We start from the raw sequence: 140,906 nt of genomic DNA, 5'->3' as shown, positions 1-140,906 counted from the left end.
GTTGGTTATATATGTGCCTTTATTAGGCTCACAAGAACCTTTCTAAACAAATGTTCAGCCACTACAACACTATGGGTAGGGAAAGGCAGTGGTTAAATGTAACTGAGTACATGTACTCAAGTACTGACAGGACCCATGATGACAAACACATACTTTTACTTTTGATATGTTTTGTATATGTTGCTGATAACTGTACTTTTATTTAAGTGAATGCAATACTTTTATTTTTAATTGAGTGTTTCTTTTGCTTGGTAGCCTATACTTAAATGATTGGAATACATCTTCTACCACTGGGTGAAGACTACAAAACACTTAACATGTATTTTTATTGTGAGCTAAGTGTATGGGATCGGCAGGGATCTTCCTTACAGTATAAGATGGTATCAGCAAACGCTCACGTTTTCAATTGATTATGTATGTTTATAACGGTTTGTAAAAATACCCTCCCATCTCTTCTGTTACTATCAACAGACGTCTTCAATTATTAAAGTGTATATGAATGTATGTATATATATATATATATACATATATATGTATATATATATATACACACAACACATGTATGTATATATATATATATATAGTATACCGTTTTTAATGTGGTGACTGATGATGCAATTGCAAATTTGATTCAAAAACATTTATTCTGAAAGAATTAACCGGAAATACACGAATAAACACCAACGAAGAAGAACGCGTTTGACGTAGGAAGCTAACCGGTTCAAGAAAAATAAATGGATAGAAAACGAAACATTCAAGTGCAAGCCTTTAACACACTAAATCCGCTTTTCGTCTCTCGACACTGAATCTGAGTGATATCATAAAGGTGAGGACACTATCAGATCATATCAACTCAGGCTTGTGGGGAGACGAGCCTGATGTAGAGCCTGATGTAGAGTTGGCTAGCTATTAAACATGTGTCATTATCAGTGAAGGAATATAACGTTAAGCACACGTACTGTATTTAAGTACGAAATTGAGGTACCTGTATTTCTTGAATGGTTCTTCTTCCAGTCTGCTACCATTCAGGGGAAACTTTGAGCTCCACTACATGAGTCAAAGTTATCGTTAGTAGTTTCTATACTTCAGACTATGATTTTCTGTAGATCAATTCGATGAAAATATGATGAACAATGCGTGTTTTATAAATTCACCATATATTTTGTGCGTTAAATATATAAAAATTATAGTTATAATCCAATAATAATAAAACACTCGCTGGGCTCAGTATTATGAGTACTACATTTTAATGATAATATTTACGCACTTGTACTTAAGTATGAATCCATTGCTTGTAATTGAGTAAAGGAGCAAAATAATTATTCCACTCCTGGTCAGTGTGAAGGTGATCAGTTTGGTGGGCGGGAGTAATTGATTAGTAAATGATTCCAGCTGTAGAATACTGTCTGTACTTTACAGCTGGAATGAATTACTAATCAATTACTGGGGAAATGAACTGGCAACTATTTAGATGGTTGTGCATCTTCTCAAATGGGAATGTTTTCTTCACCTTTATGATGGTAATCAACACTAAACTGTCGTCAATTTAGTTGACTATAAAATGTATGACTCTATCAAAAGAATCATGGGCAGGTGATCTGTATTGGCGGCCATGTCCACAGGCCACATGTGACCTGGCTCCCCTGATGATTCAGCAGAATGACACCGTGGTGAACCAAACCCCACGCCTCTCTGACTCTCTGCCTCACTGTTCACCAGCAGATCCAACCATGTCGCTCCAGTTTGTGTATAGCAACCAGGACTTTGTCGCAGATGTGCATCGGTGCAATGGCAACAGACTTGGATCACCGGCGACAGAGTTTGACGCGACCGTCCAAGCCGGCTGGACAGACAGGATGACCAGGGGGCTCTTCCGCTACCATCTCGGGGATCTACAAACACGCATCCTGTCATGAATGTAATGTTACATTAATTATTAATAGTCAATAGACTTCTTAAAATATGCTTAAAATAAATATTATATATAAATTATATATATAAATAATGATTAAGATTAAGATTCAGTCAAGAATTACAGATCAATTCAGTTTACAATCATATATCATTTACAGAAGATCAATATAAAAGTTGTCTTCAAATGAAGTCTATTGAGAGTGCCAATGCGTGACTGGTAGCGAGTAGGTTACGAAGTAAGTGCATGAATGGATAAGCAGGTAAAGGCATGTATCAAGTGAAATGATGGCATGGTCTCAGAGGGGGAAGCTGGCTGGCTAGAGCGGATGTGCGCGAGAGCGCTGGGAAGCCAGCAGCTGACGCTGAGAGGCTGACTCTGAGCAGCGCTGAACGTGCCACGACAGCCTACCCATCGCACACTGAGCATAAGCTAATCTATTCACTGTCCCACTCTCTCATGCTACAGCATCACTGTAGCTTTGTCTTTGCACTGCAATGAATCGGCATCTGCATCTGAGCTGCAGAACGTGTCCGTGGACGAGCACGTGAGCATGCTGAGCTTGGAGACTCTGGCTGGCTGGAGAGTGACGGAGGATCAGACCGATGACTGCTGGATCGCGTAATAGCAATCATGCATGCAGTAGAGAACAGTTAGGACATGAGACTGAGGCAGAAGTGAAGCTTAAATGCACTGTAAATGTGAAGATGGTATGATGTAGTGAAAGTCTGGATGGTAACACTTCTGGAATGTCTGAATCCAGTTGTTAGGAAACAATGAAAAGCATGCGTAGATATCTACATGAAAGTCTTTCACAGAACATTACATCAAGAGAAAGCTACAAGAGTTTGCTGAGTATATTTATACTCTTATTTAGCAATATTTGTGATTGAATTATTATCAATTTCCATATTAAAGAAATTTCGACTATTTACGGAAAGCCGATAATTTGCATTTAAAACATCTAGTTTAATAACAGTATTAGATGAAGATTACATTAATAATAGTCTGAGAATATATGACTATATCACTTCTTTAATTACATCTAATTCAATTGCAGTTATATTTCAATTTTCCTACTTCGCATGAACTTTACAGTTTACTACATGTTACACTCGATTGACACTAAGTGCTAGATTAGTTACAAACATGGTGTTGGTTAGTTTAATCAATCATCACGGCACGTTGCGTTGACGCTTCAGTGAATGAGTTCTTGACTTAAGAACTTCGACTTCTCAGGGTACTGACAGAGTCATATCGATGATCGAAACCCGGATGCGTACTTATCGTTACCGGACTGCGAGCAGGTATGCTCAAGGCTGACGAGCGCTATAGCTTTGTCGGTCTTTACGATGCACTACAAGTCACGTGGGAGTGCGTTCATTAGCTCTGACGATAGAGGCTCCCTGAGCATAGACTTCAACCAGCTCATGAAGTGCTCAGTCATTGCGTGGAATAGGGGTTTATGCAGGCTAACGTTGACGAGTAGCGTTCGGCCGGGGTCTCGCTTGTGCCTGGAGCGGGGCTCTCGCCTGGGGCATCGGTAGCTCAGCAGCCGTGGCTCAGCTTGAGTCAGGAGCTACGACGCTCTCAGCTGTGGAGCTGTGTCAGGAGAGGTGGCAACTTGCTCATAAGCTGATCTGAGTGGGGGAGCATCTTGTCAGTCTAGACAAGAGGGTGTTCGTATGGGACTGTCCTGATTGGCAGTTGATGGTCAGAGCATCATGGCCTGGTCTTGGAACCCCAGGTTACAGCTGCACGTCGAGGAGGCTGAGTAGTGTGGCATGGATGTCTAGTTGCAGAGTGTTACACGATGCTGAACCAAACTTATCGGATGCAAGGTACCAAGATGCTATGTGTTAACAGAAATAGCTAGTGCGTGTCTTGAGATTTAGCTCATATTGTAAATGTATTGAGAGATCGTCAATAATGTACTCATCGGGCCATCGTGGCTAGATGCACAGAGGTCTTTACATTGTCAGCTCAGTGCACCCAGATGCATGGTCTGATCTATCACTCATGAGATTGCAATCCAGTGCTGAATGTAAAGCACAATGCATACATCGATCGATGTTGCATCAACAATGCAAGTGCACTGAATTCCTATCGATAGCTTAAATGCACAACATAATATCAATCATTGTCATGCAGTAAGTATGTATAATTTTGTAGACATTCTCATCTGAGATGACGTAGCTTGATCATGATTCACTATCTAGCAGGATGTCTAAGGTCAATCACTGCTGTCATTAGATGAATTATCACTTATCTGCGTCAATTAGATGACAAAAGCCAAAGTATCTTATCTTATGTATCATCATGATTGGCCATGCGATTAAGATCAATGGCAAGCTGGGGTCAGACTCATGTACGAATGAAAGTCAGATGCAATCTTGATCTGTCATTAAAATCTAAATTTCTTTAATAGATACAGCACTTCAGAAGTCTGTATCAAATAGATCATTGACTTTAACAGTTAGAATTACAGTAACTTAAGATCATTAAGCATCGTGAATTTGTATTGAAGTCACATCTTTAAGTCGAATGATGTTTCTAAAATGCACTTAGAGCAACTATACAACTCTAAAGATGATTAAAAAGCCAGTACATCTCATATAAGACATGGATGGACATCAATGTATATGCACTAAGACGTAACTAAGATCATGTCTGAATATAGCTTAAGTTCAAACTAGCCACAATATTCAGTATTAAATCGTCATCATGACAATTCATTACAAGTATTAAGTTCACAACAACATCATGAATGTAATCAATAGTACATAGAAGAAGATGACGTGCTCAGTAAATTGATCCGTCAAGTCGAGTTGTAGTTGAAGTCACAATAGTCATTAATACATTCAAGCAATCTTGAAGACTAAAGTACCATAGTGACAGTCGATGTAATTTCAGTAGTCTTTATCAGTAGAAACGCAATCATAAATGCACTTATTGAATCTTGCAGTCAAATTTATCTATTTACTCATTTCAGCATCAAATCCTTAACTGATGGTCCTTAAAAGTTAACATGATGCAAATAGAACAGACTCTAGTCAATTTATAAAAGTAGATGCATTTCAATGACACAAGTTTAGAATGCTCAATCACTACCTTGAATTAAGTATTGCATTCTTGATCGATTGAATTCAGCTGACCATTAGTAAAAGTGTAACTGTCGACACAATTAAGAGTTATAGTAGCTTCAGATCCGAATCATTCGGCCTAAGCAAATATCAAGGAGTAGCATCACAGATTTACCTAGCTGCGATCGAGAAGTCCTATGTACGATAGTATTGAACATCAACACTAGTATATTCGACTTGCATGTACTATCATTCATGATTACAGTCACTCATAAATACCGGACAAGTTCATCTTGAGGTCCTTCTGTACGGACAAACGTACGATACTCTAGTCATTCAGAATAAGTTGTAGTTTCATGCAGACTTCCAGTATGCACTTCACATTCTTACAGTCTCGTTGAACATAACTGGAGATCTGTTATAATACATGGATCTCGACATTGTATAAAGCTATAATAATCTCATTAAAATTCAATGTTTAAGAATTACTTACAAGTTAGATGGATTTCATAAACGTTAGTAAATTTAATCAATGATAGAACAGATTCTATTTACTTCTTACATCACTGTATGCAGAAATACGTAAATTGTTTAAATTCAGTTAACATCAAAGACACTTAGAATGACTCATAGAATCGACGGTTTGCTGTTATTACATGATTTACGCTCTAAAATAACATCTTCAGAAAGTCATTGATTCTCACTACTAGCATTACCATACTTTTGCATTCAGTCTGCAATTTAAACTGTTATAAGAAACACTATATTAGACTCTTTGTCTTAAGCTACTTGTATTCTATCTGCAGTCACTAGCATCTGAAGTACAAGATCTAAGTTAGTTCAAAATCAAAGTGTATTCTGTTCATATCAAGATTCCTAACATTATCCCAAGCATCTAATGATTTTATCATAAATCACGACTTAGAAATATGACTTTACATGCAGCAATGCGTGAATGTAAAATCTAATTAGGATATAGATCCAGACTAAATCTACTTATAGATGTCAAATAACTTAGTTTCTATGAATTAACAGGTTAACTACTGTCCAATCAGATCAGTTACGTTCATGTAACATTCTTATACTCTGAAATAGTACATCAGTACTTGACAGGTCTCGCATACATATGAGAGGTGACTTAATTACTGTAGTTCAATGGGTCTCAATGAGATTCTTTGAGATGGATTCATGACTAAGTATATCTGAGGTAAATACTTACTCATTCATCAGTTCATGTAAATTTTTGATACTGCTATTTATTGATCAGTTTAATGTCTCATTCGCTTTATGAGACCAATACAATTCCTTTATACTTAATCTCTATAAATGTACACGAATCAGTGTATACTTGATGAGTCATTACTATGTAATTTTAAGTTATTTAATCTGACAGCTATTAAGATTCTAATCAATTTTGAGGACAACTAGTAGGATTCTATCATTACGCACACCGACGTTACTGAACTCTAGACATTAGGCTACTCAAACTCGATGTTCCATGTTGACTCGATTAGTCGTCCATCTGTGTTGAACATCGTATATCTCTGATGTATGACAACGATTGCTGTCAAGCCCTTCATGAGCTATACAGTCTTACGCTTTAATCCTATGGTCTCCGTTTCAAGTCCGTCCTTGTATTCAACTCAACCGCTACGTGTAGTCTTATTACCTGAGCTTACCTAGTACATTGAGTCCAGCCTGCATCAGTGTCTCGACGCCTTGTCCTCCTGATGCGTATATCAAGTATCTTCAAGTGTCTATGAAGTTCCACTTCTGAATCATGAAGTAGTCATCCTGATTCTAAGAATTCAGTTCCATCCCTGCATTCCAAAGAAGCAGCGACTAGTCTATATTTTCCTATGGCTACTGTATCATTGCTGCTTGTATCTATCAATCGAGCTAATATAGACTACTTATGATGGTTTCGATTATGATGCCATTCTACATGTCTTGCATTGATCTAATTCACCATAGTCATAGTCCACACTTAGTGATCTATACGCTATGTGAGTCCTCACTTCGACTCGCTTAGTCTTGTGATCCGTACCAGTAGTCTGTTTCAGGAATGGCATACTATGTGTGGCATGTACTTCTGTGTCAATTCTCAGTCTTTCTAGATTACCCCTTTAATTATAAAAAGAACTTGGTCATTAAACTTAATTTGCAAATTAAGTTTGAAGACGTTTGCAAGTATGAATATTCTGATTAGGCACTATCAAATGCAATTGCTGACCGTTTCCAGAATCTATTCAATCATTCCTGTCAGGTTTACGACTTGAACTTTTAAAGTTTTAAACCCCTCCGTTCCTCCGTTTAAAACCTGTCGCTACCCATGACTTCTCCGGATACATTTGTTCTCTTGCTAAACAAAAATGTTTAAATCCAGGCTTAAGGGCTCACTTTCAAATCTCTGCCCAATTTGCCTTCCTCTAATGTATTTATTTCTGACTGTTATTTGCAGATTGCCACCCTTTTCAAAGGCTGTTTGACCTTTAAATAAGAATCGGATTCCATCTTGACTCAAAAAGTGGGGATGTCGTAAAGTGCAAAGCAAATCCAACTTATAGCCCCAGCGGTTTTCAACTATTGGTTTTGATTAAAACAAATCTCTTTATAAGTATACTGTCCCCTTTCCGAACCCCGAGTGAGCTAAATGCATGCTCGATTCCCTTTCCCATGAATATTTATCAACCACCTTTGGCTATGCAAATTAATTAGTTTTAGAAATTTTTTCACAATTGTAATTTGCAGTTTGTCTTAAACAGATCTTCCCTGTTTTTTACTAAATTTTAGAAAAGCACTCTTCAGTTCTGCAAAAAAGTATCTCTGAAGTCCTTCCAGGTCAGCAGTGTGTTCGATTCTTACTTATTTCACTTTACTCACGAACGTCAATACTCCAGTCAACCTTCTTTGAACCGGGGAATACTTAGAAGGAACAAAGCTTAAAAAAAACGTTAAACGGTTTATTTCAAATGAGTTTAACAATGTTCACACCTCTTATGAAAATAAAAACATACATTGATTTGTAGACATACTTTTAGTTTGTTTTGCTATTCTTGATCGGAAGAATTATATGTTGTGTGTTCCTTCCCCTGTTTGCTGTTAGGAAGGGACTTCCGTCACTCTGCACCTCTATTTACAAAGAAACAGTTCATCATCTTCCCTTTCATGACACTAACAAGGGCGCATAGCATCATACGTTTAATTGCGGTTGTCATCCTAGCCCTGAACCATGATGTTAAAACTGTAATTGTTCACAGCTCCCTGATGAAGAAGAGGCCATCCCACCAATCCTTCAGTACAACAACCACATGCACAACACAGATATGTAAGTGTCCTTTTAGTTTGTCTGACAACAGTGTTCACGTGACTTCTGCTATTCTCAAATCACACACGCCATGCAGGTCGTGCCTTTGTTGTGGAAGGTGTTGCATTCAGTGTCCTCTCGGTGGCAGCAGATCCACATTTTGCGGAGGCCCCATGTGACTCGTTGCAGTTCCTGCCCTTTGTTGGGAATTTCTATTGACTGTTGGATGCTACCACAGAGGCCCGCAGTGTCCCGTCACTCAGTGTGGACTCCATTGTGAATGCTGTCGTGCATCCTGTGCTGTGTTCTCGAGGGATGCTCACCTGTGCCGTTTGTTGAGAGGGGGGATTTCACACAACAGCTCCTCAAAGTGACCTTGAAGTCACGTTTACTGTGGAAATAAATATGATACAATTAGAAAAAGGTAATCCGTCAGTGTAATCGAGCCAGTAGAGTTATATAGAGGATGCAGGAACAACGAGAGGCCAAATCTCAGGCCAAAGGAAACAATACTGCTATCAAAACCATGACAACACACACTGTGAGCCACAACTTGTTTTTCACTAATTATGTGATGTTCTTTTTTCAGAGTGGAGTCGAATTTCTCTGTGGAGCAGACCTGACGCTAGATCTGTCTTCATCACACATCACCCATTTGTTCCTTTTAATGTTCCTACTAGACATAAATATACATTTTATATGATTAATTCTCTCCAATCAAAACCTTTTTTCATATAGTGTGTCTTTTTGAAAAAAGATTTGAATTGAAACAAATCTGCAAATGAAATAAGGTCTTTTCTGTCTTCTCAATATATCTATTCCAGTTTAAATCAATTGACATTCAATTAAACATTGGTATTAAGTGTGATTGGCATTACTGGAGATTTCAAAATGTAGGGTCAATTTAATTAAAACTGCTGGATTTGTCTCTAGTTCAATACAAGAAGGAGAGCAGGGATGCACCTAATTTAAACATGACCATGAACATATAATGGTTCCTTTAAGTCGGTTTGAGAGAAATATTTAAAATCATGTTTTGTATTATGTTTACTTCAACACCACTTTGCAGTGGATTTTCCGCAGTAGGAGCTTTCATAACTTTGTTTTCACTTTTTCTGCCCGTGTGACATCACAGACTGCAGGTCACATTCAAAGACAGTACACAGACCTTGTTGGGCAACTTTTAGCTGTCAGCTTAAATTGTTATAAGTTTAGATGCATAATTGCTTTTCCTTTCATTTCAATTAGATACATAAAAAAATTGGATGGATAATTATATGTGTCTTCCTGGAGAGGTTTTGAAATGAGAGTTATGCATCATTAAGTATATATTTATACCTGCCTCCACCTATGGGTGCTCACAGGAGGAGTTGCTGAAAAATATATTAATAAATACCACATTATGGTGCACTATGAACCATTTATTACATGTTTATGTACTGCTTATGAATGTTAAATAGAAGAGTTACGGTAATGTGTCATAGAATTTTTTCATCCACGTTATTGTTCTTATTCCTGTGAAAAGCTGTTTGTACATTAATATTTATGTCATGCTGTTTTGAAAAGTTTGTTGATGGTATTGTTCTTTTGAGAATCAGTAAATAATTATTATTATCTAATTTATAATATATCATGTATAATTTATTTATTATTATAATAATGACTTTGTAGTAATTGAGTACCGTTAACCACTTTAATAAATACATTTTGCAGAACATAATGGATTAAAAAAATCCCAATTTACCAATTAACCCTTGGTGCCTTCTTTTTATTTGATTCAATTTGACCAACTCATTCCCTTCCCTCCCCTTTGGGTCATTTTTGACCTGATTCAATGTTTCACCTCCTGTTACCTTTTTATTTACTAACATATTTTACCTTTTTGGGCAAATTTGGATAATAATTAAAACTCTCCAGAAATTATTAGAATTAATATTGTTTTCCAAGTTTAGTGTGAGGCACTTTATTTTGTTTGTTTGACTACGAAAGAACACCGACATTAATCAAATTAATCCTAGTATTTAATTCGGGTCAAAATGACCCTAAGGCAACACAAGGGTTAAAAGAGGAGGTATTAAGTAGTGTCCTTCATTTAGAAGCCCTTCAGTGTCCCCTCTCTCGTGGAGTCAGGTGGAGGTTAAAGGTCACACCCTTATTGCTCTCTCGGGACGCAGTGTGACCAAAAACAAACCAGCGTCATCATCGGGACCTCTGGTCAAAGAGTAGCAAAGGTCAAGGTCACCAACAGGGCTGCACACATATGCTGGAGTCTATCAATGTAAACTGATTGAAAGAGATCATTCCTGTGGATGCATGCACTGGATATTGGTGCTGTTCTTTGCACCTGGCTGGGTAGAAATCTGGAGGAGTAGTTTCATCCCATGAGAAATAGTCTTTCAATAAATGGACCATGATGTCTTTAAATAAATGTTGTTTCACAATGCAGTTCATTTCTGTCCTTCTGTTCATTTTCTGATCATGGCAGTGTAATCCCCACGTGCTCAGTCTTCTGTCCACCTGTCTGGAGTTTTTCATTGATCGAAGGCCGGCAGCAGTTCATGGTGGGAGTGCAGACGATTCCCACACATGAGTAGCAGCGAGGAATCGCCTCGTCCAGTCTCCTCGCTAACAAAGGCAGGCTTAGTGCTGTTTTCTTTTGTCATCAGTAACGTGTTTGAGTAAAGGAGGTAATGGTGCCACAAGTGCTCCAATTAAACAAGATGCAGCCCTGCTGGGTAGAAAGGCTCCCTCATTGCCCCCAATATCCCCCAAAATACATACACACACACAAACCGGGCCTCTTCTCATCCTACCCCCATGCAGTTCCCGTCCCAACTCCGCTCATGTTTATTCATCAGCCACTTACAGGGCAAACCGGAGGCCTATTAAAACTAAATCTCTCTTATTTATAAATGATACAGGGCTGTCTTCTGTGAGTTCGAGGGAACGGAGCCGTATGGCCTCATAACAGCCATGTTTGAAGACGTTTCCCCCCCTTTGGATCGACAGTGACCAACGATTTGACACAAAACACAAAACTGTACCAATAGCGGGGGAGCAGAGAGGCCACAGAGAAGGTGGGATGGAAAAACTTGAGGAGGCAAGGGGGCATGAAAAGAGGGAGGGACAGACAGAGAATGAGGCCTCACTTTCATTGCTGATGACTGACTGCCTGCCAGCCGGGCTCAATCATGATCTTTGATTGGCAGGTCGGGGGGAAAGAGAGGGTGGGAAAGAGGGTCTGGGACGAGAGCGTATGGGAGCTGCACAAAACATACTCCCATACAGGGGGCCGCGCAGACGCTCATTAATGATAAAGAACATACCAGGGAAAGCGTGTTTTCTCTGCATGTTGTTTGTAGGTTGAGATTAGTTTGTAATCGAGTGTTGTAAGATGCACAGAGCATCGCAGGGCTAAGTCCAACGTGGGAGGTCACGTCAGAGCACCTGCCAGTGGCTATTCGGCTTTTCGTTTTTTTAATTTTTCTCCATTATTTGAAGAAAACAATGTAATATGTCTAAGAGTGATTAGGTTGCCAGCGTATTCATTTGATTGTTTTACCGTTTACACATTGGTGTCAGTCACTCTGCAGTAAAACTCCCCTTTACAGTTACGAGGCTCTGCAGCGGTTAGAGGAGTATTCAGGGGTTCGTGTTCACTCCCATATAAAGAAAGCAGTAAAAGCCCCTATTGAAAGAAACCACAAGTCAATAAACCCTTCAAACCCCCACTCTTTTCTCTCTAGACTTAATCTGTTCACGTTTTGTGCAGTGTCAGTGTCCCCTAAAGGTCACTTCTCAGCAGGTGCATTTGATTTCCAAAATTCTCTGACCATTTAGATCTGGACTGTCTTTTTGATGCCCAATACTGCCACGAATGAAGTGCCATAAAGTCCCAACATCAGTCCTGTCCGCATTTACAGCGGTGGACCCAACTGTGCTTTCAATATCCATGTTCAGAACAATACCAGGAAATACTGGCACTATGCTGTATGCAAGCCAGCATGCTTTTTTGGCTATTCTGACCCGCAAAATATAAACAGGGTCAAAGTTCGAGGGGAATTGTACTGATGAAGTAGTCATTTCCTAATCGAATGCATACTGCATGCAACTGTAGCACCGTTCAAGGGAAGAATGTATCAAAAGTAAGCAATTTGGATTCCAGTGCAAGTTAATTTATTCAGTTTTTAAGTATATTAATTGCAGAGGGGATTTTATCTGACAGATATATCTAAAGCTTTACGTAAAACAAATGTAAAATAAGCTTATAAGACATAATGTATTAGCTTCTGACCTCTGTGGCTTGTGGCCTGGTTTTTGAGCGAAATACTTTTACTTGTAGGCGAGTATATTTTTATTGTTTTACTGGTACATTCAGAGTAAATGATCCGAGGCTACCTCTTTCACAACTGCCCATCACTTGCTGCCCTTCTGTTTGCAACTTGCTGATGAACTTCCTCGCTCCGGCTTTCCCAGGTATCCACAGGCCTCCCCACGCCACTAACTCTCCACAGAGGCTGCTTAAGTGTCCCTATCGGACCACAGTGGAGAGGAACAGCAGATTAACCATGATCCTATCCGCTCACCGCTAGCCCCTTCATACGCTCCGTTACACCAGCATTTAAAAGGAGGAGGGGACGCCATTCAGGACCCTGATATGAATCCCAGACGAAGGGGACAAGAACAGAGCTTTCACCCCCGTTTCACAGAAAATACCCCTTTCTGGCACCCTCTAATTCTGGTTGCTACGGGCTCCTGGGTTCAATGGTGGACTCCCGTTGTGAGGGGACAAAGCCTCTCAGTCATCCGGCGATGGTTGCTAGGGGAGGCAGAATGTGTGGGGAGGGACGGGCTGCCGTTGTCCCAGACGAAATGTCTCTCTTAAGGCGGCCGAGATCTGGTGATTGACAGGTGGCTACACGCTCCACTGCGGATCACCCGGGAGGTCTGGGGGGGCCTTATATCTGTGACCGTGTGAGTGTGTGACCGTGTGCGTGTGTGTGTGTGTGTGTGTGTGTGTGTGTGTGTGTGTGTCCATGGCAGGTTATGGTAGTTGGCAAATAATACATGTGGGTTATTACCTGTAGAGGGAGCTGCCTCTGCTTCAAACAGCTGTTCAATCACCCTAATAACTAAAACTCTACCGTGTTGGGCTAAATGCACCAAATCAATAAGGACGTAAATAATTTACATGCATTCAAAAGGCTGTTTAAAATGTGAAATCCCTTAAAAACTCCCCTCCAGGTCAAAATATATGTTCCTATTGTTGCTTCATTTTAAAGTTTGAACTTCACACACGTAGTTTGGGTGTTCATGCTCCATTGTGCAGGTGCTTGAACTGTATTCTGAGTGGATGAAACATATCAGACACAAATTATAATTCAAGCAGAATACTGTTATGTCTTCCAACATGTCTGGAGTTTATCGTTTAGTGGAGATCAGCAGCGTTTTCTCGAAGTATCACAAATAAAAATGTACTTATGGCAGAAAAATTTTCAAGTGACTGATGTTATCCATGACATTATTAGATTATTAATTTAATTAATGAATTATATTTCAACAATTCATTGATATAGATTATAGACTGTGCTGAAGATTTTGGCATTTTAATTAGTATCTGTGAATAAATTGATAAAAAATGAAATTCAAATAAATACGAATCAAAGTATTAGGACCATAGTCCAACTGTAAAGGTAATCAATTACAGAGTAGCATGCTGTTCATGGTTGGTGTAATATATGCTGCATGTTGTCTTATATTGTAATTATATATATATATATATATATATATATATATATATATATATATATATATATATACATATCATGAATGTAAGATATTGGATCTAAAGAATAAAATGTACAGTTGTGTTTAGAAAGTGGACAAAAAGCATCATTGAGTTAACAGAGAATCACAGTTGTCCTAGTTTAAGTGAACAAGAAGGCCTTCTCTGCAGAGACAAATATACAAGCTTAGTATAAGTGAGACAGAGAGAACACATTGTAAATCAAAAAAGGGTAAATTAAGTCTGTCGGTGTGTGTTTATCTGCATCAAAAGGATTAGTGATATTCAGATTTGTGTCTCTCCCCAGCCTGGGAACTATTACCCCGCCACTCTCTAGACACCAGCAGTCCCTGGTTCCCCCTCCAGGGCCACGGAGGTGAGTGGGAACAGACAGCGTAGGACGTGGGGATCTAAAGGGGTTCACACAGGACACCGTCTCCCCTCAGATCGACGGCTGGGACAGTCTGGGTTCTGCTCTCCCAGACAGGGAGCCCTTCAATCCATCAGATGCTGCTCACGCCCATCCCCATCCCCCTTCCCCTTGACCTTGACTCTCTGTCACTGTGGCCCTCCAGACAGTCTGGGGTCAAAGGGTAACACAGCAGCCACACATCAGACACGGTTCAGGTCCCCTGTGTCCATATGAATGCTGAATGGTAAATCACCCTAAAATCAGCCTGTTGGAATGTGGCTTTGAATTCCTGCAGCGATGGACCCAAAGACCTCAGGGAGACCGTCAGACATTATTGTGACAGTATGAAGACCGTGAAATCAAACGGTTTGATCGCCTTGCATTTATACGCTCATGTCTCATCCGGCAGGAATATGGATTTAAACAAAACTCAATTGTATGTGTTATCCACGTGGATCTCTTGTTACCTATGCAGTGGGTTATCTATATCATTTGTGTTTATTCATGAAGAGAATCCGCTTTCAGTCGCATTGAGCACCATTTCCAAGCAGCCATGCTCCATTTTACCTTTCACCTTTGACTGCTGATTCACATCGCCTTCAGCCAATCACGGCCCAGCTAACCAGCATGTCATGACAGATTTGTGAGAGAAAGAAACGGCTGCATCCTCATGAGGCTTTTTGAAAAATGCCAACTGGCACAGTGTGAAGCTCTGATGAGCGCCGTGTGAGCATGCGCACGGGGCTGATGTGTCTCGATGGGCTCACCTCTCCCTCTCACACACTGTCACTCTCTTTTTTCCCTCCTGTCTCCACTCTTCGAGACGTGCATCACTGTTTTTCTGTTATCAAAACAAATGTCCTCATTGTCTAATTGTGGTCCTCCGTCATTCTCCCTCTAATGTATACTTGTAAAAGAGCTCATTTCTTCGGGAGACATTTTACATTCAAAGCCAATTTAAAGTCTGGATGTAAAGCACAAGGATCGGTGGGCACGACAGCCACAGGACAGGACAAAGCAGCAGTCACAACAGAGTATGTCCCACTTGAGTGTTGTCCTCACATTGTCGACATGGACATGCACAGTGACAAAATAAAAAAGACACACATACACACACACACACACTGCTTCCTCTCCTCCCTCACATCAGGTTAGATGTGTTCTGTACAAACACATAAATGCCTTTTGTGGTGCTGGATGCCAGTTGCTTTGCCTGCTGCTCCAAACCCTCATCAGTTTTTCCATAAAATCTCAGCCTGCATCCACTGATTTCATTATCACTGATTTCATTGTTTTTTTTAACCGCCCATCTTATTAGTAAGGAAGCTTCTTAAAAAGCTGGATTTGGTTGTGGGGATGATGACATTTAAAATGTAATTAATTTTGCGCTTTAAATTTGCATTAGGTTTAATAGAAATAAAAAAGTATGTATTAATTTAGTTAATTAAAAGAATAAATAAGGAATTTATTATTTGAATTGTTAATTGGGCGTCAAGTTGTTTTCTTTTCATTTGCGTGTTTTAAAGTGAATTCAGTTCGTCCTTTATGTCAAATGGACATTGTCATTGTTCTGACAGCGTGTTGCACTTTACAAGACTCTCACGAAAATCAATTCAGAAAAGATCGTGAATAAAAATAGATTTTGTTTGTGCGGTTATGACTACAATCAAAAGGCTGTAAACTGCACGCGGCACACTGCTGCTTGATTATTTGTGGAGAGAACTAATATCACCTCGCATAGGCCTCTCCTACGTGTAAAAGGTTCCTGTGCATTCTGCAACCTCGAACGTCTCGTTATATAAATATCGCACGTGTTTGCACCATTAGTAATTAAACAACCCAGAAATGTCAACTTTAAAAATAAAAAATAAATCCTATCATGTTTTTATTTTTTAATGAATGTCCTCGTCCACCATTCAAAGCCCAGCAGACAGTCGTTAATGTGCCGGCCGAACGGGACCGCAGCCTGCACGGCGCTCGGCCGCGGACTCTCCGGAGCAACGTGCCTGACGCCGGCTGACCATCACCGTTACCGGCTCCGACGAGCTGCGGCGCGAGGCGCTGCACGCGGCACTGATGCTGCTACGCACCAATCAAGGGAGGCACTGTGGCTGTAAACGCTGATGTAAACTCGTAATAAAAAGGTGCAAATTAATACCCAGGGAACTAAAACAACCACTTACAAGAAAGACATAATACATGTGTTTATTAAGTATTAGACTCTGTCAAAGTGACTCTTTTAAATAAACATAAATATAGGCTATATTTGATAATTGACATATACTTTAAAAATACATATAGGAACCATTAATTAGCGAATTAAGAAGCTGGCTGTATTCAAACTTTTTGTAGGAATATCAAAGAGATATTATTATAAAGTAAATGTTATCAATCTTAACATGATATAGGCTAAACCCCAGATCAGAGGATAACTAAAACGTTGCTAACTAAATTGATCTATTCATATTAATGTGTGTGTGTGTATATATATATACAAAAACTGTTCCAGGATTAGTTTCTCCTTGGCACTGTGAATTCAGCACTAAATACAATTGTTTTTCTCCAGATCCTTTCTTATTGGTCTCTATACCCTTGACAACGATATACTGTATATATGCTCTAAAATTACCTTCTGCATTGACAACAAATGTAATCAATTAGCTAAATGTATAACTTTCTTTGTCTTCATATTCCTTCATGTAATGCATGTTTGATTTATTTTCAGTCATTTTCAGCTGACAGCAGAAAGAAGCCGACATTGCACTGGATCCTTTTCAAAAATGTGTTATCCTTTCATATTTCCCTTCTTAAACTATTTAAGAAATCCAACATAGTTTGGAATAAGCATCAGCTCCTTAGGGGAGGAACCAATTGATTATAAAGAGACCCAGACTCTTTGGGAGGAGAAAGGGCCCCCTGTGGTTTTAAACCAGCTCCTCTAACTTTCCAAAATGCAGGGGCCCAGAGGCCGGGCTGTGAGGAGTGAGTGTGCCTCCACAAAATGACGCAGAGCGACTCCTCTGAAGCGGCAGTGAGCTGGGTGGTGAGGAAGGACTTGTAGGATGCATTAAATCAGCCTGATTAGGAGTTTTAGGCGAGGGCAAGGCGCAGGTCTGACTGAAAGGCTGCCGGCAGCTCTTGAGTGATACTATTCACATCTTGGGAGAAAGGTCAGAGTCAGAGGAGTTCACAGGCCCTATCCCCATTCTTATGCTAACGGTTCATATACACATCGGCTCATTCAGTGGCTGGAAAGGCATAAACAGCTTCTTCTGACTTTCCCTCCAAAAGGTTTGGGTTCTTTAACTCTCTGTTTCTCTCTCTTGTTGCCTCTGAAGTGGAAATTAGTTTCAATTTGAGAGTATTGAACTTTGCATACTCTTGTAAGAAAGTCTAAATCATGTTAAAAAAATTAAAGTCAGATGAGAAGAGATATGGCTCTATTTGCTCTATATTTTCAAAAGTTTTCTCTCTAAATCAAAGCTAAACGCTATTTTAAAAGTGTTACTTCGTTCCTTCAGTAACAAATCCTCAGTGGGGAAGTCCTTATATTATCTGTTTGACCAGTAACACATTTGTTTGACCAGGTTTTATTAACTTCCTGTAAATAGACTTCTTCTGGCATGTGCCTGTCTCTCTGAGTGCAGTGGTCAATGGGGAATAGCAGGAAATAGCCACTTAATTAGCGGCCCTTGACCTTTGGCTGTGGCTCAGACGACTCCTGACCTCCACGTCTCTCCAGCCTGTTTAATGTCCTCTGGGGGACTGTCCAGATCATGACCCCTGACCCCCAGCTGACTTACAGGGACTTCACCAACAGGTCACTGACCAGCCTCTCAAGACACTTGTCAAGAAGCAATATTCAACCCAAGTAGCAGATTCAAGCGATTACTTCTGCAGAGAGACGATAGGACACTGAAGCTGACATGGTTATGGGGGAGCTCTCCAACATGTGTTTGCAAAAAGAAACAGAACAAAAACACACTTGCAGAGTATATAGGGCAAATAAAAATAAGTTTATTGATAGAAATCACCAGTGTAACAGTTTTTACAAAATCAATTGAAAACATTAGGCGTTCGTTCAAACCACACGTCACAGAGGATGATTTCACTAATTAGTTTCCAGCCATCCAGAGTGTGTGTGCGTGGGGGGAGGGGGGGGGGGCAGTCACCAAAACCTGTGCAATGATGGATTGAAAACATGCTGACTCCTGCATGGATCTCTGATACATGAGTGCGACTTTAGATTCAGGTGTAAAAAATGAAAAACTAAAACCCTTCAGTTCTTTATTACAACTCCTGTCCTCCCCTTGTTTGTGAATATGTTTGTCTGTTTTCCGTTTGGTGTTTATTGTGTTCAATAGCTTACCTATATTTTGGTTTATAGATCCTCTATTTATTCGATTGTAGAACATATAATATATACACTACCGTTCAAAAGTTTGGGGTCACCCAGACAATTTCGTGTCTTTCATGAAAACTCACACTTTTATTTATCAAATGAATTGAACATTTCATGGAACATATAGTCAAGACATTGACAAGGTTAGAAATAATGATTAATATTTGAAGTATTAATTTTGTTCTACAAACTTCAAGCTCAAAGGAAGGCCAGTTGTATAGCTTATATCACCAGCATAACTGTTTTCAGCTGTGCTAACATAATTGCACAAGGGTTTTCTAATCAGATATTAGTCTTCTAAGGCGATTAGCAAACACAATGTACCATCAGAACACTGGAGTGATAGTTGCTGTAAAAGGGCCTCTATACACCTATGGAGATATTTCATTAGAAACCAGACGTTTCCACCTAGAATAGTCATTTACCACATTAACAATGTATAGTGTGTATTTTTGATTAATTTAATGTTATCTTTATTGAAAAAACAGTGCTTTTCTTTGAAAAATAAAGACATTTCTAAGTGACCCCAAACTTGTGAACGGTAGTGTATAGTATTCTAGTTTTTTAAGTTGCTTATCGTTATGCAATAGCTCTCGTACTTCCATTGCTCTGAGTAGTGATCAGTGAAGTTTTGATGTTTTATCTTAATTTATGTCATGACGAGACAGTGACGCTTATACACTATATTCATTTTAAATAAAAAAGTGAAAAAAAGATTGTTGTACATTTTAAGAAAATATTTTAAATTGTATTGGAGAGGAACTTTCTAAATTTGGGACATATCCTAAAGAGACAGCGATAATCTCTTGTTGACCCTGCACTTGTCCATCTGTTGTTTGACTCCGGACCCGGATCAGCCGGACCCTGATTGTGGTGCAGCTGACACCAGATAGGCCTGTAATCCCAAAACCGGATTAATCATCCAAACTGGGCCGAGGGCAGTACAATACATGTGGGATTGAAAGTAAACATTTCCAAAATAAAACACTTCTTTTAGATTAGTATTTACATTTTTCACAGCATAGAATGAATATAATTGATATAGTGTGGAGTTTTGTGGGCAATTAACTTTTCTTTTCCCACACGATTCAACACACGTCGCTGTGTCTGCTCCTCCTAATTACAATTTAATGTGGGGTCACTCAAACATTTTCTCACACACATTACCATTTGAATCTAAAAACAGAACAGAGAGAGAGAGAGAAAGGGGCCTGCAGACTTGACTCTTAATATATTGTCTATTTTAAATTTGTGTTTTTTCATTTATTTTGAAGATTAAAGATGTATTTTAAGAAAATATAAAAACATAACCTTTAGCATACCCGCAGTATAATGATCTATTGTTTCCCTGCCTAATCTAATTGCTCAAAAACACGACTGTAACACAGAGATAATATTTCCATTATTTTTATTTCATTGTCATCAGTCACCTTAAAACAAATCAACTTGTTTAGTAATGCACTTCAATTTTATGAATGACTATTTCATATGAGCACAAAGATTTAATAAATGATGAATTGAAACATGCATTATGAAAATGCACTTAATGTATTAAGAGAGAAATAAGTAGAAACATAAACATGCCAAATTGCACATACTTCATAAATAATACAGTATCTTGGAATAAACTTTCATGAATAACAGACTTGAGTTAAACATTTCAGGCTTAGAGAATGGCTCTTTTGTTTCTACAGTCCTTTAAAACGCAGCGCGACTCTTCTCGGGAGGGAGACTGGTAATCTCTTGAATTCATGTCGTGGGGAGAGTTTCTGATGACAACATATCGTTGAGTTTGGTCCCTGATCTCCTCCAGAGAGCAGAAAGGCGTGCAGGTCCTGTCCCATCCTGGGAATAAATAATGGAGGGAATCATAATTAGCATGAGAATCAAACTTGGTTTCGTAAACTCTTACCCATGTAATAATATTTCACAAGAAAGAAAAAAAGAAAGAAAAAAAGAATGTAGTTTTTCACTACAATACATACTTTCTCTAGAATTAGACAGTATTGAAAGAAAATATGTTTAGTAAAGAACTAGAAGATAAAACATTCATAATAATTAAAAGCTGGATTTATAAATATTTTTTCTTGCAACATTTGTTCTAAAAGAGATTAAAACGACAACAAAAACCAAAAGGCAACAGGGTAAAACAACACATGAAAGGACTGCCTTATGAATGCGAGTCTATGGAGATGTGTTTTAAGAAGCAATATGTAGACACGCTAATGATTCTGCAAACCTAACCCTCTGCAAACAAACAGCGGAATTTGTTGTTGGGCATGATATTTAGTTTTGCAGAAATTGTAGGCAGTGTTTCAGAAAAACAAACTTTCCTTTCATGCCCTGTCAAAATAGGCCCCTGTGCTCTGCATGTTATTCTTCTCTCCCATTTCCAGGCTGTATGCATGGAGGGATCTTAAGGCTTTTATCCCCACAGGGAACCAGCCCAAACTCTTTCTCTGTCAATTTTCACCCACTCCCCAATTCAGACAAGCCTTTTCTCTCACCATCCCCACAATGAAGGATTTGTCCTCGCTCTCTTTGTCCACCTCTGATATCTTTTTTTGACTGCTCCCTCTCTGCAGACAGCATGCAGCGTATGCAAATACGCGCTCTTTTATTCCTGAGTGAATGCGACCTTAAATGAGGACACACTTGCACACGTTTACAGAGGGGGCATGGAAACATGCACATATTACAATCAGTGGATTTGCATGCCCTCTCTGACACGCAGCCACTTACACGTCGAATACTGGCCTTTTTGAAATGAGCAGACAGAAATATATGCCTAACTGGTGCCACAGATTATTTTATCTATATGCATATACATGCAGTTTATTCAGACAAATGGAGAGCAGAATAACACAAGAATGGAGGCGTGAGCCACAGAGAATGGATTCTGGTTGAAAAGACTTGAGCTATGTTTTAGTTGGGAAGCCTTTTTTTGTGGTTGAATTTATTTCTAGATCTTGTGGAAGGAGACAAAGCTCTTTCTTTGCAATGTAAGAAGTTCCTTTATTTTCTGACAAGTGTTGTTTCACCACAGCAATGGTATATTTGCTGTTTTATAAGCCCATAAGTCCACAGCACACACACAATGGGTGTTCAGATGTGTAGGATGAGGTTGAAAAATGAGACACAAGTGGTCAAACACAATAGCGATCTGCACTGAAGAAGAGGTGTAGACTGGTAATGTGTAACTATAAAGGCCGGATGAATTATAATGGTGTCTGATGAACATAAAGCGTTTCTCTCGCAGCTTACATTCCCAAGCTGGCCCATGCCATCTGTGAGTATGTGTGAATGGGTTGGAGTTAGTGTGTGTTTTTCTGTGCGTGCGTGTGTGTGTGTGTGTGTGTGTGGTGGGGGGTTGACGTCTGCTGGACAGCTCTGACAGTTCGGCCTTTTCAGTCGTACATTACTGAGTCGGCCGGCCTCTTTCCCATAGCAACCCGAACAGAGGTCAAAGGCCATGTACCCCCCATCTACCCAACCAACCACCACCTCCTCCTCCGGTACTGCAGGGTGGCCACAGACTCTCTAAACACTCCTCGACTGGCCACAGACAGAGCGGCTGCACCCATGAACTTGAACTTGTGTGATGGAGTCGTATATCTGGCGACATGAGGATGATCACTTTCTTGACTTTTTCCTTTTTTTAACCCTTTCGCCTGGTGTCAAATTCACACATTGTACCAGGAGAGTAAAACTAAATAAAAAAATTAGGTCACACCAAGGATTCTCCTCACCCTAGAACCTCATCTCCTCCTGATATGATTACAAAGGGCCGCTGTATTAAAGGCTCAATCACCTAATTCTCCTCTACTTTCATTGGAGCATACAGGACCCCTACTCAGGGACACCACAGCCAACAGACGTAATCTGAAAAGCCTGGGATGGAGAAACTTCTCTCCATCTTCCTCTAAGATACTTAATGTCAGGCTTTGTGCTAGATTAGTCTCGGCCAAAGTTGCATTAAAAACCCCAGATGAGCCCCGCTTGACCCACATTGGACCTCATCCAAGACTATGGGCGGCCCCTGAGCCATCCTTTATAAATCACAGTCGAGCCGTTAAAACATTAATAGTGTCCACACATAGTGAGGAGAATCCGAAGAGTAACCCAGGAGCTATATGGTATTAACATTTTATCGCTACTATGGCTACGCTGCTTCACCCACACAGAATTGGAAGTGGGCGCCGGCTACTGTCACTTCATCATGTCACACATTATAATTTCCTTGCACTGAAAATCCCACATAGCAAAATCAAGACAGTTCTAAATGAATAACAGAGGAAAGAGAGACAAAAGAAAAGAAAGTGATCATCTATATTCAGTCATTTTCTAAAGGGGAGATTTATTATTTCTCTCCATTTTTAGGTAATGTACAAGGAGGTATTGAAGAATTTATATCAAAGTAACTGTGTCTAAAGTGTGCAGAGGAATAGTCCAGGACGATCACATCCTAAATTCTCCTGAAGTGAGTAGCTGACCTCACAGTTCAGCCGCTCTGGATTCTGACCATCTTGATTGAAACCTCCGTTTGTTTCAGAGCAGATTAAAACCAACGGCATCACATGCTATCACAATCCAGACATGCTCACCTTGATGGCTCATTTTAATTCTGTGCCCTCACGCTCATTTTATGTCAAGCTGCATATTGCAATTAGATAGAATTACAGGCCGTAATCATGAGAGGAATAAATATTCTCCGTGCAGGTGTGCGTGTGTGTTTTCACATCCTAGAAATAATGACTGCTCTTCTCGCAGGCGGAGTGAGGACGAAGACATTCTCCTGACAAATTTGCTTTTGTCGCCGCCTCTCTTCGACCACGCCGTCTCTGTCGACTGCCGCAGCTCTCCAATACAGTTGCAGACCGACCTCCCCCCTTACTCTTTACACACACACACACACCAGTCCTCCATGCCCAGATTGTGGCAGGTTGCAAATTGCTTTAGCATGGCACTGCACAAGCTAACACACGCTCAGCAGATGCAGAGGGAACGCTGCCGGCTCAAACATGGCTGCTCCACCTGCCTCGGGCGCCTCCTTTACATACGCCGATGCATTTGTCTCCACTGTCTTTAACCTTTTCCCGATGAGCCAATGTTTAGTTTGACTTTACGAAAGCCACAATTTCATCATTCGCCCCCCTCTGCTCCTGTTTTCGCTCACGTACCGTGGAGACCTGCAAGAGAGACGTAGCGTGGAGCGAGCTACTGTATCTCCAAGATTAATTTCTCGCCTTCGCCTTGCTTTCTTTCTTTCTTGCTTCTGTCAAACCTGCCTGAAGCGATGCGCTGTATATCACAGATGAGCAGCGCGAATGCAATTATAACGACAGCGTTGAGTCTTTTATATGAAGAGAGGGAATAATCTTTCGACATGTGGGAAGCACATGCCTTACATATTTTGTGGAGGCACATGTACAGTATGAGGCTCATTAATAACCATTATCCACAGGTTACATCATTCAGTTTGTTAGGCACACCCATCGGCTGAATCATTCTCTGTGAAACATCGCTACTGGCTGTCTTGTGATGCCTGTCTGTTTCCCCACCTGAGAGCGATACAGATATGTGGAAATCATATCCAGCTGGTAAACTGGGCAAAGATAAATGTGTGCAAGTCGGATTCACCGATGTGAAGAAATATGAAAATGCATCTTTGTAGTGCAGTGAAACCTCATTGCGTTACACCTTCTCTCGACTCTAATGATGGACTGTGTGACAGGGTGCAGGCCTGAGCGTCTCTATGCATATTGTGTCTGAATGCTGTGAGATCCTTCTGAAAACAGCATCTACATGCCTTTCAGACATGCAGAGGAGGCTGAATAGACTAATGAACAGTCAGGTGGCACTCCAGGGCCTGCCCCTCCCCCCCCCCCCACTCCCCCCACCCACCCCCATTACACACATATCAAACACACATACACTTGCTCACACATTAAAACTCAGCGGCTCGCCCGACCCCGGTGATCCGCACGACAGTCTAATGTCTCAGGCATCTGCTCATGTCTAGTCTGGAGGGTCTTTCCCACCCTGCCCCCCAGCCCAGGCCTGCTGCAGCACCAGCTCCCACAATGGTGGGAAAGCAGGCCTTTGCGGAGGGCGGAGGCGGGGGTGGGGGACTAAACAGCTATTGAGAGGGGAGAGAGCGAGAGAGCGCGCCTGAATGATAATGTGAAAATGCACGGCGCTGTTCATTAACACACAGGCAGCACTGCAGCTGCACATGTTGGCCCTGGACACACATGCTCACGTGTCACTCTCTGTTCTGCCTCAGGTTGCTGCCAGAACCGCCAGGGTTACAGAGCAGCTCTACGCCATGACAAGGAGCGTGTGTGTGTGTGTGTGTGTGTGTGTGTGTGTGTGTGTGTGTTTGAGAGAGGTTACAGGGATGGAAGTGGTAAAGATTTGGAGCTTTGGTATTTGGGCGTCACTGTTGGTTTTGTCTGTTTGTTTTCTCCGATTTTATAAAGATGTGACATTTTTACATCAGTGATGTTTGACATTTTCAGTCTGTGCGTGTGTGTGTCAAATAAACCATCTGTGCAGCGCTGTCGTCGCGTTATACTGCATATATGCTGAGAGTTGTAATCATGGAATGTTTAGGACTTAATGTTGAAGACGTTATGAGATATAACATATACGTTTTAAGCCCATAAAAAAGGCCATGAAGAACTTTAAATGTTCTGAATACCACTATATGAATAGTATACACTGCTAATAATCAGAGATAATTTCATAACAGATAAATAACTGATTTGTGAGCCAAATACATTTGTTCATGAAGTAAACTAAATTTAAACTGTATGGGTTCTGCTGATAAAAACAAGAATGCAATTCCACAAATAGTAATTATCTGAGTATCGCCTCCTCGGCAGAATTCACCTGAGGGCTTTAGCGCATTAAGAAAGCAAAGATACTGTACGAAACATCATAATGTGAATCTCATAATAAAAGCAGTTTTGCATTAATTAATCCACGAGGTTTGTCGGGTGGAAACACGACGTACCCCTTTGCCTGGTTTGCTTCAGGGAGTACAGAGGCACCCTGACAAGAGAGGATGGCAGGTTTCCTTCAACCAGTGCCAGCTCATTAATTTTGTTTGCTATCCAGCCCCCCCCCCCCGCCCCCACACCACCACCAACCACCACCACCCTTCCTCACCCACCGCCCCCCTCCCCTCCCTAGAATCACCCCTTAACTGCTAATTAGCAGAAGCAGAAGATAGAAGAGAAAAGGGGGAGGCCATGTGTGACTGGGGAGGAAATGGGAAACTCGTCTTCTTTCCCTCGTCCTTCCTCCTGCCCCCATCCCCCATCAAACAACCACACACACTCCCCCACCTCCTGCCCACCACCATCACCACCGGTACCCAACGGAAAACCGTGATGCTGCTCACCTCGTGTGCCAGCCCAGCCATTTTAGGTGTCGCGGCAACATCTCCCCAAGATGGCTCCTGTGAGCGCGCCCATACTCCAGGGATCCGGAAGGGTCTTTGTCCGCCTCCTGGCACGGGCACAGTGTCCCCCCGTTGGCAGCACAGATGGCATTAGAGGCTCTTGGGCAAAGAGGGGGCAGGGGAGAGGAGGAGGAGGAGGAGGAGGTGGCAATTCCGGACCAACTCATTTTCTTTAATGATGGTTCTGTTCAGCGATCCCGGTCATTTAATGTCGTTAGTCGGAAGCCTGTAACAAGAAAAGATGGAAAAGAGAAAACAGAGGGATAAAACATGAAAAACACACTTCAGTTAGCAGTTTAGCTAAACACAGACTATTAACTAAACAATAATTCACCATTTTCTTTGAACGAGAAACACTTTACATGTGCACTGAGTTGTGGTTATAAAGTTATTAAAACATCTAAATCTCCTGCCAGCTTTGCTCAACCACGTCCAGCCCCCTTGTCGAAGTGTTTGTGTGTGTGTGAGTGTGTGTATTTGTGTGACAATAAAAGCACAAAAAGAATAATTTGAATGATACACATAAGCAGGTTGAAACAAGAACGCCTTTGACAATCCTATAAATAAAGCCTCAAGTGTTTTTTCCCCTTCTTTAAGGGGACACGCCCCAACAGGGGAAGCTATGGAGGAAAAGACTTGGACAACGGCTTTTTCACATATCCAATATCTCGCTGTGAAGTGAAGCAATTAGCCCGATTTGACAGCGAGCTCTACCGCAGTAGGTAGTTAAGAGAGTGAATGAAAACTCATCTCACTTTGGTGCTCTTTCGGCTTTAGTGGCATTCTCCGGGCTGAGCGTATGCACTGCACAGCGCTGAAGTACCAAGTTCAAAAACTCAGATCCTGCCTCCAGGATGGCCTTGGCCTTCTCATTGAGGCACGACACAATGTGTCCCAAAGGCCTCGAGATTAGCTACAGCTTTAAACACAGACGCCAAGTGTCTTTTTTAACTGAGTGTGTGTCGGGCGCTCCGCCACTCAACTACATTATTAGCAGTCGGAGACATTAGTGCCCGGACAAAGCAGCAGTATCCCTTTTCTTTCTTCGACAAACAACGTCTCACCGCTGAAATCTAAATATATAATAAATTAATGACTGTCTTCCAAAAGATTAAAGTAAATAAATCAAACAGTAAATGCAAAAGATAGATCAAGAGGGTATGCTACGGTAAAATACGAGCATCGACGATGGGGATAACAGGGCAACCCACCAGTGCGCCCCGAAGCAGGAGCCTCCGGGGATCCCAGAGAGAAATGCTGGAGGACTCCAGCTTCCCTGGGTGTTTCACTTCCATGAGGGATCATATTAAACACTCTGAGGTGCGATGGGCCTTTTTTCACAGAAGATACGTGTCACATGTCACGGTGGGGAAAACGCAGGCGAATATAACACAATTGAAGATGGCTGAATTCCATTTAGCTGCCTCACTTTCAGGGTCATGGTCTTGTGCATGACGGCTCGCTGTCACACTGTCATGACTTAGGTAGAAGAAGAACAGAGCCATTGTTCGTGTTGTTGGTAACACCTGTGCCTTTCCTGTCAAAATGTCTGCTGTGAAGAAAAAACCTATTGTGACATAATATTACCTCCCTGCATGTATTATTAGATTATTTTCATTTCTTCTCACAGAATGAAATATAATTCTTGAAATGGAGAAAGTTGGGAGTTCTTGTTTCAGTCGGTGCTGTCCTCCTCCACCGGAGCGACCTGCTTAACATGCAGCACCATGTAGCAGTGGACCTGAATGGACAGCACCCGAACCGCCCTACAGGACTGAGGCCCCTTTGTACGAGGAGCCCACATTCTGAATCCTAGAAATAAAGTCAAGTGAGATGGAAGAAAAAAACTACAACACGATATTAAACTCAACATCAATTGTCTCAAAGACATTCCTTAGACAAAGACCACGTCATAGTACTGATATAGCTAAAGCAATGAATACATTCACATTTCATTTTGTTCTGCAAAGAAAAGGCGCCGCAAACTCAAAGGTCTATAAATCTGCCATATGCTAAAAGCATGTATAAAAAAACTCACTTATAAAGCTTTATATTAAAACTCACACATTATTTGTACAGGCCATTGGGGATCGTTTTATACTAATTTCTTGTTTAACATTTTTTTTACCAAACTAAAAAAAACACAAACCAACACACTTCTCTTACCTTTTTGGGGTAAAAGCTTGAGGATCCTCCATCGTGGAAGGAACACAACGTTACGGAAGTCATTTCTACTTTCGGTTATCTAGCTTTAGGTAATTAAAACTCATACAGCTAGATAACCAAAGACAGAAACAGACCCCCTCTCACACTCTCGTGCTGAAGCCCGACGTGATGCTGACGTGATCTAGAAGGAAGATGAAGAAGTATTGGCCCATAATATGTTTAAAAAACAACAACAACACATTTACAGTATTTTTTTAAATTACGGACCACTGAGCATAACAGCATCCTGACAGATATGATCACAAGGGTTGAACTAAAACATCGAAGCTAACGCACATCAAGCTGGTTATTGAAGAAGCTTCAGCATCAACACGTTCAATATGCATGTCGTGATGTATAAAGTGGTTGAAGGCCCCATAATTTTACTTTACATTTTAACTTTAGATATATTTTAAAAGCCTCCTTCAAAAATATGAAATAATAACGTTCAGCTGAGGTAATACAATATAATCATTATATTTGCATTTCTGGGATATAAATATGTGTGGGAGGCCTATGCATCAGCATGTTTTGCAATTAACACTCGACTATATATTTATATCACGAACCGGATATAATATTCCGTCATTGACAGCGTGTAAAATGTTTATTCTAATAAACTCCGGAGATTGTTTTTTAATAATATATCGTATAAACTGGCAAAGGACCCATTTTAAATACAAGCAAATCACATTTCACCTGTTAAGTTGCATTGAAAAAATATATATTTTTAAAACTCATAATTTGTATAACAGGCCTGTATTCTACAAAACTATTCGGAAACACTGCACGACGATCTCCTTGTGCACGAGCTGTTTCTCGTTGAAGGGAACGTTGAGACTCACCGCTGGCCTGCCATGCGATTCAAATGACATCGCTACACACACAATGAATGGCTGCTGGACGGCTATGTTACAACCTGACTTATCGTGTTGTAAAATCAGATGCATGCTCTAGAACTTTCTACAGGTTGATATGATATAAACTATATGTTCGGCCTTTTTTATGTCAGTGGACGATCATGCAAAGTCAGTGTGAGCGATGGGTGAGATACAACATGTGCAATAACCATGAACCTGAGACATGTGAGGTACAGAAACAGCCCTTTGATGCTGCAGATATGATGCCCCGAGATCAACAGCTGACCCCTTTTTAATAAATGTGCTAAATGTGAACTGAGCAGGGCGTTAAGATGCTTTAATTTGCTCTGGGCTCTGACAGTGCTCCAAAAGGGACAACGGATCCCTACTTTTAATGAGAGTTGCGATTGGCCTACTTCTGCTAGAAGTAGGCTATATTTCACATCTCAAGGATAATCCGCATACGGTATTACATAAACCAATAAAGCAATGTATTCCAGGTCATAATAATAAACCAAGGAGTGTGGTGTATTATTCTGTCACTTTAAAGAGCAAGGGGGTTTGTTTGTCTGTTACGGACCAAAGACGTATGCCCTCATTTTAAATGAAACGCAAGGGCGTTTGTGGTGGTTACAAAATATGTTACCTTGCATTAAAAAAAGAAAACTTAAACATGCATCGTATGAGCAGGTATATATGTATGTATCCTATGGACATGAGAAGATTCAAAGCAGGTGAAGTCGTATACGTACAAATACTGTGCATGTCCATCCGGCGTCTCTTACCTGTTCCAGAAGCGAAGTTGACTCTGGAGAGAAATGTCCTCAACTTAACGCCGTAACACATTTTCCAGATTCATTTGTCTTTACATCGGGCCCTTGGAGAGAGTCGCGCTGCGGCTCTCAGGTGAGTCCGGTTGCATCCTCGGTCCTCCAGCTTCTGCCTCTCCTCGGGTCTGCGCGCGTCCTCTACTCGCTCCCTCACTGACGTCATTCCAGAACGGGGACCAATCACAGAGCCAAAGAAGTTCGCGTTCAAAGCGACGTCTCACTCATGAAGTTTTTCACTTGCTTTTTGGGGATTTCTTCCACTAGAAAGTTACGACTTTACTACCAATGATAATAATAATAATGTACAAGACATACTCGAGAAACGGGTCATATGCCCAGTTTGTTTAGATATTATAGGAGCACTCTGATAAAAATGTATAATTCATTATTGAATCTCTTGTGACAAACCAGCATCCCATCGAGGTCCATAGGCTATCTATTTTCGTGGCTTTTGATAATTTCACATTATTTTAGGCTAAGTAACATATATCTGAACATAATAGGTTTCAAATCGGGCCAGATTGTCAATTACTATTTTAAAAAAATCTAACAAACAAATGGTTTCAACAGAATTTCAAAGGTATAGGCTATATTTTTAGTATTACAGACTAAGTGAGAAGCCAGCTCTATGCCTGTGCAGTTCTGATATATTTGTTATAAATCGCACTCTCTTTCTCAGAAAAAAATCGTTCGCAATCTCCTGATTTACACGAGCAAGTGAATGGTCCTAACGTCCCTCTGATGCCTTGTTATATATACACGCAGCTGAAATAAGATCCGCAACACCTTGGGCCTACACAATGTTTGGGGGCAGGCAAATTAATCAACCTCCTGGTTAATATGTGTGTTTTATCACTGGAAGTTGCTCTAGCCTTGGTATAGCAGTAAGCGTATCTAGAGTGGGAACAATACATTGATTCTCGGCTCTACTGTGTGCGCGCTGACAGGGTTTCCCAGGCTGGAAGCAGGAGTGACCATTCCTCATCAATAGAAGATCTTTGAGGTCAGAGCCGTTTGCATGTGAAGCTCAGGGGCCACGGTCAAGAGGACCGGTATGAACAGTTCCCTCCAAATCTGTTTTCTGAGAGATTTTACTTTGTGCAAACGACACTCGGACTAGATGAAAATATATCAAAGTAATTCCCATTAAGTCGTTCAGCCATTTGTTTACAGTAAATATTGGCAGATATACAATACTGTGTTGGCCACTCGGAGTCCCTGACTATTTAATCTAAATTGAATGAACAGAGCTGATTTGATCTTTTACTAATGATAAGTAATCTGAAAGCTTTGTGAAGCTCCCACTGTCTTCCAGTTTAGGGAGAGACACTAGTATATATTCTTAAAATTAATCGGCAGAAACATGTTGTGGAGATATTAGAATGGTATTGCTCTTCATGGTCAGTGTAAAAAAACAATTTCCCCAAATTATATTTGGAATCACAGAGAAATGACAAATAACTTTGAATTAGATTGTAATCTGCAGTATGTCCTGCACGCAAATCAATCAATGTTCTCATTGATGAAAACAAATCCTACAATACAAAAATGTTTAAACTGACTAATTGCCATAAGATGTTACGTTATGTTTAATATCAATATGAGTAACATCATTTTTTTATGTATGCTTCTTATTCTTTTCCTCACTTACTCATCATGTGGTGCATTCAATCACAGATTACGACACATAGACGTACTACAGGTCATTACAACATTTTCCATCCATTCTCATCCGCTTATTCCGGGGTCGGGTCGCGGGGGCAGCAGACCCAGCAGGTGGACCCAGACTTCCCTCTCGCCCTCAACACTTTCCAGCTCATTTTGGGGGATCCCGAGGCGTTCCCAGGCCAGCCGGGAGATGTAATCTCTCCAGCGTGTCCTGGGTCTTCCCTGGGGTCTCCTCCCAATAGGACGTGCCTGGAAAACCTCTAACGGGAGGCGTCCAGGAGGCGTCCGAATCAGATGCCCGAACCACCTCAGCTGACTCCTTTCCTTACAACATTTTCATCAAACTATAATGGGCATTTATTTTGTTCTCGTAGTCCTATAATTAATTATGACGTTAAAGTGCCATAAGCATTTCCTGTTGAAACTTTTGTAAGTGTAACAATTTCAATCAAACACTGGAGGAGGGACAGTTAACCATTTCCTTAAAGCCACATTGTGTTTAACAGGTAATGCACATCTCAGTCTAGAAACACGTTGTGAATATGAGCTGCTTGAAAACAGTTTGCTTTTTTATTAATTAATGACAAATGTATTTGCAGATAAGTGGTGTTCAACCAATGACAGTAGGAACAAATTAAAATGCACTCATCTTTTATTGACACAATAGCCAGACTGATATATGGGCAACATGAGGAGAGAACAGTCAGCAGCACAATACATCCATTCAAGTAGATGTAGTTTGTGGGAATTTTGGAGATGAGGCATCTCTCTCTCTCCCTCTCCCCCCTTTCTCTTTCTCGCCCTCTTTCTCTCTCTCACACAAAAAACAAACACAGGAGAGCGTCTGTAAAGGAGGAGGCAATCTTCATAGTATTCCAAAGATGATGTCTGGCTGGAAGAGGACACATTGTCAGTGAGTTTATGTTCCACTGATGTGTTAACAGGACAACGCTAAATGCTGCAGTCAGTCACTCACGCGCTGTAGGAGGTGCTGCCCCGAGAAAGAGCGGATGTCTGCAGACTGGCCGTCCTCTCCCACCGCCTTGCAGCGTAGGTAACCATAGAGATTAGCCACTTGGAGGGAAATACTAGCAACCACAAGAGACTGGGGGAAGACACACACATGATGCATTTAACAGGGATGTAGACATGCATAATGTTCCTCGACAGAGCGTGCACACAGGCAACATGTGTCTCACCAGCCACTTAATCTTCAGGGAGAAGAGGGAGGTGAAGAAGAAGAATGTCCATATGAGTGGACAGATGATTAGACCCAGCCAGAATATCCTAGCCTCTGCCTCTGTGCCAATGTTATTACCCAGGGAGGCCTGCATACACACATAGCAAGGCCCACATGTTTAATACCCCCCCAAAATGCTCCCCCACACACAGAATAACACACAATCTCTTACTTTTTTGGCCTCAAACACCCAGAGGCTCTTTCCATCATCGTCGATCTGATTCCACCAACGCAGACCGACCAGCAGCCGGCCGGTCACATTCTGAAACACGGGGCGAATGTGAGTAATCAAAAATACAGTGAGGTGAAAGAAACTGTGCTGAAGTTCAGAAGAGGGCGAGAAAGGGGTGAGGCATGGGGAGGTGAGGGGAATTAGCAGCTGACCCAGTTGACCTCTCACCTTGACAGACCAGAAGTCAAAAGAGAGCAGAGTGATGATCAGGACAAAACATGATGCAAAGTTCTCGCTGATCCAGTCACACAGCAAATAGGCGACAATTGCAACCACCCGGAAGAACAGGTGGAAAAAAGAGGCGAGGGGGTGTCTGCAATCAAAACACAGAATTATAAATGATGAAGAGCCTCGAAACGCCAATGAAGCACGCACAAATAAATATAAACACTTCTTTGCACATTGAGAGGCGAGGAGACTCCCCCTGAATCATAGACTAACAGAAATATAACAAAAATAGTCTCGTATGAAGGCCTATATGAGAGAGCATAATTCGTCAAATTAAAGCTTTTTAGATTTGTTGGAGACATTTCATGTAATTTAAATGAAACGTATTTTAACAAGGTGGGAAATAATGCAGTCAAACGACATCCCTGTGGATATTATAATATTTGTATTAAGCAAAATCTCCTGTGCACGACAGATTTGAGTATACAATAACAATCTCCTGCAGTGCACCTTATGACTGCGCTTCTCCGCGCCCTCTCCTGCTCGTCAGCAGCAAAGTCCAGTTCAACATCCTCCGTGTCATCCGCCATCGTCTAAGAAGCAACGACAACACACAACAGGATGAAATCATCCGACCTGATACTAAACAGACAAACACAATACATTTGGAGGCAGACCCATTGGTACCGTGGTGATGCCCATTGGTGTCATCGTCGTAGATGAGTAAAGCAAAGCGAAGTATCATTTGGGGGGGGGGGGAGCGTAGCTGTATTACACGGATGGAATAAACCAGGTGTTGCAGTGAAATAAGACCGACGCCAACGTTGCCTCCTCAGTGACGAGGTAAAATGCACCTTGACATCCGGAAGCTGGGTGTGAAATAATGTAACGGTTAAGAGGACTCACCTTAATGTATGGAAAAGAAAATATCCCGTGCAGCTAAGGCAGCAATCGTTTTGAAAACATATCGATATGTTTCATTACCGGAAATCAGAATCAACAACATAAGGCTAAAAAGAGCGACCGCGGCAGGACTCGAACCTGCAATCTTCTGATCCGAAGTCAGACGCCTTGTCCATTAGGCCACGCGGCCACGAGCTATCCGTACCCCAACGGGATAGTTAGTTATAGTCAAAGTACAACTACAGATACGTACTATTGCTCATTTGAGAAAAAACTGCAAGGTTTTATCCGGTCATGTGTTTGTATTCCTCAAAAAAAAATTGGTCATCCCGACCGCTAGGGGTCGCTCACGCTTCGTCCTGCTTAGTTTTCACATCCTCGTGGATTGACCTAACTGAATGCACACGCTAGTTTGTTGTGGAGCGATTTTACACAAATTGTGGTTGTTAATTTTGACGTTATATCTCAAGACACAGATTCAGGTGAGGTGTCTTTTTTGCTTTTAGTGACAGTTCAGCGAACCAATGTAGCAAGTGCGTTAGAGTGCAGGAATAAATGGCTTTGGTTTTGTTTACAAAAAAACCTCTTGGTAAACATGCGTTCGCCGATTGGTGATAACGTTTGCTTATTCTGAAAGAAGCAAACCAAAAGGTGTGTGTGCAACGCTACCTAACTGTACTTCTTTTGGACGTTAAGTCCAGCACCTGTTTACAGTCAACTAATTTCTATTGTCAATGTTAAAGGTGGCTGATAACTTTTTGAGTAAGTTAAAATGATCTGATTGAAATAGCTGAAACTGTGTTCTTTGACTAAGAACATGTCCGCCTTTAAACAATATTGCACTTGCAAAATTACACTTAAGATCAAATCAAGTATTTCAATATCTGCATCTATAATGCAGGTACAGTAGCTCGATATCTCTCTCTATCTCGTGAGAGGCACACTGGGGCTAAGCTGTATCATGTCCGAGCATGATGTTGTTGTCTCTATGTCTTCCAGCTCGAGAGTGAAGTCCTCATGAGGTGATGCTGCGAGCGTCGTCCTGTCCTCTGCGGAAGACTCTCATCTCTCTAAAATGGAGGTGTCTGCGGTTGCTCTACTCCACCAAGCCGGACTCTGTTCAGGGCGAGGACTCCACAGAGACCCGCCTGAACCCCCTTAACATTCAGATGCTGTCAAGGAACCTCCACGACCAGATTTTTCGAGGGCTGCAATCAGAGTACAGAGACGAGGACGTGGAGCGTAGCATTAGGCACCTGCAGAGACATCAGCTGTGGGGGAAAGACATTTCACTGTTGCCCGAAGTGGAGCTGAAGCTTCCCCAAATGTATGGCAATAATATTGACGAGCACTTTCGTGTCTTGGCCCAGAAGCAGAGTCTACCCTACCTTGAGGCCGCCACCAAGCTGCAGCTGGCTGATCTCCCTCCCATGCCAAAGGAATGGAGCTGGGAGGTTGGATGGACACGCTACGGGCCCAATGGGGAGAGTCAGAAGGTTGATTTCCCAGAGGACTCGGCTCTGGTGTTTGATGTGGAGGTGTGCGTAACAGAGGGACGGTGTCCCACGCTGGCTGTAGCGGTGTCCCCCACTAACTGGTGAGGACCAAGCAAGAAATATGAAGATCGTGCAAATACCCCTAAATGCATTACACTGTTCATTGGCAGGATTGATTCGCTCCACTGGGGTGTTGTGATATGGGTCAAGTTGTTTTGTGTAAGAGGCAGAGGATGGGTTTGTACACACAATTTAAATGTTCCAATAGTTACGTTAAAATCTTCCAGATGAATATATTTTTCTTCAATTCCAGGTACTCCTGGTGCAGTAAGCGCCTAATAGAAAAGAGGTACTCCTGGTCAAGCCAGTTGACCCTCGCTGACCTCATCCCTTTGGAGACACCTATCAACTCTGCCCGCCCACCAGGGGGTCAATGGAAGGAGAGGCTCATCGTCGGCCATCATGTCAGTTTTGACCGATCTTTCATTAAGGAGCAATACTTGCTCAAGGTGAGTATTGATAACTAACTTTTCTTTCTCGCACTCTGTCCCTCTTTCTGTTCGTATCTTTATTGTATAATGTAATGATCCTCGTTGTATGAGTCACATGAGTAAATGTACCTGCCTGTGTGTGACATAAAAAGGTCATGTATGTAAACTCCAGAACAAAACGGTGACTTCCTCTCTAAAGGGTTCTAAGGTTCGCTTCATGGACACAATGAGCCTTCACATGGCCATCTCCGGGCTGACCGGGTTCCAGCGCACACTGTGGATGGCCAATAAGATGGGCAAAAAAAGGGGTCTCCAGGAGGTCAAGCAACACATGAAAAAAGCTGGACAGAAAAGAGAGGGTCCAATGGTTTGTGTCCACCACATTTCAGCGACAACATGCATTCATTGTGGTGATGCCGCAGCTTTCCTTTTGTTGAAAGTGTCAGTATCTCTTGGTGAGGTCTGTCGCTTGGCTTTTGTCATCCGCAAAACTCCCCGTGATGTTTTTGTGTGTAGATTGGCTCCTGGGACTGGGTCAATATAAGCAGCATTAATAACCTGGCGGATGTCCACGCTCTGTACGTGGGAGGGCCCGCACTGCAGAAAGAGGCCAGAGAGACGTTTGTGAAGGGCAGCATGACTGATATCAGGAACAACTTCCAGGTCAGATGTTCATGACAAATCCTGTGTCAAGTTGTCTAGTATCATGGGCCAAATTTATTTCTATATGCGGTATATTAAAATATTCCAAATGACTTGCATTCATCATGAAGCACTGACAAATACAAATGGCTTCGCTGACCCCTTCAGGAGTTAATGCAGTATTGCGCCATGGATGTCGAAGCCACACATCAGGTCTTCACAGAGCAGCTTCCACTCTTCCTGGAGAGGTCAGTCAATCCCAACCCACAAACATTTTCTCTTTCCTTTTTATATCTATTGATTTACTAGCCAATATGACATTGCCTTGTACACAATGCTGCGTAATGATTCCATCTCTTTTATCTTTAATAAGGTGTCCTCATCCAGTGACGTTTGCAGGGATGCTGGAGATGGGTGTGAGCTACCTTCCTGTCAATCAGAACTGGGGGCGTTACCTGGAAGATTCTCAGGACATTTACGAAGAGCTCCAGAGAGAGATGAAGAAGTCCCTGATGACTCTAGCGGACGATGCCTGCCAGTTGCTGCAGAATGACAGGTGAGAAGAGCACCTATTCATCACTCTGTTTCTGACTGTAGCACAAATTTCCCCTTGGGGATTAATAAAGTATATATCTATCTATCTATCTATCTTATTTAAATATGGCCTTGCGTGTGAGGAATAGAAGGATTATAGATTTAAGCATAATGTGTAATTCCATAACTCCAAGGGCCAGGTGCTTTAAAGTGCTATGTCTATATACATACTTTTGTTTTTATTTCCCTAAGATACAAAGACGACCCCTGGCTTTGGGATCTTGAGTGGGATGTGCAGGAGTTTAAACTGAAGAAAGTAGTAGCCAGCAAGAAGAAAAACTTAGAAAAAGCAGTGGAAACAAAAGTTGCTGCTCCTCTTCCAGACTTGGATGAAGGTATATGCTCAGATAGCTCGAGAGCCACATTTACAATGCCAATGTTATAATCTGTAAAAAATGTGAAAGATAACCAAGATGAGATTGAGTTTGAGGTGTTGCGATATTAGACCCAGGTCCACCCGCTGAAGAGGAGATGGCGGGCCTTTCCCCCAGCAGGCTGGCTGTGGAGAAGCTGAAGGAAATAGTGAGTCGACTTCCCAAGAGAAGGCAACATCTGCCTGGACACCCAGGGTACGTAAGGTCACTCCCAAGCAACGCACCACCATCCAATAACCAGTCAGTCAACCCTTCACCCCCTTTACTGTGGCCTTCAGGTGGTATCGTAAGCTGTGTGAGAAGATGTCTGAGGAGGGCAGCTGGTCACCGGGAGCCAACCTCATCAGTCTGCAGATGAGAGTAACTCCCAAGCTGATGGGTCTGACGTGGGACGGTTTCCCCCTGCATTACACAGAGCAACATGGGTGGGGCTACCTGGTTCCTGGACGCAGGGATAACCTGGTACCTGAGGAGGAAAGTACCAGGCCTGTGTGTCCACACAGGTACTGGAAATACACAGTTTGAAGCATCAAGACACGAGCTATTCATTATTTACTCGACATAGCATGTGTACGTGTTTATTTGAGCATTGTTGTGTCCCGTCCCCCAGAGCTATTGAGAGTGTTTACAGAGAGTATTGTGAGCAGAACAGCAAAGTGCGGCCTGAATATCTGGACTGCAGCCCTTCAGAGGACCTGGTGTGGACAGACAGCACGGTGTGGGCAAAGGTGCATGCGCTCGCTTTGTAATGGACATTGCGTCATCCTGGTGTTTAACCGGTGCTACTCCGAGGCTTTGGAATGATGACATACATCATGACATAGTTGTGTGTTTCCTACCCTCATCTCAAGGTGGAGGAGTTTGGTTCCTTGGAGACTCTGACGGAGGAAAATGGAGTCGGAATGAGGAAAAATGGGGAGAGTAAGAAAAAACGAGTGAGTGAGATAGTCATTTGCATGTGCTTTATGACTTCTTCTATGTTTTAATTCCTGGTATCGCCATGTTAATATGGAGCACCACTATCTGGTCTAACATGCAGCGTGTTGTGGTTTATTCTACACATGTTTTGTTTTACTGGGCTGAAATTGACATTTATTACTTGTATAATATAGTTTGTATTGTGTGTCAACAACAGTCTCAAGGTCCACATTATGCCCCGGAGGAGAGTAACTGCCATTATCACCACGGAGTCGGTCCCTACAACGATGTGGATATCCCAGGGTGCTGGTTTTTCAAATTACCTCATAAGGTGACGTTTCACTGTTTACCTCAAGCGTCCTGAGTCACTATGATTGGCATATTGCCACTTCATCGAATTTCTTTCATGGTGTCGCTGAATGTGTGTGTTTCAGGATGGCAATCACAACAATGTTGGCAGTCCTTTTTCAAAAGACTTCCTGTCCAAGATGGAGGATGGTACTCTCAGGGCTGGACATGGTGGAACCAATGCTACACGAGCTCTGGAGATCAACAAAATGGTGTCCTTCTGGAGGAATGCCCAGAAGCGTATAAGGTGCCTCTCGGTTTCCCCCATAATTATCCATCTGTTTGTCATCAAGAGTATGAATACAGGATTTCACTGTGTCCTTGTAGCTCTCAGATGGTGCTGTGGCTGAGAAAGGGAGAGCTTCCTCGTATCGTCAGCAGGTCTGTCTGGTATACCAAAGCTGTCCTTCATGTGTTCATCAGAAGGGTAGTGGGGGAAAGTCCTTGCTGTTTATTCAACAACCCTTCTGTCTCCCAAAGACACAAAGAGTTTGATGAAGAGGGCCAGTACGGTGCCATATTACCTCAAGTGGTCACCGCCGGAACGGTCACGCGGCGGGCTGTGGAGCCAACGTGGCTGACTGCCAGTAATGCGCGGGTGAGAACGAGAAAGGCAACTCTGAGAGCACGGCTTGAGAGAAATGTTGTTTTTATGGACTGATTTTTCTTTTGTGCCCATAGCGGGACCGGGTCGGCAGTGAGCTGAAGGCCATGGTGCAGGTGCCACCTGGATATCACCTGGTGGGAGCCGATGTAGACTCTCAAGAGTTGTGGATTGCTGCTGTGCTTGGAGAGGCTCACTTTGCTGGCATGCATGGTGAGAAGATTTTTTTTTTTTTATAGTTATAGAAGTTTGAAGTATTAGTTTCAACAAGCAGCAGCTGATGTTACCCGAGCTCATCTTCTGCCTCTGCTGGGGTCAGGGTGTACGGCGTTTGGCTGGATGACCCTCCAGGGAAAGAAGAGTCAGGGCACCGACCTGCACAGCCGCACCGCCGACACCGTGGGCATCAGCCGAGAGCACGCCAAGGTGTTCAACTACGGACGCATTTATGGTGCGGGACAACCCTTTGCTGAGAGGCTGCTGCTGCAGTTCAACCACCGCCTCGGTCAGGAAGAAGCCGCCAGTAAGGCCAAGCAGATGTACGCCTTGACAAAGGGCATACGCAGGTGTGTTCAGGTTCCCATCTTATATTTGAGTTTGTGGAGAGTTGTTTTGTTCATCGAGCTCGAGTGCTACATACAGGTTTGTGTTTATATATTTCATCAGGTACCAGCTGTCAGAGGAGGGCGAGTGGCTGATCAATGAACTGGGTATCGAGGTGGAGCAGGAAGACGACGGAAGTGTCACGCTGCAGGAGTTGCGGAGGATCACTAGACTGGCCTCACAGTGGTGAGGGAGCAAGTCAAACATCACATGGACACCGACAGGCACTTTTAGTGTCGCAATATATCCTCCCATTTCGTCTGTTGCTCTGTTCCTTCATTCCACTCTTTTTATGCCGCTCAGCTCGCGGCGGAAGAGGTGGAATATGGTCAGCAAACGTTTGTGGGCTGGCGGTACGGAGTCAGACATGTTCAACAAGCTGGAGAGTATTGCTCACTCAGCCCAGCCGGCCACTCCAGTTCTCGGATGCAGGATTAGCAGAGCGCTGGAGCCCGGGGCCGTTAAGGATGAGGTGAGGCAACATGGAGGTATTCGACAAGCATGAACAGCCAAAACACTTTCCCCCCCAATTGTATAATTTGGGGGTTTGGTTCCAAGAGATGTTTATTGTCTTTTGTGTCTTTATTTACTTTTTACTGATTACAAATCTGACTAATTCCAAACTGTTTTTAAAATAAATAATTAATTACATGCACATTTCTCAAAAGTCGGCAAACAGGTTACGCGTTAAATTAGGACGGCGCCATATTCCGTATGTCAGTTTATCACGAGCAGAGTGAACTGGGTGGTGCAGAGCTCTGCGGTGGACTACCTCCATCTGATGCTGGTGGCCATGAAGTGGCTCTTTGAGGAGCACGACATCGATGGCCGTTTCTGCATCAGCATCCACGATGAAGTGCGGTACCTCGTCCGAAGCGAAGACCGTTACCGAGCAGCGCTGGCACTGCAGGTCACAAACCTGCTGACGAGGTCTGCCCGCTGCTGCGTATTTTATGCTTCTGTGATGGAATAGGCAATGCACAGTGCAGCTTTCCTGAGTGTGAGCTTGTGTCTCCTGCAGGAGTGTGTTTGCCCACGCGTTAGGCTTGAAGGACCTTCCCCAGTCAGTAGCTTTCTTCAGTGCAGTAGACATTGACCAGTGCCTGAGGAAGGAGGTCACCATGGACTGTGTGACCCCCTCCAACCCCACAGGTCTGGAGCGCAGATACAACCTACCACCCGGTGAGTCCTGTCCACCATCATCAGCATTGATTTGAGTTGTTCTGTCGTAGTAGTAGTAGTTATATGTACTTTTCAAATGTGTGATATAATAAAGGGGGACTTGAGGATCAAATACCTGCAGGTATCAAATAGATTTGTGTACATTAATTAGTATTTGAATAATGTTTCATTTGAAGGTAGCTTAAACATGAATTAATCAATTGTATCTGTCTGAAAACAAGTATATCCAGATGCCATTTTATATTGTAAATGACATTTCAGATTTCTTTGCACTGCATTACACAGCCTTGCCAGAAAAGATTAAAAAGCAGTCCGGAAATGATGTACAAAGTAGTAATTCATTTATAGGAATTAATTACAAATTAGAACACATGAACATATCAACATCTCAACTCCTGATACCTTGGTAAAAGTCCATCCAACAGAAGTAAATAAATAGAAAATATACATTTTAAAGCACTTTACACAAAGCTAGGCTTAAACTCTCAGGATGCATGTGTGTATTGGAAACCAGAGATCCACCTTTGTCCTTTGTGTATCAAAATACTGATAAAATAGGGCCAGCTTAAGTGTTACTATATGCATTTACAACTATCTTTAATGTGATTCTTAAAAGTGGCCGCTGAGAACAACTAACATCTTTAGAAATACATACTAAATGAAGTGAACACAACTTAAGTGTTAAACAAACTTGTGCCAACTTTCCGCAGGTGAGGCACTGGACATGTACCAAATCATCGACATCACTGAGGGCTCTCTGAGCAAGGGAAGATAGCGCGCTGTGCTCAAACACCCGACAGCCAGGAGGCTCTTTAGGTCAAGATCGAGATCCGTGAGGGATCTGGAGGTGTGTGATTCCAACAAAGTGAGTCTTGGCTCACTGTTTTCTCTTCTTCTGTTTGGGTTCTTTTGTCACCTCTGCATCCTGCGACGCATTGGTCTGAAAGGATGGAAAGAAGAAACAGACTATAAGACCTCAGCCAGCAGAGTGTTCAAGGCACTACAGATGCCTTCAAAACATCACATGGGAAAACAGTGGAACATTGTGCCGCATGGACTGTGTGAGGAAAGACATCGTGGACCTTTGGAGCTGCTAGTTAGAGGATGAGACTCACCCCCTGACTCTCATCCTGCTCCTGCAGCGCTGCGTCCAGAGTGGCAGCGTTGATGCGGAAATCTCTTGAGGTGCTCAGCTTCATGTACTGCATCAGGTTTACCTGGACAAACACACGGGCGCTGGTGAAACACTGTACCAGGGGCCGCATTAATAACGCAGTTTTGTGCCTTTTGCTCAACGGTCTGTTTTACAACTCTCTTTATAGTTTTTATTGTCAACTCCCTCGAGCAGTCTAGTTCACACGTACCTTTGATTTCTTTGAGAGTGTGATGAGGTATTTTTCATACTGCTCAATACTGAAGATCACATTGGGGATGGCTTTCGTCTCACGCAGAAGCTTTGCCTTCCGAAATAAAATACATGTTTTGTTTTACAATGCACCTCTACGTGATTATTGATATGATAGAGAAACAAAACGTGGAAGTCATTTATAACATAATTATAGGATGAAATTACTTACAGAGGGAGCCGTATTCACATCATTTCTTTTCTTTTTCTTCTTGTCATCTGCACCTCCACCACTGAATTCTCCACTCTAATAACACATTGTAAAAAATATATATATATATATCAACATTCCCTCGAGACCCTGAAGTTGCCGTAAATCATAACTAAAAAGGTCAAGTGCTAGCGCAACCATAATGAGAGATTATTGTTTGTCTGAAAACCTGAAGCTTTGGCGGCGACTAATCTACAACCGTGCTGTACCTGTGCGTGTGAGAAGAAGGCGTAGCACTGTGGCGTTAGGTGGGAGCCCGACAGTTTGACCTGCACAGAAAACACTTGATTTGCATGACATCAGAAGTATGAGAAGATTCAAACAAAAGAAACGATACCTCAGACTCACCAGCTTCTCAAAGCGTGTTGGCAGGGCTCCTTGCTGGCTGGCGCACACCTGGATGTACTAAAACAACACATGGAGAAAAGACATGAATGTCGCACTGGAAAAACTTTACATTCAGTCCGAGATCATAGAGGGGGGGACACATGCGTACATATTTGACCAGCGTGGTGAGGATAGTGTATGTGCGACTCAGTTCTCTCAGCAGTGTGATGGTGCAGGTGCCGGGCAGCAGCGCCGTCTGGACCAGCTCATTTAAAGCCGTCAAAAGAGTCCCGAGTTGCAGGGTCACTGCTTTCTCTATTGGATCCTGTCGGCCTGCAGTCTGGATGGCCTCGCCTACACGTCAAGAATGCAACATCATTACCATTCCATGACAGAGATGCATCTCTTCGCTGGTCCCCTCTCTCAGCATTAATCCAGCGGAGCATCAGTGTGAAAAGGCTTCTTACCAGAACCTGATTTGTCGGATGATGTCTGGCTTTTCTTTTTGGCAATCAGCCAGTCCACTTCATCAAGCACTCTGTCAACCTGAGACAGGACCAGCAGCTGGGGCGAGAGAGTAAAATGATGATGATGATGGTGATGATGATGATGGACACACTGCGCAAACAGATTCTGAGCCATTGGTGTCACAGCAAATCAGAAGCTTCCGCTTGTAAGACACTCACCGCTCCTGTGGTTGTTGTCTTCATGTTGACGATGGCAAAGTGAGACTGTTTTTCCACCTCCACAGTCTGACCGTACAGAAAGGAAAGTGGACAGTGACATGTTAATTTTGACCCAGGTACCAGGAGGCACGTGCAACATATTATTGCAGGATGTAAAAATGTATATGTCCAATAGTAAAATCAGGATTGGATATGTTGCCAAAATGAAATGGCTGTGAAGTTTTAATGCAAAATTGCTTGCGTTTTGTAATTGTGTGTACCTGATCGATATCTCCGAGTTGGCTGTGGATGTCTTGGCACAGTTCCAGCAACAGGCTTACAGGACTCCTATAGAGAACATGCAGGTTGAAGAGCAGAGAGAGCAGGCCCTTGGAGAAAGCAGCATCCTCTAAATGAGAGAAACAAACAGATCTCAGAACACAGCGTACTGAACATGGACCTACGGATCAGGTCAACGGTCCCTCACCAAAACTGGTCTCCTTGCAGATTTTCACAGTCCACGTGATCATCTGTACAAACTAGATGAAGACACGTGTTAGTGGAACAGGTGCTACGGAGTTTGTTGTGTGAAGTGCACTGAAGAGTCCAGCTACCTGCTGGGAGGAGGGCTTTAGCTGACGGGAAAGCACACTCAGGATGCTGACCAGCAGCTGAGCCTCTTTGCTGTTAAATTCTTCCTCCCCTCCACTCAGCTGCGTGAACAGAGCCCTCTGTTGACAGGCAAAGAGCATGAACAGTGCTTAGTACTTTTCAAACATTGATCTCTGAAATAAATAAATCAACCCCAGTTAAACATTGTGTGAAATATCGTTTCAAGCCAGGCTTCTGAAACAGAAACAATGGATAGGGGTGGCTCACACCTCTCCACCAGAAATGTTTGGAGGTAATCTTTAAAATACGTAGAGAATAACCAAATGAATGATGTGTCAGTGCACCTGAAACTGTCTGATGTAAAAGAAGTTCATCTCTGTAATGTTGCTGTCGTCTGGCTGCTCGTTGTCCTCGGAGATGTCTGCAAGAAACACAATACGTGATGACTTCCTGCTGTTCGGACTCCCTGTTTGGAAACTGTGCGTGTCTAACCCATGGTGGAGAGGAGCTGGGCCATCCTGTCTGGATAGCGCTGCTGACAAGTTGTGAAGATCCTGAGCAGACCTTCCAGACACAGCAGGGACAGGCTGGAGCGCTTCTCCTTCTTCCCTGCGTCCTCCACGACACTCGGGATGTTGGTGTAACGCCACATCAGCACACTGGAATATGCCAGCACAGATCTCTCTTTGGTCAAACCACGTCAGACAAGAAAGCCATAAACATGGCCGAGATAGATGCTGTTATTTAGGCTAAGGGGTCTGGACCTTGTCATGTCACAGAGGAAGCGGAAAGTTCTGTCTGTGTTCTGTCCATCGGGTCCATCTGTGTGTCCAGTTTCCTCCAGCTGCTGGGTCTTCTGTACAGCCACATTTACTGCGTAGCGCACAAATTCTCCACTAGAGCGCAGCACTGAGAGAGCCTCCTCTCGGCTCTGACTGCTGTCCCTGAAAAAGAAAACAAAAGAAATGCAATATCTTCAGCAAACAATCCAGTTGTGTTTCAATCTAGTATTTCTTGTGTTTTGGTGTTGCCAGTACTACCCATGATTCAGTGAACATATTAGTTCCATCTTTTAGCTCACGTTTTTTTGCGAGTCTCCTTTCGATAGATTAAATAGAATTAAATAAAACAAGTGCTTTCCCCGATTAATACAGTCTTTATAAAAGCAGTTTTATATTGTGATTTAATTTCATAAAATGGGCTCTGTATATTCAGACGGAGACAGTAGGTATAACTGTGATCCGAGTAACCATCGCGACCAAAATAATTTACCTGAAGAGCACAGAGAGGAGAGTTGATATGAAGCCCAAAGAGAGTAAACTGCGAGGACTCTTGTTTGAAGGCACTCGACCCTTTCCACATTTCTCCTTCAGGATCTCAGCCAGTTTGTGGTAGCGGTTAAACAGCTCCATGACCTCCTCGAAGCGGCTTTTACTGCAACACACAGAGGCATGCACACAAATCATCACTTTAACAAATAAGCTACACAAGGTCTTGACTATACAAAGAGAAGTGGTTGTTACCTGTAGTTGGCTTTGATGAAGTTGTACTCCATAAGGATCTCATACACTCCCATCACCAGCACAGCATAGATATTATTCTTAACCCCAACACTTGATCCTGTGGTGAACTCAGCTGACTTATCCTGACACACACATACACACACAGACACAGACGGCTTTCAGTGGCACATTATCTGGCAAGGGTAGAGATAAGCATGGAGGTTGAAACACTGGCAGGAAAATTCAACTCAAAAATCTTTCAGCAATTAATTCTGACAAGACATGCTTATTTGTTTGCAAATCTTATTCGAATTCCCATTTTTTCTTCAATCAGACTACTCGTTTTTATTTAACTTACACACTTAAAGTATTGGCTAAACCTGAACTAAACTAATACAGTTTCTGGGAAAGTAACTCCTGCTCACCAAAAAGTGGGAGAGTTGAAGTCTGAGCCGAACCTCTGAAGCCCATGCTAGAGCGTGATCTAGTTCTGTGTTTCAGTGTATGATGTATACTTGTCTTTAATGCATACCAGCTCAAAGTCCTCCAGTTCACTCTTGATCATGCGTCTTGTCATGCTCTCTAGGATTGTCTGTAGTTCAGACTGATATCCCTCCCCTTCGTCCTCCTCCTCATCACTGTCGTCAGTGTTGAGATTGGCCGATCGCTGCATGTTCTGCAGCCACAGCAGGCAATGTACAGTACAGCTCAGCAGATGGGCCTGAAATGTAACAAACGCTATTAGAGTGAGACATTAACAAAGCAAAAACCGTCACTGAAGTGCTACAAGCCGACCGTACCAGTGGCTCCTGGAGGTAGACCTGGTCTCCGAGAGCTGTGATGCACGGTTCCAGTTTCACCGGGGGCAGGAGGTCTTGTTCAGGCTCGTAGTATCGCCTCAGCTAAGGATACAAAGACATGACATACAGCTCCTCATCTTAACATTACATGACAAACCGGCTCTACACCTAATTTTCCCACACATACCTGCGATAAGAGGGTCTGCATGATGGAGCTTGCAAGTTGAGAGTTGCGACGGAGGACATCATAGAAACCCTGAAATAGTTCAGAATGTGCATACTCAGTACACAATATCTTTCCACATACACACTACGTGGTTCTCTGCAGCACTGAGGAATCACACTTTAAAAGTTAAAAAGGTTTCTTTTAGGATTTTGTCTGCAGTTGAAAGGTGCTAGAAAGTGGAGTAAAAGAAGTCCCGCTTATCAAGGCTATGAGAAATAGTTAGTAATTGTAGCAGCATGTAGCTAAATTAAACAACTAACACAAATAAAAGAGACCTCTCACCTCATAGAGCATGAGGCGCACGTCAGCCTGCTGGCTGAGGCAGCGGCGCAGGCTGCTGAGGATCTCCAGACAGAACGCTTCATTGGCAGCTGAGTTGTAGCGAGCGTGAACGTCGACTTGGATCTGTTTAGGGTTCGGGCAGACGGTCATTTCACAACAGACCATGTTCAAAATTGCACATATTGTCCCAACCACATATGTTTTCCAACCACTTTGCTGCACACGCCTCAGAACAGTCTAACTGGAACTGTACCTGGCTGGAGGAGATTGCCTGGCTGCACTGGCTGGAGGCCAAGCTGCCCAGCACTTTGAAGTTCTTCAGCAGCAACAAGAAGCCGGACACTGCCGACTTCCTCCCGTCCAGTTGGCTTAAAGAGAATCATATGGAGGGAATAACAAGGGAAGAAGAAATCTTTATTCATGTGTTACACTGACTTTTAATTACAGTCGAGGTATCAAATGTGTGATGATTAATTAAATTGTACTAATAAACCTCATGTGATTCAAAGCAAAGCAGTACACACCTGGAGAACATGGCCTTGCGGAGAACTAGAATCAAAGCATCTTTCAAGGACATGCTAACTTTGAGCAAGGGCTGGAGAGTACAGAGAACAATAGTTACACAAAATCAATCTCGACAATATATGTGTGTGTGTGTGTGTGTAAGTGTGTGCGTACCTGGATAGCTTTTAGTAGACCCTGAACCGTAGCCAAAGGCAGGTATGACAGGTGGTCAAACGTCTCTGTCACCTTGGAAGATGACTCCAAGAGGATCATGGGAGCAGAAACCACGATGTCAGAGAAAAGATCTGATGATCCAGAAACAAAGAAAAGAACAAATCTGAATGTAGTTTCTAACTAGACTGATTAGAAACTTGTTCAGCAGAAAGCTTGGACTAATATCTAAAAGGTTGTATTACCCAAGTAATGATTGACAGGTGAGGCCGTCTTTGTGACCAATCGATTCAAGACCTGGTCCAGTATCTCACCTCTGATAGGCTCATGCATCTGTTGTAGAAGAAACACACATCCTCCAGTGAGAAAACAATACAATGATTTCGTCAATTATCAGTCATTTAGATTGTGGATGCTCTCAAATAAAATACCTTAAAGCCCTGCAGAAGCACCTGTCCTCCCAGCTTGCATGCCTGCTGATTGGGGGTCCGGGCTATGGCAGCAGAAGCAGACCCTTCTGTGGTCTTGCCAAATGGTCCAGGTTTGGGTCCGAATGTATCCATAAGGAAGAAGCCCAGCTGCACCAGCCCCTGGGTCACATGATCCCAACCAAACACACTGCACAGGTGTACAATTTATGTGTCGATGATCAACCACCATTTTGTTTTCATGATGTACGTGAGAAGATAAAATTGTGAATTTAATAGCACATCATATCAAACATGCAAAGTTCTTTGTCCTGACACTGACCTGTTCTTGACTGTGTCCAGTATCATCAGATCCAAACTGCAGTGCCCAGGCAGGAGGTCCTGCAGGAACTTTGACCCCTGCAGCAGCTGCTCATCCTTGAAGCTCTTGATGATTGCCCCCTTCAAAAGGTCAAACACCTAACCAAACCAGAGAGGATAAATGTACAGAAAAGGTCAAATCGAGAAGACTCCGATGACAGAAAAATGTATCGTTTTCTCACCTGCTCTTCATAACGCTGGATGCGTGCTACTGAGAGCAACAGGGCAACGCTGAAGGGGCAAAGATCCCCATAAGACGTCTGCAGAAACGCAATTCTAGATTTATGGCATACTCTTCATTGTAAAAAGTAATTTACAAAAATAACCAACAGGTGAGTTGTACAAAACCTTAAAGCTTTTAAGAAATTCTCTCCCGAGTTCGTGGTCGAGACGTGTAGCAAAGACTATGTGGAGGATAGCAGTGCCCTCCACATGCCTCAGCTGGTCCTGTGGAATGGACTGGACCTCTAGATCCAGGCTCCTGAAGCAAGGGACCGTGAGAAAAACACAAACAGTCATGTAAAGTAGGCATTACGATACAGAGTGAACACAGTATGTTCCACTTGCAGTGTATGAGCCACTCACTCTCCATGTTTCTGCTCCTCCTCCTGGCAGAAATCTTGTTTCTTAAAATACGATATGATTCCATCCAGGACCTGTTTCTTACAACCCTATCAGACAGAGTGCAGGGCAGACATTTAGATACTTAAAACAAGGAAGAAAGATGATTACCTGTTGTTCACACAAACACACACACACATGCACACATGCACGCACACAAGCACAAGTATGCACACACACACCTTTGCAGATAAAAGCAGCAGTTGATAAACCAGTGGTGGGATCTCCTGCAGATCCAATTTGGTGAACATCCTCACTACTTTCTCCACCACAAACTGCAACTCCTCTGATGACAGAGGCACATCCCTAAAATGAGGCAGACAAACTAGTATTAGCAGATTAAAACATTGCTATACACTGTAAAACATTATGATAGCAAGAAAAAGTGAAAAGAACTAATACAGTTGAATAGTCTCTGAGAATGTCAAAGGTGTTACCTGAACATGGTTGTCAGGTGGATGACACATTGTGGGTCCCATCTGCATGACAATAAAAGCAAAACTTCTATTACTATTCTTAAAAATCCATATGAAATGGTTTGGACTAAAATATGTTCTTTCATCGGGGGGATCGGTCATGTCGTCATTATCATATATGCTCAAGAACGGCTTAAATAAATACATGTCAAATGTACAGATAGTTTGAAATATGAGATGTCCTCACCTGCTCGAGCAGAGGCTGTTGATCAGCTGTTTCTTGTATTCTTCGCCACTGAGTTCACCTAACGTTATGATAAAATAACAAGCAGCCACACAAGACAGAAAATCATCACATTGTAATTTGCACATTGAAGTTCACAGCACCAAGTAAGATGATGATGTTTTTGATATTAAGTTAAATTATTAAGTTCCCATCGCTAGTAAGGTGCACTCACCTTCGCCATAAGACAAGGTGTCACATGCTGAAAGGGCAGTAAGCACAGTAGGGAATAGCTCCAGGGATTTCCCACTGCCCATTTTCCCCACCTTAATGGCTTCAACAAAAAGAGACGCTAGTTTCGCAAGAGAGGCTCCGGGCAGTGTCTGTGTCTGTGTAAAACAAGTAAGAGGCAAACATGGTTATAAGACACACAAACAAAGAGAAAAGGATGTATGTTAAGACATATTTATAATCCAAAATGTGCTAAAACCGATAGGACCGCAACTCAATACAGGATGCTGTAAACAAAAACGTGTTTGGATTAAAAAGGAAAAGATGAGAAATGTAGCAGTTTAGAGGAATGTGTGCATGTCGCAAAACAGTGGTTATAAAATCACTAGGTTTGTAATAATTTCTCAATTTTAAGATATTTTAGCATTATGTTGAGGTAATGGTGATCCGCCCGTGTCTCATATACTCATATTCATAGTATTGGGCAGTGCATAGCGCTCAAAAGAGCAATTAGCTGTGACTGGTTATTTAACTTCTCATTCAAAGACATTTGGAGCCCAGTGCAACCACAATCCTGCCAGTTACCAGGAATATTTGTGCAAATATATGTCAATACTTGTGACTTCCCTCTGACGAAAGAGACATTTTTTCTTATTCGTAGATTATACCTCCAGCATCAGCAGACCAATGATATCAGCTGCCACCTCAGTCTGAAGGTCCCCAGACTCACACAGAGGGATGCAGTGTTGATAAACAAGAAGTCTGCGGCTTGACCCTTCAGTGGAATCGGATGGGGAGCCTTAAAAAGAGAAGACAAGGCAGGTTATGTAAACATGTTTGATGAGCTATGATTGTGCAAGTCATATAAAGGTAATGCTATTTAATACCACTCACAGCATTTGACACTGTGTGCTTACCTTTAAATATGCCTTTAATCATGGCACCGACATTCTTGCCCTTCAGTGAGCCACTGTTTATCACAGTGGTTAGCTAAAGAGCAGATATTAGAGAGTGCCAGAGTTGTATTAGTTCAAGTTTTTATCAATGAGATTATAACATGTGGTGCGCCAAGTTGACAACATAACGTTGCGTTACCTGGTCATGTGTCAGCGAGGAAAGGTACTTCTGAAGTTCAGCGGTACTGTCCCCATCGGACAGCATGACGATCCTGTCCATTGCAGCCCTCATGATTTCCGGGCAAACCGACAGAAGCGGCTGGGAAACGTTCCGTTAGAGACGGGATGTGTTGTTACGGCAGCCAACGTGAAACGTGAACCAAACGTGAGAAATGAAACGCCAAAACGAAAGGTTAATTACCTTTTGCCGTTCTCGACGACCGTTTGGCTAATTGTGATGCTATACATTAGATTAAATTAAGTCAACTAGCGAACTGAAGACGCTCACATATTACGAAGTTCCCGCCAGCGCACACTTCCTGTTTTGCTTTGTGGTTGCCACATTCGGCTCAGAGTATCCTGCAACGCATTCAGCACAATATTACATTATGCCATCAAATACAAATAGTAACTAAAAACGTGTGTTATTGGAACGTGAAATGATTAAAAAAGAGAAAGGTGGATCCCAAAATGTGTTTTGAAATATGTATTTAAATACTTTATTTTTTCATACCTGGCAACCCGGTTTCATAGGCCCTCTGACGAGCGTAATTAAAGTTGACGCTCTTGAAAATCCGTATTTCGGGCATGTGTATTTCACTTTTTGTCTTGGCTGTGTTTGAATGTTTAACGAACTAGTAAGATATAAAGCTAGGGATGTTTTGTTTAATTCCTTGAAGGGTTGTCGATACATTATTTTTTGTTAGCAACTCAACATAATAGCTTACACATGTTAATACTTTCGTCGCGTCTCCTTGTGTTGCATCATGGCAATACATTATCCGTGCACCCTGAATAACATGAGCTTACTAGTTATAACATTTTGCAATTTCCTTGCCACATGTCGCGGCTGTCAAATTATGATGGACGTATACATGTATCTGTTTTTTATTTCCCGATATTGTGCCTCCTCGATTTCTTTTCCCCACAGGAGATTCGAGCGCAGGAGACGAGGAAGAGCGCCCCCAGCAAGTGATCATCGCTCCCTGAGACGTATTATTGGAATAGGGATGTCGTTAAATACAGAGAGATACTGTGATTGATTTCCAAGCCAATAGGATCAGTGTTAGGTGGGATATTTCAATTAAATAATTTCCGGTCAGTCCAGTATGAACAGCGGGCCAGTGGCGCAATGGATAACGCGTCTGACTACGGATCAGAAGATTCTAGGTTCGACTCCTGGCTGGCTCGTTCCTTTTCTTTTTCAGTCAAATAACTGAGAACTATTATTGAGAAGTATACAGGACTGTCTCAGAAAATTAGAATATTGTGATGAAGTTCTTTATTTTCTGTAATGCAATTAAAAAAACAAAAAAATATCATCTGGATTTTCATACAAATCAACTGAAATATTGCAAGCCTTTTATTCTGATTTATTGCTGATTATGGCTTACAGCTTAAGAAAACTCAAATATCCTATCTCTAAATATTAGAATATCATGAAAAAGTATACTAGTAGGGTATTAAACAAATCACTTGAATTGTCTAATTAACTCGAAACACCTGCAAGGGTTTCCTGAGCCTTGACAAACACTCAGCTGTTATAAATCTTTTTTTTTACTTGGTCTGAGGAAATATTAAAATTTTATGAGATAGGATTTTAGAGTTTTCTTAAGCTGTAAGCCATAATCAGCAATATTAAAAGAATAAAAGGCTTGCAATATTTCAGTTGATTTGTAATGAATCCAGAATGCATGACATTTTTGTTTTTTTAATTGCATTACAGAAAATAAAGAACTTTATCACAATATTCTAATTTTCTGAGACAGTCCTGTATATTCTATTAACATGTTATAGTTAGATGGTCATATGCCGTGAGGCGGCCACTCCCCACACTCAAAGATGGAGCTATATTGCCTCCCTGTCACCTGTGAGTCGATTAATTGTCTTCAATTGACCAATCAACATCTCGGAGTCAATTTGCTTCGCTCTGTAAAGGATTACCAACATCTCGAAATTAAGTCAATTCTTTACAGCTACGGGCAAATACCTTGAGGCAGATTGAATGCTACCATTAGCTGTCCCATCTCAGCATAATGTTGCAGAAGAAAAGGTTGTACTTTTTTACTCCACTACATTTATTGTAGATCTTTAGTTACTAGTAACTTTGAAATGTGATGTCTATACATACAAAACACTGCATATGCTTTATATATTAATTGTTATAAATTTAACTAAATTGATTGATTGACTGAATGCTCACCAGCATTGTGTCATTAGACTGCTGGATTGTCAGTCCGTTAATAGATTAGCTTTCGCACAATCTGTATATATATTAAACATTTTACCACCTTTTACTGGACTCTAAGTTAATGAATGGCAGCCTTATACACAATCTGTATTTGTTGATCTAACTTCAATTTATATTTTAAATGTATATGAGTGTTTACTTGCAGAGGAAATGTTTACAGTTTGTAAGTGGTATTTTTAATTCTCTAGAAAATATTTCTCCCACCACTGGTCCCATGTGACACAACCTGTGTTATAATACTTGTAATAATAATAATGTCATAGCACGTTTAACTTCTTTATTATGCCTTACTTTTGACTATAATGAGTCTGGTATGTTATCCGTCATGTTAATATCAACAGAACAAGGTGATCGTGATTGAATATAACTGAGATGATATCATGTACTATAATGTATACCGCTGCCTTAGGTCATGTGTTAATGGTTTGTCCATTTTGTCTCTCACAGCTATTTTATTTGGTGTTTCACTGTTTTCTTGATATTTACTTCTTTTTTAAACACCTATATAGAACCTCGCTTTAGGAGAGGGGCAGATGGCAAACTCAATTGATGCAAATCCCCATGTTGTTTATTGTTCCCTCGAACACTGAACCTGCCAGTGGCTCCATCTGTGTGGCTGCCCTACCTTGGAGCGTTCATGGCAAGACCATGTGCATGACATCCTTAAAACCTGACCCTTTAAGGAGCCACTTATTGAGCTCATAAATGGAGTAGCCTGCTAACTCATTTTGTTGCTAGATGTTGTAATAAAACTAGGTTTTATGGCGCTCCTATAGCGATTGCGATTGCGGTTACTTTGGAGGGTCAAGACAAATAAATAACTCTGTAGGTATTATGTGATATCAAATGAATGACACTGTATATAATATGCAAATGTATCAATCATAATTATGGGATCTGTTAAGTGATCTGGAAGGAATCCAGAAAACATCAAATACCAAATAAGTTAATGTAAGCAAGGATACAGCCTGGAGAATGGAGAAGATGAGAGGAAGCATTAAGGCCTGAGGACTGCTCAGGAATGTGGATAGGGGTTGGGTTAACCAACACCCAACATGGAGAAAGTTATCAGGATCAACAGAACGAGGTATTGTCCAATCTATGGACCAGAAGAGGAGGGAGGGGGTTTTGACTTGAACTTACAAAGCTGGAAAAGGCAAAAGATCAGGAGAGATCTCTTTGTGCCGACCACCGGGCAGGTAACAGATCTACGCCGGACACTGGATCTCTGTTCCATGGGATATATTGTGTGTAATTATTAGTGTGATTCAATTTTGTATTGTGTTTTCTGTACTTTTGTTTTTCTTTCATTTTTTTATGTAACTGGAACCATCAATTCGGCTTATTTTTGTTGGACGGAGCTCTCAGACGGGGAAACTCGCTTGGAGAAACCCGTCATTTCTTAACAATATCAAGCGTGGATATTGTTCATACAGCCAATAATTAACAAAGATCACGGTCTTTATGGCTGCCAGCAGCCAGATCTAGCTCCAGTATTGCAAATAAAGAATGAACTATTTCAATTTGGTGAGTACACTAGTCTGATGTTTTATTTTTCGACAGATATACACTATGATAATATTGTGTCGGGGGCATCCACTCGATATGATGCAAAAATATTTGCTGTGTATTTAATTGAGCAAATATAGGCTACTAATTTCCTGCAGGAAGCTCTTAAGTCAAATTGATTTCTAATGCAGCATTTTGATTGTATGAATGTGCTACATAAATTATGAATATTCATTGGGTTTAAAACGATACAGTTGCTGATAACAGTATTGTTGATAGTGTCCCTGCAAGAGGTTAACAGGCCCAGTGTGCTTAAATACAGGTGGACTGCTGCACACGGATAAAGGCACTGCACACAAGTTCCCAAAAGACTGAATCACTTAAGAAATTCTTTACTTTTTGAGCCGTTAAATGTAAACCAAATTTGTTTTGGTTTTCTTTATGCTTTTAAACATTAATTTAATGAATAACACAAATGTTATGCCTTGTGGCACTTTTCATCTCAATGGTCAGTTTTTGAACACCACAATGTATTGAATAAATACAAATACTGTGAACCAACACTTTTTTACTCTTCAAGACTATATATTCTGTTACACAGACATCATGTAGGATCACACACAGTAGTATTGTAGAGGGGAGCACGCCAAAGTCCTATGCAATTATTCATAGTCTCACAAAATACCGCATAGTGGTCCTCCTTGTTTGTGTTATGGATATAGCCCCCCCCCCCCCCCCCCCACACACACACCCCAGGCGCGTCTCTAGGATTTGGATACATCCGGGGCTTAGCCAGTGCGAGCGTTGTTACGTGCGCCTGCTGCCAGTCTGACTCCGCTGTTTTGGTTGAAAACATTCGGGGCTAATGAAAAAACATCCGGGGCTTTAGCCCCGGGTTTTTTAGCCTAGGGACGCCACTGACCACCACCACACACACACAGACACTGTATAACGAAGACTAGTCGAGGAAAGGGGCCAGAATGCGTGCGCTGATGTGACGTCGACAGAGAGGTCTCTGCCCATGCTCACGAAGCTCCGCCAGACTGCAGCTGATCGATGTGTTGTAGTGATGTAATGTTGCCCGCTTGGTGACTACGAATGGCGGTCTGTGCCAGGCTGTGCGGAGTGGGTCAGTCGCGGAGGTGCCGCCGGCGACAGCGGCACAACCAGCAGGATCAGGGAAGCGATTCCGACATGGACGAGGAGGAAGAGGAGCAGATCGTGGGTCAGAAGCGAGGCGACGGCGGAGGCGGAGGCCCGGACCGCGGCGGCGCCGCTGCAGGGCCGAGTATCGCTTGTGAATATGGCAGCGCTCATGTCAACAGAGGAGGCTCTCTGGATCGCCCGAGCACCGGACCTCCGCACCCGCAATCGTTGGCGGAATTACCGCCGGAGCTTTTAGTGGAAATATTCTCCTTGCTCCCCGGAACCGCACTACCAATCGTTGCCCTCGTAGGCAAGAAATTCAGACAAATCCTTAAGACTGAAACCATCTGGAGAAGGCGGTGCATGGAAGGTAAATATAGTGATTGCTGCACATAAAGATCATTCACAACGTGTGACGTTAAGATGTCAACTAAAGCGCGGAGACGTGTTCAAGTGCGGCTGCAGGTGTGGAAAGTGGGACGAAGCGACGAGACTCCTTTCCGTGATGGGTTATTTGTGTTGGGCTCTGGTTCCTCGACGTGTTCCCCTAAAAGCTTTTCTATTGATCTGGACCATTACATGCATTAGCGTTAACCCAGCTGTAACACCCGGAGCACGGCCTCGGACTGTCATTAGTCAGCCATTCTGTGGGGCTGATAAGATTCAGGTGACCTCACTTTTGGGGACCTGGAGCATTATTTTAAAACCCCTTTTTGTTGTGTCTATGCACTATTGCAAGTCTGAACAAATATGTCTCATGACCTGTATCCGACACAAATAGCCTACTACTTAACAATATATACTGCTTATTTTTTTTATCAATCTCAACCTTGGAACTGTACCTCCAGCTGGCTGCTCAGCACATGTTCTGCTCCACTGCTCTGTTTGTTAATCTGCCTATAACACTGTTCAGTTGACGTTTCAGTGTCGATCGGCTATAATGTGTAAACACCTCAATAACATCATGTAATATTGTTTATGAATAGCCTTAAAGTAAATGCAATGTTGAACTTATGTATGTGTTTTCTCTCTGCAGAGTTTGGTATGAAGGACGATCTGAGGAAGATGGAAGTGGGAGGCGTATCTAGCCGGGACCTCTATGTTAAACGTGAGTTAGACTGCTGATTGAATAGCTCTCATGTCACCCATGAATAGATCCCATGAAGTATTTGGTACATTCCTTCTCCATTAGGTCACAATGCATTTGCCCCTTTATATTGTCTTGTGTATATTGTGTAGATGGGTCACCCTAATGGTTGTGGTTCGCTGCAAAAAGGAAACAGTCCCAGGAACTGCTATTCTGATATGAATGAATGTTGTTTCTCTGTTCCTCAGTTGTTTATCAACATAGCTATAGAGTTTATCTTTGAAATGCCAGTTGCCATAAGACATGCTAGGCACGTGTTGGCTCTCTCGAGTAGATTAGTTGAGTACATTACTGCATTCACTAGAGGGCTGCTTTGGGCTGAGCCCGCCTCAGTCTCTGGCTGCTCTACACATGCCTGTGTTGTGCCTGTCCAGGTGTCAACCCTCGGGTGAAGTCTGGGCGCTTTATGAAACTCCTCCCGGACTACGAGCACATGGACTATAGAGACGTGTACACCTGCTGTTTGTACATGGGCCTCAACGTGGATGGCTGCTGCATGAGGGGTTGTGTGAGTGGGACTCTTATTAATTTGTGAGCAAACAGCTGCAGCATTGTTTCTCATCACTTTTGAACGGTAAACATGTTGACAATTCTCCTCGGCGCTGTTTGCTTTCATATTAAGTGTCGGGGTCGGCTGTAGCTCATGGAGAGAGTGGTCGTCCCGTAACTGCAAGGTACCCGGTCCGATCTCGCTCTCCCCATAGTTGCATGTCGAAGTGTCCTTGAGCAACACTCATGCTCGGGGAACCAGGTTATTTGATGTGCTGTGTATTATGTTTGGACTTGTGGACAAGAGCGGGTCGGTTCATGCTTTCTTCCCTTTGGGTTCACATCTCATAGACTCCACCCTGACATATATTAAACAGAAAGTTGGGCTTTAACATCTCCTCCTGTGTTCGTAACGATGGACAAAGTAGCTTGTGGTAATACACGATCGTTGCATTACTAAAACTGATAAGTATGGTGTGATATTGTGCTCTTGTTGCAGTGCTCCACCCATACAGACATATCTTGGGCTTATGGCAGCCTGACATAGGGCCTTATGGGGGATTGCTCAACGTTGTGGTAAGAAGTGTTTCTCAATCAAGACATCTGCATTTACTCAGATTAGACACAATGACTACAGTGTAAAGTGTGTTGACCGCCTCCTGCATGTCATTTAGGATGCAGCAATATTTAGCAGATACTAAGTAATATCATTTTAGGATCATTTAAAAATATTATTTATTCAAAGTTTTCTTTTAATTCAGGTGGACGGGCTGTTCATCATCGGCTGGATGTATTTGCCGCCTCATGACCCCCGTGTAGAGGATCCCATGAGAAGACGGCCGCTCTTCCGTATCCACATGCAGGAGAATGAAAAGACTGCTGTGGAGTGTATGTACGGACACAAGGGTCCGCACAAAGGGGACATACAGGTGAGCGCTCGCACAGCACACACACTTCTCTGTGCACCAAAGAGATGAACTGCTCTACATCCTTTGGAATATGTGTTCACACAGTTTAGGAGAAGTATGTTATCCTTTTAATGTGTCATCATTCTGTTATTTCAAGACTGGGAAGAAGGATGAATTTTCAACAAAGTGTAATCAGACCGATTACCACCGCATGCCAGGGGGTAGACAGGAGGTGAGACAACTGTTACTACCTGAAACCTGCTCGAACTATTCGCTGATCTAGCTTATGTTTTAAAAGCCCATGTACTATGTTCACTTCAAAATTGAAGGACTGTTCACAGCATTCTACTGATTTCTCTAATTTGTTTGTAGGAGTTCAGGACGTGGTTGGAGGAAGAATGGGGACGGACACTTGAAGAAATATTCCATGAGCACATGCAGGAGCTCATCCTCATGAAGTTCATTTATACTAGTCAATACGAGTATGAGTCTCTTCCTTACATCACACTTTCTCTAAAGCTGACATCGACATTTTCGCCCTCAGTAGCTCTTATGCTGCCTTCACACCAAAAGTGTTGTGAATATTCACAATACTTTTGATGTGAAGGCAGCATTATTGTTTCAACAATTATTGCCAGAATAATTGAGAGATAGTTTTGATTTCTACTTGTTGGTAAATGTATAACGTGTCCATGTAGTTCAGATGGCCCTGGCTGAGGTAAAGCTGTGGCTCAACATTTTAATCACTTATCTCAATATTGATCTAGTTCATCGTATGAATCGTGTTGCATATTATGGCAGATCTTCAGGGAAATCAAAACACTAAACAGTGGCAAAATGAAATGTTTACTATTGTTGTTGGCCTCCTTTTAACAGTAACTGCTTGACATACCGGAGGATCTACCTGCCGCCTGTGATGCCCTTTGACCTTCTGGACCCGGGCCTCTTCAAAGGCACCTATGGCAGTCACGGCCTGGAGATCGTCATGTTCAGTTTCCACGGGACCTCTGCGAGAGCCACCAAGCTCACTGTGAGTTAGTGAATAATCATTTTGAGAAGCTGTGCTTGTCTTTGGCTTGCTGCAATGTTTTCCATACAACAAATGAATCATTCATGTTGATTTTATACGGAAAGAGTATAATTGTACTCCTTCTCGCAGGGAGACCCCAATGTTCCTGCAGGGCAACTCACTTTAGATGTTGACCTGAGCCGGCCTGTAGTCCTCCCAGACTTGGAGCACCAGCGCAACATAGAGGATCTGTCCCGGCTGGTTCTGGGGATACATGCAGAAGTCCAGAGAGAAGAACAGCAACAGGCCAAGGACACGTCTGCCACAGCCAGAGGTGTAGCAGAGGGGCCATGTGGTGATGCCAGCGTAGGGGTGGAGGAGGACCGTGTGACCTGTTCAGACTGCTGCCAGCCCGGCCCCAGCAGCAGGACCGGTCTTCCTGAAGCCCAGCCCTTTGTCCTGCCCCTAGGAGTTATGGCTCGCAACGAGGTCTACCCTCGCACCTGTAGGAAATGGTAAGAACTCTGTATGGAAAGTGCATATCGTATACATTTCACAGAGTACGTGTGGATTGGTTGTTGCTACCTTTGTTCCACTAACTGACGTTAGACACATGTGCTTATTGTTCCTGAGCTGTTATAAGCTTGTATGTTGTTGAAAGTTCATAGCCATCAATCAATGCTTGTGCGTATTTGTGTTGCCGTTTTCAAGATCAGGATATTTAATTAAGAATATAAAAAAATATGAGGTTGATTTTGGCTTCCTCAATTAATTGCAATCTGCGAAAGAAAGGTAACTGCATACTTCTTTTTTCAATTGGTTGCAAGCTGTGGCATCACCCTTCAAGAAAATACACTGATTTCACTCATGTTTGAAGATGGATGTGGATAATTGTGATGCAACACTGTTTCTATCACAGATCCCAAATAAATTATTCTGAATTAATCCACAAGGACGTCTGTGCTGAAGGCTTTAGGACTGATAGCTAACGTGGTTTATCAAGAAATACGACCACAAATAAGTCAAAGAGGAATAAAAAGAAAAGATAGAGCAACTAAAATAATTTCACCGAAACTGAAAGAATCTCTCATCAAGCACTTTGTATATAGCAGAATTATTGAATTTAGCAAGACTCTCTAGCCATAGCTGATATTAGCATGGATTACCACCAAGTAACAAACGGGTAATGATGGTCTTACTCAACACATCACAAACTATCTCCTTCACATCAACATTGCCACACAAGGGTCAACCAGTCCACATACTTTGAGGTAACCTACGCACCCAACAGGTACGGGCAAAGTCCTTTCACAGAGACGACTGGGGGCGGTGCTGAATGCCACCGGGATTTACCAAGCCTGATTGGGCTGGAGCGGCCTGGATGATTACAGAGCTTGTTCACTTGCGCCTTTTGTACAAGAGCTTACTAAAAATCTGTATGGAACACATTATTTACTAATTAAATCAGTCATTAATTGTTAAATTGAATTGCTGCTGGTCACAAGCATTACCTGTTTGTTATAACAGAGTCTACAACCCCGTGACACTGATATGAGTGATTTATGTATTGATGTGCCTTCATTTCAGCTTCTACGGTACAGGCCTGATCGCTGGGCATGGCTTCACAAGTCCAGAGCGCACCCCGGGGCTTTTTGTGCTGTTTGATGAGGACCGCTTCGGCTTCATCTGGCTGGAGTTGAAGTCTTTCAGTTTCTACAGTCGGCTGACGGACGACCTAGCTCACGTGTACGCCCCAAATATGGAGCGATTTGAGGCCATGCTGTGCAGCATGCAGTGCTGGACATCTTGATGCACCATATTTTAAGTGTCCCCCCTCCAACCCCACCCCGCCCCACCCACAATACAATGTATAAAAAACAACCATTTTAAACAAATCACCTCCTGCTGTCCTTTGAGTCATGAGCTATGACATACCACGAGAGCTCATGAACGCACTTTTCAACGTCTTATCGGTACATTTCACAAACATTGAGTTTTACCGTCTAATTAAATGAGTTCTGTTCCCCCTGGTCTAGCACTCTTAGACTCCTGTTCCCATGCAAGCACTTTAAAAGCCCCCCCAAGTCGCTGTTCATCGCCTCACCTCAGGATGACCTTCAACCTCTAGTGCAGCATGAAAACAGGTCACATTAACCTATCTTTATTTATTTATTTATTCCCTGCAGGAGAAAAGGAATGATATTTCACACTGCTTATTATAAATCAAACTACGTGCCTGATTCTAAAACCATGTCTGTACTTGATGATGACGATAAGGTGCCCAATGTATTCTACTATAAAGCATTATTCTGAGTTCAGCGCCAAACATATTTAACTGAATGCTGCTTTTTATTTAGATCTAATCACATCTTACTCATAAGTCATAACCATTATCTGAACAGGATGTTTTATTCTCATTAAACAGCATGCCTTGCTTTTTGGTTGTTTTTGCTTTAAAAAAAGGAAGAAAAAAAACTTCTCATGTGTTTCTTTCTTTACCACAACTCAGTGAAAATCAGGACTTAAGTATCCATGTGTATAAACAACATGTATGAAATTACATTAATTTTAGCAATTTGTTTTGGAAAATACTGAATGAGTTTCACAACTGGGCAAGTGTGTCCCCATTGACAAGAGGGTATGTTGTCTTTCCATTCCATTATCCAAACCGCTTAGCCTTCTTTAGGGTCGTGGGGCGCTGGAGCCAATCCCAGCTGACATTGTGTGAAGGCAGGGTCGTATGTTGTGTTATCAACTGAAAACACTAGATAAATCAGCCAGTTTGGGCCCTTTGAACTTGAGATCGGCATATGATCTGGTCCTACATAAAACACACGTTTCTTGTCACCCCACCTGAAATTATGTAAGTTGGTGGAAAGATGTATTGTACTGCAATATAACATCACCTTTTCATAAGCTAATCAAAGTTAAACAGTTCACGTGCTTATAAAATGATCTGAAACAGAAACTTGTCTAAATGTTGAAATGTATTGCATTTGTTGTGTTTTAATGGCTGACCTAACATTTGCCTGACTTTCTACTTTCAAAGCTATTCCCTCCAGTTTTCCAATTCATTTTGAACCTGAGGCCAGGCTAAACATTACACCAACCAACGGCTCAAAGTATAAAGTGAGTGTTCGTCTCCTTTCGGACTGACGGGGTGCTCGGTAGCTTTCCATCTACAAGTGCACTTTTTCTGAGCAGTTTGGTGAATCATTTAAAACCACTGGCCAGCACTTTTATATCAGACAGCAGCTTTACTAACATTTGCACACACACAAAGCGTCTGCTAAAGCATTATATATTTTATTGTATTACTTGTTAATTCCTCCTCAATTTCAGTAGAACTGTGTTATACATTCTATCTGTGAGCCCTTTGTGCGCGGCTTATTAATGATTTGCATTTGAAAAAATGAAATGTTGCTTTCTACTATTTTCCAATGCGACACGTCTGATTTTGTGGGTAATTAATTCAGTTTGACCAATTGAACTGCTCACAGACTTCAGGGAGCTTTTCAGCTTAAGCGTTCTACTCAGTAATAAAAAAAATACAAAACTGTCAAATCTGTTGCATGCGTCTCCCATTGCTGCTCAACTAGCACCTTAAAAGTATTCTTTCCTTCCAGTGCCAGTTGTATTTTTCATGATGTGATAAATGTGGCATCCCTTTACACAACAGCCCTTTGTACTGTTGTCGGTTAAGAACTATGTCCACCTTACATAAGTGTTTGACCTCTCAATGAACCCTGGGTCCACATTCTGTCTTTTTGTGTTCATCTGCATGAATTGTGAATTGAGTTGTTGGGCAATAGCGACTCACAGACAACACTCAGGTAAATCATATCAGAATTTATTTTTATTTGACATTGGAATCCAATATTTGGCCAAACACAGATGGTATCTCATGACTTGGTGTCCTGCTACATAGTTCCCCTTGGGCTTTTTATATTTAAAAAAAGTATTCCCTGTGGCTATCAACCGTTGATTCAAACTGATTTTCTTTATATTCAAACTGATTTTCAACATACACAGTGGTGATAACAAGTGTTCTTCCAAATAAGTTTTGACTCACTACTGCCACTTTTAAATGCAGCATTTTATTAAAAGTTCAGATGCTATTTGAAAATCGATCACATTAGTTGACCAAATTGATAACAATATTAATCATTCTTGTGGTTGAAGATGGAATCAATAAAAACAATTATAATGGGGGAGCAGTGGCTTTACAGCTCGTTGCGCTCCTCCTTCTCCTTGTGTTGTCGGATCTTCTCCGGGACAGTGCGAGTCAGGAAGAATATCTTGTCCTTCTTCAGGTGCTGACGAGTTACCTGCTCCTTTAAATCAATACTCAAGTAGTCTTCTTCTGCTCCATACTTTGGCCAGTGGACCAGGCCGTCACCATTAGGAGACCTACACGCCCACGCACAGGTTAAAACAAGTCTTGTCTCCATGTTAATTACAACCTGTGATGAGGGTGAATTCCTACCCTGTGCGAGCAAAGTTTCCCCAGTAGCTCATCATGGTTCTACTCAGCTGTTCCTCGTCCTCTTCGCATCCCTCTAAAATAATGATAATCTGGTAAAACACTTTGCACTCAGGAAACTCAGATCTCTGGAGGCCTACTGATGAAGCCATTTTTTGTATTGACTTACCAGATAATTTGATATGGGTAGTTGTGAAGCATAATCCTAATACAGCAAAGATTTCATCTCCATGGTCGCTGCCAACAAAGCTTGGCCTTTTCGTCTGCATGGATTTGAGAGTATGCTGATACTCATACAGGTATGTGGGGGCACCAGCATCTAGTAGTAGAGGAATGGATATCGAGGAATGTGATACAATAATACATATGTTGTGAATGTGTGTGACGGTAAGTTATTATCTTGAGTAAATAAAATACCTCTGTGAATATTAGCCGCCTTAATGGCTGGAAGGGTGAACATCATGTCTCCAATAATCTCAGTGAACCCATCTCTATTTTTCACACGATCTTCACCTGCGCCAATATAATCAGCTGTTAACAATTCCTTGAAGAGCGCGTCTTTGGGCTGGAGAATATAAGTAACACATCCGTCAGAGAAGTTTGAGCACAATCAAACAAAAGCAAGATTGTAAAGTCGAGCACCATTTGCCTTACATTGGGGTAGAACATGTTCAGCATGTTCGTGATGTGCTCCTTATCAATTCCCTCCGTCCAGTTTGGAGGAGCAAAGAACTAAAAAGGGAAGACACACAACATTTCAGACGTGTGCCAAAGCAAAACAAAATCATGTTTCGATTCACAGATTTCAATAGCGTTCAGACTTACCTCACTCAGTAACCAGCCCCCTTCATCATTATTGACGCCGGTCATGAATGGTATCGTGAGCAGTTCGTGTGCACCAAACAGCTCATCCACACGTTTTGTCAAGAAGACACCGTCGACATTTATAGAAATTTTCAATTGTTGAGTCTTTGGAAGAAAATATACAAAAGAGATAAATATGTGTAGTTAAAATAAACATACAAATAGGCAGATTCCATCAGGTCAGTCTATATTAGTCTTGCGTATGATATCTCACCTCCACAATACCAATAATTGTGTCAAGACCGATGTTTTTCATGCAATCCCCGATCATCTTTGTGCTTTCGACGCTACAGCCAGACATATTTGCAACAATCTGAGGGATTCAACCCAAAGTTTAAATGTTGCACTGAAAGATGTTTACAAACCAAAATAAACACACTGATAATCAACCTGCGTCACTGGGAGCGGCTCATTTTCAAGGAGTACATCCATCGCAGCAGTGCCACTCTCAGCAATGGCACGGTGGACCAGGCCATCCGACAATGGGGAGAGAAGCTGTTGATTCAAGCAGCAGAACAAATATATATAAAAGGTTCTGTGGACAGTAGAGACTCTGCTGTGACATAACTGTGCACTAATTGCAAACATATAGTTGTTGATTTAAAGTGCTTTATCTGCAGATTGATCCTTACCAGGAGGGATACACTCACTCCACCAGCAGACTCCCCAAATATGGTGACTAAATCTGGGTTTCCTCCAAAGTTATGAATGTGCTCCTGGATCCACCTCAGAGCTTGAACCTGGTCCAACATGCCAAAGTTCCCCGACATGTGCTCATCTCCAGTGCTGGATAGAGCATACAATTATAGTCTACACCAGCTGGTAAGAGTGACCGAGTTTAGAATGATTGTTCACATATCAAATTAAAAGCAGGAGAGTGAAATGTCCAGCATGTCCAATCGACCTGTGCTGAGTAATTTAAAGGCTTTTTACCTGAGAAAGCCCAGAAGTCCCAAGCGGTACTGGATCAGAACCACAACCACATCCTGGTATGCAGCCAGGCCTGAGCCATCATATGTTGAAGCTGACCCAATGGTAAACCCTCCACCATGGATCCAGACCATGACCTGATGAGGCAATAAAAGACCTTCATCTTTCCCACAGAACAAAAAGCCCATTTGAATTTGTTTCTCTTTTCGAACTCATACAAAATCTCAATCCAACTACATTAAACAAAGACTTAAATCAGAAAAAAACTGAACAGAGCATCAGTATATTTGCAGTCTGGTTCTAAATCGGAGTGTTGAAGCTATATATTTGATATAAGTATTTAGTTATTTTATTGACAAATAGTATTATTTAATCATTCAGGTTTATATTTGTAGGAGTAGGCAGGTACAGGACCAGCATGCACCTGGGTAGGCCTATGTTTTTTTTACTAGCGCAGGAGAGGCAGCATTAGCAGTTCCTTTGTTCTTTTGATTGTTTGCTTGTTTTGTTTAGTTAAATAAATGATCAGAAAAACTGAATCTTGAATGGACAATGCTTTCTTTTGGCTGCGTAAACCACAAACCCATGGTGCGTCAGTGGCAATTTGATTCATGTTCGTTTTTGAATTATTGTACAAATGGCCACTACAACGAGCATCGTTAATCATATTGCCATTATGGATTCTTCTAAATGCAATCATGCCAACTCCCCATGAATACTATTGAAAGTTATCCAAAGAATCATTTCAAACCGGCAGCAACTTACTGGTAGCTTGGTACCGACGGCTTTCTTTGCAGGAATGTAAATGTTGAGGTAGAGGCAGTCCTCTGAAATCTCTGGGAGTTCAACGATCATACCAACAAATTTCTCAAGCATATCTTGAGATATCTTTTTATATTGAACACACCTGAAAAAGAGACATTTTTTTACAGCGAGAACTGGACGTGATTTCTCCAAGTGTTTTATTCAACCAACAACAGAAGCCCATGAAAGCCTTACATGGGTGGCTGCTGGGTGGCGTCTCTCACTCCCTCCCACCCCTCTACAGGCTGGGGTGCAGCCAGTCTCAGAGCAGGGCCTATGGGTGGCTTGGCAAATGGGACACCCAGGTAGGCATGGACCCCGGTCTCCTTCCCCTTTACACTCACATACTGACCTCGAAGGCTCCCAAGCTTTGTGTGCACTCCTGGAGCTGTCAGGATGTTAGGAATGGCTCAACATCGTAATGTAAAGCAGTTGATCAATTTACGGTAAATATATCCAAGTGACAAATATAAATCCTCCATGTACTAAACGTCTGGTTGTTGGTTAGTTTTTAGCTCTTGTTTCCACTGAAAAGTAGATACAAACAGTATTTTACAGCATTGTTTGGTGTTAGTTTATAACCCCAATGTCATTCCTAATCTGATCCCAAAAGGAGGTCAGCAAAATAAGTGGTGTGTACTTTAACCGGACAACCCCGTTTGCTCTTTGGGTGGAGCGTTTCACCTTTAGACATAGTCATCCTCGCAAATGTGACCAAAGATCACTTCGCCATGAGGCGCAACGAAATGCCAGCAGAACGCATCAAGTAACAACATATTCAGATTCAGTCCGAAGAGAAATACATTCAAAGAAGACCGGGATATTAAGTAACCTCAGCAGGTCTTTGTTATTCAGATTTAAAGTGCAGTCGGATCTCCGTCTAAAAGAACTGCATGCTGGTCGTTACTGTGCAAATCACTCAGTGTTCTCCTTCTTACCCTGGAGGTCTGCAGCCACATGGAGGAATATCACAGTGGTCAGAAGGAAACACGTTTGTTCAGCACGGAGGTTCATGGCAGCCGTCTTGGTGTTCAGATTTCGACACTACTGAGTAAAGCACACCTCCCGCAAAGCGTTCCCTTTTTGGCTGCTCCCAAGATGACACGTGACTGCGTCGGGTTTATAGACAGCTAAAGGGTCACGTCGCGAAAGAAGTTCCTTCTTTGTACCCAATAACTGATGCGCCTGACCAGAGGAACCAAGGGAACCACAACAAGTATGGGGAAAAGTGACATGCTTGACTTGGCATTAACTACTAGGCTACCATATAAAACTGTACATCTCAATCATTAAGTCCATGTAACTACAAGAGGAACACAATACAAACCAACAAAATTAATGCGAAATAAATGCCCATCATATTCATAGATAGATATAGCCTGAGGTCAATCATTATTGAACATTTTACCATAACTAGTTTTTAAAAATAACCTAGGACTCTAGAGCTTCAACTTTGTTTCTACTTTGTTCAGATGTGTTCGGAGGTGGAGTTAAATCAATATTTAATTCATATATACCATATACTGTAGCTATGTATCTCACAATAGTATTGGAAACGTACCATACTGAGCTTTTGCCAATTGACCCACATCTATAACAATTAAAACGTCTGGGTCCAAATGTCTTAGAAAGCAGGCCAGTGGAACCTTGCCAACTGTAAATCAAGTTTATTCTTGGTAGTGACAGACAATCACATTTTCGTATTGTCATATTCTTTGTCTTCTTCATCATCACATGATGGCCTTAGTTTGGCTCTGTGGGCTTTTTACATGTACATAACTTTTTACATGTTATGCTCCTATATACTTCTGAACCATTGGAAGGGAATATATCTCAAATAATTTGTATTGATAATAACTACAAAAGCTTAGTTACTTTGTCAATCTTCTTTTCTTTTTTTTTAAAGATTTTTTTTTTTATTAACAAAAAATTATTTTTACAGAATATTTGTAGTGAAATAGCATTTACAGTTTGTTATGCTGAAAATATTATTTTACAAAAAGAAAATATACAATTGTATAACCTTGTAGAAATCACCACACAAGGATGATGTTTTTTTTTAACATAAGATGAAAACAAGGAGAAAAACAAAACAACAAAAACAACAACAAAAACAAGACAAAACAAAACAAAAATATATACAAACTTTTCCCCATCCCACCCCTCCCCTTGTATGGCTCTGTTTCCTTTCATTTATACATCTACACAGTCTCTACACAGTTTACCTACACCCATCCGTACACATTTATATCTACACAAACCAATACAGCACTCACAACAAAATAAAACCAAAATAAAAAATAAATAATCTGCAGCGGACTTAATTTGACGCCGGTCTCACACCACCACGATCAGCCAAGTCCAGAGATGGCAGAATATCTATGAAGGGGCCCCAGATTTTTCCAAAGGCTGCCTGCTTCCCTCTCACATTATATAATATCTTTTCAGGTGTGCAGTAGGACACAAGATCATTAATCCAGTGTCTTATTGATGGTGATTTTTCGGATTTCCAGTTAATCAGAATACATTTGTTCACTGCAGTGCTCGCAAGTAAGATATAGTATTTATTATGGTAGTTTGCATTGATAGAGCTTGTGTCCCCCAGAATCCATATCTTTGGGTCCTGTTCAATTTGAATTCCTATTATCCTTGAGGTTAATTCAGTGGCGCGTTTCCAAAGTTCTTCTATCAATGGGCAACTCCAGAGCATGTGTAGAAGATCACCGTTTGTCACTTTACATCTCTGACATCTGGGGGAAATGTTGCTGTCCATTTTATGTAACCTGTAAGGGGTGTAGTATGTTCTATGGAATATATTAAATTGAATTTGTCTGTGTTTTGTGGAGATTAATACCGTCTGTGCCTGTTCCAATAGGTGATACCAGTCTGCCTCCTCGTAGACACATCCTAGGTCTGTTTCCCATTTCCCTTTTGTAGATGTTTTATCATAAACAGGTGACTTTCCGTTGATGATACCGTATATTGAAGATATTATTCCTTTTGTTGATCTGCATAATGTGTTACATAGGTGGGTTTCAAGGGGAGTTTCTTTTGGGATATCTGGGAATATTTCTTTAGATTTCTCCTTAACCCAGTCTCTAATTTGTAAGAATTTGAAGAAACTATATTTGGGAAGGTTGAATTTATCATTTAGTTGTTGGAGGCTAGCAAATGTATCATTAATGTATAAGTCAGCAGCTGTTTTAATTCCTCTATCCCTCCATCCCCGCAACACTGAATCAGCTATGTGGTGTGAGAGGTTGGGATTACCCCACAGCGGTGCCCTTCGAAGAAAAGAAATATTTATATCCAGGAGTGAGTGAGATTCCTGCCAAGCAGCAAATGTGTTCAGTATTATTGAATTGTCAATCTTCTTGATAAGAAGACGACAATCAGTCTGTCCATGACCTCGGTGACCTCCATGACCTCCATGATCTTGCAGTTGCAGTTGAACTCTCTAAACGTTGGCGGACAAAAAAATATTACTTGGGCGTTCTCGCCAATTACCGTGAGTCTTCGTCGTGGTTACGTCGTGGTTGCGATACGAGCGCTGATTGGCTACAGCGGACACTTTCTGGTTGTATTGTGGTAACAGGCGGTAAGGTGATTGGCTGTCACAACCAAGAAGTACATCAATTCGCGGGCAGGGATATCGCAATCAAAAATGTGACCAAGATTTGAGCCGTCATAAAAAAATATCAGCATCGCAATATTGTTGGGATATCTTCCAACATTTTTGGTAAGCATACTTTTTAAAAACGTTTTTAAGTAATGAAATATTTTAAATAGTGTAATACAGACAGTGCCGCCGCTCCCATTAACGTGCACTACGCGCTATGCGTAGGGCACCAAGTCCTGAGGGGGCACCAAAAAATAGGCAACCAAAAGATCATCATCGTAATAATAATTATAATGTCGATATTATTTCAGTATAGAAATAGTAGACACCTTTTATCTGACAAAACAGGCAGAACAAGTGATATATTTAATCCCCCCCCCCAAAAAAACATTCAATTTCCCAAGCTCGCTATGGGTGCCCTTTCCTATCTCATCATGAAGGAGTTATGCATAGGGCACTAAAATGGCTAGCAGCGGCACTGAATACAGATATTCCTATTTGATTTCGATTTAGTTTCTTTCTTTAACAATATACATTTTAAATAAATGATATGATCATAGTCCCCAAAACTTTACTATTTTTTATGAAATACTTACTCCGATATATAATTGCTCTAGTACCACTGGCATCTGAGGGTGCAAATTCAAGGTGCGCAAAGGGCACATTTAGAACGAGTTATTTCAGTTCAAAGGGCACAAATAAGTTGTTCCGGGTAATCTAAGATAAACGGCGCGGGCCAGTGGCGCAATGGATAACGCGTCTGACTACGGATCAGAAGATTCTAGGTTCGACTCCTGGCTGGCTCGTCTCTTTTCCTTTTTTACAACAAGTACTGTAGAAATAAAAGGGTTTATATCGGTCCTAAACATGAACTGGATGGTCATTTACAGGTTCTTCCTGCAAGTGCGATTTTGCGATTTTCGTTGCCTAATTGACTATTTATGCAAGGGCCCCAGTATATTAGGCTAAAGTCACACAAAATAATAAAATTACCTCTTTTCAGAAATTAAAGAAAACGTGTTGAAATAATTAAGTATCTCTACAGCATAAACCATCCCAATGCCGCTGAAGTGTATAAACGGATAAGTCAAAATAGTTGTTGGTGTTAAATCCTCCTACTGTGGTTGTTTCCAGCGACAGCCTGCTCGCTGGGTTCCCCCTGAATGAGGCGCTGTCCATGTGAAGGCAAACGAAGGCAAGGTCTCATCTCTCGCGAGGAACGACGCCGTTATCGGAATCTCCACAAACAACACGAGAATTCATCATTCACACGGTAATATAACCCATTCTTACACGGTACATGTGTCGTGCGGCCAACAGCGGGGGAAAGAAGAGGATTCAAAATCATATTTAACTGTTATGTTTAGGATTAAGCTTTACATTTCGGCGGCCTTTAGGCCCCACTAGCATGCTAACCAGCCCGCTAGCTTAGAAACAGTTCCTGCGCTTAGGTTTAAACGTTAGCAGCAAATCCGAGTTTGGAGTTGTGCTAACTTGGCTAGCATTAGCTCTTGAGCTAGCTATGCGTATCTGCCAGCTCGCGGGGCAATGCAGTACAAACGTACACTCATGGCATTATACTATGTTAAATGGTTCACGTTTGCCTTATGATTGCATTGGTTCGTTTTATCCATCGATAACTTAATTAAACCGCAAATAGACCCCCGCCCAGTTAGCTGTTACGCTAGTTAGCTAACATTAAAAGTGGCGCTAGCAATGTACACGCAGTTAACTCAGTTGGGCCACCGATACGTTGCTGGTGTTCATGATATTTTAATGGTGAAACGTCAGCTATTTAGAGAAGCAGGGTTTTGCAAAAACAGCTATAACTTAACGTCCTCCCCGACCCCCTGCACGACAAGCCCTTACGGAGCTAATGTTAGCTGTTCTGAACATGCGAGGGTGTCAAGTCAGTTGTTTATGATCACAACATACTCCGTGTATTCATATATGCATGACATGTAAAGATGCATCAACCTAGGAGAAGACGAGGATGTAACTCTTCAGGATACCATGCTAACGTCACTCTCCCTTTCCCTCTCACAACATAACTGTCACTCCTCCTGTCTGGATCTGTGTTTCTCTCACGCTGGAGCAGACGAGCCACATGCTTTATGTACACTTAAATAATAAAGTAATTCCACATTGAGTCAAGAGTTTAAGTGATTTATACAGTTACAATGCATCCTTACATGTGCTTCATAAACCTTTAGGTCAAGTTTTTATTATTATTCCACAAGGTGGATGTTATAAGCTTATTTTTCTTTTTCAAGAAATCAAAAATCATAGTAAACTCATGCATGTATAAATGATTTAGAATGGCATTACATATACCATGAAAGATGTATATAAATGGTACATCTAAGAAAGGAAATGATCAGCATAAGTATGTTTAAAAAAAGCCATGAGTGAACAGTATATAAGAGCGAGTGACATTTAAAGTGCATATGTCCCATTAATACAGAGGCAGCAACACAACAGAAAGATATTCTGTGTGTAATTGAAGTTAATAAATATTTTTCTCTCTTGTTAATTTCTCCAAGTTTCCCATTTATCTCATTTCAGTTGTGAACAATGTCTGAACAAGAGATGGAGGACATTGTGCAAATAACGGTGGAGGACTTTAACCCGGATGACCAGACAGGTAAGATTCTTGTGACACAATGTGAAAACTTAATATTCTTATCAATGTTTAGTGAATTTTTCTTTCTGTGAATATTTACATTCTCTGCCTTTTTGACAAGATATTGCCAGGTCCATGTGGCACAATCACACATAGACATTCATTCAGTTACAATTTGAATAATTATCACCCACCTGTATTTTTAGTGTGTTTTTTATAACTGTATATCATTTGCTTGATTAATACTTTGCGGTGGGAATTTAATATGTAGATAATCAATATGGCTTAAATTGGAGCAGAGCTTCAATCTGGGCATCCCATAGTGACCTAACAAGAAAGTTGTTGTGTTGGTTTGAGGGTCTTTATATTTAATTCATGCCAGACATCCTGGATAACCATGAAGAAGATGAAGAAAGGGTTCAGAAAAAAAAGAGGAAATTAAGCAGCAGCCAGGAGAATAATAACAACAACAACAACAACAACAACAACCAAGATGTATCTTTGATTAAGGTAACAGTATAATGAACTGTGCCAATAGCTCATATGTTTATATCTTTAAAATACGAAGAAATTACTTGTTGCTTAAATTACACTTTCAAAATCTTATTGTTTCCAGAATCTGTTGGTCTCATTTACCGCATCAATCAGTCAGCGACTGGAGGGAATTGAATCCAAGTTATATTCTCTCGATGCTACATGCAAAGCCCTTGGACGCAAACTAGACAGCATGGTGCCATGTGCAAAGAGTCCTATCCAGGTTCCTATGGTCGCAGGGTCTCCTCAGGGGGCCACTCAAACTTGGAACAAAGTGCGATGGTAAGATAAAAGTGTTGCCCACAATAGTCTCCTTTCAGGCTTAGAGTGCAGTCAAATGCGGTTTGATTTATATTCTGAGTATAATAATTATAAAGCAGAAAATGGTCATTTTCAGTCCCATTACAAAAGCTAGCAGAACCACATTCCCTAAAAACCAACTGCAAAGCATGCGTGTATGTGCCAGTTCACCAATGTGGTTGGAAATTCTCGTTTAGTGTTGTTCCACAAACAAATGTGATCGTGAGCAGTGAACACCCAAAGGGCACTCACCAAGAAGACACCCCTCTGGAGAATCTGCTAAGCAAGTGAGTGGCTCACATTCACACTATATGCCTAGTCATCAGAAATGTGAATATATTTCCCAATACAGTGTCACATAAACAATGTTTTTTTAAAAATTGGAAAACACAGGTGTGCGAACATGTCACTTTTCTTGCTGTTTTGAATACAAAATAAAATAGCTGAGTGATTTCTGCAGATCTGTCAATCTGCAGTCCTGTTTAAATGCACCTGTAATGCCAGTAACCACCTCAGTGAAGTAATCCTGTGTGAAGGGATCATGCCAATTTCTCCTGCAGCCTACTCTCTGTCATGCTATGCAGCCCCACTGAAGCCTCGTGGGAAAAGTGTCTGTTGTTGAGTTGATAAATGTATAGTGTGCTATATTGACTATATGTGCATCCTTACCTCACACATTCTCCACTATATTTTACAGAAACTTCCATATCTCTTCAGATAGAAAGACAATTTTTATTGTTAAAACTTGAACAAAGCAATGGCAGCAAGGTGAGATTAGATAAACACTCACTCAGCCTGAGAGTAATCTGTAGAAACATTCAAACACAAGTGACAGACTTTGACATTTAAATATGTAATCCTAGGGTTACTATTTATTACTTGCTTATGGCTGTCAGTAAAAAGAGAGTCCTCAGTATAATCTGTTTCTAGTGTTTTGAAAAGGGTACCTTGAGTTCCTATGTGGAATTTCTAAAACTGCCCCTGCACAACATAATTAAACAATTTTTCTTTTGGAATTGTTTTGGAACATGAGACTAATTCATGAGACAATGGTTTAGACATAAAACATTAACTTACGTTACTTATGATGTTAAACTGAATGCTTTTGATATTTATTCCTAATTACACTGCTTATTACATGGGTAAATGCAAAGCTCACCAAAATTGGCAGACGCTGTGAGTTTTTGTTGTTGTAGTGGTTGCAAAATATCATGAATATCATATCTAAGCCCTGTCTTTTAATTGACCAAACGGCAGTTGCAATAGCTTTAAAGGTAAAAAAAAAAACACACTGGTATTTTTACCATCTAGTCTAAAGACTAAATGCACTGTGAGTTATCCCCTCCCCTTTTAAGCTCAGCTTCCTGTTCCACCAGTAGAGACTGACCTCTGGTGGTGCTTGCTGTGCACTACAATACATCAAATCAATAAGGCATAGAAAGTGTGCATTCTGGATTTCTAAATGCCCTGTATTTATCATTCCCGGAATATCGCCCCCCAGTTTTTCGGTCCAGGCAATTGAGCAGTGAAAATAATCTGAATTCCTGATACAAGGTGGCGGCTGCCATGATCCGTCTTGATGTTAGACATCCTGATTACAATTTTGTGTTTCTTTTCAGTACGGTGACCAGGAAGCGGCAGAACACAATCTTGGTAAAGGTGCCGGGCCCTGAGGAGAGTCAGGATGAACAAGACAGCGGCTCAGAGGCCAGTGACACTGTTTCTAATGGTGGCCATTCCAGTCACGCACAAAATGGCCAAAATGTTACACTCATCACACTCAATTCAGAAGGTATGTTCATTAAGACACAACAAACACACATAGGTGGGGTGGCTGTGGTCCAGGAGATAAAGCGCGTTGATTTTTAATCACAAGGTTGACGTGTCGATCCCAGGTTCCCCCTGTCCGCAAAGTGTCCTTGAACAAGACACCGAACAACACGTCCCAAGTCCTGATGGGCCAAAGCCGCGCATTGCAGCTCTGAAACCATCGTTGTGTTTGTGAATGGGTAATTAAGAGGCTAATTGTAAAGCTTAGAAAGGCCCTTTACATGTATGTTATTGCTTTTCTTCCCTTGTAGTTAGTAAATAGAAATGAGCAATGATGGATTCATTTGTGTACAGGAAGCTGCATCAACTCCTTTTTGTCTTCCACACATTGGCTGCAGTTGTACTTCTGTGAAAGAAGGTCACAATCTCTCTGCTCTTTTCTGGGTGGCGAGAGATCTGCTGCACTGCCGTTGCTTTCTGAGATGCAGGATTAATCACGTGGGAAAAGCATCCTATTTATGGCCCTAGACCAGCAGCTCTAACAGCATCAACTATATTCCTGGCATTGTCAGTATTTACAGGAATAGTTACACTAACTTGCTCCAACTACCACCACTTCGGTCGTCTCTTGGGCCAAATCCTCGGTGGTGTGACCCTCGAGGGGGCGTGTCTGAAGAAAGTGGCTTTTCATCTCCTTCTCGGCAGTGAGGTAATGTGTCGTTGGTCAGGTAGCTTTGTGTAGCCCTTGACATCCAGCCGTTTGTGGTCAGGGCAACAGCGGATGCTTTGGACATTTGATTATCTATTTGGGCTTTTGTTTTCTTTTACAAAACAGGAATTACGGTCTGGTTGAATTGGGCTTGAAAAGGGGTAGTCTCACAGGGCTCTGTAAAGCCTGTGTTTTCTACTAGAAAGTAGCTCTAAATGTACCGGTAGCCGTGTCGATTGCTTTAGCCCGGTTTGAATCAGTAGGGAATAGCTGCCTTAATGCTGCAGGGAGAGTTTGTAGCGTGTGTGCTGCTCTTGGTTTTCCCGGTGAGCTAGTCTAGCGCAAACGTGTCTGGCGGGTGTTTTTCTTTCGTGGTGGGAGTGTCAGACAGCACATTATGTCGCGTGGGTTACCTTGTTGAATGCAGTGGCTTCACGATAATATTATATTTCACACAATTTAAGCTGTTTTCTATTTTCAAAATGCGATAGTATGATTCCAACTAATTGTTCGCTTTGTAATGCATGACGAACTTAAAGCCTTGTATCGAACGGTTCAAAACAAATGCATTTATTTGAACACTACGACTGATCAGGGGGTTGAACTTGCACTTGGACCGCCAGACCGAGTCATGAGGATGATCCCTGATGGGGAGCTCTTCCAAAACTGCTCCTTCAGAGCCCTGGATAGTCTTTCAGGTTAAGAAGAAGAAACAATGTTGGAACGCCGACTGTACTCCAACAACAGTTTTTGAGGTTCTGGGGATGCTCGAGCAACATTAGTACACGGATAACCGGGAGCTTGTGGCCAGTCCAGCGCAGCTCTCTTCAAGAACACGTTGAGCCCCCTGGGATGCAGCTTTTGGATGAACCCCATATTTCCTGAATAATTGTCCATGTCGACCCATGTGATGTCTAGTGATGCACTAATCTATCGGCCAGCAACTGAAACTCTCCGGTTGTGAGGCGATCATCCACAAACTAATCTATTCCGCTCAAATTTACAGTCAGTTACACCAAGCAAGTTAACAAGCATCCAACTATCGTGTCGCAGAGTGAAACATTGGTCCGATGCATGGTTTTTAAAGTCATTTTGAGCATTTTAATGTATTATTCAGTATTTTATTGTGTTTTGGTACGGAAAAGTATCCAAATCTACGTACTTTTACTTGAAGACGTTTAATTAAATCAAGGCCTAAAACCGTTTCCCACTGTTTTTCATGAGGTCATGCAATTATTCTACTTCTGCCCCTCTTAAATTCTTTAAATCTAACATATGTGTATACTATTAAGCACTTTGAATAGCCTTTGTGTCTAAAATGTGCTCTTGATAGCATATACTTGCCTGGCCTCGCTTATATTGCCAATGTTAGAGACAAGATTGTTTTTTTCAGGATAACCTCAAAGATTTTCTCTGGGGACCTCGTATAACAAAACACAACTTCAATTGAATTGTACCATCATAGGTTGCGCAGCAGCAAGAAAAACAACACTTTTATTGGTTTCAGAATGTAGCTTTTCCTGCGTTTACACTTTTATCCACAATTTTTATTTGTATTCACAATTTGCCTCATGATGACGACGAAGACTACCATGAAGTTTCTGGTCCGACCATCCGGCCCGAGGACACGTTGACCTCCTGAGCCACAGCTGCCCTCAATAATTGCTTTGATTGTTTTCCTCAGAATGCACTTATTCAACGTGGCTTTCAGATGGTGTCCATGTTGAAGGGAACTTTGCTGACGTGTCATGTCAAATGCCCCGTGTTTCTGGCTCAGACTGCATTGATAGATGCTCGGATTAATCCTTCATGTTTTCAGTAGCTTTGCGCAGTTGGTCTTGCTGATCCAAAAAGAGAATAGTTTATTTCTACATGTGCAAACCTAAATTAAGTCCACATTGTTGTAACTGTCGCTATTTACTGTGACTGTCTATCTGATTATGTTCATTGGATTTAAGAAGTTTTTGGTTATCTTCAAATGGAAATTATTAATCCTTTATTTGCAGCTGTGGGTTACCATTATACAACTGTCATCATTAGCTAGATGGTACCCATGTGGTGTCCAGAACAGTGTCTCATGCTTTGTTTGTGTGGCGGATCTAATTGCTAACATACGCTGTGAGCAAACAGCCAAGCCACATATTCTGCTTTGTACAACACCATTTTTCCCACAATTCCCATACTTCTCATTTACTGCCACATGGGGGTGCTATTCTATTACAGTATGAATATAAATGGCTGTACCAGTGTAGTATGTGTCAGCCTGTGAAGGAAAACTAGGTATAATTTGCATACTGCCCCAGAGTTGTGTAACAGTGTTTGAATAACTGTTCCTTTTCCTGTTTCCGCTAGATGATTATCCAGTGGGCACCTGGTTGGGAGACGAGAACAACCCAGAGATGCGAGTTCGTTGCCCAATTTCTCCAGCTGACATGCTCCATATCACCACAAACTGCCGCACAGCGGAGAAAATGGCACTCACACTGTTAGATTACCTGTTTCATCGAGAGGTCCAGGCCTTGTCAAACCTCTCTGGCCAGGGGAAACATGGCAAGAAGCAGCTGGACCCGCTCATGATCTACGGCATTCGCTGTGAGTCCCCTTACGTTGACATCTCAACCATCTACTAGTAATGACAATGCATACATTCACGTCACCCCCTTTGCTTTGGGATTTTTGACACATTCAAGTGGGACCTGGTGGTTAGCATTATTCCACGACAACCCAGTTTACAAAAAGGAGTATCTTTTATGTACTATTATCTAATTGGTCAAATGACCCACAAGTAACCTAAAAACTGTTGTCTAGTAACCACTGGTTATCTAATTAATACGGCATAGTTTAATTCATGCGAATACTTCTCACTCCGCCTGGGTTTGAATCTTTACCCCCTTCCACCAATAAATGAACTCTATGAGACCGTCCCACATTTAATCTTTGTTCCATGACAAAGCGGCACTGAATTCGACACAGAAATAGACCAGTCTCGATTCTCAATGCGGGTTACAACAACATGATTCGTCACTGCACACTAGCATTAATATACAACACATTTGATAACATACCAGACTGTATGAAGAGCACATGTCTGGTAGAAAGCTCCAAATGAATTTGCCCTCGATTCAGTGAACTCTTTAATTCCTCAAGAAGCAGAGTTAGGCCTATGAGGGTAGACAGACAGAAATGGATTAAAGCCATGTGGCTATATACTATATTTTAGGGCTGTGAAACGATTAAAATTTTTAATCTGGTTAATCACAGGTTTTTGTGGATTAATCATGATTAATCACATATTACCGATATTCTCGGTATATTTTGTGAGAACATAGAGATTTATGACAGAAGACGGATATATACATTTATACATTCTTCTATACAATGATGCTGCAACTCAGCAGTTATTTAGCAGTTTTCTTCCATATGGAACATTAATACATCTTCATCCTAAACAGAATGTTTAACCCTCCTGTTACCTTTCGGGTCAATTTGACCCCATTCAATGTTTAATGTCGGTGTTCTTTGGGGTCAATTTGACCCCAGGCTGTTTTTCACTGTGTCAAACATATAAGAAATATCAACTTTTTTATTTATTTAAAGGGCTATTTAGGTAGTCAACAAACAAACATAAAGTACCTCACACTTAAACTTGGGAAGCAATATTAATTCTAATAATTTTCTGAGGTTTTAATTGCTGGGGTCAAATTGACCCCGAGGGTAAAATATGTTAGTAAATGTAAAGGTAACAGGAGGGTTAAACAGAGCATTTTCTCTTGTTTGTCAACCATTAACTCCACCATGATACAATCTAAAGGCCTCTAGTCTTCCTCTAGCAGCTGCTGAGGCAAACTGACTGTGTGGGTTTTCTTCATGGACTGGGCCGTGATGAAAGGGACGGCGGGACACCGCTGCAAAGCTGAAACCTCACCGGCCCGGACACGGACAGGTGGGCAGATTGACAAGTGACTTTTTTTTGCTCGGTCCCGATGCCAGCGCACGGAGCTCTGTGGCGCAAGACGGAGATCGATAAGTGTTAACGCAACGCGAAGAGACAGAAATGACATGCTGCTGTGGAGATACGATCAACAACAGACGTTTAGTTTAATAAAAGAACAAAGACGTGCTCTAGAGAACATGTCAGGGGCGGGCCAATCTTTTAATGTCATGCGATCTACCGACACTACGCCGCGATCGACTGGCAGGTCGCGATCGACGTGTTGAGACCCTGATCTACAGGAAGTAAAAGTCGTAACAAGGTTTCCGCAGGTGAACCTGCGGAAGGATCATTACCGATGAACAGACCGTCTGCATGAGAGCGGACAGAGTTCAGATTGAAGTGGTGTATTGGAAGCTCATTTTGCAAGTGACTTTTTTTTCGTCCCGACGACCAACAACAGACGGATTGGAAGCTCATTCTGCGCATGCGTTAAATGCGTTAAAAAAAACCAACTAGTTAAACCTGTAATTGAATTAACTGAGTTAACGCGTTATTTTTCACAGCACTACTATATTTATATGGTTTACATGGCTGTGCAAAGAGAGGCTGTGTTAGCTTTAGCCTGTCCTTCAGAGTGCAGCCTCTGCCCCCTGCAGGGGGCTATAGTAAATATCCCCCATGGCACATATAAGGCATGCAGAAGCAGGAGCAGGGCCAAGTGACTTTTAGGTGACTCATTCCGCATGCATTAAAAAATGAATAGGAATGGAGGCACAAGTGCTCTGCCTGCCTGTGCAGGACTCATCAGGTGTGAAAGGGCTTCCATACAGCTATTCACAGATATCCCCCCCCCCCATCTAATTTTCTCTCCTCAGGCTGTAGCTTAGTTTTTCATTTACTTGAAATGAGCTGTCAAGCGTCTCACCCCCTTTAAACATTTCATAACACAAGGGTAGACAGCCACTAAATACAGCTGCATCCAGTCCTACTGGGGAGGGAGGGATGAGGCGCAGTCTTTAGGCTCTTCAAAGGGTAAGTGGAGCAGAAGTAAACAGAATCCGGACAGGTATTTCTATCAGTTTTCATACACGGGTACATTGATTACAGATAAAGTGGCTTTTACAAATACCTAACCCTACAGCCAATCAGACGGCTGAATCACGGGGTCCGGTGCTTGCCTCTATAGTCAATTAGATAATTATTGAAATCAGGTGTTTGGAACGCTTTCGCTGGAAGAGTGTTGGCTGCTTCCATCTCTGTGTTGAACCAAGGGACTGGATTATGTATACCACGCCACAAACCAATAAACCCGTATTGCATGTCTGCAATCGAGGTGAACATGGAAGAAATTGAGGTGGAAAGAAGAACACGGCAGCCAGATCGATCCGGAGAAAACAACACCTCAGTAGCCTAAAAGTGGACTGACTTTTTTACACCTATATTAATTATATTGCAGTGCTCTGTTGCTTTCTTGTATTGTGAGATCAAATTCTTGTGTTGTTGTTGTAACATATGTGAGGTACTTGTCCTGAAATCACACCACCGTGCGCTAAAAATGTAACTTTACTCAGGCTTAAAGGAGACTATTTAGAGAGCATCTTCGGAAAAAAAAGACATATCAAAATGACAAAAATGACATAACCTCGGCACACTCATTTTTAGATATGATATACCCATGCACAATTAATCCAGCAATATTGTATTATTCATGCTGCACGTGCTTACTTTGTACCTCTCTGTGTCCTAACAGGCCACTTATTCCATAAATTTGGAATCACCGAGTCAGACTGGTACCGTATCAAGCAAAGCATCGACTCAAAGTGTCGCACCGCCTGGAGACGCAAGCAGCGGGGCCAGAGTCTGGCCGTAAAGAGCTTCTCCAAACGCACACCTCGAGGTACATCCGCAGGTAATGTGTGTCTGCGCGTGCGTGTGTGTCTGGGTGTGCGTGTGTGTGCGTGTGAGTGTACTGAATATGCTATACGACCTATATGTTATGTGACAGACAATTAGAAAGAGAGACACAGTGTTGAATCCATTTAGATAATGATGTGTGGTTCTCTAATCAAAGACCACTTTCCTTTCTTCCCAGTACGTTTCCAGTTGGTTACTTACTGTGTATCACTCTTTATCCAAACATGTCTAAAAACATAACAGAGAACAGATCAGCAGAAGAAAGAAAGTATGGCAAATGACAACATCCAAAATATCAAAGTGTAACTTCACCCGCAGGTCTCAGCCACCCACTGCTCAATTATAAATAAATCTAAAACATGGGCACGGGGCAGAGAGTTGAAGCCACCGTCACTTTTGTATATGACAAAAGCCCTGACGCAGCATGGAGGAAAGAAAGGGGCAATTATTCTGATGAATTTACTGTTCCTCGGAGCCCAAATGAGACAAGAATGATCCCGCGGACCCACTGCCACACTCTGCTGATGGGGGCCTAATTCACAGACTATGTCGCCACTTGCCACTCAGAGGGGGGACCTTTAAACCCACCAGGATGGGGGTCTGATTAGAGGCTGTTAACATTCTTTTATTTTCATGGCATGGATATTTTTAATACATTTGGTAAATAATTACAATATTTACACCCGCATTCATGGGATTCATCAAGGTACAGTCAAATAATTTGGTTTCCGTCTTAAAAACTCGTTGAAGTGTGCGCTACCATTTTAATTAAACATGACACAAAACACTCGACCTCGACGGGAACACTGGACCAGATTATAAAAGATCATTTGAAAGCGTGAAGACCTTTTTTTGTTATTTTAGAAAAATATAGAATTGAGAACCTTCTGCCACCTTTCTTGTGAAATGCTTTGGGAGTGAGCACATTGACATGTGCCTCTATGTTCTGAGAAAAATAACACCTACCTGGCTCCACTCTCTTCAAGTCTTCCTCTGTGGATAACGTTGCTATGTGTTTCTCTCTATTTTCTTATCAAACAAGTCGCACAGTTGTGAGAATCAACTACAGCTACGGCTGTTTCTATTGGTTACGGGCCAGTGACACAATCACTGGTTGTTAGTATGGCTGGATTTTATGCTGTGGCATGTTACATTAGTTGCTTGGTAGTTATGGAAGATCTTTAGATTTGAAGTAATGGAGGGAAATACTTGAAGGAGGTTCTAAGTTTAGTCAGCCTCTTTAATTTTATCATCTTGATAGTTGTGGCTTTTTAAAATGATTTACTATGGAAAGCCACCAATGAATTTCTTTCAAATGTTCATGGTTTGTCCACCGAGAGGCTTCTCATCAGCATGACAGATGAATAGATTTGGTACTATCAAATTTGGCATGACCAGTGAACAATCAAGGTACATCGACAACATTGACATGGCACGAAGGATTTAACGTTCCCTTGTTCTCTCAGTGCCTGTTTTATAACTTTTAATGCAGTAAATGGTTTTCTAAATAGTCAACAAAAAGTCACACACAGTAAACTCATACAGGACTTATTTCACCAGCTATTTTTAAGGCATTTTAAAACCTCAACCCAAATGCAGATGCAGTGTGTTTTGCTGCAGATGGTTGTAATCTGCACACAATGCCTGCTGTCCGTCCCTCCCTGTGAGCCATCACATCTGACCTCGGATCAGGGAAAAGTAAGACTGCAGGGAAAACCCAAATATCCTGTGAGTGCTCAGGGTTTTAAGGCCCTTCCTTTACAGGCCACACACACCCCATAGTCTACTAGGTCATATGGTCCATGGACAAACATACAAAGACACACACCAGTTATTCCTTCCTTGATCTGATACTCAAGTATTCTGCTTTTAAAACCATTATTTATCTGTAAACCAGCAAGTAGAGCTCAGACCAAAACTAGTTTTCTCAAGCCGCCGGGCTCTCCCTTCCTTGACTAGGAAACACAAATCCTGAGGATTATTTACACAATACAAAGCGGTTGTAACCAAAGAGAGCCTTACTTTTCAAAGCAGCACAACATACACAGATTTTCTTGATGTGTATGCACTATCAAATGTTTCTATTTTTTTGTATTGCTTTAAGCTATATTCGTGTTTTCATGATAAAGAAAGTAGACTGCCATTCCTCTGCGCTGTTAATTGCTGCAAGCAACGTTTCCCAAAAATGACCTAAAATCCTTTCAGTCCTCACTTCTCCCAAATGCTGCACATTTTGACATCATACAGAGAAGGTGTGGTTTTGTTTAGTTTCTGGCATTTGATTAAAACTCCACTGTCACAAGCACTTTGTTGTCTTTGATTGCTTAAAGGTGTCTTGAAGTCTTTAGCGTGTTCTAGACGGGTCTATGCAGGGGTTTCAAACTGCTGGTGTGATGGCGGGTGTTTAGACTGAGGCCTGGAGTTTGTGTTTGGCTGTGAGACCATGAATGTGTTTGGATGGCTTGCTGGAGAGCCCTTGTTGTGTATTTAGGCGTTTGATAAAGTATAAACACGGCATCATGCAGCAGATGGTCGGGGAATTAGCTAGCCAGGTTTTTTACAAGACGTTGCTAAGGGCCTTTGCCTGATGAACGGGTGTTTGTTGGTTTGTGTGTCTGTCTTAGAGACCTCATCCCTATTTCTTATATGTGCTTGAATAATTTGCAATGTATTTCTGACCTACTTCCGCAGTTCATATAACATGCTGTTTGTCCTCCCAACCAGAGGGCGGCATGTCAGAAGAAACGGGCCAAATTGAGACGGCCACCCAGCAGACCTTGCACTACACACTGGCCAATCAACAAGTCCAGTTCCACCGCATCGGGGAGGATGGACAAGTTCAGGTGGTGAGTGTCAGACATTTAATCCTTCAATCTTTCTCTGAATTCATCCATAAAAAAACATTTGTATTTGACAAGAACGCAACAGAGTATACTCTACCGGCAACAGTATGAGCCTTGCGGCTGTCATCTGGGGATCCGGTTTCTAGTTCAGGGGGAAAGATCATTCCACCCACCAGAGTGACACATGGAGCGTTCAGCAGAAATACAGAGCAGCTTATGTGGGCGGACAGGAAGGAAGTGACTTGACCCCCTTGTGTCCTGAAATCCCCACAAATACCAAATTTCAACAATCAATGGACCACTGAAATAAACTCTGGCCTGTTTAAGATCCTAAATATATCTGAGTTTTTAAGTTACACCATCTCTGCAATTGATCAAATTGATAAAGTGCCATCTATTCCTCCTCGGGTTTATCATTGAGTTTACATTTATTTATTGAGTGTGAGCATTTTGGACTAGTCTTGTTTAATGTTGTGTATTCAAACAACTGGTGATGCACACAAGCTGTTAGACAAAGTTTTTTGTGTGAGGAATTAAGTGCAAGTGTGTGAGTTGCAAAGTCAGTGTTACTAACTAAAATATATAACAGTAAGTATTACACATGATGTGATGATACTACACTACCGTTCAAAAGTTTGGGGTCATCCAGACAATTTTGTGTCTTCCATAAAAACTCACTTTTATTTATCAAATGAATTGAAAATTGAATAGAAAATATAGTCAAGACATTGACAAGGTTAGAAATAATGATTAATATTTGAAGTATTAATTTTGTTCTTCAAACTTCAAGCTCAAAGGAAGGCCAGTTGTATAGCTTATATCACCAGCATAACTGTTTTCAGCTGTGCTAACATAATTGCACAAGGGTTTTCTAATCAGATATTGGTCTTCTAAGGCGATTAGCAAACACAATGTACCATTAGAACACTGGAGTGATAGTTGATGGAAATGGGCCTCTATACACCTATGGAGATATTTCATTAGAAACCAGACGTTTCCACCTAGAATAGTCATTTACCACATTAACAATGTATAGTGTGTATTTTTGATTAATGTTATCTTTATTGAAAAAACAGTGCTTTTCTTTGAAAAATAAAGACATTTCTAAGTGACCCCAAACTTTTGAACGGTAGTGTATATGAACATTCTGCTGAGGCTCCATATCTAGTCATTGGTACACTCACTGTAATGACGGTGATGCAAAGATACCTCATAATTTAGTGTTGCGTTCTGCTGTTATTCTTCCTTTCCTGTGATTTCAATGTACATTTAACCCAATTGTTAATCAAATTAGACTAAACTAAAGAGTTAAGAATATATTTTTGCACAAAACAACAACTGTATTTTTATCTTTTAAAAATTATGAAATACATTTCCATCTGTATATGGGGGCCTGACTATTGTGAGACAGACTTGAAGTGGACCTGTCATTTAACCACTAAGTGTAGGAGTATGATAATCATTCTTAGATTTCTTTGCAGTTTAGCATTAAAGCAAAAAATGCCTTGGCAAAAATATTTGCGTAATTTATCCATCTTCGACTTTTTCATCCTTGTCTCTCAGATTCCTCAGGGTCAGCTGCACATTGCCCAGGTGCCACAAGGAGAGGAGGTGCAGATCACACAGGACAGTGAGGCAAGTGTCTGTGTGGTCAGAGAGAACAGAGAACATCAGCCACTCCTGTTCTTGAGTCAGTCTCAAGTCAACGCGTTGGTCTGGACAGAATACAACGGTTACAGAAAACTCATGCTTGAGAAAGAAGTGGTTTACTGAACTTTACGAAAATAATGTTGTCTACTTTAGTGTGGCCAGGCCAGTATATCGTGTTTGAAGTCTGGTTTCTAAGGCTAGCTGATGACATTATTTGACTGGCCGTTTGAAAAAGCCCACTCCATCTGTGTGTGCATGTAGATAAAGCACATGCACCCTGGATTGCCCTGTGCAATTTCTATAAAGTTACAGGTTTCTTTTGATGTCATGTTTTGATTTACGTCATGTTGAAAGCTTGCCAAGTGTTTCTTCACCAACATAGGGTTGATCCGCCTTTAGCTCTGTGGAAGAATCCTCATTCAAATGTTGATCTAAACCTGCTTACCAATGATCGATCAAATGTGTGATTCTAAACCTCACATTTTGTAGCATTTACTTCTAAAAAGAAAGAATGGGAAGAGCCGTCTTATAGAGCAACCTTCTAATTTTCAGTTGTCAAATAGGTTTGGTAAGAGTCAATAAACATTTGTTTCTTTTCAGCCCTGAATGTTTCGGTTAGCATAATGCACTCAAGTATTACCTGACAACATTTGAGTCATTTGGGAATTTTAACAAAAGCAGATGTCCCGTAATGTTTATATATCCGCTTGCTTTTGCGCAGGGTTATGACTTTTGTTTCCACACAATCCACAGATGTCTCATCTTCCCCACTAGACATGCAAAATCAAATTACAAACCACACCGACTGCTGAAGAGGAATTTCTGCATCGGCATTATTGTTAGTGATATTTTGAGAATGTGGAAGAGGTATTAATTACACGGCTCCGGTCTATGTACACTTCTAATCACATACTCTATGATAAGTGCCACAGATGCATGACAGCTAGACATTTATGCAAAAGCAATTGACACCTTGCCCAAGTGTTTTTCTCATTTCCTATAAAGTGGTGCTAGAGGACACTAGGAGGGGGAAATACACGATGGAGTAGGAGAGGCGGAATTGGAGGCAGAAACGCTCTAAAGCCTTTCCTGCTCTTTGTGGCGGAGCCCAGTTTTTTTTCTCCTCTTCTTCCTGTTCCATGATATTGTTTGTTTTTTGGAGTTCAAAGCTAAGCAACAAAATCCCACTTCTCCCAACTGCCACTCTTACAATATGTTTTCATTAGGGAGGCGCCTCTTTCATCAAAGTCATTTGTGCTTTGAAGGGAAATGAGCTATTTGAGAGAACACACTGGGCTTTTGCCATATGGCACTTCCGACAACATTTGATATATGCATGAATGACGAGTAACAAGAGAAACCAACTAAAAGGTTGATTTGTCTTTTGAGATGTCTTCTCTTCTGTGGTCTTGTAAACGTGACTGTGGGTGTTCAAAGTCTTTACGATGGTCATTGCATCTTGATTGAGCTGCGATAGGCTTGTGCCTTTGTGAATGGATTTCTATTGTTGTTTACACAAGTCTTTATATAGTTTGAAATGACACAATCGTTCTCACTCTTATGTCATCATGTACAATAAGAGAGTTCAGTTTACCTGCTTTAAATGGCTGGATTCACCTTTGAACAATGCAGGTTTTAGTAATCTGCTGTCCACGCAGATTACTGTGAATAGGAGGGCAAAGAAATGGAAAAGATTGATAATTTTTAAGACTTGATGTTTGGTGGTTGAAATGGCTAAATTATTATATGTGTATAAAATATGGCATCAGGCCTTTGACGTGACCTGTCTCTTCTCTATTTCAGGGAAATCTCCAGATCCACCAGGTACATGTTGGTCAGGATGGACAGGTAAGAACACGTTCACAGGGAAGAAATTAGGAGTCACGTTACACAAATCAACCCGTTCTGTATCCACAACCTGCGGCTCCGGTGCCGCATGTGGCTTTTCAGCCCCTCTGTTGCGGCTCCCTGAGTATGACGAATGCTATTTGCAAAGTGGACAATCTTTCGAAGGGAAACAAACACCACTTGTCTTGGAGTTTGAGGTGATACTGTTTCAATAAACTATCAATGGATAGTCACGGAGAAATATAGAGAGTTTAATTCTGCGTGGACGTATTCATTTGCTTTCACTGCCGGCGAGAAAGCGATTTTTAAAATTGTTGCAGCAAACTGAGCAAAGTAAATCTACTTCAAGTCTCCAAACTGTTATTTATTGATACAATAATACGATGTACACCAGCAACTTCGTGAAGTGGAATCCTCTTGAATGCAGCAACGAACCAGTCAAAGCTTAAACAGGTAGTAAAATTCCTGCATTGAATGTTTTATAGTATATACATATAACAAGGAATTGACACCGATACATTAACCAGCTGTGTGAGTCAGTCTCGGCTTGATATCGGTGCATCCCAAATTCACATCCTCTATGTGGCATCGCGGCTGTGAGTGTAGCGAGTAGCGGCCCTGATGTGTTCGAAGAGTTCGCTGGCCAAGTTTGGCCAACGCGTCATTGAAGCAGCAGAAAGAGTGAATCCATTGGCAGGAACGGGTCGCGCTGCCAGTGTCTGCATGTTGTACCTCAGGCGCACACACAAGATAAACTAAACAGGGACGCCCTCAAAGGTTAAAATCTCCTTAATGCTACTAATGGTCTATTGTACACTAATAATGTGCTCATTTAGACTTTGTGAGTCACAGAGCAACCTCCTTTAGCTCACGGTGGTAGGGTCAGTAAAAGCTGCACTGAAGAGCTATCGCCTAAAAAGATACAAGTTGTCATCCAAATCTTTATTTGAAACACAGAAGCTTTACAAGCAGTGGCGGTGCGTCCATAGAGGGCGCTAGGGCGCCGCCCCTCTTAAAATTTTGAGATGAAAAAAAAAGAAGAAGAAAAAAATAAATACATCCTGTCAAAAAACATTATATCCCAAATCATTTAAATAGCAAATAAACCGTGTTGACGTGCTAACTGTGTGTGGGAGACCGTCAGCCTGTCAACAACCACTTAAGTTAAATGTGACATAAATAATATATCGCCACTCATCCTCACGGAGAGAAGCCCCTCCCTATTTTCGGGGCTCCGGCCCAACGTGTGCGGCAGCGAGCAAACATTTCACGGTCGTTTCGGCAAGGACGGCTTCTCATTGGCGGATGAAACGTGAATCTTGGGGCGCAAAAATATGCGCCCTGGCCAATGACATTGTTTCTTATTTCACGTGATTGGACTATTCGGCCAATCAGAGACCGGTATCGTTCCCTCAGCCAGAGAGCTCCACGGAGCTACGGGAGCAGGTAGCTAACGGAGCTGTTAGCTGGAGGCTCAGTGAGTCATGCTGTTTAGTTTCCCCTGTCTGTTGTTCCAAAGTCCTGGGACTGAAACTCTCTGGCCTACAACGGGGTGAGGGATCTAAAGAGCTTCAGACAAGTGTAAGAAGCACGAATCTTGCCGCAGTTATCTAGCTAACAGCATGAAGCTAACTAGCTAACAGCATGAAGCTAACCCTGTTTGCAGAGCAGAGCAGCAGAAGGAGACCGAACTGGCATCGAAACACAACAAAGAAGTTCTGAAAAACAGACACATTCCCTCCAGAATAATGGAAACAGGCTGGTTAGACATGATTGACTTTCACCAGAGAGTTATTGAGAAGTTTGCCAACTTTAAAGAGAGGAGGGCTACTTTTCTTTACAGTAGTGGGTCTACTCTGTCACCCAATGTAACATGTGATCTCTTTCTGACTCTATTCTGCTCTGAACCTCTTTCATGTGAGGATGAAACTCTTTTATTTTGTAAACCTCTGAAACCCAACCCAATGTGTCTTAAAGCTGCTCTGAACCTCTCATGCCCAAAGTTACAGTGTGTTGATAGTTGTTATTGGACAGTGTTGAGCACGCTGTGTTCTTGAAATAAAGTGTTGTTTTTTACAATATTCTACTCAAAACCTCTTTTCTTCTCATTGCTGAGTGCTATTTAAACCGCGTCGCCCAACTGCGCCCCCCCCAAAAAATGTTTCACCAGCCGCCACTGTTTACAATGCTTATGCTGTCATAGTTGAGCAGATTTAAAACACAATCTTTTAGCACTTCAGTAAATGTTGATAATGGTGCATCATACTTGTTGGTGTTGGGCTGTACTGCCTGGTAGTTATATCCATAATAATATCCATTTAAAAAACCATTCAAAAGCCTCACTAACTACTATACAGTTTAATGTTGTAATGGTCTTCTAATTAGAAACATACACCCTCACGACGGCCCTCAAATGTTTCTGTGTCGATGTCTACGTCCAGTTTTCCCGGACCTCTGTCTCATGTTTTGGGCCACAGCTCTTCCTGTTCCTCTGTTCTTTCCGCTGATATCCAAGCGAGTCGCGATCAAAGTGGTCTGTGTGTTGCCATTGCAGGACACACATGGACGCCTGCAGACCAATACGTCATTTCACATTCATGAATTGTTTGTCAAAAAGCAAGACTTTAGGAAAGGAAGTTATTTCTCACGCTGCCCATCTGGTGATTAAAGTGTTTTGTGTTTGTTTGTCCGGACAGGTGTTTTTATGTAACATGATAACATGTGAATGGAGGCGACACGTATTCATTGTTGGGGTCAATCAAAGAAAACTGCAAATTATTCTTTACTCTTTTTTTTCTTTTTAAATGTATTCATTCCACATGATCCCCTAAGAAACATACCAACAATATTTATTCTATTACTTCTGCGTTATGCTTTTAAACAATGGTGTTTAAGGGCATGGCATTGGCCAATCAAATCCAAGCTTTCATTCCAGGTATTGTACTTTATCACACGAGTAGCTCCATTCTACTGTTAACGCTGCAAATGTCAAACCGGTGCATAAAAGGATTGTCGCTGTGATTCTTTTCCATAGTTGTAAAGTAACATAAACTACTACACAGTGTTTTAGCATCTGATAATATTCAAAATGCATGGCACTCTTAATCAGGCCATATTTATTTAATTGCCTCACCGGTTCCTTAAACATCAGGTCTGCAAGAATGGAATTATATTTAATAGCTATTATTCCAGTTAGAATGCAATTTTATTTAAGTAACAATCAATTTTTTCACTCGTTAATAGTCTTATCAAGTTACCAAAATGATGGAATCATATATTACACAACATGGAACAAATTCTTACTTTATGTGATTCCTTTGATGATTTACTTTCTATTTGCATTCATTCAACACAGTTTAATGAGCTCCTAATCAAACCAGATTAAACAGGGTTTGATAAACCCCAAACGCACTAAAAGCGACTTGAGTGCATTTTTAAGTGCACATATTGTTGTAAATGGTTGCACGTGCACTTAAAGCGCTTTGAGGGTGTCAAACTGCTTTGACGTTCGTGCTTCAATCTTTAAGGAATGTCGAGTCAGGACCAACGCTGCTTTTTTTTCTGCAGCCACAGTGCCAATTTGGAGAGAGCTAAAAGGATTTCCTCCCGGAGGAACACAATAAATTAATTACTTTGCATAGTTGCTACAAGGAACTTTCATTTCTTGTATTAACAAGGTGACGGTCATGTCCCCTCATGGCACCAATGACATTTATAAGAAGCCAATCTTCTGGCTGATGGCCTTTATTACTTATGTGAGTCATATAGAGGCATCTGTTTAGTAGGCGCAGAGTGGTACTGCAGCACAGGAGATGGTGAGTGGCTTTTCAAAACTAAAACTTAGATTAAGATCTGTGAGAAGTTGATGACGTAAAACCAGGAAGATGCCCTTGAATGCTCCCAGTTGTATTGAAGAGACTGTCACTCAAGCCGACGGACTACTTTTCCTTTCCGTTTATTTAATGTTGCTGAGTCAGATGGTAATATGATACTTGAAAATGCTCTTTAGTGGGTTATGTGCTGAATTACAGGAGATTACGACTGATTTAAGATACAATGACCCATCAGTAAAACTGTAATTTTCATGAAAGAAATGTGACCTGCTTCGGTATAGCATGCAACCATACTCGTGAAGTAATGTCTTACCCCCCCTCCTCCTGCCCCTTTATATGTCAACATTTGGGTTGAAGGAGTTACAAGCCACTCACCGTCTGGAACCAAGTGATTTCCACTGCTCAACACTATATTTTATAGTCTGATTTAAGATTTCAATCATCCAATTCACTCAGTGGTTGAAAGCGCTGTCGACTATCTGTGTGCTGGCACAGTGGTGATGTGTGTGTGTGTTGCTATTGTTCTTTTGGCTCTTTTGCTGTGTGTGTATTTTCCCTTAATTGAGGTGGTCACCAAACATCCCCCACTGCTTCTCTGTCACACACCCTCAAACACACATGATTGCTTGTGTCCTCGAATGACCCACTCGCTTAGCCTGGCAGCAACATTACGCTCCGTCTTTCTAGAATTTGACGAGAGTTTGGTTTAGATTATATTCACATCAGTTCAGAGTACATAAGAGTCCAGGAAGTCTTTTCAGATTCATCACTTCTAGCTGTTCTGTATGTTTTAAGTAGGGCTTTTCAAAGGATGCAAGAACAAAAAGCAGCACAAAGGGCTCTATTCCCTCGGCGGGGTCTGAGAGCCTAGTCCAAGAAAGAGCTCATTTATTTTCCCTTTCTTTTTAGCTCATACTTTGATTGGGTCTGTAAAATGATATGAGTGCATTGCCTAAACAAACACGATGACTTATTCTTTAAACTTTATGTTGCAGGTCAAGCTTTTCACACACATGCAGTGATGCACTACAGCGGCAGTGTCTCCTCATTTGTGTATTCTCATATTCTCATGTAGCAGAGGGCGGCCGCCTCCTCAGTCAGCTCCTAAATCTGATGAACCCCAGAACTCTGAGGGAAACGGGGCCTAAACAAATAGGATATTAGTGATAGCACTTTGGGAGATAAATCACTTTGACCAGATATGGTCGCACACAAATGTCACATTATGTCTCTCGTGATTGGTGTAGTGTATCTTGGCGTTGGTTAGGAACCTAAAATACACAACAGTTCAGCCCTAAACCTGATCTGTGTTCTCTTACATGTATAATGAATAAATAGGTTATGTATGATGTCACAGATTTTGTAATCTGGCATTGTTATTTTGTAACTTCATTTCCTGGACAAAATCTCCAATTAAGGCAGTGGTTCTCAAACTTTTTCTGCCGCGCCCCACTCCGGAGGAAGAAATATGTTCACGCCCCAACACAATTGTAGAAAAATGGTCCTGAAGTGCTGAATTTGTATTGAAATAACAATTTTTTGTGACTCCTAATATTTTGCAATCACTTTCAATTAAACCAGATTGCTCCATCAGACAAAAAACTAATACGTTTTCAATCACTTTATTAGAATACAAATACACTTCGATCTGTGCAATAACAAAAAAACTAATATTTGGCAACAAAATTGCTTATTTTGGCTGCAATTAACCTGTTTTGCACTGAATATCTTTTCAAGATGATAACAATTCAGCGCAACCTGAGAAAAACTAAACAAGTTCAAATATTTGGCAATAAAGAGTTTTACTGAGTTGTACACTGCATATCTTTTCAAAACAATAATGTGCAACCTTTGCAAAACAAAACAAGTGCAGATATGAGTCATCATGTTTTATCATTATTATTAAACGCTGCAATGAGCTTTCCACTACACCTCTTTTTAAAAGGGGGTTGCTCAATGTTGAGCTCTTGTTTTGAAGGGCAACAGCAGGAAAGCCGAACTCACGAAAATCCTTCGCAAATCGCCAAGAATCTCGTCCGTCATGCACACGCAGCGTAACCTGTTAACGTCGGAACGTAAACAATTACACTAAAGTACAGGCATTTTGCTCTTTATTTATAAATGACTTATTTATAAATGACTGATGAAGTTCTTATTAAAGTTCTTGAAATAAAAAAATCTTCGTTTCGCCCCACCTGCAATGCCTTGGTGCCCCACTAGAGGGTCGCGCCCCACAGTTTGAGAACCACTGAAGGTGACGTGTCAATGAGAATAGGAGTCTGAATCTAGAAGCTTCGTTATGGAAACAGATTAGTAATTAGCTCCATTGGTTTTCTTTACTTGGGTACGGGAAATGAATCATTTATTACTTGTCTTTTTGCCTTTGAAAAAAACATGAAAAAAGAAGGAGATCGTGCGAGTCCTCCTCTCAAAGCTGTCATTACATTGCCAACAGACTCTGCAGACTGTCCCTTATACATGTGTTCACAGCTCTGTTCCCTGCTACTCTTTTGTTGTGTGTATGTCATCAGTTGTGTGGTGTTTTCTCATTAATCACATTTCGGAGAATACAATTAAATGTCTTTATTGGCAATACACTTAGCATTAAGACCTCGTTTTGATGGAAAGAAATGGGGTGTTGATATGTGTTGTCATGCATTATAATTACAATTAGTGCTGCGTGGACAAGAATGCTAAATGTGGTCCCCGTGTGTTTGTTTGATCAGGAAATAAATACATTTTGAAACTAGAATGGGCACTCGGTAGAGCGCATACCTTCGCATATCACTAGATTGGGCATTGAATTATGAACATTTTGGCATTAGTTGCATGCCAATTGGATACAAATTGACCGTGCTATGGTAAAAAGAAGATTTTGACCTTTCCATGACCTTTGACCCGATTGATCCCAAAATCTAATCAAATGGTCCCCCGATAATAACCAATCATCCCACCAAATTTCATGCGATTCGGTTAAAAACTTTTTTTGTTATGTGAATAACACGCAAACAAATAAATAAATGAATAAATACACGGCGATCAAAACATAACCTTCCGCATTTTCAATGCAAAGGTAATCACTCATTAAGGAAAAAACTGAAAGTGATAGCTTTCATTCTTTTGCTCACAGCTCATTAGTTAAGTGTGTCAGTGTATGAGTAAATCATGCTGTACAGTAAGTTAACTGATTCTAATCAAGCTGTGCTTACTATTATAATTATCTCCAGAATCAACTGAAAGCAAGATTATTATTTTTGTGACACAGCGACTGCTAACAGCTAACTATGCTAACAGTGCAAACCACGTCACAAGTGTTGACAGAGCTAACCGGGTTAACACGAGTTAGGGCGGCATCATCAGCTGTCACCGCCGCATGAGAGCCGTGCAAAGTGCCGGGCCCGGCGCCTTCCAGTGGAGCACGCTCACATGCACGAACAGGCAGTAAAGGCACACGCGGCCAGACCAGCTATGTAAATACAGGAGGCCTCAGATAACAACACACACAGGAGGACTTCTATCTCTGCTTAGGAAGACATTATTCCACAGTATCTTTACACAGCAAATTTGTGTTTGCTGCTACATTAAGCCTCTGAATGTTAAATCAAGCTCCTTTAACCCTTAATAGAAACCATTTCTATCAACACCAACACTTCAATACTTGTATGACAGTCTCCATTTAAATATAGAGATGTGTGCCACCTGGAGATTGGGAATGAACCCTAGAAAAAGTCAGTCTTCTTCTTCTCGATGCTTTATGCATCAAACTGTTTCTTTATTTGGCTAACTGCTCATGCACATCTAACATCTGTGAAGTTCAGCGTTAGATGTTTCTGTATTCACTTTTACGTCTGCCTTTGCCAACTTAGCCCTGAACTTGGTGCAGCTGTGCGAGCTGAAAATCGGGAACAAGACTGGATCCAAACCTTTTCCGCAAGCTTATAAAAACACTCATGCCGACATTAGAGAAGGCAGACCCAAGAAACTATAAAATAACTTTTACTGAATTCCCTGTCTGTCATAGCCTCTTATCGAGGGCCCTTCTCTGCAATGATGCAGACCAAATGGAGGATTGGAAGATGAAGGGAGGGATTGATGAGGAGGAGCGTAGATGGAAAAGAAAAGATGGGGGAGAGGAAAGCCAAAAAGGGACACGGTCTGGAGGAGATGTTTTGTCCCAATTTGGGAACTGGTGCCACATAAAGTAATTGGATGTGGCGGTGCCCTTTACTACCTCATGTGCCAACAATGGCCCCGAATTCCCCCCCTTTTCCTGACCCATCTTTGCTGTCACTATTTTTTGTAAATATGTGAAAACAGAAGAAAAAAACTGAAATAATGTAAAAAACACACAAACCTACAGATGATCAGCAACTCCACTGTTGAGCGAGCTCACAGTCTTCACGCAACTCCCTGTCAGTTTACGGTAAAACAATTGTCGTGCCAGTCCGAGAAATTCAGCGAATCTCAACAGACCGCTATAAAGCCATGCCAAACCGACTGACGGGCTCTCTTAAGGGGCATCGTTATGGTCAGTGTGGGAACTGTGTCACAGAACAGAGAGTCCAGCTCGGCACTAGTCCCTACGTCAGTACTGTCAAGACCTGTAAACACAGAACCAGTCCAGAACCAGGATAAATACAGGCAGTATAATGTGTTAGAGTTATGGTGCACAGAGCGAGAAGGGCATGTCACTGAGTTGATGAAAGAGAGGATGAGGAAAAAGAGGGCCAAACAAAGAAAAGGGAGAGAATTAAGTCAGCTAATAAAGAAAAGATGAAGAGGAAATAGATTAATGAAAGACATCTACTTTCCCTGCATGTTGTTGGTTAGCCTTTGTCTGGTGAAAGTCTGGTGTTCTCCAATAGTATCTCTTGAATTGGCGCGTGTACACAAAAAGAAGATGCTGTAACAATCTGTACGGTTAAGCCCAGAATCGGTGTGATTTGTGCTGGAATGACTCTGCTGGCCCGAGTTACTCCGCGGTCCTTTTTCTCTCTGCTCAAGAATGTGGTTTCTAATATGTACGTGGGTTGTTGGAATTCCTTTCATTTTGAGAGGAGGGTCAAATGAGATGAAAAGATACAAACAAGATGTTTTATGACCGATGTTTAGAGTAAGTGTGTACGTAAACAGTCAGGGATGTGGAGGTCTCGTGGTGGATCCCGTTTCAAAGGAGTAGTGGGCTGCTTTGTGTCATCGTGGCCATGAGATACAGGGCCACAGATCGGGGAAACCATTGTTCCGAATGCGTGTGTGTAGGTGTGTGTGTTTGTAACTCAGCATTTTGTAGCAGTGCAGAGGAGGGTACCCCCAGTGGCGTTGTCTTTTCTCTTTGTGGGCAGAGCCCTGGGTCGCTGGGATGTGTGAGTAAGAGGGAACAGATGTTATCGACGAATTTGAGTGTGACTCACCACCAGCCCGGCCTCACTCGTCCGAGGCCCTCAGTACTCGTCAGTTTCAACTCCACCAGAAACTCTTTAGAGCAAGAGTTAGTGAATTTCCAATAGTTGATACATAATATGATTACACATTATTTGATGAACAGAACTAGATCACTTATCAATCTTTTCAATGACTCCTGGCATGTATAACACTGATTCGCGTCTTACGGTGCGTTCACACCAAAAGCGTTGCGAGTAGTTCCTGTGCAAAGTCAACGTACAGACGTGAGTGGTTGCGATGGACAACACATTTTGTTGGGCGGGCGCGTCTGCCGTGAATTGGGAGTTGCAAATATTCACCTCAAATTGAAATATTTAAACTTTTTTTTATTTTATTAAACGAATATTGGCAACTCGCCGAGAATATATGCAATGTATTGTGTTAGGGGGGGGGGGGAGCATGGGGGAACAATAAACACGTTTTTCTAAAAAATGATAAATACCAGCTTTACATCAAGGTGTTTTGTAAAATCCAGACTACACATTAACACCACTATTCCATAATTTTGCCAGAGAAAGCACAAGCCAGATGGTTGAGGGGGATATTTCTGAATAGAAACTCTGAATAGTTAGTTTTTAGTCTTTTACCAGTGCTGACATGTATACAGGTAGCAGTAAAAGTGATTTTATCCGATGTGATGTCTCAGTCAAAGAATCCAGTGTGCTATGTGCTGATGTAAGATGACAGATGTCTTTCGAGGCCTATCGGAGATGTAGAACTGTTCATGGCTGCGCTGTACCAAGGGTGCTGATTTCAGGACTCAGAGTCCTCTTCAAGAGGGAAGTTTCAAGTTTGGAAGTTAGGGTGTAAAAGGTCAGTCTTGGGTCACATGTGTACACAGTTAGTCTTGAAATCTAATTTCCAAAGCATCTTCCTTTTTGTTTTAGATATTTTAAAGGACATACAAGAATCCTAAGAAGAATCAGACGTTTCACTTTAACTGTGTTAGAAAAAAGGCATAAGAAATGTCTTCGGCGTTGTGCATGTATAGATTAAATTACTTGTTCGTGTGGGTATTTTGTGCAGTGTGATATTTTGTTCGTTGAATTTTACAACCTGTGTATATATTTTTCTCTGGCTCCTTAAATTAAATTAGAAACGAGATAAAGTCGTCATCCGAAATCATGAAATTCACTGACATTGTGAAAATGCTGTCGTCAACTAGGCCAAGTTCTCTTTTGTGCTTGTGAACAGAAAGGACCTTCAATGGAATTTTCCTTTTTTAAATGATCTTTTTACAAAGGGAATTGACTCTTTATAATGGCTGCTATGTTGATCATCAGTCCTCTTTTGATTAGCTGGTCCTGGATCAGAATTCAAGTCAAGCTGGTTTTGTCATAAAACCTCTGAGTTAGACTTCCGGAGTTCTGGTGGGAGTCGCACAGCAAAGGATGCAAGGGAGGATTTGATTGAATGCAGGTGTTGAGCTTTATTGTAGAAACAGTGTCAGGTTGTGGTGAGATGGGAAGCAGTTGGCCAGGTTACGAGGTCAGGGCTCTTAAAATAAAAACGATTCATAATACGGATGTATTTCAAAGAATTGTGTGCGCACAGGAGATGGACACATCAGTAATGTATGTATGGTTATATCACTTGTCAGTAATCGGACCTACAACTGCAAACAAGTGACAGAATTCAGGTGAAAAAGAGCATGATACTCTTTGGCTTTTATTTCAGCCTCTGACATCTTTTTGATTTGTTTTACAAGACCACTTTTCTCTATTCAATCATATTATGAGCTGCGGCCCAGCTGACAGCAGAATAGTTCTCAGACTCAGAGGTAAAATAAAAAGAGTTCAAGCTTGCAGTTAGACATATTTAGGCCAATGTGTTCGTTTTCCCAGTCGACACTAAACAATCACTCAGCACACCGCTGTGTCTAAGGGCATCTTTACAGCCAAGCTGCAGCCAAGCCTGAGCCCCACTCCCCCCTCTCCTTCCACCCCTCCTACCCACCCAGAGTTGATGTTTCTACGACATCTGTCCACGGTTGGCAGTTGCAGATGTTGTTGCCGGCTGTGAAGCCGAGAGGAAGTTCCAGCCACTCCAAAGTCCAAATGTTTCTTTTTTCATTTCCCTGTTTTGGTTGTTTTTTGTTTTTTGTTATCAGATCTGAAAAAAGAGGAGCTATTCCTGTGGGGATGATATGAACCATATTTGTGTGGCTCTCTTTTTGTACACCACGAAAAGCCTGTGTTTTGTGTATGGGTTCTTGGTTCGCCTAAACGAAGGATCTTGTTTTATTGGGGGTTCCGGTGTACATGGATTGCAGCTAGGATAAAACAAAATCTTTAAAAACATACTCTGATACAAACACACTCATGCACACCAAGCAGTTCACTTGTGGTATCATCCGCTTCACAGCTGAGTTTAACTGAGACCTCCAGTGAGACTGGGAATTGATCCCAGTCAGCACATCGTGCTCTGTGGAAACATATTTTCTAATTGATAAATTACTCTGAGACTGCAACCAATTGTTGTATCTCCGGATGGGCAACAAAGGATGAGCAACAAAGCCTTGTTTATCCACTTGGTTATTGTCTTTCAGTCTTATGAATGTTTTTTGCATTAAGCGGCTGTTGTTGTTCATGTTTGTGTCGTTGCTCTCACATTGCTGTGTTTCCTTAGTTTCCTGGAAACATTACTGAAAGCATTACAGCATCAGCAAAAGATTCATATTTATCTTTCCCGATTTGCTTAATGCCATGCAGAGAATTTAAGATTTAAGATACTCTTGATTGTGCAGCACTCTTCTTCAATACTGTGCTGCAGCATCATAGCCCTTTAATCTGGCTTGTGGTGGCCACTCAGCCGGCGCTGATTATTTAAGGATCCCAGTCCTTAAAACTTTGAGATCAACAGGAACTAATCCACTTAAGATCTGCTGATAGCCCCTGTTGCTGACTTATTGTACGTCGAATCTAATATATTGTTCTGTATTTTAAGTGAATCATACCAGTTTTTAAGCAATCAGGCAAAGTTTTCCCACAGTCGGGATGGTCTGCTCCAAGAAAAGTCCCCTCAAACATGTTGTATGAGTTTCTACGAACAACCTTGCTTAGCTGTTCAAGCAGACTAACTTTGTACCTCATAAAACATTTCCTTGTAATTATGAGAATATTCCTGTTTTGCGTCATTGCCAAACAATGTATTGTGTTGTGTCAATTATGTGGTATTTCCTGAATTAGGAGTAATTAGCATCTCTACTCTCACAACCATGTAATGGTGCTTAATAGTGTTTTATTTGAACTACTAACCGTGTGGCAATTATTGACAACAAATCAATAGTTTATATATTTAGGGAAAACATTTTATACTACAAGACTGGAATGTATCCCTGAGTAAACATTCCTCGCATCTTCTATGAAGTGGACATAAATTTCTTGAGAGTAGATTTAGCTTGAGATTGTTTTGACTGGGTCACGTTAAATACCTTGTATGACAGGAGTCCATCCAAGTAGTTGAGAAGAGTTGCTCTGACAAAGCCAGCCGTGAGACAGGATGTGGACCCGAGAAGTTCCTGTATCATTTCTGCAGAGATCTCACACACCGTTCCAACTCTGTGATGCTTTTGGAAGCCTCGGCGCGCCGCTCATCACAGCTGAGAATGCAAACGGCTCGCAAATGGAGGTTGAGAATCTAATTGAGTGAGACAAGTGTTTAAGATCTCAAGTATCAAACATCTCGTGTGTGTACACTGATGGTACTGACACATGATCATGCTTCAGTTTCTTCACACATGCGTTCACGTACACACGGCTGCAGACAGATGCACTCTTGGCAAAAGCGGCGTTTAACTCCTCGTGTGATGAAGTCGGATGGATCTCTGGATGTCCGCTACGAGGAAACACTTTACAGCTGGCAGGACAGTTGGGTTCCTCGCTGTCTTCAATGAGGTGACTGACTGAGCATTGTTTTCATGGATGGAGGAGCTTTGGGATGATCCTTTTGTTTAAGTGTGTATATATACAAAAGTTTGACATTTTGGGAACTATATGTATTCACTGTTGCCGGGACACGGTGAGCACATTTAGCTGTTTCCGCCTGCTCCATGTCTTTATGCTAAGTGGAGCTAACTGGCTGCTGGCTCCAGCTTCATGCGCAGTGCACAGACATAAGGGGGTTATTAGTCTTCTCTTTTTAACTTTCTGGAAGAAAGAAAATAGGTTTTTTTCCCTGAATATATTGAACTGTCCTTATTAACCCTCCAGGCTAATGTTCAGATCAGGAATGCATCTTGGGTCCTCAAACACAGTGATTCATTTAACCCAGCACAAACAGTCTTCTGCTATATTAAGAGTCTAGCCTCAATCCATGTCTGTGCTGGAAGAGTCCTGGTTTGCTAAACGGTTAAGTCAGGCAGACTTCTATCACTAATAGCTTCCATCGGGCCGACCGGGCCTGGCACATTCTGGCGATGAGGCAGCAGATTTTGTGGTGAAACTGGCAAAGTCCCTTCGATGACGAGTCAAGTCAGCGGGTTGAGGGGGGAGTGGGCGGAGTTAACTGAACCTCGGAGGCCCGTCAGCAACTCAGAACTTCAAAGCAAAGGTTGGGCCGGGAGTTGGGATGCCGTGTGGGACTCTGGGATTTGAAGGGCTAGGGGGCAACAAACAGCATCTGTAATTGAGGTTTGGGTTTTTCTGCAGGCTTGCATATTTCCCCTTCAATTGTAATGTCTGTTGAGCATGTCCCAGTACCAACTGCAGCTGGAAGAGAGCTGTGCTGGAGACTCTTTGCAAAGCAAGCACACAAAGACAACATGCATATGAAACCTGCCAGACAGAAGACACTGAGAGAGGCCTGTGTTCAGTCCAAGGCAACAGCAGCGAGCGTATGCAGCGAATGCAGCTGCTTCTACGGAGAAGAAGCCGCTGGCTGGACACGGACCACGCCAGAGGGTCGATTGGTGTCGTGCACACATGGGGTTTGTTGACGTAGTACAAGGTCTTGGAGACAGATCAGAGACAAGAATGTTATGTTCTGTCAGAAAAACACGAGGTGAAAGGTAGCCTGATTTACATTTCTAATAACGTTTACATGTAATTATATTTTAAGGTTATATTATTATATTGTTTTAAGGTCGATGCTGGTACTAGCTGGGTTACATCAGGCGGTTTGCGCAGCAACGTCTGGATTGTAAACCAGCGAGATCTTATTGTATCAACATGGTCGATATTTTTAGTCATTTCCTTTGTATAATTGAAAAAGCCATCTGATTAAACACTTGAAAACCTTTTGCAAAAAGAGTTCCTCGGTCCTCCCTCTTTAAAAAAAAATACAAAAATGTTTCCCTGTCACAGAGCACCTTCCCTACATTTTAAGCACTGTGGATCTACTTTTGGTGTAGGTTTTTTTGGGGTTTCACAAAAGAAATGTTTGTGATGGCTAAGCGAGTAATGAAAATTCTCCTTAAAAAATAGTTGTATAACATTATAATGAATGCCAAATTGTTGTTTTAAACATGGGTATCTGCCCATAATTCCACAATCGATGCATCCCTAAGCAAAAGCACAAGGCCGCGTGAATATGTCTTCCTTTGTCTTGAAAGGGGGATTATATGTTAACTTGCATGTCCGTTGTCAAATGGAAGTTATGCTGCCCAAAGTAATAGCAGTACTTGGTAATCCCAGAACGTGTGTGTGCGTGCATACACTTGTTCAAGGTCACACACATGGTGCCCTTTGTGTGTATGTGGTTGTAGTCTATCAATAGGAATAGCCTTAACAAGCTTCTCTGTAATCAGTCCATCAGAACCACAGAGTGCTAATGTGGCCCGGGTGATTAGGGTCCCCCTGCGAGGTCTCACTCTCCATTCTGTGCCAATTATAATGTCATTGAATGGACCATGATGTTCCTCTCCAACCTCAATGTAGAAACCGGATGGGATGGGAAGCAGCGAGAACAGCGGGACTGCCATGTTTATTTACGTCACTGCGATACCGCCACATGACTCTTTCCTTGCCACAAAGTGTCTTGGTGTGTTTGTGAGACACTGCTTGCCAAACTAAATAGATAGGACATAAATTAGGCTTTCTGCGGGTTGTTTTTATTTTCCAAGGGCGTGTGTTGTGGGTCACTGCAGAGCCAGCCTGATTGTTGCTTTTTAAACTTAGCTGAATGAAACTAATGAGTCTCATTCGTAAATATGATACTATTATGTGGAAACGAGAGCAGATTGATTGACTGGTGATCATTTTGGGAATGGACTGAAAACGTCAGTTATGGTTGACTGTTCTGTTGTCCTCTCTTATCTGTCCTAGGTGCTGCGTGGGGCTCAGCTCATCGCGGTGGCATCAGCTGATGGAGCCACAGCTGTGGAGGGCTCCCCCCTCCCTCCTGACATCCAAGTGCAGTACGTCCAACTCGCCCCTGTCACAGATCACACATCTGCCGTGCAGGTAAAACAACACACACAAACTCTTCCAGGCTCTCGCACACGTGTACACATGCTGTTTGTAACTGGGTTGCATTCCAAGCGCTGGGCTTTGCATCGTTGTATGAGCTGAAACAGACCTTGGTCCTAAATCAGTCCAGCAGGTTTTTTTTTAAGCCGTCCTTAATAAATAACTGGTCCGCACCTCTTTCCCACAGTCTGAGATACAAACTGACATACTGTAGATCAGGAATCAGTCCTTCAGCGATGCCATTTGTGCTGTACACTCAGAAGATACAAGTGCCAGGATGTCAGGTCTCTGGTTTGTAGAAGTAACGTAAAGAAACTGAACGGTTCAGTCAGGGTTCGGGTTCCTAATCAGGAAAACTTCCTTGTGTTCCTATAACTAAAATATAGAATAATCTTATCCCAAACACTTGTTTGTCATGTCCATGCAGTGTTGGAAACGCTTCGATGGCCAGCCCCCTCACATTGCCCGCACCCTTTACGTCACTTTACTGCCATCCAATGAACATCGTCGAAGCCCCAAGACACCTTTTTGTGCTGAGGAATAATGCTGCAATGTATGTTAGGAAAATAGTCAGTTTCATAAAGTTAAAGTAAAAAATGCACGCACAAAAGGTTAGCCAGTCGTGACCTAAAGCATAAAACAATATGTATCCACTTTTTGGAATCCATACATGTCTTCTTCCCTTGTTTAATTTTTCTTTTCTCTTTTTGAAAAATTAAAGGCTGACACCTGCCTTTTTTCGTGCTATACTGGTTTGATCAGCTTCATAATGAGGCAGAACATATCCCGTCATATTTCATTCATAAATACTGAGTGCAATTTTACCTTTACTTGCTGGTATTATGGGTGCTTTTCCCTTGTCGTCGTAATTGTGCTTTAAAAAAACCACTCTGCTTTCAGTCATTATGATGAGTGTTAAGAAAAACAGTAATTTAATATAATATAGTGTTAAAACGAGAAAAGTAGCAAATGTTAGATATGTCTAAAATCCCTTCATGATTGAGCTTTTTGAGAAACGCGCCACATGTGGAATCAGGATGGGGCACAGACACACGGCATCGTGGTCTTTCAAGTGGTCAGTTTTAACTGTGAGGAATATAAAAGAACCACACTTTTCCATTGTTGTCTCTGCTTTTTGTTTCCCCCAAAATATATTACACATCACATTTTCTCCTTACTGCTTCTTACCCTCGAGTCCTGATGTGAGTCTTTGTTGTGTTGTTATCATATAAACAGACAGAACTGTCCCTGCAGACAGTCGAGCACTCGGTTTGGGGATTTCCGAGTTAAAACGTAGCTCTCTCAGTGAGACACTGTCTTGTTGTTTGTGTTTGTCTAGGTGATTGGTTCCCTGCCCCTGTGAGCGGAGAGGTGATTAACGCATCCTATATCGATGCATTGTATTGTGTGTGGATCTTACACAAACTGATAAACTCCAGCAATCATGCAAAATGATTCGCCGCCCCATACACTGCATCGCAAGGTCTGTTATCCATGTTTCTCAGCGCAGCGAGCAATCAGTTTGTTTATGCAACTGATTTGTGATTGTTTTTTCCCCTCCTAATGTTTGATTGTACTCTGATCTTGACAAAAAATCAACGAAGTAGGCAGAAGTCTGATCACTCATTAGCGTTCTCGTCAATCGAGTTTGGGTTCAGTAAGGGCACAGAGACAGAACGAAACCGCTTTTTAACGCCGTTGTGTTTATTGCTCAAACTATATTTAAACTCATCAAAAGCAGATTTCAGGGCCAAAATGATGGTGACGGTGTTGAGTGCACAGATTCCTTCAGGATTACGGAGACTTCCTTTAAGTTTCCCTAATACATTTATTTTTATTTGTATATGCATTGAAGGACTTTGCAGAGTAAACTTTACCTCAATCATCGATAAATCAACAAAATCTGTTGTTTAAGCAATTCAAACATGGAATTGAATAGGTGTGAAAATGAAAATGCAGAGCAGCATTTCGTAGTCTGGATACTTGGCGTGGCCCGGCTGGTACAGGGTGGCTTGTGGTCACAGTTGGGTCCCTAAGTGTAAACGTTGCTGGCTTTCAGTTCAAAGTTCAAAGGAAGGTTAGCGCCGCTCTTTTTCTCCCTTTTCTGAAAAGCATTGAATCATGTGAATGGCTCTCATCTGTTTCCAGACATATGGCAGCATTTATACAAGTTCTCGAAAATATACTTAGGCTTTTGTGTTTATTTATCTCCGCATTTTTCCTCTCTTTATTTAATAGTTTCCACGACCCAAACGAGGTGAAGAAGGGGGCAAAACACTGAATGATATTTTGGCATTACAATCAGCATTTCTGCAAATTGGTGCTAATCTTTAGATGCAACATTGTTTATCTCCAGCTCAGGTCCAACGTTGGGGTGACAGAGCACCAACAAAGCAATGCATCGAGATGAGTATTTCCAAATGGGGAACACGGCTTGACAGTTCAACATGTCCAATGTTTCAAGTTCTCAATGAAAAACATTGATCCATCTGAGTTCTACGTGGCCTCTCGACCGCCAGTGGTCCCAGTGTGTCCGCCTCGTGTGTTGTGCTGCTGTGGTGCAGCTGTGCTCCACCCAATGCTCTTGTCTTGTGACAGCATTGTGCGAGGGAGGATTACATGCTGCAGGTGTGTTTGAGGGAACCTCTGGCATGCATTTAAGGAAGGAGTGAGTCATTCTTCATGGTCATCATCCAGGATTGAGTCATGAGCCTCATCTTTTGAGAGTTTTTTTTTTTAATCCAACACAATACCTCGCTCTGTCTGACACCAAACACAGAGACAGCCAGAGGGCATTCAAATACAAATAGCTCATCGCTTGTCAAGTCTCTCTTCACCTGTCACTCTACCTCTCTTCTCTGACTTTCCACCAACTGTCTTCCTCTTTCTTCTCTCTGATGCATCTCTCCCCTAATCTCTCTTGTCTTTGCTCCGTCTATCTTTTGTCCGATCTTCTCCCCCAATGACACAAGGGTAGAGGGGCTTGAGTGTGGGTCCTCCACATCTGTTAGTTCACAGGAAACGCACTATAATGACTCTGATTAACTGCAGCAGGATGCATCAGTTCTCAAAGTCTTCCCAATTATCACCTTTTCCCTCTCCTCTCTTTGATGTGTTGCAGGCTGTTGAGCTGGCCCCGGCCCTGCAGGCGGACATGGAGGTGAAAGAGGCCATCCAGGGAGCCATCCAGGGAGAGAACGGCGAAATGGTTCAGATTGTTACCTCCGTGGTCACCTGAGAGCCCCTTCTGGTTCAACACAGCCCAGAATTCTGCTCCACAGCAAGGCCCGACGAGTCTCGGAGGTGGACGAATGCTCACAGTCTGACAAGCGACTGAGTCAGAAAGCATTTTCAGTACTGAAGGTTATTGATAACAAACAGGAAGGAAGCATTTTGTTCTGGCTTTTTGTTTTCTCCTGCAATCTCCTCAGTTCATTGCCAACCAGATGTCTCAATGTGGAACTGTTCGCAGAAACTTGAAAAAGACCAAGATAATCCAAAATTCACTGTGGTCTCACTGGCGATTTCGTCACCAGAAGGTCACAGCCCACTGCAGGAGACACAGCGGGATTCTGTCTATCCAGCTACTTACGCAGACCATCACCTGGCCACTTCATCAACACACATGCTTGTTTACATCAACTTGGGAAAATAGTGGAGTTGAGCCGCTAATCCTAAAACCCCCATGAGGGGTTTTTTCCCTGAATCTCACCCCTCACAACCAGGACTGTGCTCCCTTCTCGGCATGTCTCGTGGACTGCAGTGGAAAGTAGATGTAGCTGAGCACAGCCTCTCTGGGTTTCCTGTCACTCCCCTTAATGCAGTCCAGACTAGATCTCCCAGCTGTCAGACTTGCCTTCCTTTACTTTAGCCACACAGCTTTGTTTGTTTGTTTCATTTATCTTATTGTAACATGCCGACATCTTTGGGAGCTTTGCTTTTGGAGCTAGAACACCATGAAATAGAAGAGCTGGTGCCAGTGGTAGGCCGGACAAGTTGCTTGTAGAAAACCAAGGACACCTTGAAGTTGTTTATTCACCCCAAGTGTTGTCTCTGTGAAAGATACATTCATGTGAATAAAACATGTTTGTGGTTGCCATACCAGTGTGTTTTTATTTTAGTTTCTCTCTGTAGTGTCTCGTCATTTCTCATCAATCGTGGTCATCAAAGTGGCTTCAAAGATGTCCAAGACATGACTTTGCTGTTATCCACTACAAATAGACAACTGAAGAGAGCGTGACATGACGGTTTGATTTTGAGGTCTTGTTACATGTGGAGCTAATTTATTGTATTTACTATTTTTCAAGTAAATATGTATCATGTAAACTGCAATAACCATAGGATTAACTGCATTGTCAGCGATCATGTAAGCTAAGCTTATACATGGTCTCAACAAGGTTTTTGTCAAAAGACAAATGAATATGTTCGCCTCATGATGGAAGTGTCTGGACTGTAATTGCTTCAAAATCCACTCTGCATGATTATGTTTTTTCTGTCATTAAAAACATGTGTTGTGATGCTGCGCTGATGATGAATAGCTCTGCAGTCAACAATAAAAGAGATAAGCGAGACACTCGGAGGCTGTGTGTTGGTTTGGGGAAGGTTCCCATGCTCAGTGTGATGTAATGGTGTATTTTGGAGTTGGAGGAAGGAACCGGGTGACAAAATGAACTTGATAGAACAACATCCACAGTCTTGGCTGCTTCCTCTTGTTTCCCTTCAGTCTGTTGCTGTCTCTGACCTCCTTTACACTGGCTCTTCATCTTGTCCATTCCCCTCCTGGCTCTCTTTCATACTCCTCTTCTCCCACTCAACTTATGTGTTTCTCCTTGGGAAGCTGTATTCAAGTCCACTTAAATTCCCTTCATTATTATTATTATACACTTAGCTGGGCTAAAGTTTAGTGGGAACAGCGTTGGGTCCATCCTTTAAAAAAAAAAAAAAATCGTGTTAAAGAAACGTTGGCTTGGAGACAACGGTCTCTCCCACAGTAACCCTCCCATTAAATCTCGATCCTTTTGGAAAGGAACCAACTCTTCACTTTTACAACCCTGGGGCTCCATCCAGGAGCTGGAGTGGTTACCATGGAGACGGCCCCCGTCTCTGGCTGCCTCGAAGATAACCTGGTGAAAACAGAAATGAGTGATGGATGGAGAGATGAGATTGTTTGGAAGCGGGATGCATGTTTGAGGAGAAGGAGTGGAGTGATGGATGGAGACCAGGTGGTGTATCTTTCCTTCTCTCAGCGGCTCTGTTCTCCTCAGCTGGCATCTGCTTCAACATGCCAGCACCAACCTCTGCTACTCGCCCGGCTCTTCCTTTGGCTGCAAAGTTTCCCCTGCTCAAACTTTTTTTTTCACAAGGCTTAAATATCTGTTGCATCAGAAATATCCAAACATGCCTGTCTCTTGGATCATAAATCAGCAATTGTTAATCTTGGGGAAACAAAGTTTGCCAAAGTCAGAGTTTATTCTTCTTGTGTATTGGATGTTTCAAAAGGTCACGAGAGAGACATCTGTCTGATTGTTTCCTGTTGCATGTGAGCACTGAGTTTCTAGCTTTATATAAATAAAGTGATGGGGATTCTGGACGGATGTTTGGCTCCATTCCTAAATTAGACAGCAACAAGTGAGGGGAAGCCTCGCTATAGTCGGCTGTTGCATCATAAAATGGAAAGGGAGTGGTGGATGTTGAACGTCCAAAAACTTTAGCTTTACGATCAATAATTTAACAGTCGTCTTCGTTACGCAATATGCAATGACAAGCTGCTTTCGTGGGCAGACATTGAGGTAATTTCTTCAAATTTGGCATTAAAGAATAAACTGATTAGATCATGAGTCGCTTGCTTCACTACACCACAGGATTGCCTATAGATGGAAATATATTACATTTGGTTCAAATGTCTTCTATCCCATCCTGAAGAGGACTTCAGTGTTGAGCTACGAGTCCAGTTCTCTTTTCATTTTGTCCTCAAGATACTTGCACGAGTCCTCCCTCTTCATTTCTTCTTCCTGGATGACAACTAGGGGTTCTCCTCTTCCTCTGGTGGTCCATCACTAGTTCAGTGCCTTTGCTGTTGATTGTTGTTGCACCATGTGATAAAAGTTCATCAGTCCTCAAGTGAAAACCGCATGTTTCCCACTGGAAATGATTCACAGCAATCATGCATGCCAATAGAGTGATAACTTCCATTTGATCTAATAATGAAAATAGAACATTTGATCTATTTCGTTCAAAGTCTTTTACATGTTGTGAGTCTGGACAGTAATGATGTGATGCAATCACAATGTGGTAACTAGTTTTATTGAGCATTTTACTTGATATATGAGTTTATATTGCAGTACACATCTGAATATCAGCAGTACAAATAATACAACGCATATAAAAACGGGAGAATGAGGAGGTCCTCTAAGTATGAAAAGAATACACACACACACACACACAAACACAAACAGCTAAGGCTCCTTTTAAGAATTTGACTCAAACTTAAAACTTCAACTACTTGTATCTTACTGAACTATTTCAAGTAACTGTACAATAGAAGGATGTAAATACTGTAAATTGTAATACATCTGTATCCTATATTTGCTGCAATGTCTATTTGTGTAAATACATCATCATTTCCTCTCCTCATTAGCTCCCTCTTAATGTTCACTACCCGTGACGTCAACCCTGCACCAGCTAGCGCGAGGCTTTCAAGGACACAAGCATGCGCTGAATGTTGTTAATTACGGCATCTGGAAACCGCAGAGAGACATATCTCAATTTACATCTATTTAGTGTCTTTTAACCGAGGCTTCAACAATATAAATGATAATTAAATAGGAACCAGCAGGGAGTTCCTCGACTCACGAGAAGTATGAAAACGTGAGGACAGCAGGGTTCGCTGAAGCCGCGCGGATGGGAGGTACCCCCTCCGTGCCGGGGCCAGATGAGAGAGGAGGGGTACCGACTCATCCAGACTGCGGCTACAAAATGCTTCCTGCTCACCGAGTTCGACAACAAACAAACGGTTTATGTTGACAGCGCGGAACTTTTTGATTGAACGCTTCTAATTTGGCCGCGAAAAGGTAAGTTGACCATTTTATTGGCCGTGTATACATGCGCATTACGTCGCCGAACTGGAGGTGAACTTAAGACGTCATGACGTGAAGGGGGGGGGGGCGTCGTGGTCTCTGACGCTCTCTGCACGACGTTTGCGTTGCATTTGAACGTTTAAACCAATCCGACTGAGTCCTCACGTCGTGGCCGAAGTCTGCACAGCCCTCCGCCCCGCAGCGGACGGCTTCCCGCAGGTCTCAAGAGAATAATGTCGCAGGTGCATCGAGGAGGACCCCGTGTGATAGCATAGACGCGTTTGAAGAGCACACAGGCAATCAGTCAAAGGCGGGAAAGTCAACTTCTTGTTTTCCATGATACGTCATTGACTTTGCCCTCGTTTGGGAAACACTACCTATACAACGCTTAAGAGTTATGGGAGCCTGAGGATGTATTATCACTGTGTGGTGTGTGCGCAAATGAGGTCATGTCCTTTTTGTTACCAGGTGCAATGAACATCAATCTCACTTGCAGATATGAGGTGTCTGGACCAGAGGCAAAGTACACTAGGGTCTGTTTGAACAAGTGACTGCAGCATATTTGTTTAGCATTGAATACCATTATAAGTTATTGAGAGCCTACGGGTTACTGTAAGCTGCAGGGAACCACCTCCTCTTTCCATACGACAAGACTCGTGGAAGACATTCATACAATAGCATACCTTTGCAGGCTGATGATGAATAGCAAGCTACATCTGCAGGAGGTACACTGACCTGATTGTCAACACCTGGAATACAGCACCTTACACTTTGGGTCATTTGCCTCAGTTATGTCCTTACTGTGGAATGCTTTTTGGCAAATGGTAGACGGCAACTCACTGACAAATCCAGCTTTATAACGTCTGTGTAAATATGCATCAGGGAAAGGATACACTTGGGTTGAAAGACATGTATTGTTCTCACAGTAAAGGTCAGTGATGAACATGACTGCATCTTGCAGTGTATTTGTGTTCACACTTTGTGAGCTTTAACCTATCAGAATGGCCCTTTTGTTTTCAGAGACATTAGGGGAGCTACAAGAGGCCGTCCCGTTTGGACCGAGGCCGAGCTTTCTTCCATGGGAGAACGACTGCTTGTTTGTTAATGCCAGAAAGCTCTCACGTGATCAAAGGGAACTCCAATTTGCTTTTTATTGAGCCGAAGTGTAAGTGCTCTGAGACAGGCTGTGTTTGATTTACCTCCTCTTATCTTTGTTATGGTTATAAATATAATTATGCCAGATGTGGCATGCGGTACACAGCTTTGTCTGGAGCCATAAATGTGGATAACTCGGGGCATGTTTTCCTCCAGGCCAACCGTACTAGGAGGTCAGCCCAGGAAAACAAGGTCTCAGAGGTTTCTGGATCTGTTGAACACCAGTGTCTGACACTGCATCCCACCATCTCTGGTTATATTCATACACTATCAGAAGACAGCATCTGTGTGCTCAGGCGGAGTGTCTCACGTTTATAATAGTTTGTTTGAGTGTATTCAAGAGACAGAGCTGTGTTTTTTTGTATTTACGAGGTTTCATAAAATGAGCGTCTGGCCTCTTATTGGTACATTAACATACAGCAGAGATTGTGCTTGTCTGATTCTGGGGTATGTGCCCTGTACTTTGTGCAGTCTCAGGCCATCTCCTGGTTCCCCTGATGCCAGCATGCAAGATACAGCTTGCGACCAAAGCCACAAGAGGACTATCGTATTTAAACATGCCTCTGGCTAGATCGGCTGAATGACCAGCATAAAGAGATGATTAGTTTTTACATTCATAGAAAGCCCAGACACCAAGAGAGCAGCACGATTGGACTGAGTCAGCAAAGTGTTGGGATTTGATAAAGACCCTTTTTCTAATGTCAGGGAGTGTGCTAGAGAATGTTTGGATGAAACGATGGGTTAAGACATATTTTAATGGGGCGAAAGAATTACACATGGAGATATGGAAGAGGAGGAGGACAGGTTAAGATTGCAACCATGACACCACTAGTGTGTATACCACTGATGACGGGTGTTTGCTTTACAGTTGACAGATGTTTAGCTCATAAATACTTTCATAAGAGCAAGATGACTATTATAATTCTCTGTCGAGCTAATGCCACTACAGTCATCGTCGGCCAACTAACATGAAAAATGCAAGCTGGAAAGTAATTATTTCATCCGTTTAGTTTGTCATCAACATGATCAATTGAAATGATAATCTTCTGCATCTTAACTCCGATCTATGGGACAGCTCAGTATGCTTTTAAAATTGTTTTTTATGTATTAATTGTTTCTTATCTTTTGTGATAGTGTCGAGTTGAAAGTGAGAGGAGAGGTGGGCAGAAGAGTGGGAGCAACAGATAAAAATGAGAAATTTGAGTCTGCATGCTCACTAGAAGGCAGTCTGGTTTCTTTAATAATTCTGTTTTATGGTTTGTTTGTAGCTTTAACATTTCTAGACGTGCACGTTTCCGTCTTTTAGTCCCCAGTAAACTCCGTTTGATTTGGATCTGCAAAGTTTTTGCCCGTCCATGTAATTTGCTGACACAAACAAATTAAATTGCTAATAACTGGGAGCATCTTTATTGCAGATATAGGTCGCATAGTCTCTTTAGTCTGTTTCCCTCATCTCAAAGTCAACAGGTAGATTCCTGAACTACGGCCAGGTCTGTGGCTAATGCACGCTTAAGAGAGGTTGGTTGAGACTGTTTGATCTACAACATAAAATATGTTAGTAAATATCCCTTTTTTGGAATTTTTAAAGGCTTCAAGTGTTTTTTACAAGTGGCTAAATGAGACTAGACTTTTTAAGAACATAAAACGTCATCACAACAAACACGGTCTTCACAGGCTCGTTATGGTGATGTGGAAATCATGGACCGTGCTGCAGTTAGTTCATGGCCTAATGTGTCTTCTTTCTACTGGCGACTGCATTGGCGCTTTAAATATCATAAAAGTGGTGTTTATTTGTGAAGGGTATCTGGCTGAACACATCTCGCAAGTATCATAAATGCTACTTTGCCCCAGGCCTTATCTGCTGCAATAATCCCAAAACCCAATGGAAAAATCCCATTGGCCCTTGGGAAACAATGTCAATGCTAATTTCTGTGTTCAAAAATGATATCATCCCTGCAGCACTTTAAATAGGCCCTTCTCACAGCATGACTCGTCATAGTAGTATAAGAACAGGTGTTATTAATAATACTAGCAATGGCTCTGTTCTATTCAAGTGTTGCATGCTGGCAAACCAACGAGCTCTATTTACAGGGAGCAGACAAATGGAATCCAGCCATCGTTAATTTGATGATTTACTCTTGTGCTTCTTCCGTCGCTGACGAGTCGAAATGTCTGCTGGGGTCTGTGGGCCTTTCTCACGCCAGACAGTTTGATACAACACATTTTTTTAAAAGATGGCTTCGGTGTTAGTGGAGCTAGTCGGTTAGCACAACACCAGGACCCTGGAATCGGTTCACTTCAATGGAATGCAGCTGTTTTTAAATTCACCGATTGCATCTCTGCTTTTCCTGCTACGACACGCCAAAATGTCTGCTGTGAAAAAGGTCGAAAGTACTGTATGTCATGCAGTTCACCTCATTTGTGAAGACCGAGACATTAACACGTCCCTGTAACCATGACAACTGTAGAAACCACACTGTTGTAGGAGCTGATTTAAAAATGTTTTGTTTTACAGCTATCTAGTTCCCTGAACAATATGCCATCAAACACTTTTTACTGAATTGATTCTGCAGAAATAAATGGTGTGAATGATAGTAGCTATTATGATTATATGAAATATTAGCTAATTGCATAAACTGTTTTTTGGCTCATAATTTACAGAGGCCATTTCACAGTAAACATGAACAATAATCTTTTCCTTGGATTTTATTTTGAAGGTTTTGTTGGGCCTATATGTGATGATTCTCATTGGTTATGCTAATTACTATGTTCTTGACATTGGATGTTACATCAAATGTAACCGCTTTCATTAACCAGGCGTTATGGTTTATCCATATGAAATAATTGAGGATCCTTACACTGCCAGTCAGGTTTCTTTGCCTTATACCCAACACATACTGTCCATTTCATGTCTCTAATGCAGTTTGTCAGTCAGGTTCTTCACTTTGTTTTCCCATAATGGCCTCCAGAGAGCATGTGGCAAAACCGAGAGAAGAGCAAACTAGAAGCAGATCCTCAATAAATCTCGCACTGAAATAAATCACAAGCACTGCTTCAGCTGGAGAACACAGGAAACAGTCAGGAGAATGCGAAGTGAACTTCTCAGCTGCGGCTGTTTTCTGGTTGTCGTTGGTCTTCAGGTCCAATCAGGGTCCGGTACTGTAAGGCAGACAGTGGCTCATGTTGGTGCCGGTTATGATGCAAGTGAAGACAGGGACAGGAAGTAGGAGAGTAAAGAAGAGGTAGAGGGCTTCTTTGGCTTCCAGCTCTGACAATGTACTTGCAATCACCGCAGAACAAGAACCTTTTCATTTCATGGATCCGCCCTGCATGCTCAACTCAGCCTGACCACTCAGTCCAGGGACATGAGGTGAATGTTGTTGTACCCATCTGTCTTGGCTCAGCAATGGTTTAGTGCAATTAGAGAGAGAGAAAAGATCAGGAAACACCCAAAGGCTGTGTTGTCACTGCTGCGCAATAACAGGATGAAGTGAGTGGCTGGCAGTGGCCCTTAGAAGGCCCGGGGACAATCTGATGTCAACTTGAAGGATTAACAAAGCTTCGCAGCCTGCGCTGAGTGAACTCACAGGCATTAACACATCAGTCAGCCTCTGTGTTGTAAGGGCAGAATGCAGTGGAGCATCAGTGAGTTTTATAGTGGCCACACACTGCATCTTTGAAGAGGAAGTGTTATGGTGCGGTGCGGAGGACCCAAACGCAGCCGGAGTTTCACGAGAAATCAGCTTTATTTCCAGGACAGGAACACGGACGAACACCACAGAAACAAAAAGGACGATCCGACACCAAACAAACAGGACACAGATTAAATACACAGGGGAACGAGACACAGGTGGAAACAATCAGGAAAGAAACAGACAAGCACAGGGAGGGAAGAGCAGGGAAACAGGAAGCGAGACAGGGACTTCAACATAAAACACACAGATCCTAACAGTACCCCCCCCCTTAAAAGACGGCTTCCAGACGTCCCAAAGTGTTCACCACGGGTGGGTGGAGGGGAGCCGGAGGAGGGGCCAAGGGTCTGGCGGACGGAGTCCGGGCCGAGGGACGCGCTCCGGGGGGCGGGCTGGAGGACAGGAACGGGGAGCTAGGGGACCGGGACCAGGCGATGAGACCGGGGCTGGACGGAACTGGACACGGGGAACCAGGGCTGGACGGGACGGATCACGGGAAGCCGGCGACAGAACAGCCGGAAGTAGGACAGTGGGAGGCGGGGGCGAAAGAAGGGGAGATGGAACCGGCCGGGACAGCAAAGGGGCTCTGGGAACTAGAGCCGGCCGGGACGAAGACGGTACAGGGGGAACTGGGACCGGCAGGGACAGAGATGGGACAGAGGGAACAAGAGCCGGCGACAAAACACCGGGGACAGGAACATCGGGGACAGGAACATCGGGGACTGGAACATCGGGGACAGGAACCGGAGACGGAACACCGGGGACAGGAACATGCGACGGAACACCGGGGACTGGAACATCGGGGACAGGAACATGCGACGGAACACCGGGGACTGGAACCGGCGACGGAACATCGGGGACTGGAACATCGGGGACTGGAACATCGGGGACAGGAACCGGAGACGGAACACCGGGGACTGGAACATCGGGGACTGAAACCGGCGACAGAACACCGGGGACTGGACCAAACCTCGACTGAAACGCAGCGACCAGGTCCCGGAGGAGCTTCCGCACCTCCTGGCGAAGAGGGTCATCCTCCACCGACCAAGTGACAGCCGCAGGAACCGTTGGGGGCTGCCAGGGCCGATGGCTCGACGGCTGGCAGACGGGCTGCAGGGGCTTGGGCTGGTAGACGGGAAGGTAGACGGGAAGGCAGACCGATGGGTACATCGGACGGAACAAATGTGCAACACTCTCCAGTGCTGGGTCCATTCTCCTTGGTCGGATCGTTCTGTTATGGTGCGGTGTGGAGGACCCAAACGCAGCCGGAGTTTCACGAGAAATCAGCTTTATTTCCAGGACAGGAACACGGACGAACACCACACAGGAACAAAAAGGACGAGCCGACACCAGACAAACAGAAAGACACAGATTAAATACACAGGGGAACGAGACACAGGTGGAAACAATCAGGAAAGAAACAGACAAGCACAGGGAGGGAAGAGCAGGGAAACAGGAAGCGAGACAGGGACTTCAACATAAAACAGGAAACACACAGATCCTAACAGGAAGTCTTTGATTGGATTGTACACTTATGAACTATAAAGAGAATATAGTAACAAAAAGTAGTGGTAATGTGTTAAAAGCTTTGCAGTCTGCCTTAAGTGATACCATAGGTTGTTGAGCTGTGTGTGTGTGTGTGTACATGTGGGAGACCTTTCCCCATCTGGTTCAGGAGTTTGGTTACAATACAAACACAGACACATTCTTAAATGTCACGTTTAAGGTTTTCGTGTATGTGTTTTTTTCAAGTAATAATGGTTGAAGCACTTTCTCTGCTCTTGACTTGACAAACCTCTTCATCAATTTCTCACAACCTATTCTTATCTTCACTTATTTGTGGAATGTTATTAACCCATTAAATGTACAGAAATAATTCACATCGCCCGACACCATGGATAGGTGAGATTTATTTTGTCATGTTGTTTTATCATGTCGTTCATATTTGATTTATTAAAGATGTTCTCAATTAAGCCTCGTATATCAAACCAATATTTCTAACGGATACCACATGCAGCATGGACCATCCCTCATCACTCACCCGGTCGTCTTCTCGACTCTACGTGCAGAAAAACACCAGTGTTTAACCAACTGCTATTAAAGTTATGATGGATATATCCCGCAGTGGAATCTGAGTGTGGTAAATTACTTGCTCAGATTGGGATTACTGAACACATTTATACAAATTGTCAAGAAGCTGTTATTGATGTGTGTCCGGATCAATTGCTGATGATGAGATGATGGAGATGAATGAGGAGTGAAGACTCTGAGATGGCTGTCTCTTTGTCTTTTGGCTCGGAAACATTCCTAGTTTACGATGCAGAGAGTGGTACCTGAAGATATATTGACAGAAACATGACATTGGAATGCTAAGAATGTGTGTGTGTGTGTCTGTGCGTGACGGAGGTATACATCGTCTATGTTATTCTGTCTTTGCCATTTTACATCATTTGTTTCCACATTGAAATTATTGCATTTTTGTGTGAAAGCTGATACGATAATGAATGCCTTGTGTGTCTGATTCAGACCTCTATGTTTGATTATGGTTTCAAACGGAAATCAACAAAACCAGGCTTTGCATTTATAGCCACATACCATACATCTTGTTCGCTGAGATGACCATTGTCACAAGCAGATTGTATGACCTGCAGTCAGCTATGGTAAGATAATGGGCTGACTTTGTTGTTTGGTTGTGGTAAACTTGGTTTCCAGCTGACAGTTCCGAACACAAGAACCAGTAAAAAATGTGTTGCATATGCACAGCTTTTGTTGTGTTTCTTGTGGTTATGTCATCTTTCTTGTGCATACTGTAATTGCTTTTATTGCTTCTGTTTTTACCACTTAAAGTGCCTTTTCTTTTAAAGCACTTAACAAAAAAAAAGTTATATTACTATTATCATTAAAAGCTGTATGTGCCATGCAGAAAACTTAGCATTTTCCTATTCCATTTGCATTGTTTACAACATGGTAAATTATAATGGAGAAATTGATTTTCTGAAGTATGACCAAATCTTTGTTCTGATGTACTTCCAACTATTGCTAACATTGTGGGCTCATTTCTGATTTGGGATATTACATGCATAAGTAGAGACATGATTTGGATGTCCATGCAAAATACAGACAATTTGACCTATTTCTCTACATTATTATTACTAATCGTACTAAAGTATTTTACATTGACATCTGATTGGTCATAGTCGTGGAGTCGTAACATACATCTTTGGCCTGACATGTTATACATCCTGGCCTGTGGTCAGTCTATTTAAAGGTTTAAAGTTATATTTTATTACCTAGAGAAATACACTTATTTGCTTTCATACTGTGGTGGCTGGGGCCGGTTTGGCCCTGCTGCTTTGGTTCAGGCAACAGGTTCTGGGAAGAGGTCTAATTGGCATAACTCAAAAAGTATTAAACTGAATCGCATGAAATTTGGTGGGATGATTGGTTATTATCATTTGATTAGATTTTGGGATCGATCGGGTCAAAGATCAAGGTCATGAAAAGGTCAACATCTTCTTTTTATCCAATTGGCATGCAACTAATGCCAAATGTGGCTGCGGCGAAGGTATGCGCTCTACCGAGTGCCCGTTCTAGTTACTATATGAGCTGCAATGGAGATGGAGGGACGGGTCCAGCAGAGCTGACACTGAATAAAGTATCTTGTCAAATGTTACTCTACGTGTGCTGTTCCTTGATGCTGGGGGGGGGGGGGGGGGGGGGGGTTGTGACAGGAGTTGTTACACATACCAAGAGATGAGAAGAATGATAACTATCTTATGTGTGTTCCTTATATTTCAAGATAGTTAGCTGCAGGGCAGTTTATCATAGAGACTGGATTCTGGGGGAAACAACATTCAAAAGTAACACAATCCTCCACCTACCGATACTCATTAATCAACAAAGTATTGTGTTTTCTTCAATGCATTCATTAAAAACATCTACTTGTGCTTTTACAGGCTTTCAGGGCTTGTGGGTTGTTTCTTAGCTGGTTGCAGTATCAATCTGGAGATATTGGTGGCAGCCTCACGGGGATGGCCAGACTGCAGGACGTCACTGCCCCTGGCCAACAACTAGTCCGGCACAGGACCTCACCTGAAATCACCATTTGTCCTTTTTACACAGCGGTAGGTGGATATCGTTATCTTTGGACAGAACCCACTCACTGTAGTCTATAAGCTAAGTTAACCACCCTGGGACTGCAGTGTCCTATTCATACGACAAATTTACGAGTAGTCTTGATCCTTTCATTTAATTCTTGGAACTAATTTTTTTTCCCAGAATCTAACTTTTCCTTTAACTTTTAACAACATGTTTTATATAACTAGCATTTAGTTTGAAGGCCAAATCAAAATAAAACATTCCTGAGTTTCTTTTCCAGATGGATTACATTTTTGCTCCAGTATTTATGTGAACCGTCTGAATGTTTGGTGCAAAGCTCTTTTGCTAATATAAAAAGAATAAGTTAAAGAATGGTCAGTTGCAGAGCTTAAAGCTTTACAAACCTGGAAATGAAACAAGAATGGAACAAGCTATCACAATCCAACCCTGTGTACCTTGGTATAATGATCTGTAATTTGAGCATTTCTCCCACCATGGAGTCGTTTTGAGAGCAGGCCAGACACGAGAGTGGGCCTCTGGTTCTGTTCACTCACTGTGATTTAACTCAGAGCGGCCCAGCTAATGGTTCAGCTATAAGGAATCCTTTCACATTTAGTCATTTTATTCTATTATACCCCTATTAAACGTTTTATAGCAGGATGGCATCATTGTGGTGTTGAGAGTTTCTGTGTGAACAGTAGTTTTGACTAATATTTATAATGGAGGCACTCACATCTTTGTGTTATGAGAAGATATCTGAGCCAGGTCGTTACTGACCAGGGCCTCCACTCTGAGACATACACCCAAAAAGTCACTGCTTGTGCTGAGAGAGTATTTTGATTTGACATCAGATCTCAGACATTACTGATCCATCTTTCTATTAGTTCTATGTGTCACTTCATCTCGCTCTGCTGAGATTGCTTCCACATGTCAGGCCCCAGGCTCCACAGGCCCACACAGGCCTACAGTATCTGTGGATGGGTGTGTGTGAGGGTTCAGGAGCTCCTATAATGGGCTCCACAGAGTCCCCCTGGATGCATCAGTAGAGGGGACACAGTAGCCTGCAGATGAAGAGGTGGATTGGTGGGTCGTGGGATAACATGAGTGTAGCAGCTCTCACGCCGTTACCCGTGGGTTTCCCCCAAAAGCACCAAGGATCAGCCATGACCAAAGAGGTTCCGTTTGATAACATCTTCTTTATTGTGTTCCACACAACCCAGAGCAGACCGCAAAACTGCACCTCTGCTCACTCTTCTCCTCCACTAAGAGCTTTTATGAGGGCGGCCTCGGCTGCTGACTGATTGCCAATCACCAGCAGCCGAGGCCAAATTGGAGACAGCTGCCACACTCCCCACCACCCGATTTAGGCCGGGGCTCCATCCGGCCTAACCTACTCCCCCTCCCCCCCATGAAAGCTTGGGTGGAGGAGGGGGCTCTGGGGTTCGGAACGGGGGTCGGCAGCTCCGACGGGTCCAGGGGAACGGGGATCGGCAGCGCCGATGGGTCCAGGGGAACGGGTGTCGGCGGGCCTTGGAGGGTCTCCAGGAACTGGCGGTTCTCCTCCGCCTGTCCCTGCTGCATCGCTTCAATCCGGGCCAGCATCTGCCCCAAGCTGCTGAATGGATCCTCCGGCTGGTCTGGCTCCATCCCTTCCAGTTGCTTTGTTGCAGGGGCCCCCACGTTGGGCTACAGTGTACAGGCATGAGAATCCCTCACCTTTCGGCGAAATTCGCCGTTTTGAAACAAAAATAGGTGACTTGCGTGAATCGTGGAGATCCGAAGGGTTTTTGTTTTGGGGTGGGGGGGGGGGTCAATTGGCCGGCCGGCGTTTATGAGATTGGAGTGGGACACGGAGAAAATGTGGAGTGGTGCTCTTCGCAATAAAACATCTTTGATGGGACGTGTCTCGGCCAATCAGCGTCAAGATGTGTTTGGTGGTTTAGGTTAGCTTGAATGTTAGCCGCTACATCTGCTGCTGTCACGCTGCACGGTGTAGCGATATGAACAAAGTACCCGTACGTTAAACACGATGTGATTTAGCATATTTTTAGTATCGATACTTCATTAAAAGAGCGCGGGATCAGAGCGCACGCGCTGCTCCGTGTCAAGCTGTCTGCGCACACTGCGCAGCGCTCACAGCGAGTGACGTTAAGTGGCGGAATTTTCGGCTTTAAAAATAAAAAAAGATGCCAGAAGTGAAATGTTTAAGTTCAGTCTGTAAAGTGCTGGGAGGATTGAGGAAAGAAGGGGATTTGGGGATTTGGGCGGACACTTCCTTGGGCTTGCTTGGTACTGATGAAAGAAATGTGGATCATGGGGATGAACAGAACAGATGCTTCCAGCTAGATCCCCACATGTATATGTAAATATATGCTACATATACACTAGATCAGGGGTCAGGAACCTTTTTGACTGGGAGAGCCATAAAAGCCAAATATTTCTAAATATGAAATCTTATGTTTAAATATTAAATATGTTTAATATATCCATAATAAACACAAGGGAGCTTTGATGTCAGTTCAGCCCCAGTTGGAGTGCACATCTGCCCAATGAGCTGTGTCGGGAAAAGCACAGGAGAAATGGGGAAAACAGCTGTGGTTGTTTTGAAAGCACATTAAAAAAAAACACCACCGATTTCCACCGAAAATGTCTGACAGTATTATCATATGACGGACAAACTGTCAATTGTCTCTGCTCGTCTGCCAGGCCAGCTGACCTGGCTGTTGCGGGAAGCTAGAGGTGTCGGTGGTGAAGGACTAAACGGAGGAGGATGAGAACAACCGGCCTACAAGAGAGACACATTAGAATCATCATATTTTCATTTGTTACATACTTTTTTTGGATCTGGCATTTTAGATTCAGAGAAATGATGGAAAGTGTCAACATTACATACCCAACCAAGCCATAATCCACAATCTGTGCTTTTAATTTAAATTTAAATTTTCTTCGCTCATAATTCAGAACACTTGTTGGCACAGCTTTTTGGTTTTGCCTGTTACCATTTCGTCAGGTTACACTGTTAACCCTGGGAATATCACATATATTTTTGATTGCAGTCCTGAAGAAATTCCTCAAAACGTTCCGCTCAGTGAGAAGCTCAACTCTCAGATAACAATACTCAAAAGTGACCCGGCCAGCCGAGACAGGCGTGTGTGAACACCGTCGTCCATACGGACTGAAAGAGGCTAAAGATATTTGGTTTCTTGGGTGTGAAAAAAAACTAACTGTGGGAAATGGCGCTCTGCGTCCACAGTTCATGGTAACCTGATGATAATATTCACATTGATTTGATAAGAAACAAGTGCAGCACAGGCTTTGGCAGTGTTTCTTTGGCTTGAGTGTCACTATTTTTGCATTGGCATGGTGCTAGAGAGCAGCAGTGCATTACAATGTGTAGCCAGTGTTTGAACCCAATCTATTCTGTCTGTTTCAGAGATACATCTCTATGTTTGGACAGGGAAGTTACATTTTGCAGTACTTGGACCTTGTAAAAAGAGGCCCGTGGGCCTTTGAAAATAAAAACTTTCCAAAACTACACACTGAGCAGCCAGTCCGACCTTGATTCAAACCATGTGCATGAAACAGGATAATGCTTTTTCAGAACACAGTCTATAAAGAAAAGTTTCTGTAATGTGGCATGTGCTGTTGTCTTGTCATAATCAATTTAGATTCAATCAGTGTGGCCCCGGAGTCTAACTTGAAAGCTCTTATTTTGCACAGGGGGACCAATTTGCCGCTTTGAATATTTGGATGGCAAAACCACAATTGTTGTAAACAAACTGACGCTCTTTGTGTCAATGTACAAACCTGTTGTAGACTATCTGATTATATGGCGGTTTGAGTACAAAGCACATGACACTGGACAAGTTATGTACCATTCACCCCTGTGCCACTGTCCATCCACCACACATAGACGTTGGTATCAGTGAACCACTCTATCGGCTCTAGTCTTCAACAACAAATCTGTAAGGGCAGTGATCTGCTGAAAAGCAACTTCCTCTTTGTGTCCTCTCTTCCCTCGCTAGTGACCTTTGTTATTTGTTTCCCTGTTGCTCAGGCTAATCAGTTCTGGCTAACGGCACACAGACGCATGTTTTACCTTCACCCTTGTTTACCAGCATTCATAGAGCCCGTGTCCTCTTTCAGGCCTAAATGTCCACAGTGGCTTTACTGTGTACATATTGCATAGCTTGTCCCAACGACTGTACTGTAATTGCCCACAATGTCTTCCATATGTGGGAGTTGTTACCATTGTAGCTTTCTCCTCAGGATTGTCTGCGAGCCGGAGAATCCGATGTTCAAGAGTTCCCTCATGAACATGAGCACCCCGGATGTTGGCTGCGTCATGTCCTCCGATCTGTGCACAGATATATCAACTTTGTCCGTAACGGGGATCCCTCTCCTCGGAAGCTCAGAACACTCAGAAAAGTGCAGGCCGCTGATATTATTTAGGAGATACTGATATGTTGACATCACTGTGCCAAGCAACTAGGATTTTAGTTTTTACGTTTTGATATCATTTTCTCAGCATCAACCAGAGATAAATCACAGATTGTCACTATCTAGCTGGGCTGAGCCCTGTAGGAATGAAGTGGTACTGCAGTATAGATCATTGACAGCAGGGAGATACTTTCTATGTTCCTCAAAACGAAGCTGAGTTAAAAGTCCTTGCAAGCTTTCACAAGCAGCTGTGTCAATGGGTTCCTTACTAGTTTCCAAATCTCATAATCCTGCTGTCTTCTATTTAGTAAAGCCGACTTCCACCAAATATTTAGCTGTTTTAGCGAGCTTTAAAACACTAGCGTCTGTTATCATATTGTCTTGTATGACTCCACTGGATAAGTTATTGTCCCAGAAGTAATCCATGGATAAATGAAACCCACGATTGGAGCCCTTCTTAAGAACACAGTTCCCTTCCCAGGTTGATGGAGCGGGCACAGATTCAAAGTAAACGCTGTGTTTTCATTGGCACCTTCACACCTTTTAAAACTCTTGATTGTGATTGACTCGTGATTGCCATCGTTTCATGCATCATTACAAAACACTCTGATATTTGGCTTTTATATCATTGTTGGTCATGGAAATCATATTTATGTTTGAGTTAATTATTAGCCATTGCTATGCATTTAGCATGTCCACACAGAGGCCTCTTTTTTGGTGACTTAACAGTGAACCCAGTGTTTGGCATACGGTTTACTATCGCTGCAATGAATGGGCCGGGCTATTCCGTTGTCATTTTCCTGATTTGTGTTGTGTTTGCATTGCTGCACTGTTTATCTTACCACAGATATTCAGGGTTTTCATTCCACAATTGAAGTGTGTCCAAGAAGCACTGAAGCAATCCTTTCATTTCATGGTTATCCGTCTCATGGAGCGTGAAGACATCGGGTTGAGGGTGCTGCTTTGTTGGGACCTTCTCAGAGATTATTTATTAATAAATAATGTTCTCCCCAGTTGTACTCTGCTTCTCTAGCTTTTCTTTTCAGACTTATTACAATGAGTGCTGAAATGAGCCAGCAGTGCATAATTCCTTCCTCGAGTGCATAACAAACACTGTTTTGTTCTCATATTGTCTCTTATAGAAGAGTGTGACCAAGGAGCAGAGAGCAACAGAGACAGATACAACTCTGACAGAAACTTAAATGGTAAGTACAGAATTATTTAAGCATGTGTTGATGACCAATAATTTTTTTGTAATGTATGTTGTATCTACCTTATGTATCCTTTTTATGTGATGTACGTGTTTTTAAGTTGCATGCCTACATCACCAATACACAGAGAGAAGGGAGTCTCAATACAAGTGACAAATGTGTCGACTAAAGAAATTCTTAGTCGACTAACACTCGGTTGATTTAATAGGACAGCTCTGTAAAACTGAGTGTTTGCCAGAGATGTGCTCGCTAGTTTGTGTATTATATATGTTTGAAAGTAACCGCAGATTGTATCAGTTTAAAATGGCCCGGTACCAGGGGAGGAAGACCATTATCTCTTCTGGGGTTCAGTGTGATAAACAGACGCAGCCTTCTGCTATCAACTTTATTATGTGGTAGAGGGACACTCACAGATGTATCAAATAACCCCCCGATCATTACACAGGCACACTGTCAAAACTAAGTGGCTGTGAATTACTCATCATTTTGGTTTAGGAACATAAGCTTTTTTTCTATTTTTTCTCTGCAATAAGTCACTTGTAAATTGATGTTGCTCAGAATGTGCCAAAATGATTTTTCTGAAGCTCTTGTTGGATTTGATCAGCGGGCAGCTTCACACACTGTCCCCCCCTGCCCCACAGCTCTCTTGCATCCTCTATTCAGTGGAAACTGGTGCGCTGAGGCCACTGGAGGAGAGCAGGCCAGTATATTCCCCACTGGTGGTCTGGGATCGGGTCCAGCCACTGGGGGGCAGTGGTATAGTAGTGGTGATGTGGTGAAATAGTTCAGATAAATAGACTGATGATGATCTATTTATAGGTAATATTATATGTTTTTAGCTGGTATACATATATCATCAAACAATCATCGACATGCTAGTCCCTCGTTGAACTTCAGATGTTACGATTAGCCCTGAAACAGCTGTTGTATGCCAATCGATCTGAATCTCTAAATTGCTACCAGGTAGGATGTGCCCCTCTTCTGCTGTGAAAAACAGAGTCTGCAGATTACAGTTGAATACATAATTCATGAAATTAGGAGAGGAAATCCGCAGAATATGAACAGATCCGTTCTGGGATCTACTTCCTCCGAGCCTCCAGGTCTGTCTCGCACAGTTTAGAGTACGGTATTGAAAAATGAATTTTGATACATTTGGAATTCCTTGAAGTCCGTTCGTCATTGCAGAAATGTTTTAAAATAAGGAAAAACACAATGGTGTGTTATAGCCGGCTAAATCAGTGGTTCTTAACCTGGGTTCTATGACTAGACTAGACTCAATTTTCTCCCCTTTCCAGATATTTTAATTAACAATATCACAAAACATCAAAGTATGGTTTACAATTTGTACTACTTTCATTTGAAGTGATTTCTTTTAACATTACATGTCATTTAGCAGATGCTTTTATCCACAGCGACTGACGATAAGTGCATCAACCATGAGTACAAACTCTGAACAACAAGAATCAAAAAAGTAACATTTCTTTAAGAAAGCCAAACTACGATTATACCATAACTAAGTGCCAATCAAGTGCCACTGAAGTGCAACTCTGTTTTTATTCAAGGTATAGTCATAAGTACGAACATTTGATAAGATATACTGTACCAGAGCAGAAAGCTCCTTAAAAGTGAACCTTATGAATAACGGATGGGGCAAAGGGCAACACAGCTGCCACTGAAGCGCCACACGCATCACAACCTTTGTGCAAACTGTAGATCTGTGCTTTGCTTCTGTGTGTTGAGCTTTCGTCAAAGCTGCACACAGTGATAGTAATTTGAATGAAAGCCGAGCTGTGGATCCTGGGGTGTTGTCTTAAAAAGGGGGCAATGCGTTTGACAGGCGAGGTTCACCTTCTCAATGGATCATTACCCCAATGTGTGCAGTGATTCAGGAGCTGTGTGTGTGTGCTGGTTTGTTGGTGAGCGTGTGTGTGTGTGTGTGCTGGTTTGTTGGTGAGCGTGTGTGTGTGCTGGTTTGTTGGTGAGCGTGTCTCTTCCCGCCTGCCTGCTGGTGGCTGAGTGTTTTTCCGTCTGCCTGTGTGAGACCTGTGTCCTCTCAGGTCTCCGGTTCTTCCCCTGGCAACTGGATACAGTAATGTTTTTCTCTAATGGCTGCTGATGGATTGTATTTTAGACAGAGCAATGTGAACTCTAAAACAAAACAACTTTGAGTGCATCACTGAAATGACACCACACACACACTTAACCAAGTCACCAATCGTCCTGATATTAGAGGAAACCCTAAATGGAAAGATACACACAGATTGCTCAAAGCCCTGCTCAGAACACTGCCTTGGTGTTTTCTCAGATGTGTAATGTTGATGGGCTCAGCTGTGAGTCTTTTGAGTGGAGATCCTACTTCTCTAGGCGAGGTTGAACATGTTATTGTTTGGACAGGTCTGCGTTGTGCTCTGACCATGATGCAGCTCTGCCATCCCACTGACAGAATACTGTGTCAACATGTACATGTGTTTATAAGCAATATCAGTCTTTACTGGATAAGTTGCCCGTGTAGATATTTTCAATGTAAATAGTTTGCATTGGTTCTATGAAAAAGGGCGTCGCTGGTATTCATCTTGAATATGAAAGTGTGGATGAGAGAAGCGACGTATGTGCCGTTATCGGAAATTGCGAGATGTTCAGAGAAAGCTTCTGTCAGTGTTTTGTTTGGTCCATTTGTGTGTGCCTGCTGTCTCTTGTCTGTCTCTCGCTTTATATTTGTGTGTGTCTGAATGTGGACCACCCAAAGCCTTTGAGATCATAACAATAACAGGTCCACTTCCTTCCAGTGATATGGCAGTGGTTCCAGTCGAAGCGCTTTAGATGGGATAGGCGCTATCGGTTCACATCGTAGCAACAGCCGCCACACTGTTTAGAGGACTTGTCACAGCTGTGCAGGAGGTTATTCCTCCCCCAGTGCCTTCGTATACAACGGTAGAACCAAACATACGGTCACAGCCGTATATATATATATTTAGGATGAGAAGTCTGGTGATCTTGAAAAGCGCCTGCATAGCTCAGCGTGATAATACATCTTCCAACAGATGTTCAAGCTTGATGTTGCAATTAGTCTTTTATTTTTTCTGAAAGCCATCTTGCAAAGGGTGGTATTTAAAAAAAAAAATCTTCTTTTAGTGTTTAACCTCCGGCCTTTATAACCTCTGTGTAAACAAATTCCTCTGGCTAGACAGCATTTTCATTTTTGTGATTCTTTATTTTGCAATTCTTTCTCATCCTGGTGAGCAGAAATACACTGTGGTAATTAATATGATAATATCTGTGGTGGCATATTTTTTTCTCTCCAGGCATCGCTGTGTGCCATGTTAAATTGAGGTCTGAGTGAGGTTTCAGCTGGAAACACTGAGGAGAGGCAGAGTACAGTCTGCCTCTGTCAATGCTTAGGGAGTTAAAAAGGGGGAAATAATATTTGTTTTTTTGGAGAGAAGAGAGCTTTACTCGCAGAAAGAACTAGATAACCGTGTACAAACGTGTTTCTGTTCGCCTTGGCGTAATGGTTGCTGGTGCTGAGCGGGGTGATGGTGCTCAGTTCACCTCCAAGACCATTCTTCCCTGTCTCATTTCATCCATGAAGCTGGTTTTCCCAACATGCTTACTAACACACACGGTATGGGAACAACAAAGACTATACTTTAGCTTCATCTTGAGGATTTATTACACGGCACAGTTTAGCCTCAGGAATCAGGTGAGCTAATGTGTTTGATCAAAAGGGAATTCCTTCGCCAAGCTTCTCATGCTTTGAAACCCTGTTTTGAGATCACTCTTCAAATTGTTTCTCAACACCACGACTGTTTATGGGCGAGGGGCTGATTACGGTGTTTAATGGAGTGGAGCTCTCATCTGCGGTTAAACTGAGTGCAATACTCTCCTCAGATGCCCATGGCTGCAGTCCCCCAGTCTGTCTAGACGGGTTAAACACTGGGCTTTACAGACTGACAATCACTGATGATTGTGTTTGTGGGATATGAGAGGTCGGGTCAGTTAAAGTGATTGACAGCGAGTGTCATTCTTTGTGTGTGTTTGGTGGTGGGGGGTGGCTTCCTCCCGTTATGCTTAACGTGAAGCTCCTTCAGTAGGCAGAATGAGAAGGCTCCACCTGCTCCAGCTGTGATGACATTTGGTGTCTGCGTTTAACCCACCCTGAGGAGCACTGGGCTGCTGTGAAGCCCACTTTGACGTGTAAACTAAAGGGAGGACGGGGGTCTCAGGACGACCACTCACTCTCCCCATGAGCTACAGCCGCCACGGCTATACAGTGATATATAAGAGGCATTTATAAAAGGCATTTATCTCTGCTGTACGAGTTACTTAAAGCCAAATTAACAGCCACAACACTGCTGATGAATCAACTGGTTTGAAGCCAGATAACCAAAACCTTCCCAGAAAAGAGAGTTGGTTTGAAATGGCTCCAGGATCCCCAGATCCCACTTCTCCTTTGCCGAGCTTGGTGCGGTGCTGCAAACTGGGGATGGTGAGGGTAATTACCCGTGTTGTTGTTGATGTGTTTGGCTTTCAAAGTTACTGTAAGCTCTGGCAGGGGGTGGGGGTTCCCCTGAGATGCCTGTTCTCCATGCCAGTGGTGTGATGGGGTTCACAGCACTGTCACTGGTCTCCATACTGTCATTATCACACAGATGCAGCTACACCCACATGCACAGAGACTCTAGGGTTCATACACATGTTGGTTACTCCATCCATACAGATTTCTCTTGTGATTTGCAAATGATGTCTACTTTGCATTGCCAAGTGTCTTGGATGTGAATAATGATCATTGGAATGATGTTTGATCTTAATGCCTGGCCACATATTTAGTTTTATTTGAGCCCTTTTTTGTCTATTCTTTTATTTGTTGTCCCCTGCCTGTAATGCATTTCACTATCATCCTCCATCCAGAGAGATTACAAATTAATATAATTAACAAAACATATTTTACAGAGACAGCTTTCGAAGAATGACAAATATATAATTTGCCCTGTCTGCGTGAAAAATGGCACACCACTTTCACATCTGTTCCAAGAGAGATGATTTTAATATCCAATGATTGGAATCGGTCTGCCTCTGATTAGAGCAAGATGCTGAAACACAAATGGTCCTTAGCACATGTCCCAATATGGTGTGAATGAAGTCAATTTTATAATATTCTTTATACGGCACACTTAAACTGCTCCCTACATTCATTGCTGAACGACAGCTTGTGTGTGCAACACTTTATTTTTACTGTAGCTTATTATTCTTCACTTATGTGGGTCTCCATGTGTATTATTAGCTGTTTTGAGATGTGAGTGTATATATGAGTTGATTGAAGAAAAAAAATTGTTCATCTGTTTTAAAGAATGAATACCTAAATCAAATAGATTCTGGCGGAGGAGAACGTGTGCCAAGAGAATGCTCCAGTTTAACGGCTCTGCCAAGACTGCTTTAGTAAGTCACTGCGTAAGCAACAGCTCTGAGATCAGTATCTGAGTTTGACCACGTTGCCAAAGGCGTCCAAACACTTTTGCTCCTACATCTATCCGTGTGACTGCATATGTCCATCTAGTGTTGTTTCTATGGGACGTTATCTTTGTCTGTCTGGAAAGACCTATTCAGAGTTCTGGATTGGTTTTAGAGCAATCCTGTTTCCGATCTCCTTTTCCCTGGTGGAGTTTTTTCTGCCAACCTCACTCTCAGTTCGACTGATGGGAAGAAAGAGTGAGAGGTGTATGAAGAAAACTGTATGTGTGCTTGTGTGAAAGCGAGAGTGGTGGCACTTCTGCTATGCTTGGAATAGCAGCATTAAGATAGAGCATTGTTATGACAGTGATATAAATGGATTATTTTGTTTGCAGCGGAGGGTTGGCAGGTTCATTGCACATTGCTGCTCTGCTCACAGGAGGGGCCCGTCGGGCGTGGACTGAGCTGCCTTTATAGCTTTGCAATGTTGCTTGCCATGAACAGTCAAACCACAGGTTTATCTAGAGTTGATGAAAATGTACCGTCCCTGATGCATTCACACAACCAGTGAGAGCAGAAGTAGGGATTGGAGGATTAACATACGTTGTCATTTGGCATTCGTGTTAAACCTTTGCCAATTTGTATTCATACATCAAATAGGATTCAGTAAAATAAAAAGAATAGAAAGCATTGTCTTTTTTATATTGTCCTGCATCAGATTGAACATGTTTTTGTTTGTGTAAACTTTACAACGCTGAGCAATATGTCTTGTGTCCACAAGGGGGTAGACATTCAGCACGTATACGGTGCTTTTCCCCTGTCAGTCTTCATCAAGTGACCAGGGACTGTGAGTCCTCTGAAGGTGATTCACGGTCTTCATGCAAAAGAAAAGAGGCACCGTCACTCCCCTCACTACCCCAAACTGCACTTAAGCACAACACATTGTGTGAGGGAGGAGTTGAAACTCTAGAGGACCCGGTCATTACCTGTAAGGCCCTCGTGATTAGCCCATCAGCTTCCCATTTTCTTGGTAATTTCTTCAGTTGTTCCACTTCAAACCCTGCAGTAACACATTTCTAAATATAAAAAAAGTTGAGTGTGACAAATGTCTTTCAGGATAGATTGGAAAATGGCAGAGTTTAAATGAGATGGATTAGTAACAGCTTGCAGCTTCCCACAGCCAGATGCACTAATGCAGCATGACAGCAGAATGGGAAGTTTGGGATTAAGTTGGACTTTTACAATGTTGCACATCTTGAGAAGACCAGCAGTTTTGACTCAACATTTTGTTCATGCAAGCATTATGTCGTTATCAGTCATTATAACCTTCACATTTCAAATTTGTGTTCATCTAAGAACATTGAAGAGTGAAATGATATGAGTAAAGTAAACATCTTAATGAGATGAATGAGTCTGAACAGCGGGGGATAGTTTGTGTCATTTCACAGGAGCATTTTGATCTGATTGTGTCCAGCATCATAAGGTTCCATCATAAACAGTTTGTGTTTAATGTCCTTCTTACTGGAAGCCATAGGCACACACACACACACACACACACACACACACACACACACACACACAACAACAGCAACGTTTTTAATGGACCCTAAATGTACACATTTTATTTCGAGCTGATAATGAATGTTAAACTAACCTTGGATTCTCGGGACCACATTATCTCAACGTTTTGCCTTTCGTATGCTGCTATTTATCAAGAATCAATAACAAATGTGGTAAACACATTCCGTGATATGTCATTTTTCTGTCATTTAAAGGGCTTTGTATGATCTCCTGTATTCAGACGCACTGCACAGCTTCTGTCTATTGTTTTTCCAATGTTGTTCCAATGGATATTCCTTCACCAAGATCCCACCGCACCACCACAGTCATATCTCAGCATTGTGTATGATTCCAAAATATTTTTGCCTGTTTGTAGAACCACAATTCTTCCATTGTTTCCGACTGTCAGCCCAACTTTGAGTCTCAAGGGAAATGTATTCGCTTGTATTGGCAGGATTGAAGCTTGTGTTGGCAGACTATAAAGACTATACATTCTACTAAGGGCATTTCTCTGCGTGCATTAAGGTGGAATTGTAAATCTCTTACGAACAAATCTCTAATGAAAATGCTCCTATTCTTCATAATATCCTTCCCTAATATAACCAAAACTTACCCTATCTGTCATCTAATGTTGCTCTAAAAATCTCTATTAGTTGTTTCTGAGGTGACCTGCTTTGACCTTTATTCTAATGACATCATTATATGAAGCTACATATGATTAACTTGAGACATGTGCTTAACACACACACATTGTGGAATGTTATGTTCCCGGGCCCCTACATTTACTGATTTCATAACCCTGAATATAATACCATTCTAGTTAACCAAAGAGACATTGCAGTGTATATCATATTTTTTGCATTTTCACTGTAAAGCCATGCTTATGTTTGTAATACTCTTGATCCGTCTTCATTTGTGTTTGAACTTGCTGAACTCCATTTTCAGATTTAAGCTCCACTGATTCACCCATCAGAAGGCCTGGACAGGTGCCATTCCTATTTCACTCAGCTTTTGCATTCATGGTCCCTACTTTAAGCTGCTTGTATAACATGATCTCAGTTATCCTTTTTCACGTTAACTGTGTGTAGATTGTATTTTCAGAGATGGGGTGTGGTGAATTCATCATGACTTTATGCTGTTTGCCTGTCAGTGCTGGATCAACACAGATGACTTGGCATGTGTGTTTGCATCCATGCGCATGCATTCTCTTTCTCCCTGATAGCTGGGATTAGGCAGTCAGTGTATCTTTGGCCCTGCTGCTTGTTGAAGCACTTGCATCTGCAGCTGTTGTGAAGGTCACCAGCGAACACTGGGTGTTGCTTGAACTTGACCTGGGTGTGTTAAAGCACTCAGAGCTGTTGTGATTTTAGAGCAGAATGAAAGAGAATGAAAGACAGTGCCAGGGAGAGAATATATCATTCAAGAAGAGAGAGAGTGACCTTCTTGCTGAGGTCGAAATGAAAGAATATGAACTTTTGTGATTATTTGCTTTATAAAAAACAAAAGGTTGGACACATCTGCGTGGACGGCAGAGAGCAGATGGCTTACTCTTGTTTGTTTTGTCGTGTTAAGAGAACAATAAACTCTCTATTCTTCTGCAGATGGAATTTGGAGTCAGGTTGGTGGCTCAGGAAGATCCAATCATTCCATTATTATCTGGGGAAACGATGGGGATGTCGTTGTCCTTGAAGACAGAAGGGTGACTGAGTGCACCTGGCTCCTCTGCTCATTCCACAGCTGCAGTAGTCCAATGTAGTCCAGTACTCTTCACAAATATTCCTGGAGCAATATAACGAGGAGAGGTTGCCACAAATAATCTATGCTTGCCAGAGCAGAAATATCCATGCCATAATCTTGCAGGTGGGTGGCTTGGTTGAGTGAGTGCAATATTTTTTGTCATCTGTCAGATTTTGTAATAACAATCACTGATGTAAAAATTTGGTACAGATTCAGGCCAAATCTTTTGTTTTTGTTTTTTTTGTTGCATGAAGCAAAGCAAAGGGAAATTGAAAGGAAAATAGACAGGATTCAACAGGGATATTATTACGTGAGAAGCACTACTGCGGACGGATGGACTGTTTGCTCATATAAACTGTTGAGCATTGGGAGCGGATATCCATTTACCCGTCATTCGTATAAATACCTGGGCAACCACTCTACTGCAGTCCAGTGAGTTTGGGGTAAATGTGTCGGGACATGGGTGTTAAATCATAGCGGGGACTCATGGAAAGTGTCACCACTACTTGCCTACTTTCTCCAACTGGCTTAAATGCTGATGCATATAAACGTCTATGTTTGCAATTAAATTGTGGAATGCCTTTTCAATTATATTTATTGGTTTTGTTCCTTCCTTAAGTCTTGGGCACGACTCGTGCTGAAACTGTCTGTCACTTTATGACTGAGGGAGTCGGCTGGTGAGAGGGGGAACAGAGGAGAGGAGGGAAGAGGGAGACCAGCCACATTGGAGCTGGATGCCTGATGAAGTCACAGATGTGGCTTTTGCAGGGCAGTGGACTGCTCCCTGACATCATCTGTTCAGGAAAATTAAGTGACAACAACAAAGTGTCTTTTGTTATGATTGAGCCCGACATCTGCAACACTGCCTCCATCGGGCCCGCACACTGTCAACTCATGCCAGTTCTTACTTTTAGGAGGTTTAAGTGTTGCTTTCAGAAATGTAGTGTCACAACTATTTCCAACTGTAAGCACTGGCGGACGCTGCTGACAGGCGTCATGTATGTGGAGGCTGCTCTGCACACTGGTCTGCATTACTGGCAGCGTGGTCTTTGTTGTTGTGAACGTGAGGAGAAATCATGCTCAGCAGAGAGGAGTCTGAGGAAGCAGGGGAGTGCAATCAGTGATATATGTATGTGCATATCTTTACATTTGAACTTGCACGTCTTCCTACTCACCCAAGTTTCAAGAGCAAGATCATTTGATAATTTTTGTTGTTGTTGTGTGTGTGTCCGTGGTGAACTTTCTGCTCTGAATGTGTGTGTGCCAACACAGTCCCTGCTGCACTGTGTGCACAATTGATGTAAGCATGCGTTCATGAAGGTGTGTTCTATAGTTGGTGTCAATAGTCAGAATAGACATTAGCAACAGTAACAGCCTGTGGCAAAGAAAAAGGTTGGGTGGAAAATGAAGACTTGTTGTATCACAGGCTTTGTTTTTGTTTGACTTGGAATCGGGTCAATTCCATCATACCTGTGACGGAGGACGAGCTTGTATCTGTTACAGATCTCGGGAAGTCATTCCAGCTTTGACGGTTAGGTTTATGTGCTCAATGTACTACAAGGGTCAGTCAAGGTAGAATACACTACGGACTGTACCTTTTTGTGCAGGATGACCTATGACCTGCGTCTTTAATCATTAAGAATAACTTCCAGTGTGAGGTAATGCACGCTTACTGAAGGCAGTTTCCATTAAGGAAATGTATATTTTCGTTCTATATTTGTTTAAAGGTCATGATGGCTCACAGCTATACTGTGCTTCACTCATACAATCTAAGTGATTGTGGCATATGTATATAGGAGAGAGTAATGAGCATCTTTTGGTGACCTGTCCAATCAGGTCTTGCATTAAAGCCTCAGCAGTCACCAGAGGTGCATCTCTGACAAGATGAAGTGTCAGCCTGAAGTGTCCAGGACGTGCAATGCAAACACATGAAGCTTTTTCCGTGTTATCACAGTTTTGTTTGGAGTATTGGGGCTCTGCACATGGAAGCTATTTCACTAAAGGCTCAGGAGAGCTTTTCCATAGTGAGAAACTGCGCTTTGCATTATGCCCAGGGGTGTTTTATTTCCCTGAAGCCACCTGTCTTCTCCATGGAGGAGAGGAAGGCCTGGTTTGCTTTTGAGGCGAACCGTAAAGAGTGTGAAACCTGGCCCGGAGAAGTCTGATGTAGTTTGAATAGAGAATGCCACCTTAGGGTCTGGGAAAAAGGGTTTAAGTGAAGGAATATTTGATGCATTAAATGTATCAGTCAAACCTAAGTTATTTGTACCGGTCTCTCTTCTTCCTTTTCTCTCCAAAACTCTGGAGCGAGCTATCTTGAGCCAAGTGTCCTCCTATCTCCACAGTAACAGCCTTCTTGACCCTCACCAGTCTGGATTCAAGGCCGGCCACTCGACAGAGACTGCCCTCCTTGCTGTCTCTGAGCAGCTTCACACTGCTAGAGCAGCCTCTCTCTCCTCTGTCCTTATCCTTCTTGACCTTTCTGCAGCATTTGACACTGTGAACCACCAGATCCTTATCTCTTCTCTTCAGGACCTGGGGATCTCAGGCACTGCACTCGCTCTTTTCTCTTCCTACCTTAAAGACCGCACCTACCGGGTAACTTGGAGAGGATCTGTGTCTGATCCTTGTCCTCTCACTACTGGGGTTCCTCAAGGCTCTGTCCTGGGTCCCCTCCTCTTCTCTCTGTACACAAATTCTCTCGGCTCTGTCATTCGTTCGCATGGCTTCTCCTACCATAGCTATGCTGACGACACCCAACTGATCTTCTCGTTTCCACCGTCCGAAACACAGGTGGCGGCGAATCTCTGCCTGTCTGACTGACATCTCTCAGTGGATGTCTGCTCACCATCTGAAAATCAACCCTGACAAGACCGAGCTACTATTCCTTCCAGAGAAAGGCTCCCCCACCCACGACCTGACTATCACCTTCAACAGCTCAGTGTTGGCCCCTACCCTGACTGCCAGGAACCTCGGGGTGACACTCGACAGTCAACTCTCCCTGACGGCCAACATCGCTGCGACGACGCGTTCCTGTAGGTACATGCTGCACAACATCAGGAGAATACGTCCTCTTCTTACTCAGAAGGCGGCGCAGGTTCTGATCCAGGCTCTGGTCATTTCACGCCTTGACTACTGCAACTCCCTCCTGGCTGGTCTACCCGCTAAGGCCATCCGACCTCTGCAGCTCATCCAGAATGCAGCAGCTCGACTGGTCTTCAGCCTCCCGAAATTCACCCACACCACTCCGCTCCTCCGATCTCTCCACTGGTTACCGGTGGCTGCTCGCATCCGCTTCAAAACACTGGTCCTGGCGTACCGTGCTCTAGACGGATCGGGCCCCGTCTACATCCGGGATATGGTCACACCGTACACCCCGGCACGTTCGCTCCGCTCGGCAACAGCCAACCGACTTGTGACTCCTGCACCTCGAGCTCATCGCTCTACATCCAGACTGTTTGCTGTCCTGGCTCCTCAGTGGTGGAACGAGCTCCCCACTGACATCAGGACAGCAGAAAGTCTCTACATCTTCCGTCGGAGACTGAAAACACACCTTTTCCGACTATATCTGGATTAAAACACAGATTAGCACTTCAGTGGCACTTAAATAGCACTTACTTATGGTACTTTTGTAGTTCGACTATGTTGAGGAAATGTTACTTCCTGTATTCTTGTTGTTCTTAGTTTGTACTCTAGGTTGAAATGCACTTATTGTAAGTCGCTTTGGATAAAAGCGTCTGCTAAATGACATGTAATGTAATGTAATTAATGGAACTGAGGCCACCAGTCCCCCACCAATGTAACTTCACCCCACAGAGAAACAAAATCCAGTTATTTGTGTCACTTCCTGTGGTGATTAATATCACTCCAGCACTAGCTGGACACAACAATTGATTTCCAGCTTTGCCATGATGGAACATCAGTCATCTCTTGTCTCTCAATTAATTAAGAACCCTCTTCCTCGCTCATCCAGAGACAATCCTCCAAACTCTGCCCGGCTGCTGGAATCAGCGCTCCAGACTCGGCAAGCCTGTAAAGGAGAGACGAGTCATCGGACGCCCATCTGGACTCGATCAGGACTAGGTAAACAGAGCCAGATCCCACATGCTGGAGCCATGCCTTGGCTCCCACCCACCATCATAAAATATTCAGGCAATGGCTCAAGATAAAAATTATACACACATTGTCATTAACACAAACCGTGTGCAAATGCAAATCTGCACACCGTTCAATGTGCCCACTCTCAGCCGTGTGTCATTTTGATTTAGTCCTCCAGTAGAGGAGAGGAGGTATAAATCTTTTACAATACCAGGTTGTTTCTTTTTTTGGTGATCTTTTTAAAACTGTTTTAATCATGTCCGCTGATTTACTGGCCTGGACTCTTTGTTAACTTCCCACTGCACCCACAACCCATCAGCCGGGGCTATCCTCATTCTGCCAGTCCAAAAAGAGAAATCAAGTATTCACCAAAGGGAAAGAATCTGAATTATAGTGGGGGACGAAGTGAAAAATAAATCTGTTGTTACACTTGCAATGTATTTCCAGACTAGAGAATCTGAAAGTGATCTAAAGAAAATATATTTTAAAGATGGCATGAGATCACAGATTATTTTGTCCCCTGCAGAACTGTGTGAGCATGACCTTTTAACACCGTGCGTGTGTGTTTGAAGATTGTCTGCATCGTTGATTTAATGCTGATACCTTGGAATTTGTGAATTGGGTGTCTCCACATGAATCGCTGTGTAGAGTATTAAGCTGTGAGGTTATATAAGAAGGACGCTGGAGGAGAATTAAATAAAACGGCAAGTTTCCACACGTGTTCGGCGTATAGCCCTTCTTTCTCTTCAAGACTGCAGGCACAAAAACAACAGCCTTGTTCCTTCAGCAATTCATCTCCCAGCAGTCAGTCAGCACTGTGCGAGCATCTTTCAGAGGCCTCCAGATTTTCTTCATGTAGCCCTCGCACACTGCGAGACTGGATTATTTCACTGGCACTCTGTAAACTCCACACTTCATTGCTTTAGTGTGTTAGTGACTTGAGAAGTTTTTCTGTCTTTCAAAGGCCTTGCGTTTGCTACACATTTGAGCTTTTATTCGATGTAAGGATCAGCCTTTGAAAGACCAGCGATGGCCATAAAGAAACTAAGTGCTCTGTCTCGTTTCTGGAGTGATTTATTACAATAATCAGGTTGTAAGCGGTCATGGCCAGGGCAGTTACATATGGAAATGGCAAAGGTAATAATGATAATAGGCCTTCTTTAAAACACTGGCATTCAGCCTAGTCTCTTATTAAAACCAATAGGAACCCCAGTGGTCCGCGTTGCAGACATCATCAGCGCTCCACAGTTGGAGATGGAGGATGGTTTGGATTGCAGAGAAAAAGCTCTCATCTGGAGAACGCTGTATTTTGATGAGCTCTTCCATTGGGAGCCTGCCTCCAGCCATTGGAAACAGTTTGGGGTTCGCGGCTGACTGAAGTATCGCTGGCCCCTGCTCGTTCCCCAGCTACATGGGGATTCTGAGCGTGAAGTCAGACTGTATTAATTTCCACAGTAATATGTGACTGGAAAACACAACCGCTGCATTGCACCGGAGAACTCAATTTGAAATAGACGACACTGAAGTGAAATGCTTGGTGCATTCCCCACGACCTTGCTAAGCAAGGACATATCTCACATGTGCTTCTAACCATGTATG

General features: G+C 42.3%; 7 protein-coding genes, 1 long non-coding RNA gene and 3 other non-coding genes across 25 annotated transcripts in view; 5 read left to right on the top strand and 6 right to left on the bottom strand.

The window, feature by feature from the left end:
- The window catches only part of LOC130194963 (titin-like), an 8,335-nt gene extending 8,002 nt beyond the window's left edge, over positions 1–333 (bottom strand). The window contains exon 1 of the mRNA XM_056416189.1: positions 1–333. This exon is cut by the window's left edge and continues 357 nt beyond it. The gene's annotated coding sequence lies outside the window, so the exon portion shown is untranslated.
- Positions 334–20,292: 19,959 nt separating this feature from the next.
- LOC130195997 (uncharacterized) lies at positions 20,293–30,339 on the bottom strand. Of its 4 annotated transcripts, none has more exons than XR_008832146.1 (6): positions 30,220–30,339; positions 28,536–28,716; positions 27,799–28,181; positions 27,581–27,700; positions 26,310–26,595; positions 20,293–20,746 (listed from the first exon to the last, which is right to left on the bottom strand). It is a non-coding gene; the product is annotated as an uncharacterized LOC130195997 (long non-coding RNA). The 4 variants fall into 4 exon arrangements; XR_008832148.1 differs by having other exon boundaries at positions 27,581–27,921; positions 27,998–28,181; XR_008832145.1 differs by having other exon boundaries at positions 27,581–28,181.
- A 2,085-nt stretch (positions 30,340–32,424) lies between these two features.
- Positions 32,425–34,750, bottom strand: LOC130195527 (Golgi apparatus membrane protein TVP23 homolog A-like). Of its 5 annotated transcripts, none has more exons than XM_056417106.1 (7): positions 34,260–34,333; positions 34,083–34,165; positions 33,573–33,717; positions 33,345–33,434; positions 33,132–33,260; positions 32,909–33,037; positions 32,425–32,824 (listed from the first exon to the last, which is right to left on the bottom strand). In XM_056417106.1, the coding sequence occupies exons 1-7, from the start codon at positions 34,281–34,283 to the stop codon at positions 32,798–32,800; spliced, it is 627 nt and encodes a 208-aa protein (XP_056273081.1). In that variant the 5' UTR covers positions 34,284–34,333; the 3' UTR covers positions 32,425–32,797. The 5 variants fall into 5 exon arrangements, with proteins under 5 accessions (XP_056273081.1, XP_056273083.1, XP_056273085.1 ...); XM_056417108.1 differs by lacking the exon at positions 34,260–34,333 and adding an exon at positions 34,729–34,750 and having other exon boundaries at positions 32,427–32,824; XM_056417110.1 differs by lacking the exon at positions 34,260–34,333 and adding an exon at positions 34,614–34,662 and having other exon boundaries at positions 32,427–32,824.
- On the bottom strand, positions 34,593–34,665 carry trnar-ucg (transfer RNA arginine (anticodon UCG)). Its single transcript has one exon. It is a non-coding gene; the product is annotated as a tRNA-Arg (tRNA).
- Positions 34,751–34,871: 121 nt separating the features above from the next.
- Positions 34,872–42,822, top strand: polg (polymerase (DNA directed), gamma). Of its 4 annotated transcripts, XM_056416672.1 has the most exons (24): positions 34,872–34,957; positions 35,475–36,072; positions 36,285–36,480; positions 36,662–36,829; positions 36,979–37,125; positions 37,273–37,352; positions 37,478–37,660; positions 37,891–38,033; positions 38,144–38,267; positions 38,351–38,575; positions 38,683–38,800; positions 38,924–39,007; positions 39,208–39,321; positions 39,425–39,585; positions 39,666–39,719; positions 39,819–39,936; positions 40,020–40,155; positions 40,262–40,508; positions 40,609–40,731; positions 40,849–41,017; positions 41,267–41,475; positions 41,567–41,727; positions 42,438–42,543; positions 42,675–42,822. In XM_056416672.1, exons 2-23 carry the CDS (start codon positions 35,501–35,503, stop codon positions 42,500–42,502), a joined length of 3,597 nt encoding a protein of 1,198 aa, XP_056272647.1. In that variant the 5' UTR covers positions 34,872–34,957; positions 35,475–35,500; the 3' UTR covers positions 42,503–42,543; positions 42,675–42,822. The 4 variants fall into 4 exon arrangements, with proteins under 4 accessions (XP_056272647.1, XP_056272648.1, XP_056272646.1 ...); XM_056416673.1 differs by having other exon boundaries at positions 38,683–38,788; positions 42,438–42,822; XM_056416671.1 differs by having other exon boundaries at positions 42,438–42,822.
- Positions 42,047–52,109, bottom strand: fanci (FA complementation group I). 2 transcript variants are annotated; one of them, XM_056416669.1, is made up of 38 exons: positions 52,029–52,109; positions 51,807–51,926; positions 51,629–51,701; positions 51,380–51,510; positions 50,716–50,869; positions 50,505–50,562; positions 50,279–50,320; positions 50,024–50,147; positions 49,806–49,891; positions 49,569–49,701; positions 49,403–49,480; positions 49,183–49,319; positions 48,864–49,050; positions 48,678–48,765; positions 48,436–48,566; positions 48,282–48,352; positions 48,011–48,125; positions 47,758–47,880; positions 47,437–47,505; positions 47,250–47,351; positions 46,982–47,170; positions 46,471–46,592; positions 46,220–46,381; positions 45,712–45,891; positions 45,440–45,606; positions 45,292–45,368; positions 44,950–45,066; positions 44,823–44,874; positions 44,617–44,744; positions 44,357–44,422; positions 44,138–44,234; positions 43,840–44,024; positions 43,692–43,748; positions 43,553–43,612; positions 43,305–43,379; positions 43,092–43,187; positions 42,843–42,944; positions 42,047–42,667 (listed from the first exon to the last, which is right to left on the bottom strand). In XM_056416669.1, exons 2-38 carry the CDS (start codon positions 51,897–51,899, stop codon positions 42,605–42,607), a joined length of 3,990 nt encoding a protein of 1,329 aa, XP_056272644.1. In that variant the 5' UTR covers positions 51,900–51,926; positions 52,029–52,109; the 3' UTR covers positions 42,047–42,604. The 2 variants fall into 2 exon arrangements, with proteins under 2 accessions (XP_056272644.1, XP_056272645.1); XM_056416670.1 differs by lacking the exons at positions 42,047–42,667; positions 42,843–42,944; positions 43,092–43,187 and having other exon boundaries at positions 43,327–43,379; positions 43,681–43,748.
- An 835-nt stretch (positions 52,110–52,944) lies between these two features.
- trnar-acg (transfer RNA arginine (anticodon ACG)) lies at positions 52,945–53,017 on the top strand. The gene has a single exon. It is a non-coding gene; the product is annotated as a tRNA-Arg (tRNA).
- Positions 53,018–56,355: 3,338 nt separating this feature from the next.
- On the top strand, positions 56,356–62,720 carry fbxo31 (F-box protein 31). Its single transcript, XM_056417415.1, has 9 exons — positions 56,356–57,102; positions 57,769–57,840; positions 58,868–58,944; positions 59,130–59,297; positions 59,434–59,508; positions 59,649–59,758; positions 60,153–60,306; positions 60,436–60,800; positions 61,873–62,720. Exons 1-9 carry the CDS (start codon positions 56,685–56,687, stop codon positions 62,093–62,095), a joined length of 1,662 nt encoding a protein of 553 aa, XP_056273390.1. The 5' UTR covers positions 56,356–56,684; the 3' UTR covers positions 62,096–62,720.
- A 1,399-nt stretch (positions 62,721–64,119) lies between these two features.
- On the bottom strand, positions 64,120–68,414 carry LOC130195338 (fatty acyl-CoA hydrolase precursor, medium chain-like). Its single transcript, XM_056416816.1, has 13 exons — positions 68,305–68,414; positions 67,562–67,754; positions 67,328–67,469; positions 66,566–66,699; positions 66,265–66,418; positions 66,023–66,127; positions 65,847–65,945; positions 65,594–65,737; positions 65,423–65,500; positions 65,186–65,333; positions 64,938–65,087; positions 64,772–64,844; positions 64,120–64,695 (listed from the first exon to the last, which is right to left on the bottom strand). The coding sequence occupies exons 1-13, from the start codon at positions 68,378–68,380 to the stop codon at positions 64,509–64,511; spliced, it is 1,683 nt and encodes a 560-aa protein (XP_056272791.1). The 5' UTR covers positions 68,381–68,414; the 3' UTR covers positions 64,120–64,508.
- A 3,304-nt stretch (positions 68,415–71,718) lies between these two features.
- Positions 71,719–71,791, top strand: trnar-acg (transfer RNA arginine (anticodon ACG)). Its single transcript has one exon. It is a non-coding gene; the product is annotated as a tRNA-Arg (tRNA).
- Positions 71,792–72,169: 378 nt separating this feature from the next.
- On the top strand, positions 72,170–109,363 carry banp (BTG3 associated nuclear protein). Of its 4 annotated transcripts, none has more exons than XM_056416149.1 (14): positions 72,170–72,258; positions 73,551–73,629; positions 73,991–74,118; positions 74,225–74,424; positions 74,640–74,729; positions 76,062–76,234; positions 79,274–79,513; positions 82,606–82,764; positions 85,494–85,615; positions 87,176–87,247; positions 89,066–89,110; positions 104,649–104,786; positions 106,132–106,163; positions 107,914–107,995. In XM_056416149.1, exons 2-13 carry the CDS (start codon positions 73,560–73,562, stop codon positions 106,153–106,155), a joined length of 1,461 nt encoding a protein of 486 aa, XP_056272124.1. In that variant the 5' UTR covers positions 72,170–72,258; positions 73,551–73,559; the 3' UTR covers positions 106,156–106,163; positions 107,914–107,995. The 4 variants fall into 4 exon arrangements, with proteins under 4 accessions (XP_056272124.1, XP_056272125.1, XP_056272123.1 ...); XM_056416150.1 differs by lacking the exon at positions 107,914–107,995 and adding an exon at positions 107,149–107,904; XM_056416148.1 differs by lacking the exon at positions 106,132–106,163 and having other exon boundaries at positions 82,606–82,752; positions 107,914–109,363.
- The last annotated feature ends 31,543 nt before the right edge of the window (positions 109,364–140,906 follow it).

Source organism: Pseudoliparis swirei, chromosome 6 (assembly GCF_029220125.1).
Source record: "Pseudoliparis swirei isolate HS2019 ecotype Mariana Trench chromosome 6, NWPU_hadal_v1, whole genome shotgun sequence".
In the NCBI taxonomy this organism is placed as follows: Eukaryota; Metazoa; Chordata; class Actinopteri; order Perciformes; family Liparidae; genus Pseudoliparis; species Pseudoliparis swirei.
The sequence above is the reverse complement of the archived record's forward strand: the minus strand, read 5'-3'. Positions and strand labels throughout refer to the sequence as shown.

Bases quoted from the DNA above. Each gene is read 5' to 3' on its own strand.
- LOC130195338 (XM_056416816.1), bottom strand. From the start codon at position 68,380: ATGAACCTCCGTGCTGAACAAACGTGTTTCCTTCTGACCACTGTGATA. The intron at 66,700-67,327 runs GTAAGTTGCTGC...TTGCCTCATCAG, and splicing joins CCGTCGGTACCAAGCTACCA to GTCATGGTCTGGATCCATGG. The intron at 65,738-65,846 runs GTGAGATATCAT...TTTCTTCCAAAG, and splicing joins CAATTATTGGTATTGTGGAG to ACTCAACAATTGAAAATTTC.
- fbxo31 (XM_056417415.1), top strand. From the start codon at position 56,685: ATGGCGGTCTGTGCCAGGCTGTGCGGAGTGGGTCAGTCGCGGAGGTGC. The intron at 57,841-58,867 runs GTGAGTTAGACT...CTCTTGTTGCAG, and splicing joins CCGGGACCTCTATGTTAAAC to TGCTCCACCCATACAGACAT. The intron at 58,945-59,129 runs GTAAGAAGTGTT...CTTTTAATTCAG, and splicing joins GGGGATTGCTCAACGTTGTG to GTGGACGGGCTGTTCATCAT.
- fanci (XM_056416669.1), bottom strand. From the start codon at position 51,899: ATGAGGGCTGCAATGGACAGGATCGTCATGCTGTCCGATGGGGACAGT. The intron at 50,148-50,278 runs GTAACACCTTTG...GCCTCATTTTAG, and splicing joins CACCTGACAACCATGTTCAG to GGATGTGCCTCTGTCATCAG. The intron at 45,892-46,219 runs GTAAATTATTTT...TTTCTTTTTCAG, and splicing joins CTCCTCTCTGTGCTCTTCAG to GGACAGCAGTCAGAGCCGAG.
- polg (XM_056416672.1), top strand. From the start codon at position 35,501: ATGCTGCGAGCGTCGTCCTGTCCTCTGCGGAAGACTCTCATCTCTCTA. The intron at 37,661-37,890 runs GTGAGAAGAGCA...TATTTCCCTAAG, and splicing joins CAGTTGCTGCAGAATGACAG to ATACAAAGACGACCCCTGGC. The intron at 39,322-39,424 runs GTGACGTTTCAC...TGTGTGTTTCAG, and splicing joins TTTTCAAATTACCTCATAAG to GATGGCAATCACAACAATGT.
- LOC130195527 (XM_056417106.1), bottom strand. From the start codon at position 34,283: ATGACACCAATGGGCATCACCACG. The intron at 33,718-34,082 runs GTGCACTGCAGG...TTTTGATTGCAG, and splicing joins CGGAGAAGCGCAGTCATAAG to ACACCCCCTCGCCTCTTTTT. The intron at 33,435-33,572 runs GTGAGAGGTCAA...CCCGTGTTTCAG, and splicing joins TTGACTTCTGGTCTGTCAAG to AATGTGACCGGCCGGCTGCT.
- banp (XM_056416147.1), top strand. From the start codon at position 73,560: ATGTCTGAACAAGAGATGGAGGACATTGTGCAAATAACGGTGGAGGAC. The intron at 85,616-87,175 runs GTGAGTGTCAGA...CTTGTCTCTCAG, and splicing joins AGGATGGACAAGTTCAGGTG to ATTCCTCAGGGTCAGCTGCA. The intron at 104,787-107,913 runs GTAAAACAACAC...GATGTGTTGCAG, and splicing joins ATCACACATCTGCCGTGCAG to GCTGTTGAGCTGGCCCCGGC.